The 138,318-nt window shown below is 35.2% G+C and overlaps 3 protein-coding genes across 7 annotated transcripts; 1 reads left to right on the forward strand and 2 right to left on the reverse strand.

Annotated features, from left to right (window-relative positions):
* Positions 1 to 38,641: 38,641 nt before the first annotated feature.
* On the reverse strand, positions 38,642 to 121,587 carry LOC110376725 (potassium voltage-gated channel protein Shaw). Of its 5 annotated transcripts, XR_007511624.2 has the most exons (14): positions 121,340 to 121,587; positions 87,149 to 87,196; positions 75,733 to 75,796; positions 61,896 to 62,046; positions 60,990 to 61,041; positions 60,122 to 60,332; positions 55,149 to 55,266; positions 45,431 to 45,625; positions 41,958 to 42,638; positions 41,684 to 41,819; positions 41,377 to 41,496; positions 40,256 to 40,532; positions 39,963 to 40,045; positions 39,597 to 39,639 (listed from the first exon to the last, which is right to left on the reverse strand). XR_007511624.2 is itself a non-coding variant. In XM_049846149.2 (13 exons), exons 5-13 carry the CDS (start codon positions 61,015 to 61,017, stop codon positions 39,628 to 39,630), a joined length of 1,584 nt encoding a protein of 527 aa, XP_049702106.1. In that variant the 5' UTR covers positions 61,018 to 61,041; positions 61,896 to 62,046; positions 75,733 to 75,796; positions 87,149 to 87,196; positions 121,340 to 121,587; the 3' UTR covers positions 39,494 to 39,627. The 5 variants fall into 5 exon arrangements, 3 of the variants coding, with proteins under 3 accessions (XP_049702088.2, XP_049702103.2, XP_049702106.1); XM_049846149.2 differs by lacking the exon at positions 40,256 to 40,532 and having other exon boundaries at positions 39,494 to 39,639; XR_007511623.2 differs by lacking the exon at positions 39,963 to 40,045 and having other exon boundaries at positions 39,500 to 39,639.
* LOC135118071 (uncharacterized) lies at positions 70,617 to 72,859 on the forward strand. Its single transcript, XM_064039020.1, has 9 exons — positions 70,617 to 71,191; positions 71,308 to 71,512; positions 71,614 to 71,799; positions 71,889 to 71,955; positions 72,034 to 72,069; positions 72,179 to 72,271; positions 72,349 to 72,423; positions 72,516 to 72,607; positions 72,700 to 72,859. Exons 1-9 carry the CDS (start codon positions 71,130 to 71,132, stop codon positions 72,850 to 72,852), a joined length of 969 nt encoding a protein of 322 aa, XP_063895090.1. The 5' UTR covers positions 70,617 to 71,129; the 3' UTR covers positions 72,853 to 72,859.
* Positions 72,850 to 74,623, reverse strand: LOC135118070 (putative nuclease HARBI1). The gene is made up of 5 exons (XM_064039019.1): positions 74,104 to 74,623; positions 73,672 to 74,004; positions 73,450 to 73,594; positions 73,040 to 73,366; positions 72,850 to 72,964 (listed from the first exon to the last, which is right to left on the reverse strand). Exons 1-5 carry the CDS (start codon positions 74,335 to 74,337, stop codon positions 72,903 to 72,905), a joined length of 1,101 nt encoding a protein of 366 aa, XP_063895089.1. The 5' UTR covers positions 74,338 to 74,623; the 3' UTR covers positions 72,850 to 72,902.
* Positions 121,588 to 138,318: the final 16,731 nt, after the last annotated feature.

Genomic DNA, 138,318 nt, shown 5'->3' on the forward strand with positions numbered 1-138,318 from the left:
ATAATAGGAAAATACTGTTATCCCGTGCGAAGCCGGAGCGGGTCGCTAGTTTTTTTATATTTTTCACGATAAAGAGAGGATTTTAAGTCCTTTCTTTTGTTTATTGATATGAAAAAGGGTTGGTTTTGATCTTAAATTATTATTAACGATTGTTTTTATTTTAACGTTTTGATTTCTTTCTATAGGAAAATAACTTTCTTTTCACGTATCTCATCATAAAACTACGTATAATACTACGTATAACATCATAAATCTAACTATTGATAGAATAGTTATTTTAAGCTTTTTTGGTAGCTTTGATAAAAGAGAAAAAACTAAAAGTAATCCCCGATTTAAGAAGTAAAATTGCTGGCGTCTGTTTATTTTAGGTGTATTTTCGTCTACACAAACTTATGTGTTGAATACAAATTTGTTATCCTATACAAATTTTATCGTCCCTTTTTCACCCCTCGGGCATTGAAGGATCTCCAAAACAAACCAGGTTGGCAAGTACACAGACAGTGGGTAGATAGTTAGACCCGATTATATAAAAGCTACGTATGTAATTTTAAAATTATTTTGCCTGCCGCATCTATGTATATGTATTAATTTAACAACGTGTCTAAATAGTTTTTTTTTACAATATCTGAGGCTCTTCTCAATAAGAAGCGCAAGTTTTCTTTCTACAAAATTATTAAAACTTGATATTAATAAGGCAAATAAATTATTCAACAAACGACGAATATATTTTAGAGTAGGTAAGCTTCTAAAATCCTTGAAGTTATTACTTCAGGTGAAAAATTAAGAAACCAGCTGTTAGCAAACACATTTTTCTATCTTATTTAATCTAGCGACTTTCTATTAAACGTAAGGAAAGCTCCATATTTCATACGTTTTTTGAACGTAATTCATATTTCAGCTTTGAAAGCAATCGACTAAACTTAGGTAATATTATAGAGCTGATAGATTTATTTATTTGCAAAGAATGTAGGTAATTACTTAATAATATGTTACAATACTTCTTATTCCACCCGTGTACGTTCTGTCTTACTGGCATGCAAACATTATAACTGATGTTATAAAAAAAAAAATGAATTTAAACAATATTTTAGTGTAAGATGACCGTACCAGGACTCACTGACGGAAACCTTTTCGGTAAGAATCATGAACAGACTATATTAATTTGCTATCCTTACATCAGTCAAAGCAACATTTTTATTCAAATGAATATTCAGAAAATATTGCTGTTCATAGGTTCATGTAATAAGTGAGGTATTATAATTACAAGTAAATTCTGGAATACATTCCTATAACACAGTCATTGTCCATTTTAATAAAATACGCTATCCTATCATGATATAACATCAAAATGTAAACCTATCTCATATTCATTCAAAAATAACTATGTAATATCAAAAATACGTGTCAAAATTTCCATAACAACATATGAAGGGATCTCAAAACCCATTTGTAAGCATCTTACGAGCGGTATAGCACAAAAAAACTTCAAATAAGTCTATAACAATATCATACTTATGTCCTAAAACGACGATTGGTCGTGTTCCACCGGTCATTGTAATCCGTTCCAATACGATTACTTGTCCGTGATCCGATTACCGAACTTACTATCCGGGTAAGATCTCCGGTTTGACGCCCACGCTGACATCAGTTGAATATGACACCCTCTTTTATTTGTTTAGGGTTTTTTTTAACGAGCTTTTACCTCTGATTTCATCCGCGTTCTACGGACTGGGTATTTAAATGCCTTTAGAGTCACACTTGTGTCTAGGTATAGTTTCATCTAAATCAGTTATTATCTGCGCTATTTTGGTGTGAAACTTTCAGCCTTGTGAAATATATCAATTTCTAGCAATCAAACTTTACAGCTTTATAATAACTACAAATAAAAAGATAATTTCATTCTCACAAGCCTCTGCCTTATAATTAAACACATAGGTTATTTAATTCCCACAAACGCACTTTTAAAACCTGGCTAAAGAAATGACGTCTGTACAAAAAAACATACGAAAAACGAGTCGTACAATTTCTCATCATATTTCTACGTCGTTCGTCTCATAACTCAGACGTGTGTGAGTAATCTTGAACTCGCTACGTGTCGCCATAATACGCGCCAAATATATTGTTCTGAAGTTTATATACTTTTTTCTAAATGAATGAACAGTTCAAATGGTTTTCCTTTGGCAGAGATTTTAAAGCTTATAGTAGCCGGAAAGTAATGAAAGGTTATTTGTATTTCTACGATTAATAATGTGTGTGTTTTTATGACTATTACTACTAATGTCTTAATGGCTACAACTCAGCTGTTGAACAAGGCATTTTCATATTCTTATATTTATTTGCATTGTATACTGTTACAATAGATTGTACAATGTTGAAGAGGCTTAAAGCTTAGTACAATTAAGCACTCTGTTAGGGCACAGCAAAAGAAGACAATTTTTCAATCTACTTGAAATTGTAACATCCAAATAATCTTTGTAGTGGCAGAGTTATTTGCCAAGAACTGTTAACTAGCCTACCAAAGGGCCAATTACTTACCAGGAGCACATAGTTTTGGCAGAGACATTAATCCGTTTGTCACGGTCGGGCTGTGACGTAACAGGTGGCTACATCGACTGCCCTGAGAGCTGAAAGGCCTTTGAGAGCTGGTCTCTGATTACTTTGGCTGCTAGTGACGGATTTATGGAGAAGGCTGTGGAATTGGGTAGAAATACTTCGTTTGTTTAGCAGTAAATAGATGAGGAGTGTGCAGTGATCAAAGATATGATAGATGGATTGTGTGATAGATGATATGGCTGCAGAAAGTATAACCTTCTTGTAAGATAAGTGTTTTTTTGGCAATAAACATACACGTACGTATACACAACCAATGCAACATAAGGCGTAAAATAATAATACTTTTATCTACTTAAGCTGATGTAAGGTACGGATGCTACTGCAACCCACCGCTATCCGTAGGCAAAAGCTAGTTTTAAATCCTTCTGGGAAAACTAGAATATAAAAATATCCAAAATATTTTACCATACATTTGTTTTATAACAAGTTTTCCAAAATGCCAGTCTTTATTCGAGGGTCGTTGAAATAGAGCCACTTCGCAGTAACGGTACGAGCGTATGTTTCTAAATTGGAGATTTTTTGGCCAAAGGGTATTTTGTTATTTTCGGGTAAAAATGTTATGTAAAAATATTTTGTATCCGTGTTTCGGCAAGAGTTCCGTGAAAAATATGAAGGTAAATAAAAACAGAGTAACGTAACATCAGGCATGGGTAATCAAAGGTAAATGTAACTATATAAGAGTTATACCTAACTGAAAATCAATTGAAAAAAAAACCGGCCAAGTGCGAGTCGGACTCGTGCACGAAGGGTTCCGTAAATTACAGTTAAATCAACCTATCTCAAAAACTATAAGAGATACTTTGATCAAACCAAAAATCGTTGAAAGAGTTAATTAGCATGCATCACCTCTATTTTTTTTAGAATTTTATACCCCGTAGTTATAAAAATAGAGGGGGGGGGACATACTTTTTACGACTTTGAGAGCTGATATCTCAAAAACCGTTCACTTTAAGAAAAATGTTTTTTACAAAACTTTATATCATTTTAAAAGATCTTTCCATTGATACCCCACACGGGTATGTACATCGAAAAAAAAAAATTCATCCCTCAGTTACATGTATGGGGGGCCCCACCCCCAATTCTTTTTTTTACTATTTAGTGTCATATTTTTGTAGCGGTTCATACAACACATATTCCCATCAAATTTCATCACTGTAGTACTTATAGTTTCCGAGTAAATCGGCTGTGACAGACGGACAGACGGACAGACGGACAGACGGACATGACGAAACTATAAGGGTTCCGTTTTTGCCATTTTGGCTACGGAACCCTAAAAAGGCAATGGAACGAGTCTTTTTGGGGATCGATACATAGCGAAGTTGGGGGCAAAATAAATACATAGGTACTAACTTCTATAGTCATGTTATAAGATTTCCTTTAATGATTTTTGAAGACGGTTTTTGTTCTAGTTTCTATACTTATGAAATGCCTTTTAAAAAACATGAGCATTGGTCGTCCAGGCCACTGCAATCTCTTCCAGACAAGTACTAGATGTATTTCTATTTATCTGTGTGCGGCAAATGCGTTCGATCCTATTTCAAGCTGTCATCACAGATGTGTCACGGTATAGTGGACTGTGTGAACTGTACTGATTTTTGGTCTATTTTTAGGGTTCCGTTCCTCAAAAGGAAAAAACGGAACCCTTATAGGATCACTTTGTTGTCCGTCTGTCTGTCTGTCTGTCTGTCTGTCTGTCAAGACCCTTTATTTATGTTGTTTGTTGCTAAGTATTCGTTAACAACTGAAATAAAAAGTGATATCTTTATTCTCAAATGAAAAAAACTGTTACTGCACATTCAGACAGTACTCTTGTCAGTCCTCATTAAATAATATATATTCTCAAAATCTGAATTCTAATATAAATAGATTATAGAACAATTTTTAACAAATACATAACACATTACATAACCCTTTTCTAACATTTTCTCCCTGCATCTTACTGAATAGATTCTCTAAGCAACGTCTTACAGTTTTCTAGCGCATATTCGCGCGGACGTGTCTGCTTCCGACAGAAGTCGTCCGACACGTGTTGTTGCACGCTGAGGCACTAATCTCATCGGACGTTGTGCGCGACTGTACGTAGGTCATGTTTGTTATAAAGATTGGTCGCTGTGTAAGCGGAAAAGTTTCGATGTTTTTTTCGTATAAGTGTACCTATGAAATGATAAATGACGAATGATGACTAAACATTGACGAATGGCCAACAACAAATGACCTATGACCAAACAAGCAAGGCCAATGACGAATGGCCAATGACAAATGGCCAATGACGAGTAATCAATGACGAGTGACCAATTACCAATGACGAATGGCCAATGAATTCTTTTAATTTTGATTAAGTACTGCTACCCGCTTATATTGTGACCAGTCTCAATCCTTCCGCAGTCTCAGTCCCCTGCCGCGGATATATTCTTTTATGAATATGACGTTGTTCAGCTGAAGTTACTCCTATATACCTACCCACACATATGTGCTAGTTATGTACTACATATCTACGAGAGGTTTTCTTTTATTTCACATTCAGGAAATAGGGATAATGGAATAATGGTAGATTGTACGCGGGATATCCTAGCGTTAGAATTGTTGAGATAAATGTTGGAAATTTTAGATCTGTTTTTGAGATTCAAATTGAGTTTTTGTGTTTCGTGTAGGTGGCGTGGCTGTTGCGTTTTATTTTTACAGTTCGAGGTAAAAGTAGGATATGTATTTTCCTTGTTTGAAATATTGATGCTGTTCCTGTTACCAATTGTTATGACGGTTCGAAGTTTATCCAGAAGAGGTTATTAAAACATGAAAGGCCTCTTAACCAACTGGAAATGCCAATGAGACCTTAGTTCCATCTGACACGGAACCTTCTGCATTCCTGACAACCGTCTGTAAACGTATCTGAATGGAAGCGGAACCGATGGATTCTGTATGCATAATCAAAAAGCTATTTTCGTCTGCCATTGCTCTTTGCCACTGATCCCAAATTATTCTGATGTACAATTGTACGTTATACCTAATCCGCCAGAGCGTTTTCTCTCGCGTTTCTTAGGAACTCGTCTGTGCACCAGGATAATGAGTAATAAAGCTATTTGGAAGCAAACACTGTTTTTCTTCTAAATCGATCCAGTATTTCCCGAGATAAGAGCGTTCGTCCAAAAACTCAGCTTTACAATATCAGTATATAGACGAATTATAAAACTTAGCACATAATATAATGCTACACCATAGTAATACAAAGAAAAACTACCAAAACAGAAACACCACGATGACACCAACTTTTCCGTTAGTTATAAGTTCATTGTGAAAGTTGTTAGTCATCGCGCTCAATCTAAGTTGTGGGTGACAATGTAGTCGCGGGTGACACTGAACTCACCCGGGTGACACAGCCACTTATGTAGATAAACTGACATTTGGAGCAGTTCATTTGTTAGTGATATTGTTTGGAATGTACTTTCTTATTGGTCTAAATGACGGCCATTAATGCTATTAATTGGGCTTCTGGGCAGAGGTAAATAAATGTATTTTTTAGGGGTTCTAATTTTTATGTGACTGAAAGAGTTATCATATGCGTGGTCGTTTTTCAGTCTAACTTGATGAAGCTGAGTACCAGTGTTTCACATGGAGCGACTGCCTATCTCACCTCCACAACCGATAAGAAATGTGTATCTGTGGTGGGCTAACTACTTCATGAAAATAAAATTGCAATATAGCATATATTTAGCCAAACATTTTCCAAACTGCAATCTTCCCCTAAACTAAAATCTAATGAACTGAACCCAATCCCATTGATTGTCCGCATATAGTTATGAAAGTATTCTCCCAGATTCATCCCGGGAGTGAGTCGTGAGGCTGTGGGTTATTTCATTAGCGCTTTATTGGAAATTCCCGCCATTGTGAAAGATTGTCGCTGCGCCATCTTCATTGGACCTCCGTCTTGGATTTAAAATGGCCGACGCGGCGAAGTAGGCTTTTAAACTATGCTTTAAGGCGTTTAATTAAGGATTTTATTACTCGTGTTTGCTGTTTTATTGGTTGTTGTTCTTATTAAGGTTGAAAGGGTTATTTTTAATGAAATCTCTTTATTGTTGTGGTTTTAGAAGTTTGAGTAGCGTTTTAAGGATAGTTTGTTTTTGCAGAGTATAGTGTATAGAATGATGAAGTTTATTTATACCTACATGACAACTTTGCTTGAATTTTTTTGTCTTATAATTTCAAGCAGCTACTTAGAAATGGTAACTATTTATTTACTTTCCAATTTTCCACATTGTAACCAATTTATAATCGTAACACAGCAAGTTATAGTTTCATAAAATAATGTAGTGGATAATACTGGATGCTAACTAGTTTCGCTCCCGCGTCGTTGCTTGCATTTTTTATAAGTTGCCGCAAAGTTGGGGACTTTCAATCAGGTTTTGAACTAGCTTGTGAATATTTAACGAATATATTTACGGACAGACCGACGACCTGACGATGGCAGAATATGAAAGAAGCGAGGAGTAGTATTCTGATGTGCTCATCGATTTCTATGCTAATACCTTCTGCATTTCGATTTGAGTTGGTTTCTTGAATCATAAATCTGAGAATACTGTAAAAAGTAATATTTTCTTGTATTTTCAGATAGTCTACCTACTGTAATACCTGTTTGTTCAATAGTTTTGGAAAGATGTGTACTGACTGCACAATCTTGAATGGAGTCACATTAAACGTATCACAAGTAAGACAAGGTTCTTTGATAACGATTTGAAGGGTTGAATAGAAATAAGAGACCCAGTAATAAACAAAAAATAAATCATTTTCATACCAACAAGTTTAAAAAATTACAATGCTAATTGCTTACCACAACTATATTTTCCAAAAAATAACCTATCGAACGTTTGTTAAATTCGCCATGTTAGGTAAGCTACCCCTGGTACCAAGTTGGTGCGTCACAGTTGCCCGGCGGAGTGTGAATGCTCCTCGTGCCTCACTAGCCGGGGAGACCAACCCTTGCGATTATCTCTCATTCACGCACCCGGTATAGACACGTACATACACAGATAGATACGTAGATAGGGTTGGTCAGGAACTTTGGGTAGTTGGTTCGTTTAGGTTGTTGGTTTAAATAAGGGACGTTTTTAAGAATTGAGGCCTAGACTTTTGGAACGGTATATCAAAAAGATACTGGAAACATTTCGTTTGTGTCAACATTTCATCTCTATGCTGTCAGTTAGGACCACCAGCTACATCAAAAATTGTGGTTGATGTGTTGAAGTGTTGCTTTCGATCAAGTTACAATATAAAAATTTTTATTCATTGATTTTATTTAATAGGAACAAAAACCACAAAGAAATAATACATCATTTAATTTCAAAGCGCAATATATTTAAACATCATTGGTAGCCAAAATCAATTAACAGTAGCTCATCAATTCGCTGACAGAACAGGACTTTTCGCAGCACTCATCCACAGGGCCGCGTTTGCCGCGCACGCCAGCCAGCGCGTGACCACCGTGCTGTGGCAGCCACCAGCCAGCATCTCGCTTGGACTCAGCTCCCCAGCAGACCACAGCCAGAGCCCTGGACAGCTGTCTGCCGCAGTAGAAGTTGGTACTTTCCTGGGCTGCGTAACACGTCACACAGGCCATGATGAGAGCAAAGACGAAGTAGACCTTCATGGTGATTGAAGCAGTTTTGATACTTGTAAGCGATGGAAGTTGAATGTGATGCTTCTGAGTAAACAGGAGCTTTTATACTGGCAAAACTGATTAATATGCAAACAATATTATGGGTTTGTAATCGTGTAGGATGTGGACTAATTACATTATCGCCTGAATTTGGTGCTAAGTTTCCGACTAAGTAACTGTCGCTATGGTCTTTGGATCAAAGTAAAGTTAAGTTTTCGATCATGGGTGACCTATGTTCAAGAAGTTTCTGGTAGGTATAGCTCATCAATCACTGGATTGCGTCTGTCATTTGTAAAAGATCTTTGTCAGTCTTACCATGTTTGAATACTCTTTTAAATAAATTATGATGGACAGATAGGATAGGCACTCTTTATAACTGATGTTGAGCTGTACCCCTGAAAGTTAATGCTAACTATGGGAAATAGCGGAAATTATGCGTTTTCTTTTTTTCTGTAACTCTGCGAAATACAAAGTTATGTGTTGGATTAGGGTGAGCCATGTTGCTTAAAATGTACCAGTCTCGTTATCACCCAAGCGGATACATAAGAAGTATCCTTTTTATGAATTAGACCAAATTACTCATTTTCATAGTTTGAAAAATTCAGTAGTTAGCTGAAACATTTCAAGTGAGTCCATATCCGCCGCGCTGGGCATGCGTGCAAGGGATAGAGTTTAAATAATTTATATTGTTGTAATGGATAGATACCTATATTCTTCTCCAATTCAGTATATCTGCCTACGACATTATTTGAGACTATGGCGACAGTACAAAAATACGTTATCATTTAACCTCATTAGATTCAAGGTAGCATCTAGTCACCCACATCCAACAGGGTGTATTCAGACGTAAAATCAAGACGACACACATGATAAACAATAAACATCCCATAAACACCTCAAAACATGCTCATTAGTCTCTGTATATTGATGAAGGAGAAGTATAAAAGGTGAGGAAACCCAGGGAAGAGCACAGTCTACTTCCAACGCTTCAACCAGTACCTGAAGAGTACCTGATCTTCCTACAGCATCATGAAGTTCTACATGGTCTTGGTTCTCATTGTGGCTGTTATGGCGTGTTGCACCGCTCAGGAAGGAACCAATTTCTACTGTGGGAGACGGTTCTCAAGAGCTGTTGCCATGCTGTGCTGGGGTGCCGAGTCTAAGCGGGATGCTGGCTGGTGGATGCCACAGCTTGGCACGAATTCTCTGACTGGTATGCGTGGCAAGCGTGGGCCTGCTGACGAGTGCTGTGATAAACCATGCTCGGTCGATGAGCTGCTTTCTTACTGCTAGATGACTTGGATCGCTGATGATGTTGATTTTTGTAATTGAGGGAAATGTGTATTTGAATAAATGTGGTTATTTATAGAGCTATTTTTTTTTCTTTAATTTTGATTTACTCTGAAATTATTTTTCATATTTAGACCCACTACTACATAGTGTCATCAAATGAGTACATGAAGTCAGTTATCTACTTAGCCATTTTCTTTTCAACTATGTATGTTAAGACTTTTTAGTTTCTTCTATTTTCCAGGATTCTGCCAGTTATCACAATTTCATTAAACGTTAGTACCCAAGCTCTATAAGATGATATCTTCAGTGCTCACGATATAATTTAAACGTTGTATTTCTTCAGTCAACATAGCAAGAGCTTTCCTAATTAAATATTGTGCTTAATTAATTTCTAGACTGGTACGAAGCTGATTGATTAATATTTGCACTCTCCTTCCCTACTTCCGAGGCTTTATATCGCAATAAAACAAAATGGTCACGAGGAAACTTGTCTTAGAAAAGGTTCCGTATATATATTTTTTTGCAGTGTAAATGTTGGTCAATGCTATTTCGATGCAAGAGATAACTTTAAATAGGTTCATAACTTAAAATTTTATTTTAATATAAAGAAAATTGCACGTTACAAAAAAGTAAAAGTTAAGTAAGTATAAAGTTTGAATAACAGCTTACGATACCACTTTACCAATTTTCCACAAACATTTCAGCAGTTTCACAATACAAGAATGACCAGAAATAGACCTTTAAATTACACAGCCGTAACAAAAACCTCGTCCACAAAAACGCGTCAATTTAAACCGCAACAATTATTCAAGAACCACTTCGAAGGTACCCAAAAGTAGTACACCTACATACACCCGTTCCACCCCCTAGGGAATTACCCCTAAGCATAAGTAGTACCTTACTGACCCACAAAACATCGCCCCTACATAACGGTAGGCGCACATATAGCATTAATTTTATTGCCCTACCGACTGGCTGGAAATCCCTAGTGCGATAAAAACTGCGCATTAATCATTAAGGTAACATAAAATCGAATAGGTTTAGTATCTTCGCTTGAATAAATCAGATTATAAGGAATATTTTATTGGCTAGTTTTGAGGTAAAATCAGGTGGATTGGTCTGTTAAGGCTGGTAGGTGGTTTCAGAAGATTTTTTAGGATAGAACTCGCAATAAATGGATGATGAACGCAATAAAAATCTGGTTATTCCAAATATTTCGGTCGCTAGAACCTATGACGTTTCGAGATTTACCATCATAATTATTTTATTTTAGACCCTAAAATACTAATTGGTTCAGGAAATCATAAATAAGGGATTTTAGTAACATGAAGAAACTGAAATTGTGCCTCTAATATAATTTTACGGTAAAACTCTTGAAACAATCAAATTTTTTTCGTATGACGATATGCCACAGTTTTCAATCACTAATTTATTAATATTGTTACAAACCCATATTTGCTGACCAAAATGCTTGTTTTCCAGTAAAATTAAACAGGAGCAAGTAAATAGGTTAATTACTATAGGTGCGTGCTATTTAATGCCTATCAAACGTATGCATCGCTGGGATTTTAAGCCGAGCGGCGTTGAGGGTTCGATGTGGTTTCAACCAATATTCCACGTTAATTATGACCTCGTTGTAATTATAATATGTAAAAATAATATAAGTAGATATATTTTTTTTTAAAGAGCTTACTGACAAGTGGATTGCAAAAGTATGATTAGATCTGTGTTTTCTTCTAAGTGTTATGAAAGATTTTTTACGTTAATAATCTCCAAGAATATAATATTTTATTTTCTTATCTTTGTGTTAACCTACTTCTATACATACTTAATTTTAATATGCGGAGGGTTTTTAGGGGGTAACTCCTTAAACAATCTTTAACTAAAATAAAGCCACGTTATTTGTTATAGTCCAGGGCCTGTACCGACCTATATATTTTATTTGCGATCGCTATAAAATCTAGTTTAAATAAATTAAGCCACAATTTATCACCTAAGGACCACAAGCCATCTTAGGTACGAATTATACGCTCATATCGAAATTATGTACATCAAGTACACTTAAATTGAAAGCATCTGTTGTAGCTACTTTCCTAAGTAACAAACAATTTTATTTTTCTTCCAATAAAACGAAAAGGATCATAAAAGCTACACAATTCGGTCCAAAGCACCTGCCCCATTAGAATTTGTCACAATCATTATTGTTTGTGAATGTCAACGACCTTTTACAACTGCGAAATACTTTGAGCGTTTTAACAACCAGAACCGACATTAGCACAGAAACTTCAATAAACTAGGCCTTAAATCTTCTCCTAATTATTACAAATATGCTGAAAACCTCATCATAATCCTTTGAGCCAAGTGAGACAACACAAAAATACATACATACAGGTATGAGCTTTTAAACGTGAGATAAATCGCGCACAAAAATACATACGAACATACAGGTAAAATTTTTTGGCAGAGGGGAAGGCACAGCAATGGCGTTATTGGTTGGTTATATGCTCTAAGATGAAATGTAATTGTTTTGACATTAAACCATTCCATTCTCATGTTGTATTCACGTTCTTAGTAAAAACAATAAATGTACAGGCTTTTGGACATTTTATTTACAAAAAAAAAAAAATCCTATGACTGAGGTGACGATGATGATTGATTGTTCAGCGACAATAATGATGGAAATATACATTTATTTAAATATAGTAGGTACCTACCCACATATAGACATCAACTTTACAAAGTTGTTTACATTAATACTAAACTTTTCTTATATTTTTAACTTAAAAAACTAAAAACTCTTGGCACCAGGCAAATTTTCTTACTCCGTATTTTTAATTCTTGCATAATTTCGTTGTATTACAAGGAATTTTTAACTACCATAACAAGAAGTGCAGAACTAATTTAGGAGGGTAGTTGTTAAGAAGTTTTTCCTTCGGCACTTGTAGTCATAATGAGTTGGCAACTCCTGGCGCTAAGCTGCCATGCAAAGTGCAATCACTTGTTCAAGAAAACTTGTTTTTATACATAAGCAAGTTATTTAATCAAATAGTTTTTGACTATTTGAATAAATAACTTATATGAGGAACTTGTGCCTAAGTGAGATCGGACTTAAAGTAAGTCAACGCTTGGCACAGTCGGTCTACGGATGGGTGACCATCTAATTATATGGAGTTCTTCCATTTTTCGGAAGGCCAATTAAATTGTTGTAATTTTAAATACTTTGGCAGTCATTACGGGTATGAACAGAATGTGCCATCCGATTATTTATTGTACAGTTATATCTTCTACTAGCCGTTTTTTGCGTTTTCGGAACTACTGGCCGCACCGGGATTAAATATAACCCTTGTTACTTGAGAAGAGTCTATTAAATCAATAGATTACAGACAAACAAAAAAATATTTCTTATTATTATTTATTATTACATAAGGACAGACTAGTTTCAATTAAAATTTGAATAAAAACACTACTAAGCCTACTTCAGCACCGCTTTTTTTGTCTAGAACTGTAAATATTTATTGACGTACTTACGGACCCCTAAAAAAGATGAGAACATTAATAAAGCCCCAGGACAGCTTCTTTCACTTATAAAGACGAAATCGTCCAAATATAACTTAATAGTGTTTGTCTGTTTGTACATCTCTCTTTATTAGATAGGATGAAGAGATTTTGGGCTCTGTGAAATATTATACCTATGGTACTTTTCTTATGTAATTTTCGTGGGCAGGTTTGCTGGAAAAAACCCAGATAATATAATGACTAGGTCCGCCTTACATTTTTATTAATGTTATGCGACTTATACCTAAATTGTATTCCATCTGTGATTGCTTATGAAATACGTTTTAATTAACTTCCCCGCGGTTTCACCCGCGTCTCGTGGTATCTACTTCATATCCGAATAAGCCCATGCCAACTGAATATAGTGTAGCTTCTAAGCCGTGAAATAATTTTTAAATCTATTCACTAACAGAACAAGTGCACATGTTGAAAAAAAAACTTTATAAATATAATAAGTGTGATTTATATTCGTTCCCTCTCTACTTAAACAGTAACTGGCTGCTTTTGTTTGAAAAGTTGAATAAAAACTCTTAATTAACACGTTACGAAAAGCGGCTTATATCCTCAGCTTTCATTTTATACCCTGGCACATAACAAAAAAAAAACAAGTTTTAAAAAGCATTCTTCGAATTTCGAACTCACACACGTGCGAAGGTTTCATAAATATAATGATGTAAATATAAACAACTATATAAAAAGTAAAAATGGCAGCATTGGATTATTTTTCAAACTGACGAATAATTAGGTCATAATAAAAAGCGACGTGGCCGTTCTTTCATAGGATTCCATTTTAAATTAATTAATTTGTAAGTTATAATTTTATACAAGCATATTGTTTTAGTTTGTATTGTTTTTTTTTTTAATTGAGGTTTGAAAATATTAAATAGCTTTAAAGATATAATTCTATTAAAATTTCACTTTTAATCTATGGAACTGCTTGCCAAACAATACAATTAATAGTCTACCAAGTTGGTACAAGGTAGTACCTTCCAGGTTCTAATTTACAACTACCTAGATCTACAGAGCTAGTGTTTACAAATCTGCATTCTGGCAATCTTCCAGGCTACCACTAAAATTAATTAGTGGATTAATATCACAGTATGTAAAGTGCTAGTCAAACCAAAAAAGGGAAAAAAATAATGTGTTATGCCTAGTCTGATGTGCGTCAAATTAGATTTTGATATAAATTTTTTATTTTTACATAAGTAAATAATATATCCTTTTTGCACACACACAGGTATTCTATATTATCTACATATCCTACCTAATCTGAGTACATAAAAAAAGGAAAAAAAAAACTAGGTAGATAGTGAGATTTTTAGATTCTGTCTAGAAACCACTACTAATGTTTTAAGAAGATGTCAAATTATTTATTACCCAAGTACTGAAAAAGGGGTAGTTCGAAGTTTAATACTCCGTGATATTCAAAATTACAATCAATGCACATCATGCGTTATAGCCTTCTATTATTAATTATAATTTAGAAATAAAGAAAAGAAGCCAAATAGATCTGCTAAAAACAGAAATGCCTATTTTTAGGTAACGTAACTAATCCTCCGGAACTCATTAATCACGGGGATTGTTCAAGAAAGATTGGCAATTTCAGACTTTTTAAGGCTGCTTCAGGGTATTTTTCCAGGCCGAGATTAATTTAAAAGACGAGCATAACAAATGATACTACTTACTGTACAACCCGTGCCGATAAAGAATGGGATTAGAAATCGCGACAGCTGTATTTACCTCTCGCTCATACACTATAGCACATGAGCGAGAGTTGAATACAGCTGTCGCGATTTCTAATCCCATTCTTTATCGGCACGGGTAGTACTTAAGTATCATTTTATATATTGATATTAATACATTCGTAGCACACATAGTATGGTCAAAATATGGACTTTACTACATAGTATAAAACAAATTCCTCCCCGCATCTTTCTGTATATTCACGACTAGCTTTTATCCCGCAGTTTTACCCAAGTCCCGTGGGAAATACTGCCCGTACCGGGATAAAATATAGCCTATGTTAATCGGGAAGAGTGTAACTTCGGTGCAGTAGTTATGGAGCCTTTACGGCATAAACAAACAAACAAAAAAATATTGATTACGTTAGCATAGACTTCATCAGAACATCAACATTTTCACACATCAAAGTACCTAAACCGAAGTACATTTACTCAGCTTCTAAAGCAACGTAGGTGACAAACTGCATCTACACGCAACAAACACGCTTTGTGTCATCAGCGTGATGAGATTCCTGCTAACCTGTATTGTGGCAGGAGCGTGACAAGCGAGGTGAATCGTGCTGCAATCAAGCTTTGTCTTCACTATGTACTGACAAGTGTAGGATGCAGGTCTAATGAGTGCACAGACAGTAGCGTGACGCGTTTGTTAAAGTGTCCTGATTGGAGATAATTAAGCCTTGTTTGAGATTTGTGTCTAATTAGAATTCTAACTTGCCTAGAAATACTCGAACGTTGCGTAACTTCAAGACTTACCTAAGTCTTTTCGTTGTAGTAGTGTGACATTCACCAATAGTCTAAAAGATTTGAACATTGAGGTAGTTATATAATGCACTATAATAAGCCTAAGTCTAAAGTCTAGTTCTTAAAATAAACCTCAACCGTAGGTAGAGTTGCGTAAGGAGTACCTAGAATGTTAAATAAATTAGTGTTGTGCGTACTGTCGATGTTTGCTCAGTCGATACAAATTATCCGAGTTGAGTGCTAACATCTGGGCCCGCGGCGAGTCGTTATCAAAGCAATCGTGAGTTAGGCGCGGGGTGCTGTCGATAACTGAATTAAATTTACTTTGTTTCAATACAATAATTATTATTTAATACCAATGCGCTATCAAAACATCAGAAGCTCGGTAGAGGCGGATAACAGAACTTTTAAAAGCTAAAAGTCTATTTGTTCATACTCATAGCAATTTTTGATTCATCTACGGACCTAAAAAAATTGACAAAAAAGTATACTTAATTCGAGCATACTTTGAACATTAAATGTACAAAGTTACGGAAAAGTGTATGCTGCACTGCACCCCATGCTACGATTGTTAAACATCATGTTCGTTCACGATTGCAGAGTTGCAATAAAAACATCTCTTTGATGTTTGTTCTATTTTCTATTTCTATCCCTACGTTGCTTATCGATAACAATAAAAATAAACAATCCTCGCCCTAGATCGACACGCATCGTTCCACAAACAACTCGACAACGACTCCTTATCGATGTTGATACGATTTATCGAATATCGATAGCGTAATATCGGACCCTCCCTACAACTGATCATTGAATGCCGTCGTATTGTGGAAGCTATATTAAAATAAATAGCTAAAGAAGGTTTAGGCGTTATATTTAGTAAGTATTTGCAAATACTGATAAACGTTATGACGGTAGCTTCCATTTAGGCTAAATAAAAGGGGCTACAATCGAGAACAAAAACAGTTACAGAAAATGTGATGAGCCAATACTTAGTTTTTTTTTTATCTTTTTTTGTTCGTCTATCCTTCGATATTAACATTACTAATTCGAAAGCAATTCGGTCTGACTGTCCGGCCTTCAGGCGAAACTACTGAACCCATGAAATGTTTGTAATATTATTTTTGTTCTTGACAATAATCTAGACCAGAAAGGACTTAGGCTTCTTTTTCACTGATTGCGGAAATTAATTCAGGGACAGCTTGTTCTCATATAAATGAGTTCCATCCAAGCACACTTTCAGAAAATTCCTTCTACATAACAAGGAAGATTGTGGTCATTCAAGCTTCATAAGTTGGAATTTCAATGCGCCATTGTAATATTATCGTTTCAGTATGGAGATATGGGTTGTAGCTATCAGTTTGTAATAGCACTGAAATTTTATGGGAGCCATCTCTTTATATGGGGAGCTTATCATTGGGGTTCCTTACCTTTGAGTGTTATGGGGTTTTGTAACAATTTTTGAATGCAAATTTAAAAATATGATATTTGTTTCATGTTTTGGGTTCCAGATTATTTTGACTGAGTTTTTGTTTAGCTTTTGAAAATACCAACAGACTTTATTGGAACACTTTTGCTAAAGGAGAGGACTAAATCAGAAGCAAAAGTACATTTCACATTTTACATTTCAAGATTCGAACCTCAGCGAGTTCTTTAATCAGGTCAATCTATAAATAAGGAGCCTCCTTGGCTATTATTATTTATTACAATAATACTTATAGTAGGCTCTATCAAACATATCTTCATGATCACCTACAAAGATCTAATACATTTCATCCAGCACCTGCAGAAATAGATCACACTACATCCTACATATTGTTGAGAGTGCAGCAATCCTTTTAGCCGATTGCACATTGTCTTTCGATGCAGTTCCCGCTCGTGTATCACTTGTGTCGTCAAATATATGAAATGTGTTTGTTGTGCGATAATCTTGTATGACAACCTGACTTGTCTGTGTTTTGTGCTGTGCAGAGTAATTTGAATGATTTTGTTTGAAAAGTAATGGTTAAGAATTGGTTTTTAATAATTATTTGAGAAAAGTGATGTTTTGCAGCCAAGTTTGAATAAATGATTTTTGATTTGAGCTCCTGAGATTAGCGCTTGCAAACAAATTCGTTAGCTTTATAATATTGAGAAAGTTCATTTTCTATAATTTACCTTTATAGTTAACTACACCTAATAACACGTCTGCCATTTAGGTACATAACGTGGGTTAATCCAAATGCATAGCTGCATTATAAAAATCCATAGTCCTTTTAATCCTCAAACAACTGTTATAACTCAATCAAAATATAACAGGCGTCAAAATCACGATTGACATAAACTACTTGAACATTAACAAATGCCACAAAAATCCCAATTTACCTCAGCTTAAGGGCAGTCGTAAAAGTTTTAGCACACTGTAAAAATAAACTTATATTCTACCTCATACAGAAGCAATCTGACCGCTGGGACTAAGATATCGAGTGAATTGGAAAGTCTCAGCTTCGAGACTCAAACAGAGTTTTTCTTTTTCTTTGATTCCTTTTGTTTTTGTAACGACTTTCTCACGCGATTGCACTTTGAGACCAAGTTGCAGTTTTTGTTTGTGATTCTTGCTTGTAGTTTTAGTGAAACGTGATGCAATAACTGTGACTATTTTGATGTTTAATCCAAAATGGTTGTAGCTGTTTCAGATGCGTCCTTGAAATGAGGGTTATGACACTCACAAATATTGGCATAATAATTTTCAGTATGGGACTCCACAAAGTCACGAACTATTTACTTTATGATATTGCGATGGATTTACCTGTGCCATGTGCCACTATGTAATGCTTTTTACTTAGTTGAAAACTTAAAGTGGCTAATTAATCTGTAATTACTGTTCTATTTATACCTAACTACACTAGAATGAGAATTACTTATGTTTTTTCTGCTTCATGCTTCGCTTACACAAATCCTTTGCTTGTATGTTTCCTTATTTATCATTGAATATGTGATATCAGCCAGTAATCAAATTTGGTTATAACAAAGGATAATAACTTTATCCGGGTACAAGCAGAATGTAATTATTATCCGCATTTGTGGCAATCCGCGCACTTTTCTATTAGCTACGGGTAAACCACTTACTTTTTCTATTTTCCTCGATAATTATCTCGCACTATGCTGTTTGGTGGGTGGTGTAAGTTATAAGTGGGTTTCTATTAATAACAACATCTCCTATTTTGAATCCCGCTTTCGTCCCATTTTTTGAGGCAAAATAATTCTTGCATAAAACTCTGACTCAAACTGTTTTGACAATATATTTTAATAATAGAAAGAGCCCTGAAGGCCCTGAAGCAAGGTGCAATGTGCAATTTTTTCTCTAAAATTATATATACCGCGTACGAACAGAGTCGGCTAGTCCGGTTTAGATGATAGTTTGGCCAAAATTGATTGTGAAGAAATGCTACTATTTATCCGGGTTTAGAAGTCACTTTATATTTCACAATGTCAAATGGCAAATGACACTCACAAATCTTCCAAATATTAAACGCTTTCACCCCCAACTTGGCCCACCACTTTGCTCAGCTAACTACTACCAATTTCCCGCTAATTCCCCAGTAGAATGGAACAGTGAGCCGCGTCCCTAGACGATGTACGAGACACGAGTTGCCTTTAATTATTACTGTCATGGCTGCCATTCAGTTCACTTGCTCGCCTAGATTACTGAATCAAGCGTTAGATTATTCTGGGATGCTAAGTTTTGGAGTGAGTTTGGATTCTATCAAACTTGTGTTTGGTTGAGAGAAGTATTTTGACTAGTATGTTTTGTCATTAAGTCGCATTATTTTATAGTCTTTTCCTGTGTTGGGCTTGGCTTCCAATCCGACCGAATGCAGCTGTGTACCAGTGTTTTACATGGAACTACTGCCTATCTGACCTCTTCTACCTGAGCAACCAACCCACTATCAGTGTACCAGTTACCAAGGTGGTAACTGGTACACTGATAGTGAAGACCAGTAGAACAGTCTTTAATGGTTTTCTGATTTCTGACTGTCTAAGAAAGGACATAGGGTTAGTACTATTTATCAGGTGCTAGCAGAAGTTTCACCTGCGACAAATACGGCAAGAAGTGTCGCGCAGCCATTGGCTTATTCAGCCACAAAAGAAAGTGCTTGCGGCACGAATAACTGCATAGACAAGCACTGACACAATCACAGAACCAAGATTCTTTGTGGCCAATGATGATGATGATGATGATGAGCAGTAGCTGCCTCGGTACATGTGAAACTCCTAGAACATCTGTAGTACATCCTACTATACAGTGTAATTGTAGTGTAATTATTTACAATCTCACCTTAATCTACGCAACACAAACACCAGTTGCGCGCACGCCGTAACTGATACCAGCAGATGTAAGTGTAAACAGAGTGAGTGATTGCTGGTAGGACTCCGGTTTACATCCCCTCGTTTGCACTGGCTGTTTGTGGGAGACGGGATTAGGTAAGGGATATTGGGATAGGGATGGATAGTACTTGTTGAATGGCTGAGATTTTTCGACAATTCAAGTTGACGTTGATATTTTCTGCTTCAGTGCGTTTTTGAAATGTCTAAAATTATACGTTTTATACATCGCGTTTCATATCGTAAGTATATAATTTACACTTACTGCTTAAATGTGGAAACTAAATAACTTTATCCGCGCACCTGGATAAAGAGTCTCCTATGTCAGACTTAAACTGTATGTATTAGTGGTGTAAATAAATAAATAAAGTATATTGGATTTTATTCAATTTTAACGCTTCTAAAGTAATCTTACACTTTTTTTGTTCAAATTGTTCCAGTAGATCCTGACTCGCGCGTTCCAACAAATATTTTTTTAGTATCAAGTATAGATTTAATAAAACTAAAGTAGGTAATAATGATAAGTACTGCAAACCTCTCCTACCTCTTTATGCTGTGCCCTATCGGGTCCATATTGTTTCCAATATATTGTTCAAACTTTATAAAAATACCACCTGTATTCCACCATATGGAACGCAAATAAAGATTTGATTTGATTTGATTAGATTTGATTAATTTCAGGTTCATCATATTTATGTAGGCTCAGTTTTATATGCTCACACGTTTCAAAATAACCCTACTACTAGTTTTCTGCACAATATCAATAGAATTACTTCCAAACAACTACTGTTAGATCTTGAAACAGAGTTAAGGAGTTCACAAGGATCACTAGAGTTGCTATTTGTACACTTGGTACAACAATGTTGTTCACTTCCAAAGCTACTGGCGATAGATACGATCGCGTTAACGTGCGAACTTGGGTGATATCGGAACTGTTGCGATTCTTGCAGTTTCTAGCAGCTGAGTTAATAGTCGAATCTTTATTGTAAGGGATTTGTGAGCAGGATTTTTGAGACTTGGACAAAATCTTAGGAGTTACAATTAATGGGTCAGTGAACTTGGATGAATTTTATTTTAACTTTTTAACACACTGCACAGTGCACACTGGTTCTGTCCCGAAGGAACTACCTGCAACCGGATAATAAATAGCCGATGGCCTTTCGCAGGCTCTAAAGTATCTGTGACTCTAATTTTATTGAAATAGGATCAGTAGTTCAGGCGTGAATGCGCGACAAATAGAGTTACTGTCTCATTTAAAAATATTAAAACAGAATTTGTGTCAAATAATTCCCAGATTTGGCCAACGGTTGAATACGTATTTAGGTAGCCGTTTATGCCTGGGAACACAATTTACGTACAAATTAGATTACGAAGACGGATGGCGTTGTTATGATAATTTATTAGCGGACCCTGTGTGTGCGCAGTTTCGGCTTATGATTACATTTTCGTGTTAATTGCAGTTTTATGGAGATGCTTGTTTTAGCTGCGTCAGCTATTTTTGCGTTTAGGAAGATGGTAAAAGGAAGGTTTAAAATTGGTTAACATAACTAATTACTGGAGAGAATTCAGGAGCAGGACTGATACGTGCTACCCGAAGTATACTAAGCCACAACCATCCATTTTCAGACCCCAGTACTGTGAAGTTTCTTAAAAAAGTCGGCAAAACGAGGCTCAACTATTAATCATTGTTGTTAAAGGTATGACAAATCTAAATCTTTCTCTTGCACCAAATAATCGTGTCAATTATGTAAAATGCACTTTTGGAAAATTTATTACAGCTAACTACTTAACTGCTCTAAATAAATAGAAGAGTTATTCTGTATTAGACTAATACATACATAGTATTTAGAATTCCTCTAAATGTCGGTCAGTCAGCTGCATTAACAATCGGACATCGTGGTGTGACGCGGTCGCAGATTCACTGACCCGCGCGGTGACGGCGCGATGCATTCATGCTATTGTCAATATTAATTATCATTGTGGATTTATTGCTGTGGAAACTGTGGTTTTGATTAAAAGCTGTTTTGGAAGGATCAAATATGTATATCCACCATGATTATTATCTTGACCTAATGTGTGACCAGTACAGCATGTCTTCTTTCATACTCACCTATCTGACGTCATTTTACAAATGATATTCTTTCCAGCCATATCTTTTTTGAGACAATACATCTTGTTGGCTCTAGGTAATTGGCGGAGGTTTTGTTCATGTTATTTTCGGCAATTGGCTGATGTGATGATGATCTTTTTGCGAAAAGATGTTTCTATAGTACCTTCATTTTACGCATTGCACGTTGTATTCTAAAACCCTCCTTTTATTCTGTTCACATCTAAAAGCTAGTATCTACATTGGATGTCCCTGGAGAGGAAAAAATCAAGGCATTCGAAGCTTTGCGTTTGACAGCTCTAAATATGATTAGCGCGAACAACGATTCCCTTTTACTGAGCTCGTCTTGCGTTCTCTTGGCTAATTCTGTAGTTTTATCTTGCTGTAATCAGTGAATAGGCGCTGTTTCCCTAGATGGAACGGTAAAGAAAAAATAGATAATAGGTATCTTCTATTTTAGAACCGATGAGTATACCACTGCCTAAATGGGGTGTCAGTCACACTCTGAGATCCAAATTATTTTGTTCATAAAAGTTGATGAAAGAAAAAAATACAGGAAAGAGTCACTACCAAAGTAGACATTATAGAGACTTATACACAGATGGAATATGATAAACTCTAAGAATACATTCCCTAAGATCTATTATAAGAACTGCTCATATAATAATCTTATATTCGTCAATGTAAGGATTTTCCCTAAATCACTGAACACTACATGGTCGTGATATTTCAATCAGGCTATATAGCGTAACAGCAAACACTTATATTTGTGTGTTATCGGCGTAGTATCGAGATATCACTATGTGGGCATGTACGAATGAAGGAGTATGGGGGAACGTATGGCGATAATGTTCATGTTAACACTTACATATGCCAGGATAGGGGAGAGTAGGTCGTATGATACACATGTGTATAAGCATTATGTGATTGCTTACTTTCTTTTTCGTACAAAACAGTACAATTTAACACGATGACCACACCTTTGACCACTATTTTATCTGATGGTAAACGCTGAAGATCGATTTCACAATGACATTGTGTCTAGATGGGAATTGATGATGACGATAAAAACATTTCATCAACTTATCTGCAATTGTTAGAGGATTTCAAATGACTACTACAATAATCGTTTGCATTTGATAGAGCAATGAGTGAATACTCATGCCGTTCAAACGCACCGTTGCTAGTTGCAATCTGAAATACAGTCGGTTAACATAAAATTATCCTACGTTTTAATTAAACAAGCTACAAAAAGAAAATAAAGTTAGTAATTGGCAAGGAGACGTTCGTAGATGGTGAGCAACGCGATTAGTTGTGCGACAGACAAGTTCAGCTGCAGGTAAATCCAATTCCCAGTTCATTGCAAAAATGTACCCAGTTCCCAGTTTACTACTCCGCAGAGACTGTTAATGAACTATTTACTTAGTTCTTAATTATTTTAATAAGGTTTTGCTTTATTTGGACTTGTGTAGCTACTTCGTTTGGATGTTATGAAGTTAGTTTGTGTTGGTATAAAGTAAGAAGAATTTTCTTGTAAGTTAGATGGACAAAATTGTAAGTTGTAGTTGAAAAAGTAGTTGGTTACACTATTTAATTTTCACAGCAGAAATACATAGGTCTCTGTAGTTTATCTCCAAAGATAATGCTTTTCGATCTACTGTGATAAATGACTTTTTATCTTTTAAAATCAAGATCCTTAAACTTCGGAGCGCGGAGGTTAAATTTTATTAGCACATACGTACTTCTTAAAAAGCCAAAAAAAATGTTTTCTTTTTCATATTCAATGGTAAGCAACATCTAACAAGTTTATTGGCAGTAACTCCAAAAAACATTCTCAGTCTGACCCGACCGAACAATACATAACAATACCAAAAGCTTTACCATATCGAGAGCCACTCATCAAAAGTTTTAAGCAGGCTGTTTTCACGGACAGCCGCGTCCGGAACTGTCTTCCGGACACAATTTGTCAATGTTCTTTGCCCTTGTCGCTGATAAATGATCACCGATTTTTGGACATATTTTCGTTCAAACGTGATACAGTACGCAATAAGTCTTTGGTCAGCTGTTGGTATGGTTCATGGGCCCTCTTTTTCGAGATTTTTTGGGCGTTATTTTATAATATTTTACTTTTGGTTTCTATGCTGTCCAATTTAAATTAATCCCATTTCCTATCTTCCTTTCATATTATGTTATACCAATAGGAATTTTTTCGGTATTTAATATAGACTGACTGCTTTTGACTTCCTCAATCCAGTTACATTATCATTTCTCATCATATCTCAGATAAAAACTTAATAAATAACAGACCGAAAACAACACACGTGAAAAATATAAATAAAATTATTCTGAACTAAAACCATAAAACATGACAAAGTAGACGTAAAGTCAGACAGGTTTCTAAGGTAAAAGGTAATATTAAGTTATTTTTGAGAACAACACTGAAACCCGAATATTTTTCTTCGGTCCAATGGGAGCGAAGTTATGATTATCTCAAAAGTTTGGTGCCTTTTTAGTATGATACCATTTTTCTTCGGAATAGCGTGAATATTTTTTTGAAAAGATCTGAACTTATATGTTACTTGTCCTGGTTTTTGAACTAAAACATAATTGAAACGTAATATTATCACAATAAACAATAATTAATAAATAAATCCACAAGAAATCTTCGAATACAATTGTTTACTGTTTGCTAGAGCAAGTTGACCAAAAGAAATACACATTTGTGCCAATGTGCGTCACAGTGGCTCACAGTTCCCAAAAATTACCCAGACCTAAGACAAATTAACACGAATTAATGACCTTCTCAAATCAGTTGGTACAGCCCTATTTGTTTAGGACACAACCTCTTTTATTTTTGCGAAAAGAAAAGGTTTCTCTCTTCTTATTAATGCTGTGGGGTATAACAAATGTTTTGGTCCTAGTTTCAGAATCTGTTTTTAGTAATGGTGGAAGTTTCAGAATTTCTTTGTTGTTTATATTGCTGGCAATATTTTGCCTTTGTACTTTTAATTTGAATAGAACGTAACTTTAGTAATTTTGATTACTAGCTGCTCTTTTCAGTTGCACTAGAAGTAACGATAAGTGAGGACTTGTACTTAACTCACTAGGCTAAAATATAGCGTATGTCCTTTTCTAGTCTCGTTATTGAAATACTATTTTGACATTTTCCGATGTTCATTATTCTACCATATATGTACCTATGTCTTATTTACAACTGTGATTGTTAATAAAATTATTAGCATCGGTATTTAGGGAATGCGTATAAGTAGAAGTTTTCAAAGTGAAAAAGATTTATTGTAAATCGTGTGAAGTGAATCTACTTTATCAATTTCTTCCTTACTTACTTCGGTTTAAAGTTTGATCGTTGTACCGTCCCAGTAAGTGCGTCTGGACAATAGCTGGCTCCATTCCAGTTGTTTTCTTGTCAAACTTGTTACACACAGGGTGGGTTTTAATGAATCTGTACAGTCTGTTATGTTGTGGTCGAGTTTGCCAAGATTTATTTGGTTTTGGATATAAATCTTTCTTATATTATTTAGCTCTATGAGTTGGAGAACTAATTTAAGAAAATCGCGTCATTATTGTTTAAAGTCTCTATATCCATGTACACTTTTTTTGTTATTGATCAGTTTTATCTTGCATAACTTGAGATTAAAGTTTATTTTAACCAAAAGCGGTTGACTACAAAACGATGGATATTAACTGTCTTTTATTTTCATGATAAAAGTCCAACAATTTCGCTTAGAAAGCTAAATAGTCTCTTTTTATTAGATTTTAAAATGTCTATCGTTCTTTTTATGTCTTTCTGATTGTTATCTGACCCTAAAAGGTAGATTATGGAGTTGTAATGTTTCTGAAGTGCTAATTCCAGTTTTAGGGATTTTTAGTGTAGAAGAAAGTTTTTGAAATAAGCAATGGAAGAATATTAGTTTGTTTGCTATGCTAGTTGAAACACCCTGTGAAAATACCTAGCTATATTATGACGCTAATGGGAAACTGATAGTATTTGGTTTACATAAGTGTGCAATTTTTAAAAGATAACATTCATTCGCATTGCATTACCTTCCAATGTGCTTTAAAATATCCATTAATATTAAGTATTTATTTTCAAAAGAAAAATATTGTATATCGACAGCAACACATGTCAGATAACGGGAACATTGCCGTCCTCGATCCATACTTCCATGAAAAAGTTGCAAATCCTTCCGCCTGCCAACTCCTACAACATACCATCATCACCAACACACCGACCTTATTCCAATACAATAGAGTCTAAATTCCCTTGGCCGCTCACCTTTACTGATGGAAAGGTTTCACAATGTACAGCGCAAAGAATTTTGAACTTAAAATCGATGGAGTAGAGTTGAAAGTTGCATGTGGTGTGAAGTATATCGTGATCCATTCGAGAGGCTTATCTTTGAACTCTTAACAAAATGGGTGTTCGCTGTGAAGTATGTAGTGGAGCTGAACTATTAAAACGAGTGGTTAAAGGAGAATCCATTGTTATGGTTGTTTGACTACAAATACAATGTAGGATTATTATGGTCGGTGATAAAGAAAAATGCTAACACCTGGCTTTGTGCTCACCCTGCATGAAAGGTCAAAGAATTGGATGCTTTGGGTCAAGTTTTCTTTTTGTATGAATAAAAAATACTGCTCAGACAGATGTCGGTTCTGATTCCAAGTATTTTTGAGCGGTACAAAAGGCGTTGTAAAACAATACCTGAAAAAAAAACAACAGAAATAAAAATATGGAATGTCACGAGTTTTTCGCTGTATCCTGAGTGGATATTATTTACAAACAGATACTCAAGCCCACCATTTTTTTTCATTTAGATGTTCAAATGCTGATACGCGTTGTAATATTACAGTGTCTAGCACATAATTAAGCCATTTCAAGAAGGCTAGACAGATTTTGATTGAGGAAAATAAAGAGATTATAATCTTAGTCTAAATAATATCCAATGAGAATTCATGCGACTAAAATCACCAATTTGTAAAAAGCAATCAAACACTTTAAACTATAAATTAAACGTAATTCTTAAGACTCTCTATCTCCAAAAAGTACGTTACTCGAGAAGACTGATCACCAGCTTAGCGTAACAAATGGCAAAGATCTACAAACGTCAAACGGGACCAATTGCTTAATTTTAAGACTAATCGCTTTCCAATTCACGGTATCTAGGCAAAATTACTTTTTTCAATGGCCCTCAAAAACCTGTGTAGAGAGAGAAATTACCTCTAAAGCACAATTTATTAGCAAAACGCCCTTCACGGCTTTCTCGACAATCAAGACAATAGCCTCTTTATTCGTATCATCAAACAAGAATTAGGCACTTAATCCGCTCAGCGAAGCCATTTTAGAATTAATTAAGGCTATTCAATTTATAGTAAGACATACTTGATGGCTTGTAATTATCGCTTTTGTATCGCAGGTGTATTCTGAGTTACCGCGATCCTGGTACACAAAGGGTTACAGAAGCAACAAAGGTAGAGGAAGTCTGACGCTCTTTTCCGTTACACCTATTATGGATCATCCGATGATTTGCCACCTCGATATAGATCCAGGTATGTAGGGATACAGGACGATATGACTGGAGAGAATGTTATTCATGAGATGATGTTGGACAGAGAAGCATGGAAGCAAAAGACGATCGTGCTGCGCCGACCCCAAATAAAAACATGTGCAGGAAGATATTGCAGAGAAATGGCTAGGCAGATGATAAAGAAGATGGTAATGGTGGTACTATGTAGTTGTGTGTCATATTCATAAGTATTTGCAGTATTTGAAGGACTCTTCACACTACATTAATTATTGTACTCAGCTACAAGTGGAGTGCACTCGACACGAACAAGCTTGTTCCGGCTTCTTGCAATATCAACAATTACACTCTTGTAGATGATAGAAAGATATATTATATGGTACCGTCAGTTGCACAGTTGCTGACTCTTTCTTTGTCAACAAGATAAAAAGTGTCAGCAATAGATTTAATGAAGCTTTAACTACAATGGAGCTTTTCAACTGATGGATAGATGTTACCTACATTTATGTAATAATTTCAAACATACAGTTAATTTATTTTAAAAGTAGATGAGATCTGCATTTTTTAACTAACTGCCTTGAGAAGAAACACTGAAACTAAATATAGTTAAAGTCTCTTTGAAATAATCTTTGGAAGAAAGTGTTGAGGGTTGATTGGACCAGTCGACTTAGGAATTCAACACTGTCCAGCAATTAGCCCATAGAGAGCATAACTCGAGCTCAGAACCGAGGCTTTGCATTCGAATTACTAACTTATACTAGTTTTTATTTAAAACCATCTTTCTTGGGTCTATCATCTTAAATGTGTAAGGTATCTGAATATTGGGCAGCCCTATATATCAAAAGGGTCCCTAGGAATCCTTTTTATAAATATCAAGTTATTTTATCTGCTCCTTTGCAAAAATTGTGGTCCTTTTTCGTAAAAACCTAAAAGTAAGTAGGTAACCGATCTATCATGATATTTATTTCGGCAATGTTGATCTTATAAATTCAGTTTCATGTAAATGAATGATCATCAATCAAAAACCTTTTAATAATGACATGGGTTGATCAATTTCTCTTTTTATTTTTATTTTTCTTATGTCTATTTTTTCAGAAAATTATGATTTTCATGATTGCTATCACATCATATCGTTTGACTAAAATTGTTCATGTAGCCAAATAAGCCGCCATACAGAATTTCTCAATATTGCTATCTACTTAGCTATTTTTAGCGGATCCCCAATAACTATTTCCTGCATTTACAGTATTAAGCTAGGATTTCTTACTAATACTTATTCATTTGCTAACTTTAGGAAGGAATCAAGTCCTACCCAGCCTTATCCCAATCACTCTCGACTATTTCAACAAGATTGGATCTGTCTCAAATATTAATATTAAACATAGGTCAATGACCTCTAGAACCCAAGCACTGATTAACATCGATATCAAAGGGTCGCACCGGTTATTAGAATATAACTGATAGTTATTTTAATGGAAATCAGCTATTTATGGCCATCAGTTACAGATGTCTTTATAAGTAGGTAAAAATCATTGTTTAGTTGGAAAAAGCTAACCAGATGATAAGATGATCATCATACGCCTGTTGTGTTTTACGTACCTTTTAATTTTATTATTAGTTATAGGTTTGTGTTAATATAAATATGTGTACCTATATATTATGATATAAAACTTTCCTCCTTTTAATCGTTCAAGAGAACTCCACCAGTTGTTTCAAATACGTAGCAAAAGCTACAAAGTTATACCCACATTGATTAAAAACTCATTAACTATGTAGCGGGGTAGAAAGTGCCCCAAGAAAGTTGTAGCCAAGTGATTGATGGGTTGGGGTCTCCGCGACCCCGTTGCGGGGTTAAATCTTACGTTTTTATTTACTTAGACAAAGTTATGATGAAATGAGATGAATGAAAATTCTGTCAGTTTTATTTGATTATAAGTTAGTTTGGTAACTTTGATTTTTAGTGCTTTTTCATGTGATATTGAAAGTTAAAGATTTATTCATCTTTATTGTATTTGTTTTAATACATAATGTTTGAATGGCGGATTATATTCGCGACTTTGTCTATGCCGTCACACTTGAAATATTTATTTGCTTGTTAAGGTATTCTAAACATGTCGATAATTAATTTTAAGTACAGCATAACGGCCTTTTTCATGCGGTGCTAATATGTATGTCTTTCCATATATGCAAAATTACTGAATGAAAACTTTTTTCTTTAGGGGTCCAGTCCTTTAGGTGAAAATTTTTAAAACGTAAGTAGCATCATCAGGACCCGCTAGTAAACCTTATGGAAACTACAAATGATAATTAATAGCTGTGTTTGTTTGATAGTCATGACCTGTTTCTCACGGTTTATCGATATCTTGTAAACGTGTAATTTGTTCCACCACTATGTGTTTACGATAGCTTTTATTAAAGAAAAGGGGAAAAAGGAAGAAAAGGTTTTCCGAATAATCGTTAAATTAGTTATTTTAAGGTGTTACAAGTAATGCTAGTATACAAAGAGGTAGTTTATGAGGCTTTGTCGGTAATCTTCGAATAAACTGATCTCGGAAATTGTTTTGGCTCTTAATAAAAACCAAATGTCATTTTATAGGTATGTCATCATCATCTGCCCTTTCCTTTTCCCAACTATGTTGGTTTCGACTTCCAGTCTAGATGTAGTCCGATGCAGCTGAGTACCAGTGTTTTGTATAGTTAAAGACAATTATTTACTCTGGTATATAACGTCCATATTTCACATTTTAAAAACGCCTTTTGCTCAATTATTCTTTTTAACAAATTATTTCATATTACCAATATTTACTCGAATGCCAGCCAATTTACTGAATTGAGAATCAACGTCAAGTAAATACTTAAACATTCTCTTTGTATTCACATTCATATTTCATATCGTATAATATTGTAGGTATTTGTTTTTAATGGCGGTAATAGTCAATGTAAAAGTGGGCTTTTACTTAAATACATCATCTGCCGAGCTTTTTCCCAACTGCATATATTGGGGTCGGCTTCGAATTTAATCTGATGCAGCTGAGTAACAGTGTTTTACAACGAGCGACTGCCTATCTGACCTCCTCAACCAAGTTACCCGGGCAACCCGATGCTCTTAGGTAAGACTGGATGTCAGACTTACCGGCTCTTGCCGACTAACGACTGCCAAAGGTGTTCAAATTACAGAATGACCTACAGTTTATCGAGCTCTCGGAAACAAGGTTTTTTTATTAATCAAACACCAATAACTATTAAAGTATTCAAAGGTACGTTTCAGCAAATATTTTCACTACAACGTTAAAAAAAATTGAATACCAATAGCAAACGCGAAATAAATGTAAACAAGAGCGCATTAATTATTCCATTCCCGTTTTTTCTGCATTCCCGGGATTCTGTATTAAATAACAGCACTATGTTCGATTTATATTGTTTTTTTCTCTTTGATCCCGGGATTTTTAACGAATGCTTTTAGGGACCAGCTGTTTTACAAAATAAATGGTTTACGATATGATTCGTGGTTCCGTAAAAATAGTTATATGATTGGAGATATTATGTATATGCTGTTGAGGAAAAATGCTTTATAATCCTCGTAGGATTTTGAATGCGTGATGTTTTCTATAACATGGGGATTTAGTTTAAAAAACTAGAATCGGAGTGTTAGTAGAGAGTGTTAGTATCCCGCATTACCTTTTATTATAAGGTGTAGGTATCTCATTTTGCAATTAATCTTACTATCGTAATTTTGGTCTGAACTATTTTGTTAAACATATCGCTTTCGAAAAGAAACGACTTCTTTCTTATATTGGCATAGAATAACTTTTATTGGACCAACGTAATAGGTCACAATTTATTTGAGGAAAAAATACGTAAACAAATGCAAGGATTATATAAATACATCCAAAAAGCCCTTGATGCTCACACTTGTTTACGCTTGATCTCTTCATAAAAATAATATTGTTCAACGTTATTATAACACACAACTCGCGGTGAACGGAAGCTTCTGTGTGGTAAGCCTTCGCAGATAATCTTACTGAAGAAGCTGAGGATTTGGAGATAATTCACTTTCATCTTAAACAGATTTCTCAGAGAATTCTACTTTAAATGTTACTGCTGTGTGGGATTTGTTTGGTGATTTTTGACGTGGTGGTTTTGGTAGGCTCTCTCTATTGGATTCACATAGACTACAGAGGGTTTAAACATCATAATTTCCTTATTATTAAGTACAGGTATTGCCCTTGATCTCACTCCGGTCCTGTCGGATTGCCGTCCTAGCGGGCTATGAGTGTGAGTGAAGAGAAGGCCCACTTGTGTCTGCGCAAGCGCCCTTTAAACCATCGAGCTTGAGTATTCATCTGGGATCATTATTATTAATAGAAAATGGACAGACAATTTACCAATAAGTTTATAATAAAGATGATGATGTCCACCTAGACGATGATCGGTTACGGGGCGGCTGTTCTCATGTAAGGAGATTAGCCAACTGTGCAGGACATACATATTATAGTGCATGAGCATTTGCGCAAACACAGGTGCACTCACTATTCCTATATTATAGTAAAAGGCTAGGCAAATGATACACAAACCAGATATACCCTAGATCATATAGCTATAGGTACAGGAAGGTGCATAAAACTGGGCCAGCGTTGTAAAACGATAAAAATGGCTCGCTGTATATCTAATAGAATGATAGTCTTTTAACACCGTTTGCGTTTTATCACCGGTATAAACGTGGCATTAGCCGTTTTCATTCAGTTTATTTTCCATAAACCTAACTACGATTTTTAGACTGTAACTGATAGTAAAATTAATTTTTGAATATCTTTTGTTTTATTTAGGTACCTTTTAATATTCTCAAAGTAGGTATTACCGATTCTATTCTAAATGTGTGGTGTTAAAGGCTTTATACATAGGCACTATATTTTTATTATGGTAAGCTGGTAACGGACTTATATGCTGTAACAGCAAAGCCACTTTGCCTGAAAAAAAAAATCATAAGCTGATCATTTTATTTTATTTCTACTTTTGTTTTTATATCAACTCTTTGTTAATCCTCAATTCTATGTCCTATTATATATACTTACTATCTATTAGCACAAAATTATAAAGACATACCTACAGCCTTAAGTTTTCCCCCCATACCTTACAGTTATTACTATCACAATTACGTCTTAATCCTTCAGCAGCCCATCTTAATAAACTGCAGCTTCCTTAATCCCTTTCAGCAGTTAAACGTCTATTATTTGGTCACTAACCGTTAGTTATGCACAGAATGGTTATATCATTATATTTAACGGTCCGTTATGGTACCGGTTCATTTGAACACTGTTCAGGTTGAGATGGCCGGTAAGGTTCTTATGCAGGGTTGGTCCTTGTTGGGATTTCAATGGGAGATCATGGTTTAGATACATCGAGCATAAGGTCATCTGTTATGACGAGTTCAATAAATACATTTTAATAGAAAGAAAGAAAAAATATGTATTGTCACAATTCATACATACACATAGAAAAAAAAAGTAACAAAAGGTTGCGCCAAATAGGTCCACTTCAGCATTATGCCAGACAGCTAGTGTCTGACGCTGGTTTTCAACTGGACCTATGAGGAGTTGCGGGTCGAAATGATTTATGATAATAAGTATACTATTAGGTAATTGAAGAAGTTAATCTAAAAATCAGGTCCAGTAGTGGCATTTGTTGTTGAATCTTTGTCCAGGTGCAAACTGACTATGTTTGTTTAAAAAAAACTGGTTTTTCATGAAGATAGTTATTATATGTGTAGCTGTGCAAAGAAAACTTCTCTACAAAATTTAACTAACTTGACAACCCTACTTATAGATGTAGCTGGCTCATCTAAGTAAGGTTATAACCGACAGATGGTGCGACCATCTCCCGAGCACGGGTTGATAGCCAACAGTTCATAAGATGCTCTCTTGGTAACTATCTTGGAATCTGAGATTTCTTTGTTATACTCTGTCTTTAAAAAAAATATATACTCGGTTTCTATGATTTAATTTATTTTTTCACTGATTCACTGCCTTATTTTTGCTAACGTAAAAGCCTTCAGAAATAATATGTATATCAGTTAACTCTAAGCCTTACCTTATTTTTGCACTTACCATTTTATTCCGCCAATATCAAGTCTTAATTTCAATGTCGATAAATGATCACTTGGAAAACAATATCTATTAATGCCTTATTCTTAACCAATTTCAAAAACGATCCCTTCCATGACCCCTTATCGAACGTGCATGAAATATTCAAATTGTATCGGCTTGTAACAGTATAAACTATTAGGGTCACTCCTATCTATTCTAATATTCACCTTAATAGTCGCTTTATGGCAGTATTAAATTTGTTTATGGTGACCCCTACCTTCGTAGGTTTACCTGAAGGAAAGAAATTGATAAACCATTTTTGGTTTATTTGGAAAGACTGTCATTTCTGAGATGACGCCGGACAGAGAAGGTGTATAAGAATATATGTTGCGCCGTCCTCAAATGAATAATTTCATCAGTTTATTTTATCAGGTTAAGTCATCAGGAGCTGGCCTAGACTAGGTAACATTATATGCTATTAGAGTTGTTGCTATTAATGATATTGGAAAAGATTTAACAGTGTAAAGTAAATATTAAATAAAACAACAATATAATTTCACATGTTTAATGAACATTTTTTTCAAATAATTTGTTTTCGTATTGTTCAAAATTGTATATGTATATATAGAACGCTATATAATAACATCAAAGCCCTGTTTACTCACTGTGAAAGCCTTACAACTACGTCATTGCTCGTGAGTGTTCCATTTTAGACACAGTGTGTCACCGTGTCGCGAGTTCCTGCAGAATCTTGACACGCAATGACACGGTGGCTAACACTGTGTGTTAATTGGAAAACGTTATTGGTATACCATCAGTATTTTACAAAATGGAAATTATAAAACAGCAGATAATGTAATTTTCGTTTATTGATTTTACAGCTTATTCGAAAAAAATCCTGTGTTCGTGGTATTTTTCAAGTATTTTAAAACCTTTTAAAGGTTTTCAGTATTACGATATTACATAAAGGCGTTGAAATTTTCTAGTGTTTATTTAGTAAAAACAAACATTTGGACTGAATATTTTTTATTCTCTTAAGAGAATTTAAAGAGTTAACAAAAATAACGCTTGTTATGTTTTTACATAATTTTGGATTTATCAAAAACTTTCACAATAAATCAACAATTAAAAAAAAACATTATTTTGGTTATAATCACGACAGTAATAAAACATAATGATACCATTTTCGTCTCACAATTCCACTTAATTTTTAAGTGCAAAACTCAAACTTATTTTAACAAGACCCAAATGAAAGTAAGTACAGCTACTTCGAGTAGGCTTAAAGAATTAAGTACAAAACTTTATGTCCGTGGTCCACAAAATCCGCTTTACGAAATTTATTTACATATATATTTAGCATAAAGTAGAAGGAAATAATAAAGCTATACGCTACGTGCTTAAAACCAACTTAGAGAAAGAATATACAAACACCATGAAATGTTAAATTCGTCATAGTTCCTTAGCGTGAAAGGATGGTAGTACAATTTATCATGTCTCATTTCCACACTGAGCGGTAAGTGAGCACACTACAAACTTTTAGTCGGCCGATAGCTTTTAGGTTCATAAACTAGTATGAGGATTAAAGGTAGTACGCACACTACAAAGATTAGGTATTAGACCGGATGCAAACTTTGATCTGAATCAAGATTTCCTTGAAAAAAATTGCCAAGCATTGGGTCAATTACTATCAGCCGACTGTTTAGTCTGCATTCTGCGGTAATGGCAAAACCACTTCATGGCACGTTCCCCGATTGGACGAGATCGTGAAAGCTCGGGTCCGCAATAAACAATGTGTAATGGCTCATTTTTCTTCTATATGGAGATATTGATCGCGATAGTACGCCTGTAAATACCGTTTGACTTTTAAATAGAGCGGTAAAACAGATGCTTCTTCCATGTTAAGAGGTTATAAAATAGAGTGGTGACAAGGTATTATGGAGAGTACTTGGTGACTTAGACTGATCGAAAGAGTATCACAAAATTGCGATGCTATGACGCTTCCAAGAGATGTACCTAAACACCTCGTGTAAGTTAGGGACAGGTGCGTATCACGTCTTTTAGAAGACATGTCAGTATTTTTATCGAATAACGTAGATATTAATTTGTGAACTAGACAATGCATTGTCAAAGAAAACCGCACAGTAGCAATTCATTTCGCAATTTTCGGAGTTGCGCCATTTTCGGCATGTAATTTCGTTCTTGGACTCTAAGGACTTATTTCGGTATGTTATAGTAAATGGTTGCCTTTACAAACCAATTAACCTATTTTAATTTAAACTTGTAACGCGCCAATCAGTTAGCCAACTTAACAAACTTAATTATATTAGTTTTAATTACAATGCGATGTTAAAACCGCGGGGTTGCCAACACCAGGTATTGTGGTACTATGAGGCCAATTGCAAAACTTATTTGGCTGAAAATCAATTTTTCCAGCAGTTTATTTCAAAAGCAATTTTATGTGAAGCTTGCGTGTGGTACAAATTATAATTTTCAAGATGGCCTCAAAATGGAAACTATTTCTGAAGCGGAAAGACGGTGAAGAAGATTTATGACACTTGAATGTTAAAGAACTGTTTCGTGGCATGCTCCAAATATTATTGTCATTTTACTTTAGTAAGTAAAACTTAAGTAGAGCTAGTAAATGCATCACTGGAAACAACTGTACAAATAAGGACTGTTTAACTTGACACGCATATATTGAAGACATTTATATACGCGAAGGATTCAAAAATAAACCCATAATTTGCTGTAAAGAACCACCATAAGCCAATGGATATTGGATAAGCCTTAAAAATGACCAGTGCTAACAAAATAATCCGAAAACAAGGACAATAATTAACATACTTGTCACACATTAATTTTGGAGCACATGATTTCGCAAACCACGTCACGTCCCGTCAAACCCCAGCTTAGGACCGGCGGGCAATTTATATGAATTTTAACAGCTCTGATGATGAATACCCCCAAACTGTAGCCTTGTTAGGTCAGGGCGAGGTCATAAATTATTTCCAAATAGGGTTGTCGGCTACCAACAGTTACTTTGTACGTGTGTTGTATAAACAGTACTTGGAACCTTCTCACACTATGATAACAACCTCTTTTGTTCTTGTCTATTGTTGGCTACTTTTGTTAAAGTTAAGTTTCTAGGAAAATTAAGTCACTTTGTAATTCTGCGCGAATTCATGTTTTAATTTGAGATTGTAATTTTATTTGTGCTATTATGTTTATTTGCAGATTCTGATGTACTTCTTTCACGATCTCGATCCAGTTGGAATTCAATTGTAATTGGCTTATTTTTAGACAACATGTTATTGTTATTAACGTCAAGCAGATTCTAAATTGATGTTTATTCGAATTTAATATTAAGCTGGTACCTGTAACTTCAGTAACTGTAGATATAATCAAATGATGTCAGAAGTAAGCCAGCTGGTTATTGAACAAAATGAAAATGTTAATAAATTACATAAATTTATAGCCAAACTTTTCGTCTTAAATTACAAAATACATTTTTTTAAACAAAACGTTGTGCTATCTAGGTTACAATAAAATGCATTTGATGCGTTTAATAGATTTTTATGCGTTAAAGTTTGTTAGTACAAGTAAAAAATGAAAATAAAATAATTGATAATTTCGATATGGTACCGATTTTCGTATCAAGATCGCGTTGATGGTTACAAGCAGTTTCTACTGGATCAATGAAATTGTTACTTACAGGTATTTGTTATTTATTAGTTGGAGGTTTGCAAACACCAAACTGATACGAAATCTTTTAAAAATATTTTCACAAATAGTTCCTCTATGAAAGTTGATGTATCGTTAAGTGCAGCAGCAGAGCTGTTTTCTTGTACGTAGATGACCTGTTAGTGTCATACTTCTCCGAGTTCAGTATCACGAGTTCTTCATTAATTAAGTATAAACTGCTTGTACTTTACGAATCTTGACACATGATATATATAAAACCCACACATTATTTTATTTATTTTATAAAACATTAAGGGTCCCCGAATTTAGACATGACTTTCAATTTATTTTAAGGAAAAAATTCTCAATCGTTGCTAAGCAACATATGTATAAACAAAAGAAGCCCACTTTACATTTTCTACGCGTTGTAGCCCTTCATTGCTATTGTATACAGCTCTTTTTTCCCACTAGTCGTGTGAATACGCATATCTTTAGACTCAATAACAAAAAGTGAGAAAGCCTGTATTAGGCCTCGGTGGAATTGCTCCAACCAACGTTTTTTCAGAGCAAGAAACGAGGTCAGATATAATGGCAAGTCTTCATTTTATTTCATTGTGGCTATGATTACACCGTTATTCATCTTTAACAAGTCGCAATGAAAGGGCTAACTTTGTATAAACGCTGTTTTCTATGATAGCACTCTCAAGTTTTCTTGAGCGTCGAGCTTAGTATTCATTTGTATTTTCAAAACGCCAAAGAAATTATCAGCTGAGTTACTGTATTTTTTGTTAAGTTAAATAATTTCTTTAACACTATCTACGCTTATTAATAATTTATGCTATTTATATTTATCTATATACATGTAAAACAGGTATATAACACCAAGAATGAAAGAAAGTGCCAATGATATGTGTTGTCTAGTGATTATTATTAACTGTTAAAGATACAAAATTATTAACGCTACTAGTATTTACAATAAAATTATTGTTAGCTTATTTGGAAGAGGTGAAGCTCGATTCGATTCTGAACTGAATGTAGAATGAAGATTGATTTCTAAAATAGTTTTACTTAATACAGATAGTTAATCACCCGAAATTGGAGTAAACAATATAAGGGATTGTGCTGTAGTTTCATGTTCTTGTTTATATAAAACGGAAACTTTGCTTGTTGAGGAAATCAAGTTTAATATTTGCATTTATTAGACCTAAACAAGCTCCACCTCTCTCACTAATGGACAGTAAACATACTTCACTATGATTACGAATTTTCTGGTCATTAACGATGACTACGCGACCAGTATAACTAGAGGCTCGAGGTCAACACTTTGCTTATGTAGGAGAAAGATAAAATGGGCCTGTCTATACTGGTCGTTGGCTTACAAATTATTTTTTACTAGATTGTGATAGCAGCTATTCTAAATACGTATGTGTTATAAAATGTTAATAAGTGCTGTAAACACTTAGCTATCTTACGTCTATCACGGCCCTGAATGCACTTACGAATAAAAGACTATATCATGATTATTCATATCAATTTTATATAGAATCGTAACTGCTTTCAAAAAAGGCTTTTATGCAACTATTATAAACTGACACCGACTAGTTTGTCTATTTTAATCGTATTTTAAGTCTTCCAATTCGAATACTTTTGTAATATCATTATTCTTTTGGGCTTGCCATTTTCTATCCTTAATTTTTCTGGTTTTTCGCTTCCGGATGATGACACTGACAAATCTTTCCTTCTTGGTTCATTCTCTTATACATTCCTTACTAAAAGAATGAATTTCTTTTATCTTTTATTCTTTATAGCAAGCGACTTTTAAAAACATTCTTAGCACTATTGGTCAATATATATCAATAATGTTATGTCGAAGCAGACGATTTCCTTTTCTCCGTCTTATTGTCCCTTAATTTCGTTTCATCCAATGACTCAATCTTATGATCCCTCAACAGTGGCGTACGAGCATCCGTCCTCTCTTCATTACCTTTGTCTCTGAATATATCATTCTTGAAGTTCATAACTCTGACGGTGTTGTCACTCTCAACAGATTCCTGGCGGCTGCACGATTTACTGTGTTCCTTGTTATTATCATTCTCCTGATCTTCAGATTTTTCGCTATGATAGGCCATATTGTCGAAACATTGTGCGGGTACTATGTTCACGGATTTCATCATTGGTATGGCGATGGCGAGCGCAGGGCTCATCCCTTGGGGGCTGGGTGAGAGGCGAGTCGTGACCGATAGGTCCATTCCCGGCATCAAAGTTGCAACTGTAGGAAATAAAATGATCAATTATTATCATGTCTTTGACGAGTCATACACAAATGGTTAAGAAGGTTAATTTAACAATCATGCAGATGCATGCTCATTTATCCGGGATTGATATTATTGTTTTGGTAAATGAATTAGAATCAATATAAGGAAAACGAGATATAGATTAGAGAAAAGAATATAAGAACGAAATTTTACATTGACAGACTTTCACAAGACAAAACTAGTGCTAGGAAAACACGAACAGTAGTTGTACAATTTAAAAAGCACAAATATGACACTGTGTTAGTGTAGAATATTAGTGTAATCACTAAAAGTGTACCGATGTGACGGGCTGTGAGTTTGGTACTTCGTTTGTTGTTTTGTTTTGACTATTTAATGGTGGTAGAGGTGTGTGGTTGTTGCCTGAAAAAACACTGAAACATCACTATCTAGAACATAAGGGATCAACGATGTTTATTCATAATAATCGATCAAATAAGCATTCACGGATAATGCAAAATGAAATAACCATTAGAAAATTATTTAAAACTCATAATATATCTACGACAACACCAATTTTGGAAGCAAAGCAAGAGTTCGGGGGTACAAACACAGATATACAAATTCCCGAACCTTCATCCCCTCGAAGCAAAGGGACCTAGACGGTGGATCCAGTGCTGCTTGTAGATGCTGCCGTGTGCAAACATGATAATGACAATGGTAATGATTGATTAGTGACTAAAGATATATTAGCATTCCTGTAAGCTAAATCCGAGTGTGCAGGCGATATAGAAAGCCCGTTCGGTTCCAACGGCGTTGTGTGATGCTTTCTAAAGCATGTTTAAATTTTTTCTTTTGCAGTTGTTTGGTGTCGTTTGGATCATAGCCTCTAGCTCGCTACGATCACCATCTGTGGAGGATTACATTGCATAAGCTACTGTTAGTCACGTGACTAGGTTATTAGAATTTATATTACCAAATTCATTATCAATGACTTTGTAACGCAGGGCAACGAACGCTCCTAATTTATTTACAGATTCTGCTTTGTTCAGTAATTTAGGGATTGTGAACTTGTTTAAATTCTTTGAAACTTTCATGTTGATGCAAATGTTTAAGGAAGGTTTTGAGAACATTTCGCGAATGTAAAACTGTTTATTTATAAAGTTTATAAAGTTTAAATTTTTGAGTACTATTCATAGTATCATCAAAGTCATTGATAATGAATTTTAGCCACATCTAAATCAAACGCAGGATTATGCTCAATTAGTTCAGTTAGTTTGTAAGTTACCAATTGTATGGTGTATCTTTCATGTTCAATTTCACCAGTGAATGTGATCTGTCCATCTATTTTAGTGAAAAAACGCCAATTTGTTATCATGTCCATCAAATTCTGGCTCTACATCGTGAATTAAAACATTTATAGTGCTTAAAACTACAAGTGGATTACAAAGGCCTACTGTCATAGTAACATCTGCCTTCTGAGAAAATTTTGAAGAATATTGTACAGTTAGGCTATGGCTGTTTATTCCACAGTTTTAAGTGTTTACAGTGAGATTGTGAAGCTATGAATAAGTTTAGTAGAAATATTTTATTTCTAGTATTAGATTCAGTATTATCAAAGAATTCATTATTTTTATTATCATGCAGATTTGTATTATGATTATCATCATTAGAATTTTACTGTACATTAATGTTACCCACAGCTTCAAAATTTTGTGACATATAGAAATATAGTGGCTTATCATATTACTTACCCATGTTAGGGCCTATCATGTCTTTAGGATGGTTCGTTTTGATGGCATTCATTCTGCGGTTCACTACCTGAGGACCCATGCCTGGTGCTAGGGGGTTAGGAGCACCTGGTACTGGGGCACCTGGATTACCAATTTTCACTTTAACATCATCGAGATGATTTAATGCTACAACTTTATCATATAACTTGTGCATAGTGGCTATGATTTTACCATGATCATGTTTTGGTGCTAATGATCTATCAGAGATTTGACAGGTTTTTTAAGGGTAGGTTTGCTCAACGAATATATGGATTTTTGGAAAACTTACGCATGGGTGGCCTAGTAGGCTCAACGTTGATGACTCTTCGCCTCTTCTTGGGTAGTTTAGCTCTCGCTTGTGTGTGCGAGTAGTACATGGCGAAGTTGGATACTATGACGGGCACCGGAAGAGCTATCGTTAGCACCTGTTACAGAAAGGTTTTACGATAAACTTAAACTTTTGGAAACTTAATATTAATTTTTACACATCTAAAAACATGTTTGTTAATCGTGACGATATAATGCAGTTAAAAAGCGGTTAATTTTTTGTTGCTCATACTTACGCCTGCCAACGCGCAGAGCGCACCGACAAACATGCCAACATAGGTCTTCGGCGCCATATCACCATACCCAACAGTGGTCATCGTGACCAGCGCCCACCACAGCCCCAGAGGTATGCTGTTGAAGTCGTTGTGAGGATTCGTCTGTATCCTCTCCGCGTAGTACACCAGGCTCGCGAATATCACAATACCCAGTACAAGGAAGAACACTAGAAGAGTCAGCTCCTTCGCCGACGCCCTGAAGGTCTGAATCAAAATCTTGAGACCCGAGGAGTGTCTCGTGAGTTTGAACAGCCTCATGATCCTGATGATGGAGAAGAACTCCAAGATGTCCGCGTTCTCGACGTGAGACGCGTACTTCTGCAGGATGAGGTCGATGTAGAAGCTCATTGTGGCGATATAATCGATGATATTGACGGAAGATTTGACGAATTCACACTTGTTGGGTGACGAGATGAAACGAACGAGGATTTCTAATGTAAACCACGCGTTGCACACACATTCTATATAGAAGAAGGCTATATGGGCGTTTGTTTGCACTTTGTCCAACGCCCAGCCTTGCGATTGGTTGGCTGTCGTCACTGTATAGTTTCTAATCACTGGCACTCTCATGTCCGGGTGAGTTTTTAGACAGAACGATATTATTGATACGCATATGAAGAACACTGATATGACGCCGATGATCTGAAATTAAAAATTCTTGTTAGTCTCGTAACCCGCAAGTCTTACAATATTGAAGAGATAGACTAGTTTTTGTCACGCCATTATCTAGTCAATTGAGAGAGATCTATATATAACTATGTCCAAATTAAAACAACAGCAGACTTTTACCCTTCACCGAGACATCTAGACACACGGCAGTGTGTCCGCCAAGTTCGAGCAAAGAAAGCGACACACCGGCCGTGGGTTATATTACACGAACCATTTCGGGCCAAATTCGACCCCCCCCTAACTCAAAATCTATTTCATTTACGCATATCAAATTTCTAGTATCTGTTGAGACCCCCTCACTTATCTAAAATACAAAATTTCATTAATATACCTATTGTAGGTCTTGAGATATTGACGTCAGAAAATCGCTATTTTTACTATACACTCACTGACTGACTGATTCACTGACTCACTCATCAAAAACCTAGACCACTTCCAATGGTCGTATTGGCTTGAAATTTGGCATGGAGGTAGGTCTTTATGTCAAGGTAAAGGGAAAAATCTGAAAATGGCCAAGTGTGAGTCGGTTTCAAAATAATGAAGGTGTTTTATACCCGGTGTAAATTTATACCCCTAAGGAACTAAAACGAACTAAATTTATCTATATTTATATAATATATCTTCGAATGGTACAAAGGTTTGTATTTAGTCAAAGTAAAGTAAAAATCTGAAAACGGCCAAGTGTGAATCACTTTCGAAAATAACGAATGTGTAACTTTGATCCACGAACATAATATATGATAACATGTCATGTCAGACATTTGGTAAATCTAGTCCATTTAGTTAATCTAGTTCATTTCTTTGTAAGAAACATAGTGCATATTAAAAAATCAAAAAGATAGTATCAATGAGACATTTCTTTAACTAACTTCATCATAAGAAAAAAATAAAATAAACAACCTTACAAAAATAAATGAAATCCCACCCAAAACAAAAATGTGAAAGACTGCCAAGTTCGATAATATGGGAACGCTTCGCCTATAAAAGAAGTGAGATCTGAATAAGTACCAAGTTCCATACACATACCTCAGTTAAAAATAGTTACTTTTTAATGATGTTACTTGGCAAGTTTTAATAGAAAATTAAATACTTGATTCATTGCGTTTAGTAGGTTTATAACAAGGTGTATGAAAACTTGCCAAGTAACATCATTAAAAAGTAACTATTTTTAACTGAGGTATGTGTATGGAACTTGGTACTTATTCAGATCTCACTTCTTTTATAGGCGAAGCGTTCCCATATTATCGAACTTGGCAGTCTTTCACATTTTTGTTTTGGGTGGGATAAAAATGACTGCGTTTACATTGTTATGTAAAAAATAATTAAAGTAAATACAGGGCCTTTATTGCAGGAATTAAGGGTGCTTTTATTTACTGAAACACGAACGGTTAACAAGCTAAATGATAGTATTTATACAGAGCGGAGTTTTGCGCAAACGTTAAAAAGGTTGTTTGAGGAAAAAAACAAGTACAGTGGAAAGCTTGTTACTCAGTAATGAGTATGATAATGACAGTATATTTTGGACTTCATGATTGTCTAGAAATAACTGGCTTCGTGCTTTTATTTCCACCGAAATAGTAGACTTTTCGACTTTTGGTATTTCGAACAAAAATATACCTGACAATGTGCTAAGTGCTTTAACTTTTACATTATGTACGTTCATAAAATACTACCATGTTTTCGGAAAATTGGTATCAATTACGATTAATGGTTGTACTTTACTGGATTAACCGAATTTCAGCATAAACTTCGTTGGAACCAAGTTTTAACGTAAGCAATTTGGTTATCGGACTGCAAATTAAGTTTTTTAATGAAGTTTCGGACGCCAACGTTGCTGGCTGCGATGTCCAATATTTAATGAAATATCCAATAATTTGCCGATGAGACCGAGTGTAATCATCATTCATCAGTCTTTTTACTTTTCCAAAGAAGAAAATATTTTTAATCACTATGCTTGCTCAAAGCATATTGGCAATTTCAAACTATCTGTCATAGTTGTCGATAAAAAAATACTTGGTCCTTTTTAATACTATGCATTCTTACTATATGGTCAAAAAAGTTCCGTTTGAAGTATATGTCACCAAAACATGCCATGTTGTTGGAAATTAAAGTAAAAAAAGAAAAGAAAAAACAATGATACATTTTTGCAGTTTCGGTGCTACAACCCTGAAAGGTCTAAATTAGAATATATTAAAGATTAGCATAAATTTGATTTAAAACAGGCCTGTGGAAGGAGCTCGGTGTAATACTGCACAATATTTTACACTTCATAAAGTCAAAAGATTACATTTTGGCCTTTTAAAGTATTTTAAGTAGCACTTTTGTTTCAAACTGTTGGCCAGATGTTTTGAATTTAATTTGAATTTGTTAATATTTAAATTGGTGTTTCTAATAGGATAAGAACAGTAAAATAATAATTATTATTCGATTTTAAATAAGGTCCTTTAATTAGTGATATTTCACTGAAGTAGTGGAATTAGTCAGTCAGTGTTTTTTTTTTAAGTTATTTGTATACCTACACCTAACTTTATAACTTACTGTTACTACAAAAACTACAAAAAAATATATTTTCACTATACCGTAACTATTCTATATAGTTCTTTATTCATGGTAGTAACCAGCTGGCTCTCGCGATTTCATACTTTCCGTACCAGCATAAAATGTGGCCACCCGGAGATAGTTTAGCTTCAGTAGTTTCTAGGCCGTGAGCAAAGAACATAACAAGTCCTCCCTAAAATATTAGAATAGAAAAAATCTTCAGTTACCTTCGCAGCATTGGAACTGTAGGGCTCATCAAAGAGCGACCACATCTGCGGCTTGAGGTGCTGCCACCACGACACCGTGCCCTTCATGTAGTCTTCCTCGAAGCCGAACTTGCGAGCCACCTCCTCATCAGTCGGCTTCTCCGTGTCGAGGTCCAGCCGGTCGAGGACGGCTAGAGTTTCTTGGGTGTCTCGATGCTAGGAGAAAAAATATATATTTAGTTAAAGATCAGGCTAAATTTCAGCCCCGGCGGCTAAAACCCGAAGAAATAGTTCCAATCCAGTTGCGCAGGACAGAATTATAACGCATTTACGCAGAAACAATATGCGCTTTATTCACTAACATTATCCCCTAGGATGGCAATCCGATACAACCGGATTGAGATCAGGACCACTAATTTCTAAACATCGATCGAACTGCTTCGTAAAAGATTCCTGTATTCTATTATTTTTGATTGCATTTAAAGTCTCGAGACAATCAAAAATCGTAATGTACCATTTTTCTCATTAAACTTAAGATCTGGCTTGTGACTGTATTTATTTCTGCTTGAAGATACAAAATAATTGCGCCCAAAAAAAGTAATAGCGTAACAACGACCCATTAATTCATTAAACAGACAAATTGAAGGCTTTCAAGCAGAAATAATAAATTAAAAATAATATCAGAAGCCGCGACCGATCCGATTTTAATTTCGCATTTAAGTTGAAAACAGAATTAATTGGACAAAGGTTTCGATTTCGCGCGATATAAAATATGAGGGTAGGACCGCAAAAATATTTCATATCGGGCCAGTGGTCGAAATAATAGGAAATATCGGACCCACAATCACTGGGCCTGAAACCCATTGCTCTGGGAATGTAATTGGAATATATTATTTTCTGTTTTCGGTTGGTCAGAGAGGCATCAAGAATGTTTTGCATTTTTGATGTTTATAGTTACGGAACATTGGCTAACCCTAGTTAATAATCATTTCGGAGGTATTTCTTGTCATAATTTATATTTACTTTTAAGCCGAGAATAAAATCAAAGACGTTGAAGTTAGAGTGATGCTCTAGACTCAGTCTATATTATATATATGTAGGGAGTGGCCCCACATCAGGAGTTAGGAACTAGGAATGTGTTACAGTTTCGTCCTAGAATCATCATGGTAGGCGTGAGTATGTCGGGCGAGGAGAATAAAATTCACTGTTACAATACAATCAGCGCTTTAATCACACTCCGAAGCTTAACATCCAATAATTCTCAATAATCATGTAAAATAGGAAATACAGAACTCCATCGACACGCCACAGATCACGTGACCGCCATTCGCAAAGCCCGAACCAATCTGACTGACTGACTGTCATTAGAAACAAAAGGAACGGTTGTCATTACTTTTCTAGGCTGCCAGTGCTCAGTGTTGTGTCAAGAGCGAGAGGTACAATGAGCCTACAATAAACCTCCTTGAACGATTCCCATTGCACCTAACACTCTTTGGAGAACCACCACGATTTATCGAAGCGCCGTCACGGCCATACTGACTTTCGCACGTCCTCGTGCGCCTCTGTGACTCCAGCTTCTCTGTCGCTTCAATCTGTAATGAAGAACAGTCTGTACAAACATGTCACACGCTCGTCCATCTCTGACCACTAGTACTTCATTGTCAAGCTCTGACTACTCGTTCCCCAACGTCACTCTCGGACCTCATGTCCTTTGTCGTCACTCCCGGACCTCATGTCCTTTTTCATCACTCTCGGACTACATGTCCTTTGTCATCACACTTGGACCACATGTCCTTTGTCATCATACTCCGGACCACATGTCACCCCATCGTCAAACTCTGTCTCTTGTTCTCAGTCGTCAAACTCTGTCCACGCCGCCACGCGGCCAAGTCACAATGCCAACTCTCATGGCACCACACGCCACCTCGTGGCCAACACACAACGCCAACTCACATGGCTCCACACGCCACCTCGTGGCCAACACACAACGCCAACTCACATGGCTACACACGCCACCTCGTGGCCAACTCACAACGCCAACTCACATGGCAACACACGCCGCCTCGCGGCCAAGTCAAATAGTCAAGTCCCACTGGACTGTGCTAAGCGACATGGTTAGAGTCACCAGAACCTACAGCCAAGATAAGCCAGCTCTTAACATGACCCCCATGCCGTGCTACAGCGTCCCAGCGAGCACACACGAAAATCAGTCACAGTTAACACAGGTCGTGGAACACCGACCCAGAGGGCCAGTTCCTGTTATTCATTCAGTCATTCATCAGTCACACTAGACACGTGTCAACGGCCCTGCGAACTAGTCCCCAAGATCTGTCACATGTCATGGAACATCTGTCCCCACAGTACACATAATCAGTAACGGTTAAGTTAGTCACCAATCATCACTTTCAGAAGCCATCAGTTAGGGATGTCTAAGTACATAAACCACAAAATCAGCATTGTCGACGTAACTGTCATCATCACATGATACTTTCTAAATTACATGGTCGTGAACCGCCGTCTCGGCCTCCTAAGTCCCTTAGTCACATTAAAAGCCACAGTCGTAAAGTAAACCCACATGGCTCACATTTACTCTCCCCCGTCTCCAAACTACATAAATAACAAATCAGACCACCTGATCGTGACAGAGATGAATCTCGTCAACTCGGCCACAAACCCATCAACGGTCCACCATAGCATCGACGCGACCACTGCAGTCTCAAGCGCCGTCTCGGCTTCTAGAAGTGCAGACGAAGCCAGCATACGCAGCATGTGCAGCAACACCTCGCACGGCGCCCTCTTAGTAGACCTCGTTCTGTTCTCCAGACTTGGTTCACCTAAGATGATATCTGTTAAGCCAGAAATAGAAAGTGCTTAGGCAACCGATCAAATATTGACAACATATGGGTCAGCAACAAACCTTCTCGATGGTAAGACCTAAACACATGTTATGGGTTTTAAGAATAGCAATCACCATTTAAATGAAGAAACTATGTAGTTACATTAAATGCAAAGCACGAAATCAAAGAAAGATCGAATTGCTAGTCAGACTCAACTTGTAAATTACTAAATCGTTACAGCTACGGTTGTCATTTACATCAACGCCTTCTACTCGATAGGCTTCACATAACCGTCGTGTCCCTTAGCCGAGCTCACAGCCCATCCTGGCCTCCTAGGGACCACAACCACAACCACAGTGACATGACACCAACTGTACCACAGATGTATACGGGTCTCCTCCTGGTCACCCCGATGCCGTCACACAGGCCAACGGGTCTTTTCCAAGTCACCCCGGTATCCACTCATCATTGGTACAACTTAACGCAACGAAATTACCGAGTAGGTGAACGTAAAACCTTACCAAATCTATAGTCTGATGCACAATTCAATCAAATGACGCAATTGAAATATTCCAATTTGAGGTTTGAATTGATAAACAGAAACCAGGTCATCCCTGTGACCAAACATAAGATACACACTTCAGTCATCCCTGTGACAAGTGTTCAACGGCAGTCATCTCTGTGACTTCCAACTTAACAGTCAATCAACCCTGTGATTGAAGCGCAACACACAAGCATACACAGAGGTCAACCCTGTGAACCTAGCTTTCATCATCTACGATTTCAATAATTAAAAACTACTACCATCATTAATCACACATCAACATCCTAACACATATCGCGATTCTACACAGTGCCTCCATCAAGCAAGCAAATCAACACACATAACGCCTCCATCAAGCGCTATATGATTTGAAAGCAAAAAGAACCAAACGCCTCTCAAGCGTTATGGTTAGAGTTCCTCCGTCAAGCACTAAATCGAACAATACCTCCATCAAGCATTGTACCAGTAAACCAAACAAATGCTACTAAACCGAATCAAACAATGACGCAGAGACTGAACGAGACTGAATTATTCTAACTTTAGGATATTGATGAGATCAGGTAACTAATAATTTTCAACTCTGGGATCAAACCTGGGTTCACGGTTTTTGATTCTGATTATCTACGATTCCACTAATTAATAAGCGCTCCCACTAATCAACGAGACTGAAACTGCCCCTCAAGTTTATAAATGTCGTAAGACAAATAACCTCAACATAAAGCAAAACTGGATCGGTCTCACCGGGTTTCCACTCAACGTGCGTGACGATGCGCACATCGCTATGGCGCGCAGTACAGCAAGGCTTCACGTTCGCAGAAATCACGGAGATGCACGAGCACAAACACCCCGACCTCACGATGACACATTGGGCTCCTGGCAGGCAGCTGGAATGCTCCGCAGTAATTTTGTCGCCATATTATTGCACATTAGTCACCGTCATTGTTGAAACATGAAAGACAAATTCGGTTAATTTTCTAGCATACCTTCAATAACTAGCATGACATGTAACAATGGAAACCGATACCATTACCGTAACCGTGGTTACCATACTTTTACTTTCGTTGAAATACTTGCCAAGGATTAGAGCATTAGTACTAGCCACATTAGAGCCTATCATAACAACGACCCGGGTTAGACATTTAGGAGTCGCCGTCGCCGGATACGGCTTGGACGACACGATGATGATGATTAAACAAGTGCCGTAACTGAATAAGCTGTGTTAAACCAACGTTCTTTTTATACCCTCAACTGTTCCACATACTCTCTCACGCACATACACACACACCCACACAAACACAGATTTCTTTTCGTTCTCTCGGGTGCGATCTCACAAGTATACGCATCTTGTCCAAGTCCCAACAACCATCGTATGTACAACTGAACTCAATAAACTTACTAAACAGGTGAGCAACACCTTTACTGTAGAAACTATTTAGTAATCTGTAACTTTACCAAGAGATCTACAATCTGACGCATGTTTTAAAATCAAATTAGAATGATTGCTTGCACCCTTCCATAAACTTTAGTGCACTCTTAATCTGGAAACTAGCAAAACCACACTTTAATAGCCGCTAAACTGATTTCACATAGGCAGATTACAGAATAAGCAATCACACACAATACTTAGCTCTAGTAGACAGAAAGGCATAGAAGTGCCTGGCGACAGAGCACATCTTCACGGCAGAAGCCATTCTTTCCCCCTGTACAGTTCCTTGACGTCTCTTAACCGATTGGGCACGCAGATTGGTGGACGCGAAGGCAACCATTTCAAGTACTTAGAACTTCACCGATGATGATAGATGAGTGTGCGGCGTCGGACCGCGGACAACACGGCTGTCTAACGTGCTCCAACACCTACAATACAAAATCTATGAGACGCTACTGACTGCGCTGTATGATTGGTAAAATGCTGGGCATACAAAATTAGATTTGTCATTGACTCGTAAAGAAGATAAAGAAGAAGCTCTTGGCTAACTTTATTTAGGCAGTTATCTAACACGACAGCTAAAGAACACGGTAATTTCAAAACGATCATCACTGTGTACTCTCTACTACTAGCCAGAGTAAGATAAGCCATGCAACAATTCCAACTAGGCCTGTCTTGGGAATCGAACCCGACACTCGTTGCACTGCTATAGTTACAAGCGCGATATTTAGACTATGTAGATGTAGATTGCAAATTGTCACAAAAGATTGGATGTGCTACTTTCGTCAAAAGTATAGTAAAAACCATCAAAAGACTGAATTAAAACTGGAATAATCTCACCGGATTTGTAACTCTACGCGCTACATAAAACCTCTGACTTGCTGCGTAGACCAGGCGTCACGAAGCTCGTTCACGCTCATCTAGAGAACAGCAGCTTGAAATAACTTGAGAAGAAATATGACCAGGATATTTTTTCACACGTAGTACAATGGAACATCCGCGGACGGCTGCTATACTTTTTCACTTTAACTCATTCTGGAAGTTAATCTTCATGGTATCGCATATTCCTTGCATCGATCTTTGATATTAGCCACTTTTATAGCTTTCACCGCATCAGCATCAACGCGGATCAGCCGCGTGAAAATCGCGATCGTCTTTTGTGACGTCATCACCGTTCGGCATGGCAACAGCTCCATGATGTAGCAATGCGCGGAGCCGCGGAACAAATGAATCTTATTCCCCTCAGGTTTAAGCCCTGCGTATCCCACTTCTGATGTAGGGAGTGGCCCCACATCAGGAGTTAGGAACTAGGAATGTGTTACAGTTTCGTCCTAGAATCATCATGGTAGGCGTGAGTATGTCGGGCGAGGAGAATAAAATTCACTGTTACAATACAATCAGCGCTTTAATCACACTCCGAAGCTTAACATCCAATAATTCTCAATAATCATGTAAAATAGGAAATACAGAACTCCATCGACACGCCACAGATCACGTGACCGCCATTCGCAAAGCCCGAACCAATCTGACTGACTGACTGTCATTAGAAACAAAAGGAACGGTTGTCATTACTTTTCTAGGCTGCCAGTGCTCAGTGTTGTGTCAAGAGCGAGAGGTACAATGAGCCTACAATAAACCTCCTTGAACGATTCCCATTGCACCTAACACTCTTTGGAGAACCACCACGATTTATCGAAGCGCCGTCATATATGTATATCCATAACCGTCAATATAAACATTTCTAAACTTGCTGTCTCAAAATAAAAATATTTCCATCGAGTTAAACTGGCTGGAAATATTCAAGGATTTCACCAAACACGAAAGGTAAAGCTTACACAAATAAACCTTACACAAACAAGCCAAAAACCAAACAAATCTAGATATATTCATACACGAAGAGAAAACAAGATGCACATTTATTTGCCGAAGCCATTTCACCAGCGCTTCACGTCCGAATGACATGCTAACATATACGTCACGTACACTGCACTGCAGAATAAACTGCACACTCGTAATGCTCCGTGTGTTTGCAATGTGGTGTAAAATTTAGGGGAAAGTGGGAAGTTTTGTTTAGGGGGTTTTAGTGTTATGGGGTCGTTTTATGATGGTTTGGTAAGTGCATCATGTTGGTGGTGACTACGTTTTTTTGACTCTCTTATTTCCGGCGGTTTTAGCTGCACTCTGCTACACTGCTTCCCACACTTGGATTAAAACTAGCCGTTGTATTTTTGCTTTAAACTATCGGGGTGTCATTCTATTTAACCTGGTTCAATAGTTTCGACGTGAGAGCACGATAGATAGTAACTTTTTAGTAATAATATGGTTTTGTTTATCTAAACTTCTTCCCTCTTATTACTTAGTTTGGTATTTTAAGTTTTTGTAAAGTGTATTATAGTTTATTTGAGCTGTAATATTCAGCAAACCTAATTTTATTCACCCCCCATAAACTTATGGCTACCTCCGAGAAGCCTTAATAAAAACCAGGCACCCTTTACAACGTAGCCTTTTTAGGGTTCCGTAGCCAAAATGGCAAAAACGGAACCCTTATAGTTTCGTCATGTCCGTCTGTCCGTCTGTCCGTCTGTCCGTCTGTCACAGCCGATTTACTCGGAAACTATAAGTACTACAGTGATGAAATTTGATGGGAATATGTGTTGTATGAACCGCTACAAAAATATGACACTAAATAGTAAAAAAAAGAATTGGGGGTGGGGCCCCCCATACATGTAACTGAGGGATGAAATTTTTTTTTTCGATGTACATACCCGTGTGGGGTATCAATGGAAAGGTCTTTTAAAATGATATAAAGTTTTCTAAAAAACATTTTTCTTAAAGTGAACGGTTTTTGAGATATCAGCTCTCAAAGTCGTAAAAAGTATGTCCCCCCCCCTCTATTTTTATAACTACGGGGTATAAAATTCTAAAAAAAATAGAGGTGATGCATGCTAATTAACTCTTTCAACGATTTTTGGTTTGATCAAAGTATCTCTTATAGTTTTTGAGATAGGTTGATTTAACTGTAATTTACGGAACCCTTCGTGCACGAGTCCGACTCGCACTTGGCCGGTTTTTTCTAACTCTTATGACAAGCAGACATAAAACTACAAACTTGGCTGGACACGGCATGGCATTAAAGCGCGGACAAGTTCGTAAATCCACGCGAATGAGGAAAAACTTGGTGGTTCAAACGTGACGGATAGTTCAAGTGAGCTGTGTATAGTCTGGTTATTGCATTTTGATACGTAGAGTGAATGGTAATAAGGTTGAGTTTAGAATGTGATGTGTGATCAGCAAGTGTTGGTGCAGACCGGTATTTGTATTTTGACACGAAAGCAAAATCAAGGATTTCAAAATTATTTGAATCTATAAAACAGCGATTTAATTATGTAATATCTCCATCGGTTTGTTTATTTTGGAGATTTCTAGATAAAAGTTTATTTCAAGGACTGGTGCTTTTCCAGTTGTCATTCATTTATCTGTAAATTTTCACCCAGTTTTGTGTAATGCAAATAACCAATCACATAAAGTATAACATTTTAAACTTCATTGGAATTAGAAAATAACACGGCTACAGCCTTCTTAGTAGGATTTGAAAATCATCTTAAATAATCTAGAACCTCCTTTTTTCAACCGGTTAAAAACATTATGACGATAACCTCGACTTCGACGACTCGCTCATGAGCAGAGTATTTAGTTAATACTTTTTGACCATTGTAATGGTACTACTAACCATCTTCGGAGCAGCAAAGCAAGTTGAATATTATCGTAGCGTAGCATAATCATTATTTCAAGATAGGTATTCTTCAAGCATCTCTTACATAGCAAGAAGTATTATACGAAACTTTTCAAGACTTCAACAGCATGTTTTCCTATCCTAGCTCAAACTGTAAGTTATTCGCTCCAGTTTGTATGTACGGACATGTCGCGAAATCTGAGCAAACGAGGAAACTTTCCGTATGTAGTTAATATCAAAACATGTGACGACAAACTATGAGAGAAGTTAAAGAAGATTTGGATGAGAAATTGATCCTTGGTAATATGAAAGGAGATTTAGAAGCCTTTGGAAACAAGGGCCAAAAGAAAGATCGATTTTTTTTGATTGTCGTCCAGGTCGTGTCTTGGTTACTCTTGTTGTTAAAGGTATCAGTCATCTGCGCATTCTTTAGAGTTCTGAAGTTCAGTTTGATAGCCAAAGAAGCGTTAGGTCTCATAACTTCGACATTGTATACCTATTTATTACACGCTTAGGCTAGAATACTAAAGTTTCTAAATGAAATATCAGTGATCATATTAATACTAGTTTATGATTGAATGATCGAACGTTTGGAAGGAGTCCTAAAACGTAATAAAATTCTATAAATCGGTCCAATAGAATTGGATCTAATAAAACCCTTGAAAGCTCGTGATTGTTTCCAAAGTCATCTATAAATGAAGATTAGCCCTCAATTTTACTTGGAATATTAGTTTGAGCTTTTTCTAGGATTTCAATCGAGATCTAGTTAGCATACTCATGAATTAATATTACATTGAATAGGAAGTTTTTTGAAAAGCTATAAGATCTATTTCAAAAGAATTTCTAAAATTAACCTAACGTGTTTCGCTATATTGTTTCTGATGATAGGTTTTCAGGTTATTTCTTTTTACGTTTTGAATATTCCGGGATAAAAACTCTTAGGACCTAAAATGTTAGGAAAGATAGGTATGTAGCGTTAATTCCGACACAACAAATCGAGGGTCGGATGCAGTATGTTCGTACTACTTTCATACATTCTTAGGAACTAGGAGCACCCTTATCACGATCTTCAAAATGTTTATTGATAAAAAAGTAACTTTCAATTGTGGTAGTTGACTACAAACTAAGCCCAGCTTATATCTAGTGGCTCGTTGCTTAACGAAAGGCTCTTGAAACATCTTCAAGAGTATATTCCTTACCTGGGTGTATGTCATCCAGCAGCAGGGTTCCACCTGGTTGGCGTCCAGCCCCCAGAACTCCAGCTCCTCCTCGAAAAGCGGCCCGCACACGTCCGTAGGGTAGTGGAGCTTGCCGGTCCTGCAATGAGGAGATGGTTTGATTGATGGAATTCATGAAGGTAGCCAGACTGCTTAAGAAGAAAAAAAGTTATTGCTATTCTTAGGCCAGAGAATTATAACGCTCTTTATAATGACATAATATTGGTTATGTATTATATTGGGTTCAATTTTTATTATTCCGCACTTACGTCTAACATATAGCCTTCAACAATATATGGTACACTAATAGGTCCTGAAATAAGCATGTTCAGGCAAGCAAACCAACTCTTCAGCCTTATAATATTAGCATAACATATAAAAAGTAGCTAAAGCCACAGGATTTTTCCTCCCAAATATATCTCCAGCCATCCGTTATTTTTACACTCCTAGATCAACAGGCAAATAAATACAAGCGAGGCGGAAAATAACCAGCCATTTGGTTAAAGACGGCAAACATACGGACTGACGGAAAAATGTTATTCCACTAGCACAATTACGAGGGTATCCGATTTCCATACATTTCAATAACAAAAGGATTGTTCGTAAAAGGTTATGTACAGTCAACTTCAGGTCAGTGGTAACAGTTTTATGGGAAAATCGTACTTATTACTATTGAGTTAAGGTGCATGACAGTTACCACTGATGTGCAGTCTACTGTACATATGTTCCTTTTTGGGTGATGGATGAAAATTTTGTACTATTTAATTTGGATGGGATAATCCGATTCGTGGAATGTTGTTTTGTGTAGAGAGGATTATATTTTTATGCGTAGCTGTTATTCGAGATACTGGCTCACTGGTTCCAGTATTCGGATAAGGTTTTTTTGATGCATAAGCTTTATTACTGCGAATTTTGATTAAAATCCTTGTTGTAGTTTTGTGTGAAAGAGTTATAAAAATGCACATATCGAAACCTTAGCATTAATATTTTAGTGTGATGGGCAGGTCTCGTTCACTTTGACTTTAATTTTAATTTTTTGAGCTCAAGCATAAAAAATACATAGCTCAATCATAGTAACACACACTTACACTGGTTTATTGCTGAAATTATATTTACAAGGCAACATAAAAAGGGCAATCTTATGGTAAGTTGGGCAATTTATAAATATACTTACAAAAAAAACATGATTCTGAAAATAGAATTTCAAATATGAACCCATCAAACATTCAATAAAAAAATATACATAAATATGCACATTTACCTTTAAGTATTTACAGCCAATCACGTTAAAGAGACGATAAAATATATGTAAGTACGAAAAGTAATCACAGTTCGATATTTCAATTCTTCCCTTTGATACAAGCTACATGGAAGCTTCGGTTTTATATTTATTCCTTCAGTTACAGTAACGAGTTTCGCCAATAAATTTTCTTATAAAACCACCCTTTTAGGCGATAAAATATTCCTGAAAGTATTCTTATGTAACGTCGAGTATATAATATGTTCTATACATAGTTAGGATTGAACGTTCGAGTTTGGGCGCACCAATTATTTTTACGCTCTTTTCACTTTAGAGATTTGTAAATAGACCAGAGATTTGAATTCGTGTGATTTAAATGTAAATTGAATTTAGAATAATAAAAGAATTCCAATTTCTAATTCTGAAATTCATTTTTAACTCATTTGTTGAAGTATCGCCATTAAATGTAGAATATAAGTTAAAAAAAAGAATTTTCGTTCAGAATAGTGAGCTTTAAAATTGGAACATTGAAATTCAATAACTTCAGAATAATCAATTGTTATTCTGAACTACGAACAAATGTTTCAATAGTCCATTAAAATTGATTGGACTCCCACAAATTGCATTAGAACTAGCAATATTTAAAGCTGAATCAACATAGAAAATTGGATTTAAATTCTAACTTCACGCTTGACTGTTAGTGTTAGTTCAGAACTGTAGTTCTGACATGCTGTCTGTTTGTTCACCGAACGTAGATTCCATTTCCTGCTGTCCAGATGAACTTAAATGATATTTTGCTTCGTGACTCGGCTCATACTTATGTTTTCTAAGAGGGTGCACTTTAGCTTCTTGGTGAAGATGCATTTTTGAGCTTGTACTGAAGGCATCTAAATATATAAAACTCAAAGGTGACTGACTGACTGACTGACATAGTGATCTATCAACGCACAGCTGAAACCACTGGACGGATCGGGCTGAAATTTGGCATGCAGGTAGATGTTATGACGTAGGCATCCGCTAAGAAAGGATTTTGATCAATTCTACCCCCAAGGGGATAAAATAGGGGATGAAAATTTGTATGAAACTTTGTCAATTTTAAACCGATCGGACTGAGTCTTTGCATGCATAAAGCTACTATGGCGTAGGCAACCCTTAGGAAATGATTTTGATAAATTCCATCCCTAAGGGGATAAAATAGGGGATGAAAGTTTGTATACATCTTCTTAGATTTTATGAAGAAGTCCTGATGACGAATCAGAATTTTATGATGACGTTCGCTTAAATACGATTTTGATTAATTCAACCCCCATTCAACCCCCACGGGTGATAAAATAAGGGATGATGAAGGATGTAAAATGTATTAGTTTGAACCTATCAGTACGTAATGGAACGAACAACATAATGTTTACTTCTAAATGTTGAGAAGTTCTGCCTACCGCTATTAGATGGCGCTGTGCATTTTCGTCTCATTTCTGAAGCGCGGTGTTAAGATTCTCCGCCAGTTAATTACCTTCGAACTGAACTGTAGGTAATCTATTTGTTTAGTTGCTGCGGATTGCCAAAAACCATACCTAATTAATAATAATACTTCTTAACGCGAGCGAAGCCGCGGGCAAAAGCTAGTAAAGGAATAAAGTTCAAATCAAATTGTGATTGTGTATTGACAGCAAAAAAAATCTGTCTTCAATTTTTTTTCATGATTATCTCTCCGAGATATAGTAATGATTATTGTGTACCATGCTTCAGTCAATTACGTTGCAGACTAGAGAGAGAAGAGAAGTATTGTGAACAATTCTATAAGCTGTAATATTAGTATGAATTGAATACGCTTGAGAAATACCTACTATTTAGGTATTTTTTCGTTAGTGTGTAAAATCGTCAAGAGCATATTCTAAACAAGATTTCTTTAAGGTTTCCAAATTCCAAAAATAAACAAGGTAAGGGTACTTCAGTATATATTTACAGCTAAAATTAATTTCATTGATAAAGACCAAAGTTTGGGCAACTTTGAGAAATTCTTGATTATTTTGGGGACAAACCCTTTACTAAGGCTTAGATTGATTAATGTAAGTTTATGTTTAGTTCCCATTGATTTATGTCCATGGCGTTATGGTATTTAAGCTTTTTAGGAGGTACTGAATCAGAATCTCGTGCATGAAGATATTTCCTAGATGTTACCATAGTAATATAAAGTCAAAAATCTTTAGTTATTTAGAATTTTTATTTTTTATTTGCCCAATTCTTGACCGATTTCCCAAAAATTAGGACGTTCTAAATTTAGATGCTTGTATTTTTTTTCTTATGCTTGTGGAAATTAACTAACCATTCAAGTTTACTGCTGACATAAATCATCAGTACGTTACAAAACATATTATAATAAAGCCTACTAAAGAACTTCACCAACAAAATGTTGGCCATTTTCTTTTCACTAACATAACCACAACCATCCTTGTAGCCTCTACGAAATGTGTTACGGAAAAATTCATATATCATGCCTTTGGTACCGCTGCGAATGTTCGCTAAACCGCAGGTTTCCCAAAATTCTGTGGTCACTGTCCTCGTCCCCTGTGGCTTTCACGAATATTTTGGACCTTAGACCCAAGGTTAGGCTTACCGCAACCAATGTGTAGTCTCAAAAACTAGTAGAAATAGAGTATAGAAGACTTTTTGGATATGCAGTATACTTTTTGGAGAGTTTAGAATATTGTGGAGAAAAATTATAGAAAAAAATTCTTTTCAACCAGAGAATGTTAATAAAATAAAATATTTCTGCTAGCATAATTCTTAATTAAATATAACGCTTTTATAATAAGGTCATTTATCATCACAATCTTTAGGAAAATCCCTTTGTAAGCTGAAACTCAAGTTTAATCGTTAGTACTTTAGCTTAGCAATTTTAGATTTTCATATTCATTCAAAACCTAAAAACAATGATGCAATCATCCAAAATAGTAGTTAAAACACAATCCTACATTTAACTTTAAATTCAAATGATCTAATTAAATAGCTAATCAATCCGAAGAAATCCACTTATATTTTCTAGTAGATAATACAAACACCTAAAGAGCAATTTGCCAAAACACTGTCGACATCTAAATATAGAGCTGCGAGAATGTCAGACATTTATACAAAACATCTCTTTTGTTCTGAAATGTCAATGCCATGAAACGATTGTATATATCACGCCCAGAAATCTTATTGCCTACCCTCCACCTAAAATAAAATAGGGATAATAAGTATTGTCACAGCTTTTTGGGTCGAAAAAGACGTAATTTTTTTGTTTTCTGTAGAAAATTATAGGTCACGTTTCTTTTTGTGTAATATCTGTATTAGGCTTATTATGCTTGTATTAAAGAAACAGCTTCGTATAATGTTTAAGGCGTATTTTCATAGGAATAAGAACTTTTAGACTTTGTGTTTTTTTAAACGATCGATGTCGATGAACTACTTTGATGTTTTTATCCTGTCTCTATTACGTTCTTAAACACACACATTTAATATCCATACAAGTATTATAAAGCTGAAGACTTTTTTTCATTTGACCGCATGAATATTAGAAACTGCCAGGCTTATTTCAGTTTTAGAAAGCCCATTTATTGAAGAAGGCTACAGGCTACTTTTTATCCAGATGCATGAAGTACTTCTCACACAGGCGGAAGCTAGGAAAACATATACCACGTCTTTATTTTAATTAAATATTCTACAAATCCCTTACCTGTAATAGTTCAGAACCTGCGCGAAGACCCCAGGATGCCTATCGAAGAAGTACTCGTTGAGCACGGGGTCGTAGTTGGCGAGCGCCTCCGTCAGGCGCGACAGCCGCGTCGCCGGAATCTTCTTCAGCGTTGCCTTGTACGTCTCGTGGCGAATCCCTCCCACGTTGAGGACCACGCGGTTCTCCGCGTCCATGTTTAGGAGATTCATTTCTGGTGGAGATTTTAGTGGTTAGTGAGGGTTGTTTAGGTGAACTTGAGGATATCAGTTACTTGGTATGGTAAGTTTAGGGAATTTTTGAGCATGGTGACAAAAGTGGTGTGGCCCAGTTTGGGTTCCAGTTTTGTGAAGGGTCTTGCTTGTTCACAGCATGGATGTTGTGGGAAAGTGGAACACATTTAGATCGTAAGTTAGAGCATAGTTTACATTTTAATTTTTATGCAATCCTATTCAACTCCAAACAGGTGTGAGCTGTGCAATGCCTCGTTTTGCCCCGTTTATAGTTCAAAAAAAGTTTTACAAATATTTCGCTATCATTCCATTAGGTTTTTTTATGTAAGTTCTTCCAATGAGAACAATTTGTTAGAGTATTTAACATAATTTATTAGTAGAAATATATTAGTAAGCATTTATCACTTTTACTGACAACATTGATTGTTACTATGACAACAATTTATCGATTTAGTCAGACATAAATTCATTTGAACAAAGTTGCTGCATATGATGAAGCAAAGCAGCCCAAAAGAACGTAATTCTTTAAGAACTATACCATTACAGGCCAATGAATATTTTCCCAAATATTTAACACAAAATACAACATAGATTGTAGCCATAAAGCAACAATAAATCCACAAAGCGTTCTTCCTTACTATTACTTGGCACCCGATGGATCCACATTGTGGAAACGATATATTTTATCTCCTGAAAATAAATAAATAATAGCTCTAATTGACCAGATAACTGAATAGGAAAATAATATTTTTACTGCCGAAATAATCTGTATCGCCTTTTGGCTTTCGTCCATACTCAATTATGTGGAAAAATCATTCGTCATATTTTCTTTGAGGAAGAAAATCTTCGGAAATCTGTTTATGTGGCTGATGTGCCAATAATAGTTTTGTTAGGAAAAAATATTGCTGGCTAACAATATGTTTTTTCTCTCATTTTCGTTGAGGCTTCGGTTTCGGTTTCATAAAGGACGATTAAAGGTTTTTGTAGGCCAGAACTATGTTTGATAAAAAGGATATTTGCTGCGCTGGAGATTTTTTCTCTCTTCGCGTGGAAAAGCTAGCCTTTATTGATGAAAGTTTTATTTTTTGTACAGGCAACAGTTATTCTCATAGTTCCTTGTAATTTTTCTTCTCACGTTGTTATACTTTTTTTACCCTCTTCCTGTTTTGAGTAATCTACATTCTTCTGAATAATAATGGGCCAACCTATATTTACCAAAAACAACAAAGTTAATGGTATTTCTTGTACAACTTACAACACATCAAACGTCTTCGAACCCTTTTCTGAAAGCAGTGGTTGTATATTTTTACTTTTTATAGTTTTTGCAGATTCCTCAACTTTCTAAGAGCAACTTAGCCTTGCGTTATATAATTTGATATATTATATTATGTGTAGTTACTCTTTAAATATGTATACCGACGATTTAAAGAAAGTGACGGACAGAGGATGGTTGGCTTCCACAGATCAATATGGTTGGTGCTCGCTGGAAGAGGCCCACGTTCCTTAGTGGACTGCAATAGGCTAATATGACGATGTATACTCACTGGCGACAAATCCTCCCCTCTGGTCTCGTGTACAGAACAGTTAGTATGGGCTATGGCGACCGACTCTGTCCTCTCCTCGACATCACCTCTATGTAGTCGTCTTCTAGCTCGCTAAATATCCCCGGCGGCGGCATCTCGCGGTGAGGGAATCCTGGGGAAAAACATATAGTGTTAGTTGTTGAGAAATAACAAGAAGACTTTTTTTCTTGTCCGAATTGATCCACTGCTGGGCAGAAGTCATTTTGTTTCCACACCTTTCAATCTTTCCAGTGTTCTCACCAATCAGAATTACACAGCTTAACTAACCGCATATCTCCTTTATTTAAACTAGCAACATAATATTTCAATCAGAACCCTTCTAAACTATTAGTACAAAATCCAGAATGAAAATGAAGATCATATTCATAACATTATAACAAAAATATTTTTTCATCTTTCGACTGAAAAGGTGTTTTGGCAATTAGGTAAACGCAATACGCAGCCGCAAAATCAAACCTAAAATATATTATCTACCTTCTTTATCTATCCACCAAAAGTTTTCCCACACAATCGCCTAAAAATTACTTAGAAACACAATTGTTTCCATATACCTATGCTACAAAAATTGTGAAATACATTTTTCCGTAACAAAATTGTATTAAGCCTTCCAACTCTGAAAGGCTTATTCCAAAAAAAAGAGACATTTGAAAACACTTGAAATAATTCCATTAGATACCAGCAGACGAGTTGATTACAATTTTACATTAGAGCTGTAACAAAGAGTATCGTATTCGACGAAACTCGACCCTGAAGCGACCCGGTTACACAGGTCGATTTTATTTCAGTGGTATTGATTATACAGTGTGTAGGCTGTGGGCGGCTTGTTCAAGTTTTTCGGCTACTTTTTGAAGGACGGTGGGCTAGGAATTGTTGAATTGAAGAGCACAGAAGTGGAAAATGTTTATTGGAGAAATACGCAAGTTACTAGCATTAGTGAAATATACAGTGCTCCTTACGATGGCATCGATTGTATTAAGACAATATAGAATTTTACAGACAAAGATAATATTACTTAACATGCTTATATGTAAGTGTATAATATCTAAGATATGGAAACTGCCTTTAAAAATCTGATTTTAGTTACATTTTAGACCATACGTTGTATTGTATCATGGACCGGCAGACATACACGTATTGTAAAAAGACCCATACCCTCAAATTAACCAAGCAAAAATTACGAGACCCCTTCAAACTTTTACGAGATCCAAAATAAGGGTACAGATAAATTAGCAGGGCTCTAAAGATCCGAGGTCTATTCACCACCAAAACCCAGATGATTTTTTAACCCCCTCGTGTTTCGCAAAAACACAAAAGGCTGGGGTTTTTTATACCCAAGGACAGTTTGATTAAGTTAGTTTGACAAGTGGGCCGGTCCCAAAGACCCTAAGATTACTCGCTGATAGGGTTAACGTTTTCAATTATAACTTGTTTAATCGTTTTGTTAGAGGAGTTTGATTGTTTTTTTTATTTGGTTTAACCAAAGTCTAGAGAAAATTGGTAGTTATTTGGGGGTGGAATTAGAAAATTTGTGAATTGAGTTGCAATAATTTGTTTGCGTGTCAAGGCTTAATTTTCTTTAAATTAGCTTTTTTAGAAGCCTGTATAGTTTCTGTATTCTCGGTTAGCTGCAGTTATTACCTACTACGATGTTCAAAGTATCCATCAAAGAAGGCCTATTTACCTATTTCAAAAGCAGTTGTAATTTTCTATGATAGTCAAAATTCAATAAGAAAAAAAAAACTATGCCGTAACAGAACCTTACAAAGAAAAAACCTCCTATTTTTCTTCAAAAGCTTTATCTTCATAAATCAGTCAAACTCACTCAATCCCTAATCACTTGGGACCACAAAATCCCTATTAGCACCTTATTAAAATCCTCTGAAATAAGCCATCAGTCCCCTCACTTCAGTGTCAGGGCTCGTCAATAAGGACCCTCGACTGTCGATAAGAGATCGCATAATGAAAAGCTGTTTTTATAAACCCGATGCCTTTGATAACTTGCGTCAGGTAGAAAGAATGAAGGTTAGATGGGAAGTGAGAAAGTTGGTTCCGTATTTTGTATATTGGTAGGAGTTTTTTTATGATTGCATAAATGATAATCAATATTAAAGTGGTAATGAACTTGCAAATAATTTAAAGCAGCTTCGTTGATACTATATCTGGTCATATTTCATTATTTTGGTTTACGTGAGTACTATCTATACTAATAATTTGAATTTATATAAATTGTTTCTTTTGCTTTTAGTAATGAGCTTGGTTTTCTGAAGGACCCTAGATCAAAGTATTTGATCAATAGGCACCTACTTAAAATACCACGAACGTAGTTGAAAAAAAGTTTCAGCAGGCTGACTGATCGACAGCAAAGTGATTGTAAAAAGGGTTCAGTTTTTCCTTTTGAAGTGAGGAACCCAAAAAAAGTAATTTTCTCGGAAGCTTTAGAAAGCAACGAGCCGGCAACAAAGTTGGTTCCACCTGGCTAAATACTGGTCGGATTCCAGGCATATATGTGTATGTATGTATATGTAATGTGTGTGCTCATGTGTATGTGTATATCCTTGTTGAACATATTTAATTTTATTAAGTTTCTAAATCGCGTTTAAAAGGAAAGTTGTGTTAGTGCATTTTAGTTATAAAACAAAAACAAATTAAAAACAAACATAGGATATATAAGTGGTTTTCTCATTAGTTTCAAACTAGGCAGAGCCTGTATCTGGCGAGCTAAGCAAGGGTTTCTTAAAATAACGTAAAGTAGCTGAAAATTATTCATATGTTTATTAACCTTATCTGCCCTCTGGAAATTCAAAATAATATAAAAATATTCAACTGTATTTACAGTCAAACGCTCAAAATATATGTTCTTCTGAATCAGGGAAACAATTTTACTTAAAGCATGCTCGATTAAACATAAATGACGTGTTACCGACGTTAAAAAAGAGAGTGTATCTTTTATTTTTTGTCATTTTTGATGCGTGATGACGTCACGCGGAAATGCCAAGCGTATTCACTCGTTGGAATTTTCAGACGAAGGGTAGAAAGTAATATATTTATTTGTCGAAAATGCGAAACGTTTATTAACCGCCTGATCATAAAAGTGTACGGTTATTTCAAGGGTTGGTTGTTTGATGTACCTACCTAAGGATATCTTATCGTTGCTTAAATAGTTTATTTGAAACATCCACAATAATTTAAACAATACCTACATATTGTTTGGTTTACTACCATTACATAGGTATACGTGTTTTTTTATAAAGTGCAATTCGAAACAAGATAAACTTCGATTGAGATCGAAATACACCTCAAATCCATTACAACCAGTCGAACCAACCCACAAACTTTAACATTAACTAAAACCAGCTATCAAATGTAAATTAGTCAGAAAAAAGGACAGAACATTAGCCATTCTGATTGATAGACAGGCCCCAAGTTTGAGCCAATAAATAATGAATTTAACCATCATTAATCATTCATCTGAAAGCCTTGACAGGAAAAACTGTTTAACGACAGGATCGGGTGTCGATATGGTAATTTCAAGATTTGATTTGTGGTATTAATTTACGAAGCAATCAATTTTTTATTCGATAATTTTGGCCATCCATTTTGTGGTTTATCACGTATTTATAGCGATGTAAAAGCTGTGATGTGGTCGGGTTGTATGACGTCAAAGTGATTCGGATTACAGAGTAAATATGTATGTAATGACTACAGTAAATGATGGTACTTTTTGTTGCGGTCAACCAATGGATGTATGAATAATGGTAGGTATAAAAAGAGGATATTATTTACAACTGAAATACACGAAATTGGAGGTCATACTCAACACAAAATCAAAGTTTTCACAACATATTTTCCAAAGTACTAAATAATAAAAAACAAAGGCTTGCCCCTAATTTAAGGTTCAGTGTACCCACAAGAAGCTTCGTAATACTTTTTCCAGGTCAATGATAATAGACACAAAAATTAAGGTCATAAGTTGGAGGGGCGAAAAAATACTGTTACTTAGCAACGCGGTTTTGTAATGAACATAGGTAGCTATATGTACTATATGTTTCTCGTGGTTTTACCTGTGTTCTCTGGATGTTACTTCCCTACTAACAGGATAAAAGAAGACTGTGATACTATAAAATAACGTAGCTTTAATTTGAAAAAGAATTTTCTAAATCGGTTTAGCAGATCCAAGAAGTGCAGAGAGTTAATATCAGAAACTCATAGACATTACCTCAAGTATGTTGGGATCGGTTTCCAGTCTACCCGTCTACCTATAATGACCTCCACAGCCCAGTTACCTAGGTATTCAGATAACCTTTGGTAAGACTGGTTACTTTCAGGCTTCTGACTAAAGACTTTCAAATGTCAGCCGCGGCCCAGTTACATGCCTTCCTAAACCCGTGCAACTTGTCAAGTCTAAGTGACCTCAGGTGACCCCAGGTGACCCCACTCAATTATGAGAGTCTTACTTAGTTATTTATTTTTCCCAATGTGCGCATAATTTAATGGCACTCAGAGATGAGAGAGTTTCAAAGTGGTACCGCGGCTTGTACTTACAATTTGTTAATATTTTTAAGTATTATTTTCTAGCACATGTTTTTCCCATTTCACTAATTACCTACTAATTTCTAAATGTACTGATTATTAAATGAGCAATATATTTATTTTTTTACCAAGTGAGCTGCAGGCTTATGAGAGGTACAACGACTGCTACTGAGTAGACTTTCCGAGTTTGGCTTTATATGCCTACCACACGGGGGTGTAGGTAACACCGCCAACTTCCAGTCTCTGGGCTGCTTTGTGAGTTTATAAAATCCAAAAAGTAATTTTAACCAACCCAGGAATTAAGCCCAGGATGCATACCACTAGCGCTTGCAAGCACTGCGACAAACGGGGCAGTAAATATGGAATTTCTTAAGGTATTAAACACTCAGTTACAAGCTAAAATTCAGTCTATAACCTAATAATAATTAATACCTATGTTTTTAGTAAACCCTTTATCTCATAGAAAAAAAGATTGGCATAAGCACAGATGGTTTGCGTACAAAAAACATAAAATAAATTCTAGAGCTCCCATGTTTATGATAAGCAAAATAGCAATGTACATTTTTTGGTATTTTGTAGCTCACTAAAGAATGTTTTGTATGAAAAATATCTACGAAAAAGATATTTGTACCAGACCCCAAAGAAATGGAGACTATGAAATATTCATGAGCAAAACCTATTATATTTATTCAATACTGTGGAATCCATTGCAATGAATAATTGTATGAGACATGCGGTATTTTATTCACGTTTTATTTAAATATAAACTAGTTACTGTTTGCGGGTTTGGTCACCTTGAAGCATCTGTAATGTAACTATGTACCTATATCATTAATAGTTTGAACCTGCATTGCAAACAAATAGAAAAAAGGTGGTTATATCTTATCAAAAATATACGATACATAAAATAACATAAAAACGATTGCCAATTACCACGACCAATTTAATTAAAATTTTCCATCCACATTGTACAAGACATCTTCAGGCTTATTAACAAGAGTGAAAAAAACACATTTTCCATTCAAAACCTATTATAATATTTGGTCTTTGTTAAAAAAGTTCATTGTACTCAGCATTACAGAATTTTGCCCTACTTTTCTCCCCTTGAGAAATGTGATGCGCGCCCTTTTTCACAAAATTACCTACTTACTTGTTGGTTGTACGAAATTATTTTATTTAATGATCACTGAAAATGTACAAGAAAATATGTATATTTTTAGCAACTTTACCTCTTGTTTTTCGTATTTGTTTGAAGCAAAGTAATTTTTTTTGCTTGCATTTTCACTTTATAGAATAATTTTTATGGTCATTTTAACCGACATACGAAAATGAAAGAGGTTCTCAATTCGATAGCGTATTAATTAATTTTTTTTGAGATGTTGTGACTTTATACAAATACTCTGTTACACATGTTATCAATAAATGAGCTATGAGCAATATAACTTAAGGTTTTTTTCAAATCATTCAAAAAGCGCGAACATTCGTGCGCCGGACGACAAACATACCGTTTGTTACTCACAGAAACTACAAGTTACATAAAACAAAACACTTCCTAACATAATATAAAAACAATCACAATTTCCTATCGCAAAAGGGGTCGAGTATCACAAATGGCGGCCAGGGGAAATATATTAATATTTTTCTTTTTGCTTACACGACTGTTGCTGACAGGGATGCACCAGGCAGGTGTTTCAAAGGAAAATCAAATAAAACACAAAGTGAAGAATCAGCAGAATATTTCAAAGAACGAAACTGTTTGATATAAGAGTGTTGTGAAATGTTCTTACTTCGGATAATTTAGGATGACCATTTGCAAAACACATGGGTAGGATTTGAGGGACATAGAAGAATTAGGCTTGTCATGTTAATAACCCGGAATATGACAATCATTATTTTGGAATGCTTATTATTCTACGGAGGAAAAATATACCAGCTAATAAAGAAAATCAAGAAGCGAAAAACAGCCTCTAAAAAGGATTAAAGAACGATTCATGGAAAAGCGTCAATTAGGTGGAATTTAAGTAAAATCAACTAACATAATGCTGATAGGTATAATTATAACCAGCCAAACTCTTCACCGCTCCAAATTCGTCACTGTACGTAATCAAAAAATCTAGCAGATGTTCAAAAAAATGTGAAGAATAAAATACATAGCTCTCTAGTGAATCGAGACCGTCATATTTTGTTTCTAGGCTCTCCGTATTTTTAGTCTAGATTTTTTAGCTAAAAATACGCAATGGCGTACCTTTTGTCAGGTTACTACTGCAGTGGCCTTGGTAAACAGGGCATTGGACGCCTCGTACCTATATAGGTAATTGACGTGTTTCATTGACGTTAGGAATCGCATGACGAATAGATATGTAAATAGTGGGTATAATAGGTTTTTATAGTGATAGGTCAATAATGGTTGTTTTTTTTGTGGTGGAGTAATGGTATAAAGGTTGTAATTAGTAGAATAGAGGTCAATAGCCTCTTCAAATGATTTTTTTTTCTTCTTTGTGCTATGTACCTATAACTTGTGTGCTTGCTTATGAACCTTTTATAAAGGTGTTTGAAAACAAGTCATTCAAAAATTTATTTGTAAAGAATTAAAATGTCTGGTTTTTAGAGTAATGTCAATGAACAGCCGGCATTACCTCCAAAGTGCTATTTATTATACCAAACCACTATTATTTAACGGCTTATTATATTCCTGGTGACTAATAACTTAAAAGTCGACAAATGTTGGCATCAAATAAAATAACTTGCCAGCGATTAAATATTTTCGCGACTATTATAATATATAAGGTTCAAAATTAAGGGTGTTATAAAAACTAAAAACTAGCAGCTGCGTTTGGGTTGCAAATAAACTATACTAGTCAATTGTAATATTAGGTGAGGAGCTATTTATAATGACTTGGCGACTAATAATGTTAGTTGGGTGGCAAAGATAATATGTTACCAACTATTTCGTGCCGACTAAAAACCCAGTTTCAGGCTTCGCTTTGTGGATAGCTTTAAATATGAAAAGGAGTACAATAAAAAGGAATAAGAGTTAATTATTAATATTGTGTATCATAATTTCATGAAAACGGCGGAAGGTGCGGTGGTATTATCTCACTTGGCGCACTATGAAGATGGTAGAATTTAATTTGGATTCATTTTATTTAGCATATTGCCATTTATAACCTTCAATTAAAAAAACATTGTATTAAAAATTTAAGTTAGAAAACGAATCGCTGCAAAACCGACTCCACGTAGTCTTATCTGCCCTACCCCTAGAGTGCAATTCAAAACCGCGTAGGCGCGGAGGGGCGAGGCGGCCTGCGAGCTGAGGCGCAGGTAGTTTTAAAGCTCGCCGCCGCGGCTGAGGCTGGCCGGCAGGGCCGGCCGTCCGCCAGAAGTCATGCTTGCTCCATGTTGCATGCTTACTTCCAAGCTATTCACCTATAATTTTGAAAATAACAGCCGCAAAATATTTTTTCTTCATGCCATTTTAGAATTTATTTAAAGCTATTAAAAAGTTGCACAATTTATTTATAATATGAGCTAGTTTATATTTATTCTTCATCCAAACAATTTTAAATAGAACCTGATTTGTATTATTTATGAATGCCCATTTTCTATTTAATTGTCATCGTTAAGTTTTCGCTTAGATATTAATTCAGTTGCCAAAAGAAAAACTTGATGCTAGTTTAAATTAAAACGGACCTCATAACTGATATATTAATATGCTACCTTTGACTTATTATGATACTCCTTTTTAGCTGCCAACCCATTATAAATGGTACCCACTCTATTATTTTTTAAAACCTTTATTCGTTTTACTTAGTCGCCGCGTTAAATACATGCCTTATTTAACCCTTTTATAATTTTACCATAAACTACCTAAAATACTACCAATTAACTATTAGAATACCGGTGCCAGTTACGAAAGCCACTAATTATAGCAGTCGTTAACTGTCCTGTCTATACCGTTGTTTGATCTATACTATACGCTTATCTAGGAACATAATCTTTAGCGATCGCGGCACGCAATTTATAATAGCTTTGCTATTTTGTTTTTGGATTAGTAGGTAATTTACTGTCTTTAAAAGCAAACCTACATTGTTGTGAGAAATAATAGTCTTTTACTGCAGTTCAATATTATAACTGCTTCTGCCTGGGCCTGCAGTCTCGACATAAGATAGCGATTCGATCGCAAACTGACAGTCGCTAAATATTAACGAAAATATTCGCTTGCCATAACGACAGTAACGATAAACGCAAGTCTCGACAGCCGAGATAGCGGGCAACATCGCTAATTATCATGACATATTCGTGTCGGTACGATAGCGAAAACCGTATTCATAGTGCGGTGAATTTGTATTAAAATGTTGCATGTAAAAAAAATCCTTGTATTATAGGGAGAAATGGTAGACAAGATTTGCACAACCAATTTTGTTTCCTTTGACAATTATAAAGAAAATAGATGAACCTTATCATATTAAAACTTTTTGCATCGAACCGTGTAAGTAAAACATACCGTTTTTTAAGAAAACACATATTAAAGATCTTAATAGTTTGCGTACTTGCAATACAGACATAGAACATAAACAAACTGTCAATGTCAAGTTTGTTTGTGCACTTGAACATTGGTTTGATTTATAATAATAATAAAGGAGAACGGTGTATTCATTACTATTCATGGACGGTGAAGTCATTGAAACAGGCGCAGGCCTGCCGGGTGCCAGCAGCTTGAGCGTCAGGTAAGTACATCTACAACGAGAATTTTTTATTCCTATTCTTGGTACTTACTAAATTGAATACTTTGTATACATCCGAAGTATTCTGTGTTTACATAATGACTACTTTAATGTTTCAGGCGTAAGCGTCTGCGTAGCCCTCGTGTTACACCCGCTCAAATTGATGCACTACTATCAATATTAGAAGCGCGTCCATATTTGCACACGCGGAAATTTACCGGCTTGCAGGGCCGGGAAAATTTCGAAACGGGCTGGAGGGAGGTTGCCGAGGAGCTCAATAATCTCCCTAACGGGTCTAGAAAGACACCAGAGCAGTGGATGACGGTAAGTCTTTTTCAAAGATTGAATTGGTTTTAATTATAAGCATGTACATGCCACGTCAGTTTTTTTTTATTATTTACTTGAGTTAATTATTCTAATTGTAGGTTTGGAGAGACTTAAAAAGCCGCGCTTGCAGTAAGGCGGCAAAATTAAAAAAAGAACAAAAACGTACCGGCAACCGAGGCGTCAGCACTGCTCCCCTGACCGAGGCCGAGAGCCGGATAATTTCAATAGTTGGGGCAGATTATTCCTTTGGGACAGACTGCCCGGACGCTATGCCAGAGGAAGATGTAAGTTGTGATTATTGTATTCAATACAATTTAATATTCTCAATCTTTGAATGTTGATAACACTAAAATACTTTTATTGTTATTTACAGTTATTACAACATGAGATGGAGGCTGGGGTGGTAATCTCTGAGGTTCTCACCTTACCTCATTCTCAGGGTAAGTTTTTAAATTAATAGGTACTCAATTCAAAATATAATTATTTTAATTTTAATGTTACTATTTATTTTATTACAGCTAGAGATTTTGTGGAATTGTTACCGACTGAAACAAGTAAGTTGGAGTTTTTAGTAACTAGTTGGTTACTGCTATAATATATTTTATTATGTGTATACATCTGTACACTAATGTTACCAAAATATTAATTAACAAAATATTTTAGCAATCAATGACAGCAGAGCAACGGCTGGTTCTTCACCACCACCCATCCAAGAACAAGTGCAAGATGCCCCTCAGTCGCCAGTACTACAAATGAGTAAGTTGCAGTTATTTTGCTCACCTATGTTTATTTTCATTGATTTTTATTTAATGTGTTATAATTGATAATTCCAGCAGTACGTGGCAGAAGGACAGAAACTGTTGCATCATCAACACCACCACTGCGACAGAGACCCAGAAGAAAGAGGAGTAAGCTTAAATTTTATTTATAATAAAACATTAGTTCTGCAGGTGGGTCAGCCAATAATTCCTACAATACCAATAATTTTGGGTATTTTCAGATCTGAATCCTCGCCAAAGTGTTTCTGAGCAATATAGTGCAGCTCGACGAGAATTTCTAGCAGTTGCAGAAGCAAATGCTGCTACAATGAAGGTGTGTTATAGTGTAAATTTCCTCTTAATTATTATACACACTAGCATGCTAGAGAACATTAAGACACATTCAGTAAATCCAACGTTTTTTAGATGCTGGCAACTGCTGCTCAAGCGCAAGCAGATGCTGCCAAGATGCAGGCTGAGGCAGCCAAGGTACAAGCCGAGGCGACGCTGCAATTGGTAAAAGTCGGAAACAAAATAGCTGACGCAATAAATAATTACATAAATAAAAATAATAAATGATATAAAATGTTTTTATTTGAAACAGTACATAAATGAAAAAAGTATAATAATTATGTGAAACTAGTGTTAATTAGCCTTCTTCTTATGCGCTCTGCAACAGCTCGCCCAGAACCTGCATAACAAAAATAAAATGTATTGGTGTTAGGTATACATACATAGTAAAATAAAAAATCAGTTCATAAGTTACCTGTAACTTCTAACATATCATCATGGAATCTACTATTATCCACCAGCTGCATGGATGTGGTGGACTCTGGTTCCGGTAATTTATATGTTATCCGCATATTGTGGAGCACTGCACATGCGTTAATTATTAGGCCAGCCATATAGGGTTCGTACATTAACTGGCGTTGGTGTGATAGACATCTAAACACAGATTTTAGCACACCGAAGCATCTTTCTATGATGTTCCTAGCTGAGCAGTGTGCTTCGGTATATTTATATTCCGGTGTGCCAGGCTGTTGATGTTTTATGGGAGTCATTAACCACGGTTCCAGAGGATATCCATCATCACCTAAAAGATTAAAAATACAAAGTAATTTCAGAAGTCGAATGGGCAACCTCTTCGAGGCAGATTTATAATGTTCATTTATTTACCAAGCAGCCAAGCACGGCGGTCCCCATTTTCAAAATGTCGCTTCATTGTTGAGCGCACCGGTGAATTTGCCCATATGTGAGCATCATGTCTCGCTCCTGGCCATCGAGCATTAATATTTAAAATAATAAGATCAGGGTCACACACCTGTAATATATTAAATATGTAAGTACATATTTTTCAAACAATATTTTTAGATATTATAGAACTGAAGGTCAACTTACAGCTTGCACATTTAATGAATGGCCCTCATGGTGACCACTCACATAAGACTCCTCATTGGTCTTAGGAGCTAAAATTTTTATATGGGTGCAATCAATGGCTCCAATTACCCCTGGGAATGGCTGTGGGGCATTTCTAAATTTCTGTTTTGCCGCATGGCGTTCTCCTTGAGTCATTGGAAATTTAATATATTTTCTTAAAAGTTTTTCATTTATTGCCGAAGTTACAGCCCGGATGACTCGGCTAACAGATTTTTGGCTCATGCTACAACCCCACTGCAAGCCAACAGGTTGTTGGTAGCACCCACATGCGTAAAATCGGAGTGCCGTCAGTATCTAATAAGAAGAAAATTTAAAAAAAGTTCAACCTTAGTTATAAGAAAAAATATATTATAGAAATATTATTTATGCACGGTAGGTCGCAAAGACACTTACTTGGGACTCCACAGAAAGTCCGTAAGGCCGTCGTCTTTGGAGAGATGGACGCAGTTCACTTAGTAGCCTGTGAAACATTTCCTTTGAAATTCTATACATTTGAAGAAATTGGCCATCCTCCAAATCCAAGGGATTTTCATCGTTTCGCTTGTTTCGTGCTATTTGTCGACCCATAAGCACATCGCGTCTGTGCTCGAGCACAACTAAGTCCCATGCTAAATATTCAGAAGCCATTATTTATTAAATTACTATTTATTTAATATTTTCTGACGTAAAATAAACAAATATAGGAACGATATCGATAGTAGCTATCACTTAGCGGGCTGTCAAAAACTGTCGCAAGGAAATTCTATGACATAACGATAAATCGTTATCTTACCGAAAATATTCGGTAACTTTGCGATGACACTCGATAGTTTTGGCAGTAGAGACTACCAAAAATCGTTACGATCGGATCGTTAGGACTTATCGACCGAATTTTGTCGTTAAGCGATCGCTATCTTTGTCGAGACTGCAGGCCCTGGCCTTTTCGAATTATGTTGGAGTCGGCTTCCAGTCAAACCGAATGCAGCTGAGTACCTACCAGTGTTTTACGCAGAGGGACAGTCTACCTGTCCTCAACCCAATTACCTAGGTAACACGATACCCTTTGGTAAGACGGGTTGGTGCACTGCGTGGACCCACCAATTTATCATGCCTTCTGAAAGGCTGAGAAGCTCGTCATGACAAGATGGTCACGTATTCACGAAGTTAAATTCTATAGATATAATAATTTAATATAACTCTCAATCCAGACTAACAAAACTGGTACAATATTGCTCAATTTTATGCTGAAATAAATGTGAACATAAACTAAAAAACTCATCAGTATTTAGATTAAAATAAATTAATTAACGAAAGCTCAATAAAAACCTTCTTAAAACAATTAACTCGTATTTTACAAAAGCGCCCTAAAAACGTTACAGCGAGATAATTCAAAGAGTTTGCTCAAATATTTTACGAGAAAGTTACGTTTAACTCAAAGTCTAAACTAAATGGATTATAAAAATTACTCCAAGTACCTTTTACAAATCTGTTTACGAGTTTATCTTTGTCTTATTAAAGTACCTTTAAGTTTAAACGAAACTTGGATAATTGCTTTTTGAGATGAAAATATTATGAGGCTTTATTTTATTGTGCTTTTGAGAAATGATTATATGTATTTTAATCTTAAGAAAATAGAAGGCTGGTAGATTTGAATATCCTACTGATCCAAAACGCTATTGCTTTGCTCAATGTACCTCTACATCTTTTTCATTTGTTTTTTTTATATATGACTAGCTTCCGCCTGTGGTTTCACCCGTGAGGCGTGGGAACTAAATTCTATAAATGAATAACTAACTTCCTCGATAAATGTGCTATGTAACACTGAATTGATATTTTTTCAAATCGATCGACTATTTCCTGAGGATTAGCGCGCACAAACTCTTTCTTCAGATTTACTTACTAGAGAAAGGAATGTTGCATTACAGTGTGGAGACGACATCAAAATTCTATCTGCAGTAGACAATACATTATTGAAATCCGCAGTAAGACATTGTTATACAAGACATCTAGGTAAATCCTATACATAGGTACGTATATACTTACGTATCTATCGTGGCGTTGACCGCCGTTTTACTGCCAACCCGCGCCGGGTTGCGGATTACAAAATCTGGAAAGAAAGAAAGAAAGGTCAAGGTCAAGGTCATAGTCGTAAAGTATTTTAGTAACATTGAAGACGTTACATAGTGATACGCGTAGTTGGTGCGTTTTAATGTAGCCCATGACTTTAGTGGTAGGTGCTTTATAAATAGGTTCTTTAAGAAGTGATAGTTAAAATTTATATAAAAAGGCTGTTGATGGAGAACCTCTGTATTCTAATAATCATTAAGCACAAATAAATGTACACGAAAGTTAATCAAAAATATAACTCAAAACATAAAAAATTCCAACTCATTAAACAGCAGCTTGTCAAAAAGATTTGACAGTAAACGTCCGAAAGAGGTCGGAAATAAAGTAGGTAAACAATGAATGACCTTGACCTCACAAATGGCGAGCTGCTAAATATGACGTGGACATATTATACGGAGTGAATGTGAAAAGTGTTTGCATTCGCGAGACGAGTTTTTGGCAAATGCCGAAAGTTATATGGTTTATAACTTTTTAGACGCTTATGTTAAGGATGTAACAACGATTTGAGATAATATTAAAAGTGCTATTTATTGTGACGGAACTTCTGTCACACTTACTGTGACAGAAATAATTTTCAGACGACTGACAAGTTATGTAAAGTTTTAGAATTTTGGGGTTACACACGTATGAAAAATTATACATTTTCGAATGCTTTCCTAATTATCATTATTTTTTTCAGCCGACAGACGACGTTTAAATGACAGCATTCTTTAAAAAAAATTAGGCAATGTCTGTTTTTGTATATCATACTCATTACCATTTTCCCCATATACTTAACTACGTGCTTATTTTCCTCATTCTTGCACCTAAGTATCTCCCACAGCCAGGCAATTAGCTGTAAGACTAAAAATACCGCCCGACCTTGCCTGTCCCGAGTCGATGACACTTCATGTAACAATGTGCTGTATGTGTGGTTTATACTTAGGATGTTTTTTGTATGGGGTTATAATTAGCCTTAATACACTGTTTTTTTGACAACAATATATGTGTATAAATAATTTCCCATCTGTATTTGCCATCTATATTACAATTAATTCAATTATCATTACAGACATATAATTAACCGTTTGTATGTCGCCATTCCACGAAAACACTGAACCAATTACAATTGCAATTACAAAAATTCGATACAAATAGTCTAGTGAAAGGACCTAAACTACTTTATACCTGGTTGCGTCAAACCATTCTCTTGGGACGTGGGTGAAATTGTAAATAATATTATCAAAATTCTTCATAATCAAATTTTGTACCTTTAATATTTTTTATACGCTTTCTTTAAATATAATCGCGGTAATCCGTCCTGAGACGCGAAAAGGGATTTTGTTAGATGACAGTCGCTGAAGGGAAAAAATGGGTTCATAAGAAAGCTTGTTTTTTTAGATTAGACGTGGGATTTAAAAAAATAAGCATCAATTTTGTTAAAATAAGAATGGTAATTAATAATGTTAGGTTTCTGCCTCAAGGAGTGTTATGTATAGAAAAAGATGGGCTAGTCGGTCAGTTAGTTTAGAATAGTTCTTTTTGTGTTTTGTAAAAATACCCATGTTACGTATTAATGGGTAAAAACAGTAACACAAATCACGCCTGTTTTCTCCAAAGCTTGTTCAACATCATAATCAAATCTTGGCTGTAAAACAACACTTTTAGAACGTTAAAAATTTACAAATTCAGCCCTAAAAACGCCAAACCTTCACCACTTCCTATGTGTTTTTGCTGGGAAGAAGAAGTGGTGCAGCAAACTCCCCAGCAACATATGTCATGTCAACATATGTTGGTTAATTTAAGTTCCATTTTATGTCGTAGCTTTTTTACATTTAATGCTTGGATGAATAAATTAATAGAATTAAATCAACATCAATATTATCATCTGCCTAGCCTTTTGCCTATTATGTAGGTATGTATGTTGGTGTGGGGTAACTGGGTTGAGGGGGTCAGATAGGGCAGTCGCTCCTTGTAAAGCACTGGTACTCAGCTATATCCGGTTAGACTGGAAGCCGACCCCAACATACATAGTTTGGGAAAAAGGCTCGGAGGATGATGAATGTTGGGGTGTAGTTTCAGTATAAACCAGATCCAGGTGAGAACCAGTGTTTAGATAGAACGACTGCCTATCTGACCTTCATAAAAAAATAACCCGGGTAACCGTATATCGCTTGGTGGGACCAATATGTAGTAAAAAAGAAAAAAATAAGGATTATTCTTATCAATAATGTAGTTTATAAAACTCTAATACAACAGTATATCGAGCGAAAGTAATTCTCTTCACCTTCACCAGCCGAGTAGGTTTGTTTATAGCCCGTTGCCATGGTAACCGACCACTAGACAGAGTGCGCGACTATGATTTCATTTTGTTTCGTATTTTTAGAGATTCGATTTTTTTTTGTTTACTTTGTTATTTTGTAGTCTTGATGAGGTTGTAGTAGTTACGATAATATATTCGATCGATAATTTTACAGTCTGTCTGACTGTGATCGAAACAGTTTATGAAGCTTAATAATATGTTCCAACAGCAATTCGCTAAGTCGGTATTGTGTAGCTACAGGAATATCTTGATGCCGAAATATGATGTATAAGCACATAAAGTAAATTTCAATCAAAAATCAATCAGTTCATTATTACTTCTAATACACCTATAATTGAAAAGATGCCAGCCCCCATTACATTCTATTAACTTACTTAAATTAAAATTGCAAAACGGTCATCCTATAAATTATAAACCTGATACAATTTAAAGGTAATAAAACATAGTTGATGCGGCTCTAAAGTCCAACAAAATATAATTAAATTATTTTGCAAAGGAATTTCAGCGGTAACCAATATCCTGAAAATTCCAGCAGTTTTGAAATTCTCTTGGAAACTTTAAAGACTAAGCACCTAAGGGTATCTTGGATGCCTGTAAAGGTGACTGAATCTAACCTTGACCTTTTTGAAATCACTTATCAATGCTTCTGTGCTCAAAGAAAATATACAGAAGAGCAGGTTTTGAAGATTTTATGAGGGGCAGTATAATAGTGGTGATTTTATATGGAACAATGAACTTTTGTATAAAATATTACGGGACGTTTTATTTAAAACATTAACATTCTATATGTCTTTAAAATTACTGAAAAGGAATAATGGGATCTCCTTCTTAACGAATGAGCTGCAATTTTTGACCTAACCTGAACCTAACATTCCACAGCATTGGAGTGTGCTCAAATCCACCTGATTTCCTCTGACGTGGAATTGTAACAACGATTGCTACTATGCATTTGGGGAAACCTGCTAATGCCATGGATAATGGGATGTCTACATTTGAAGACAAGTAAATATACAAAACTGAAACAATAGCCGTATCCAAGAACAGTCCAATAACGTTTAAAAACCACTAGTGTAAGAGGAAATTTCGATTGAACATTCCAATGTATATTTGTTTAACAAATTCAATAAATAGTTTGCAATAAAAATATGGCCGCTGTCGGTTTTAATCTTGAATTTGTTTGGATTACCGAAATCATTGTTTATGCTAATAGCGAAATTGCATGTTGCTACTAACTGATACATTCGTGCTTTTCTCACTTAGTTACAAATTGAAATTTAGCAGGAACTGTTTTCAATATACGTAACGAAAAAACGAATTTCATCTGCCAAGCTTTTGCCCAAAACTATGGTTGGGTCCCCTTCAGGGGAATTGGAGATTCAGCTAAGTAACAGTGTTTTACATGAAGCGACTGCAAATCTGAACTAATTGCATCTGAATAAACCAGTTACACGGTCCCTTTGTAATACTGGTTGTCAGATTTTCTAGCTGCTGATTATCCGTAACGACTGCCAAAGATGTTCAAATGACAGCTGAGGTCCACCATTTATTGTCACTTCCGAAACAAGAAGGAATTCTTCATGACACGATGGATCCACGAACCGACTGTGCTCATTCTTGTGGTTGATTGACTCTTGCGTTGACCCTGTCATTTAGCTACAAACTCCTCCTAATCTACAGATTACATGACTATTACTACAACTTACATTTTCAGTGTTTACGAGGCAACTTTATTCACCTTCAAACTATAACATTGCAGTATTCGTAAAAACAGCAAGGTAACCTTACTTTTTAAACTCTGCATTTACCAACTTTTGGCCGCAAACGTGGCATAAAAATTCGTTTGAAAATGAGCCAAATATGCTTTTTTACGAGCAAAAACTGCTAGACTATACGAAAACTAAGCTAACATTTGGTAACGTTATTTAAAAACTAGTCGTTAGTGAAATAACTGTTATTACGTTTATGTTACTTTTGAAAGTCATTTCATAAATGATATGGTTACAAAATGACGCAGTAGATTGTTTTTTTTTTGTGTTGTGTTTTTTTTCTGTTCTGTTCCAAATATGTTTTACTTACTAGCTTTTTATTCAAAAGAGTTATTATGGGTACCTACCCCTTCATAAACATTGCTGGTTTGACACCTTTCAGCCTTTATAAAAAGCAAGCTCCCGAAAGCGGTTTCAACCTCTACTTCTTCCCACACCCGGATAAAAAGTAACCTACAGGTTATTTTGGTACATAAGCTATGTTACTGTCAAGTTCAATCATAATCTATTCACTAGTTTCAGCATAAAAGGCATAATACATCCAATATATACACCCATACTAATATAATACAGCTGATTTTTTTTTTGTTTATTTGTAGAAAGGCTCCGAAACTGCTGAAACGATTTAAAAAAATCTTTCACTATTGGAAAGATACAGTCTTCCCGAGTAACCTAGGCTATATTAATTTTACCCTCGTACGTGCAGTTCCCACAGGATGCGGGTGAAACAGCGGGGAAACGGCTAGTCTACATAAAAGGTAATACTTTCAAGCTCAATAAAGTTTATTACACACGATACATCAACGCCATTTAAATTCCTTTTGACGTAAACACTGCGAAAACTGAGTCGTTAATTTAAATTCAAATAAATGTTGCCACTCTTTCAGCGAACCGCCATTTTAAGTTGTCAAGTTTTTACATTTAACTGTTGTAATAAATATGGGTGAAATATTACGAGAAATGGCATTTATTTATGTGTAATTGAGGCGATGATGACTGTTGAATGGGTGAATATATTGGACATACGACTCGTTGATTTATCATAGAGGAAAATGTTTTACCTACAATGTGTACAAAAAATATGTTGTAGACTGTATTCTCGCAGTAAAAAATCGCGTTTCTAGTGAAGTACTTCTGTGGTCTCATGAAAGTTGAATCATTGTCAAGTTTCATCAAAATTAGACTAGCAGTTTTTGCGTGAAAAAATCACAAATATTGATAAATCTAAACTTACGCGTTTATAACAATAGTTTGATTAGACTCATGACATATAGAAATCACCTATTTCATAATTTATATATTTTATTTCTGAGTATTCTCTAGAAAGTAAATATCTTAAAAAAACTACTCGGTATACTCAAATACGATACAAAAGAGCAAAATTGTCCCGAACGAACTTATGCTACAGTTATTCTATTCTAAACGACACACTCCCCACAACATTATGTAAATATAAATACCATAAGTTTAACATTAGCATAACAAACACCATATGTGTGGATAGTGAACCCCATAACACTTCCGAATGACTTACTTCGTAAGGAGAGATGAGCGGTTTCTTTCCAACTTGGCGAGGAGCCAAGACCCGCCTTTTCCGAGCAATCTTCACTACTTTGTTCTAGTTTTAACATCTAAGAATTCAGGTAAAGGTTTTGTAATGTGTACTTACTGTGTGTCCTTTATTTGAGATGTGATTTAGTTTTAAATCCGCGACGCAGAAAGAGGGGTGTTAGAAGTTTGAACGAATAAATAAATAAAAATGAATAAACGCAAAGTGTGTCTGTAGGTATGTAGCATGGCTCTTAAACGTTTGAAACTATTCCGATAGTGTTTTTTTTTAATTGAAAGCGCTAAATAGCTTCTAGCAGCGGTAGCTAGAAGATTCTGAGCCTGTTTTCTTGCAAGTTGTCAATGAAGATTTTACGTTAAATTACTACTTAATGCACCTTCGGAAAAAACAAGTTTCCTAGGAATATAATCTATTTCGAAACTAAATATGTACTAGTATAATAAAATTGATTGAGACGTTTTACAGTGAAAACGATTTTCTCTGGAAATCAACCTCATTAAAAAAAATAAAAATATGATGAATAGTATTGCGGTAGACAGATTTTAATAAAACATATTACATACTCGTATATTTACATCGTTCACTGAAATGACCAACGCTTCAGGCTGTTTGATTTCGTGTTAATGAAATTTGATGAAATCTAATTAGGATTAACCCTTTGATGGCTAATTTCAATCAGTTCACGGTTCCATGCTTTGGGTTAATTAGCATAATTTACCAAAATACCCCTCAAATAATTAGATGCCTACCTATTGATTTTACCTCTTTTTATAATGCTACATTTTATTCAATGTATATTTATCTAAGTATCTGCCACTAATTTTATGTTAAGAACACGGGCGTTTTTGGTACTTTAAGAGGGGTATATCTCTTAATCCCGACGTGTTAGTGCAACTTTATGTTCTGGACTTCGATTACGTATTAAATATTAGAATGTATATAGTTCACTTTTGCAACAAAAATGCATGATCAGTGAATCAAACCCCATGTTTTGATGAAACATTTTCATAAAACCGGAATCGTGGATTGCTTTTAGCTTAACCTTGACATCCTATAGATTAGTTTGCTCTTAAGCCATCAGCTTTTTTATACATTGCTTATATTATAATGTCTAGCAATTGAAAATTTTCCACTGTTTACAATATAAAGATTGAAAACTTCTCATTGAAGGACGCATGAAATATTCAACGTTCTTTTGTTTATGTTGGATAGTCCGATATGATTTGCATATTTTATTTATGTTATTAAAAGAATTGTGAGGAGAAATTATTAGAAATCTATTTCTAGGTTTTTTGAGTGATTGGTGAAGGATTGTAATGGACGCGTAGGATAGTGTTTCTGAAAGCGAAAATGTATTTTTCTATTGTAATGCATAGCCCACTATCAATAGCCTCAAAGTATCTTGTTTTTCCGTTGCAAACTTCGAAAAAAATTGTTTATTAAAAAAATGATTTAAAAAGCACTTTTCCTTGTCAGCTTTGCAACATGACAGCATCGTCAAAATGCTCTCTACCGCTTCCTAGTAATTTAGCTGGAAAAAATAAGCAGCCTTGATAAACGAAGTTCCTTGCACCACAGCCTTATTATTACTTTTTTGTCATACTTATAAAATAACCATAAAAGGATAACGTAATAATATAGCGTAAAATGTGTTACGTACAAAAGTACACAATATAACTAATGAAGTTAATAGGCCGGCGCTTATCGGCCCGTTAAACACTACATGTCCTGGCAGCCAGCCAGATAGCTAATAAGATACGATCTTAAGTAAATACACATACAAATCAATGTCCATTTGAAACATGAGCACACACTTATTTTTGCAACGATATGATACAGCAAGAACACTATTTAACTAATCTTTTTTAAGGTTGGATATCATCAGATCCTCTCCAACTCGAGCAGATTTTTAATTCTCTAAAGAACCAGATAATTTTATTTGAGGAATTTCGCAGCCACTGCAGTAACTAAGTAAGGACTGTGGGATTGTTTGGGATTACGGGATTGTTGGGGCTGCGGGATTGTTCGAAAGAGTTACCTCGGACCTGGTACGTAAGGGCAGAAGAAGGAACGTGGTGGGTTTTAGTCAGTAAGAGTCTGACACGCCCTCACGCTGCTAAGCCACAGTGGGAGGGGTGATTTGATGATTTAGGGTGCTGTAGGATAGATCAAAAGAGTTATATTTAAACTTGGAAATCGGCTCTTCGTGGTAATCTGAATCACTTAGGTATATAATTCTATTAAATTCCATGAACCATAGGTGAGATAGTCTGAACGTTTACTTCATGGTATAATTTTACGTGTCTAGGAAATGGCGTATAAAATGGTAGGTAACCAAAAATAGACACGATCTTATTACGAAATACTTCTCATTTTTTTATATGTTGCTAATGTAGGATTCGTAGTGAGAACTAGGTATAACGTCCCAGTAAGGGACCTTCTTTGAAATGAAATTTGACCTTCCCAATTTTGGCCTTTGACTGTATATTCATTCTATTTTGACCTTTTGCCGCGATCTGGGGGTGTTCTTACATAATATCTTTATTTTGGGAATATAACATGATTCTTAATGATGTAATAATTCCTAAAATAGTGGGTGTTGACTTTTAGAAGCCATCATTTATACAAAATAATGTATTTCTGGTAATTAAGATTTTACTCGTGGAGCACTCAAAACGTCAGGAGATAAAGTATCTAATGAAAGATACATAAAAATAGGGTAATGTGTGAGCACGTGTGGTTTCAATGCCAAACAATGAACCCAGATTATTTCAGTATCTGGTTAATTCATTGAGAAAATATCCGTTTTATAGTAAGTAGTTCAAGATCGAAAATGGAAGGTGATTGATGGTAGAATTGATGAAAGAAAGATGAGGCTCAGAACTTTAATTTTTTATAAATAATTCTAATTAAGATTTAGTGGCCCGCAATTCCCATGACATTATAATCTCATCTGTTATCGAATACCTATATTTTAACTATGTCTATTATAGTATCTACTTCAGTGGACTTTTAGTCATCAAAACATATCGTTTCGTAATTCTCCTGCAGATACAAAATATGTTGCACCATTTGTTAAATCTGTAATATCCATTAATACTCCAGTTTTATTTTATTCACAAAAACTTTTCCTATACTCTGTCTAGAACATCGATTTATCTCTCAGCAGACTTATACATTTCCATTAAGAAATGTTGAAGAAACAAAGTTCAGTTCTAAAGTAAATATTATGTTGAATTTACACAGCGTAGTAAATTTAGAAAATATTATTGTATTGTGCTGTTGAATTTATGAGCACCACATGATATATTTCTCTTGTAATGGACAGGGAACTAAAAATACGGAAAGATGAGGTAAGATCTCTAGATGTAGGTAGGATTAAAATAGTTCCAGGAACTACGGTTACCATTTTTTCCATTTCTACCTTGACTGCTCTTGATGAAGCTGTAGATGAAGAATAAAGTGAGAAAGATCTTAAGCATGAAGAAGAGAAAGCTCTGAATGAAAGGGAAGCAACTAATGAAACTATAGTTGCATTGCTTGAAAGATGATAGAGCTGGAAAGAATGTAATTTTCGAGATGACTTAGAATAGAAATAAGATAGAATAAGAAATTTTATTTCAAAAAAGTACACGTTCTTTTACCATTAGCCCCAAACTAGGCAGAACCAGAAAACTTCAGATTGAAGTAGAGCATAGTATTGAAAAAGAAGACAAGCTACGTCGACTGTCAATTAAATTGGGATAGAGTACGATTGAAATAAATGATCATGTATCAATAACATACCTATATTCCAAATTGTTGATATAAAAAGGCGGTTCTTATCAAAACACCAATAATAATTCATATTAGGTTACAAACTACATTCTACCAAATGACCAGCAAATATATGATTTATAAACTACTACAACAGACGGCAGTGGCAGATAATGCCATTGGTATAATCACTAAGCTTGATATATTGCGAGACCACAATGATACTATTGATATTCAACCAGAAAATGGAAATCTAGTACCCAAAGATAATACAGATCAAATTTACCAGAGATTTATAGAAGAAATAGATGCTTCTATTAGAAAGCTAGATCTTAGAGATGATCTTAATATGTAAATAGTAATAACAGATATTGGGAATATTATATTTGGGTCAACGATAGACCATTACCCAATTATAATTTCTTTTGGAATCGGGTCTGGCTTTTGATATAATAAGCAAGATCTCTAATTGGTTGGAATTACATTGGTATACTAGCTACATACTTCTTCGATGAATGGGCTAGCAGTGTTTTTTTTTTAAATAAGTCTGGTAATAATTCTTGAGATTACCGAGCTTAAGTCAACAGCTTAATAATATGTATTAGTAAAGATATTGATTGTTAGTGTAAATATAGGAAGATTATATTTAGTTCAGTTATTAGCCATTGAAATGTAAACGAAGTAATTTTGATGTATGTTTGGGCTTGTGGCATATACTAGGAAGTTGGCGGTTTGTTTGTTTTTTCAACGGCTCGGTGTTTGCAGTATATTTTGATGACCTTCGTAGATATTGTGGATTTTAATATTACTGGATGTTGTTTTAATGCCGTATTTTTATCATAGGTTGTTTAGTTTTATAATTGATTGAAAATATACGATAGAAAATAATATCGTATCATATGTTTAGGATTGCACGATAAACTGTAGGTCCCAGCTGTCATTTGAACATCTTTGGCAGTCGTTACGGTTAGTCAGAAGCTAGTTAGTCTGAAAACCAAGGGGTATTAGGTTGCCCATGTAACTGGGTCAAAGAGGTCAGATAGGCAGTCGCTTCTTGCAAAACACTGGTAGATACCGAGAAAAAAAATGAAATTTCCTTGGCAATAAAAATAAAGAGTCCGTAAATGTGAGCTGATTATTATTATACCACAAGTTAAAGCTTTAGGCTTTACCAACAATTATGTGAATCACGTAAAAGATTTATAACGTGATAAATTGTGTCGAGGAAATATTTATAGGATAAAGGAACTATTTGTTGAATGCTGTTATTGAGAAATGGAGTAAATCTATTAGGTATATTCTAGAAAATATGTTTATTTTTGGTTTGTTGAAGATGCGTTCGTTGTTAAACCAGCATTGGACTAGCTAGTTGCTTTTCTGATCAATTTTTACCTCTATAATTTTGTTTTTTTTTTTCTTTCCTAGGCCTTAGTTTTGTATAAAAGCGTACCCGATATGCTTTATCCATATTTTCTATCAGAAGACTGTTTAAAAAAAATACGAAGCCTAAATTGTTAAAAAAGATTTTGTTCAAATTGGTTCGAGCATTGTTGTGTCATGCGAGACTTAGTATTTTCTCACTGCCAGCATTTAGCAGACACCTTTTTAATCTTAGCCAATGACAAGACTTAAAACGTGGTAACTCCTAGCCTTAATATTTGTCTAGAAAAGCGTTTAGCGTAGGAACAAAATAAGCACGTCTATACCGTACTCTAATTGTCAGTTACAAGAAAGGAAATAGGAATATCCCACGAAATTGCTTTCGCTTTGTGGTTACTGTTTCCTGGCACGTTCAGAATACTAAAGAGGTTGTTTGGTATAAAACTACAGATTATAGTACTGGCAGTTTGCTAAAGATTCTTGTACGTTATCTATGACAAACTTTAAGGAATAAATACTAAGAATATTTTCTACGAAAAAAATGGTTGTTCTACTTACTCTAGTATCCAGGACGCAAAAACACGATGATATGTGAAGTATTTTTATCTGTGAACAAAATAAATAATAGAAATTATTTATTTGTAAAATAAAAAAATAATTCTTTTAAAGGTAACACACTGATGAGTTTAGAATTTTAAATAACTTTGCTCAATCAATTTGCTTCTAAAATAAATCGTGTTTGTGAACATTGACGTAGTTTTTTCTTTGGGAAAACATATTTATGTATTTTGTATACTTATTTATAGGGTAAATATGTACTGAAGAAAACAATACAATTTACAAAATACGTTAAGAAATTTTAACCAAAATAATTCAAAGAAAACCGGAAAGCACCACAAACAAAGACACGAACTTCATAATACCGAAATATAATACAGTTAAAAGCATCAACTTTAATATAACTTTAAATTGAAACGTTTTCGGCCATCTTGTGACGTCACAGGCAACAATGCGATCTGTATCGACATGCTATCTCGCTTTCACTTTCGCTGTCAGACAGAGATAGTTGCGATTCCTTTGTTGTACTAACACAATAGGTATTGAAGACATTATTATTGTTTGTAAGTTTGTTTTGTTTTATTTATTTAATGGAATATTGTTTTATATTGTGAGGAATTAAACCTTGATTATTTTGGATCTTTCTCTTTGACACTGTTTCTCAATTTGATTTTTGAAATGAAATCAAATAGGTTTAAGTCTTATAGCTGTTGTATCACCAGTCTTCATCCTCAGGCTCTTATGGGTCAGCGCAGGATATCTTTTTATTCCTAATTTTCTTTCAAGCGTCATCTCACAAGTAATCTTCTTTCCAGTCATGTTTACCGAGTTTTTCGAGAGTTTGTCGAGTTATATATTTACTTAATACTACCTCTCTACCAGTCTCTCCTTATCAGGTTCATCGATTTATTTATTTAAGTTTTAATTTCTCATTGGAATAGAACATAAATAAATAGGCTAAGTTATACTTCACGTCAGAACTCTTCGGAAAGTAGAATCCTTTCCTCATATTTAACGCCTCCTTTAAATACATTTTCTTTCGCCGTATTTCTGCGTATATTAACCTTCCCATGTCAAAGCTATTGTTTGCCTTTCATTTCTTATGGGAATATTAGGATAAGGGTTTCTCCAATACACTTGGAATGTGAAACTTGAACAATAAAATAAATACTTACAATTTGAAATTCTTCTTGTATGATTGTCATTTGGAGATGACTTGAGGTTATAATAAAATACTTTAGCCAGATTACACAATAAAGAAAACTTTTGATTAGATGTAGGTACTGATACTACGAAGAACATAAGTATACCAAAGGTAAAATTAGTATTAACCTACAGTTAAAAATAAATGAAGAAACAGTTGATTCCCGAAAAAAGATTTTCGCGGATTTTTTTTAATAAGTACGCAATTGTATTCAGATATTTAAAAAAAACATATAGATATATCTACGCCCCTTAATCCGTCCTCTGGTTGCCACAAGCCAGTTCACTTACAAAATAGCCAATAAGCTCCACGGAAATCCAAAAATGTAACTGGTAGCGGTAGGTCCATATATTTCCCTACAAACAAAACACAAAAAAAAAGAAACAACACGCTATATTTATCCCCAAAAACCTCTAAATAATTGAGTCTAACGCATTCCCGATACCAATCAGTCGGCTACCTGAACACAACACATTTTTCACCCTGTCTCTCTAAACACAAGGTTGACATTTGATTGATGAGGGTCGGCACATACGACGTGAATGTTGCTCTTTCGCCAATTATTTGCGTTGGCCAGATAAGTACTGTGTTGTGGTTCTAAGTATTATAATTGGGTTTGTAGGATAAAAGCTTTTTGTTATTAGATAAGCGGTACTTGAGGTCTTAATGGGAGTTGTCAATTAAGAAGTAATTATGCATTTTTAGGATGTATCTTCGGAGTTAAGAGCGCTCCTTGAGGGAGACGTGACTTGTAATAAACTTAAAAGTTAAGGATGAGACTTTCAGCTACTTTTCACTGACTTTCCAAAAAGGGGGAAATTCTGAATTTGCATGTTTGTATATCAAATTTTTATGTGCATTCCAAATCACAATCAGCATCATTTGTAGGTTTAATTATTGTCGTCGCAAAAGTCTATGAGTCAAATAAAAAGGCTTAGCAAAGAACCTCTTGATTTGGCGGCCAAGAATCCATACCCATTTATGCCTTACATGCTTCATTTAACATAATTGACGTCTATCTATTCGGTCTTAAATCATTTGAGGGTTCAAATATGACCTGTCAAGAGCAGATTCCAGAGTTACCTTGAATCATCGAGTTATGTATGATCATGGAGAACAAAATGACTACCGGAGGTGTCATAACGGAAAACCTCTTAAGAAAGTAGTGCACCAAAATGTGGGTAAGCGGGGGACAAGGAACGTTACTGTCTTCGGCCTTACACGCCTTCTTTGGATCCCATAATTTTTTGTAATGCCAACAATCTTTGACAGATGTCTCAAAGAACCCGAACGCTTCGTAACTGATCGTTTTGGTCATGTTCACCGTACGAACTTGACCTAGAAGAAAGCGCCTGACCTACCTGCATTATAGCATCTCCGCTCCTCTTTCCTTACTCCATGTGTATGATTGACGTTCGATTAAGTGTCTCTGATTAAGGGCATAAGAGAATATTCCAATAGCTACTTGAGATTCAGATCAGATTCATGATTCTTGGTCTGGGGGTACATAAATTAGGTTTTTATGATGGCAAAAATCTTTTTTTATTTTTCAGCAGGATTGCTATAGAAATGGAATAAATGAGAATGGCTCGACTGGGATTTCAACTCGGGACTTCTTTTTTCAGGAATACACTCTCATGTTATGTTATTAGTAACCAACTACAAAAACTACATAAATAGTTTGTTGTATGTAGGTTGGCATAGGTTGTTGTTGTATTAAGGATTTTTTTATGATAGGTGTATATAAAATTGAACAAAAAAAACATCAAGTCAATCAAATATATATCGTAAGCCGTCCGCCTGTTCCCTGTTTCTTTTTAAGCAAAGATGACGCGAAACTTTAGCGTACAGCCGAGGCTACGAAGGAGTCAAAGAATAAATAACTGTAGAGTTAGGTACGTTGGTACGAAGGTTTGTTTGAACAATCCCACACTTGACCAGAGGGGATTGTGAGGTCTGCTCAAAATGAGCCGTTTTATTTAAAAAGATCAACCCAAAGCTCGGAGCGATCTCCTTTTGTGGGTATTTTCACATTAAAATGTTTGCCATTAGGTGTATTGGCCTTTTGGGATGATACGGATAACGATTTGCCTGTCTTTTTTAGGTGAATATGTTGTCTGATAAAAATATGCGCTTTTTTATATTAAAGCTACCTATTTTGCATTTGAAAAAAATATGTACATGATATAAAATTGTTTTTATGTTATTAAAGCCGTAGTAGAAATTTGTTTAGCACCTCACATTGAATAGCGGACCTCGTGCATATCGTTCGTAAGTATAGTACAGAAAACTAGTTTGCGCGAACTCTGTCAATTTTCGGGGCAAATTTTTTCACCAACCAACATGACAAGGCCCGGCCATACATTCCTGAACTAGTCCACTATGAACGAATCCGATAATAAGCGAAACATAAATTAACACACCCTTTATTGGCTCCCTTTCAGATCGACAGACCAATAATAGTCACTTACACATTCACACTATGACTCAACAAAATACCGTTTGTAATACTATGCAGATGCCCTAATACTTACCACCAGTAATAGAATACGAGGTGTTTATAGAAATCTCTTGATCCTCATTTTGATCTACTAAGTGTTTGTATTGCTCAAAGGTTTCTGAGACTGAAGTGTTGATGTTATTTAGTTTGATTTTGATATGAAGTGGGATTTCTTGGTCTGTCAAATTGAACTGAAAGATGGTGTATGAGGATATACCTTACTAAAGAGAGGTGTACATATTTTAATATAAAACTAAAAACCGTTTGAAAGAGTTACCGCGGCCCTAGTCGTGTTCCGTCGTAGGCCTTTTATACCTAAAAGTTTAAAGTAAAAAAAACGGTTTTTAGTCAGTAAGAGTCTGACACTTCCTCACTGCTGCTAACTCACAGAGGGTCATTTTATGATTTTTGACGTCGTTAAAAAAAGTTTATATTTTAATATGGACTTACAGAGCAACAAGTGATCGTATTTTTTTACAAACGTTTGATTTACGTTCTTTAAAAAGCAATGAGCGGTTTTTTGTCTTGCAAAAAGTGACCCTATGTTATATTTAACGTCGAAATAAAAGGTAAAAGATACTTTGCCAAGTTTTCCGTGCGACAGTTATTTCTTCGATAAAAGTATCGAAAAAGATGCCAAATGTTGCGAAATATAATGTCATATCAAGATACCTATATTGTAGTGATAAAAATTATGATATTTCTTAGTTATGTATTCAGTGTTTAATAACTCTTTAAAGAAGAGTTTCTAGCCTAGCTTTCTGCCAACTGTGCTGGGGTCAGCTTCCAGTCTGAGCCCTGGCTATTTGATCTTGTCACAATTTTTTTACTTCACCTATGTAAGTATTGTAAAAATAAAACTGCGACATAAAAATATCTGAGGTAACACTTTTCCCATCTCCTTCACAATGATTTTCAAAACCTTTTCTTGATGTTTTCTCTTTTTTTTAACTTTACAAAAAAGGTCTCAAGGCTCCAAACCTACGTCCATTTTTTATGCTCCTCAAAAACTTCAGATCTTTGAATATGATATCATTATTTTCTACAAGAAGACTACACTTGAGTTATTTTTCAAGTGTTACTTCAGAAATTCACAGAAAATACCAGTTTTCTATTGTTCGATGAAAAATATAATGCGTGGGTACTTGAAAGGTTTTTGAAAAAAAAATTGAACCAAATGAAGAGCTTTCTGTGGTTTCTTTGTAAAAGCAAAAAGCACCTACGTCATATATGTCTAGAACTAGCCTTCTATGAATTTCTTTTTTTGGTTGAATTGCAAAAATTTTATTAATCGGAATATGAAAAATTATTTCAAAAATAAAAAGTCTGTGACCTTATATGAACGTAAACCTAGACGCATAATCCACGTAGATGAAAGGATGATAATTTCAACATTAACATGGATTAACTGGTTACCTAAAATTATGCCAAATAGCGAATGTAATTTGCAGAGCTTGAAAATCCCACATAATTTTAAATTACTACGTATATGATGACCTAACTAACTAACGCATTATGTCATTTCTTTAACTATCGAACGCTACCTAACAGTGATAATAAGAATGAACAAAAATTTATGTCAACTAAATAATATAACGAACTAAAACAGAGAAGACAAAGTACATAATTGTAATATAATCAAAATCTTGTTTTTCACTTACGTTAATATGTATAACTTTCCCCGCATATTAGAAACAGTTGCCGCGTAAATAATATATATGCCGCGTATTAGAAACCATACTGGTTTGTAATAAAAGCGTATTTTGAATACCCAAATATTATCATGCACCTGATAGTGTAAGATAAACGTATCAAAGCATATAGGTATGCAATCCATAAATCCGTGTAAATATATTGGAATATACTAAAGTTACATACTATGTATAGAGAAAATATAGTACGGTGAGCATCAAAAGTATCTGAACAAATCAAAATTTTCAAAAGTGAATGAAAAGGTAGAGGGTTATGATTTTTTTACAAAGCAAACGCCAACATTCACTTAACATACTAATTTTCAAAAAAAATAAATTATACTCTGGTAAGTTATCGATGATATGTGTTAAGTAATTCTGAACATTTTGATTTATTCGGTCACTTTTGATGCTGACTCTACGTGTCAGTTTTATAGCATTGGCGTAAAACCAGGTAAGTGCTAATAAATATCATGATGATAATAATATTTTACGTCGTATGAAAGCTTTGTTGGAGGTCAATATGGTGTCATGTGCACAGTCATTGATGTAGTGAAAAGAATAACTGATGATGTATGAGTTCGTATTATCAAATACTTCTGTATATTACTGGTATGAGGGTCTAATATGTAAATCATGTGCCTTAGAAAAATCTTGAAATTACATTACTTAAATCAATATAAATAGGCCTATACCTTACTATTAGGTTTACTCTATTCTTGTTCTCATACTATAATGTTCCAGTAATAATAACATACACTCCCGTTAGCAAAAACCCCCACATAACGTTTTTAGATAGATACAAAAAATCCGTATGAATAATCCAGCCGAAGCGAACCCTTTTTCCAAGAATCTAGTTTCGAAGGTAATCTAGGATATTACATTGTGGAAATTTCAATAGTTATTTATGAGATTTACTATAAAAATGTTACCAGTAGACCACATACTATTACGTTTTTCAATGGATGGTATAATATGCAACTGTAGGTGCCGGCTGTCATTTAACATCTTTGCCAGTCGTTACGGGTAGTCAGAAGCCAGTAAGTCTAACCAAGGGGTATTGGGTTGCCCGGGTAACTGGGTTGAGGAGGTCAGATAGGCAGTCGCTCCTTGCAAAACACTGGTACTCAACTGCATCCGGTTAGACTGGAAGCTGACAAAAACATGGTTGGGAAAAGGCTCGAGAGATAATAATTTGCAATGGATGTTGGCTTGTTTCAAACAAAACTAAAAAAAAAAAAAACTGATGAGGACTGGGAGCGTGCCCAAGAGGCTAGAAGTATTACCACGCTGGAAGGCAATTCTTATCCTTTGTCCAAGGAGACAGAAAGGAGACAAGAAAAAAAGTCGTGGTGGCCTAGTGGGCAAAGAACCAACCTCTCGAGTGTGAGGGCGCGGGTTCGATTCCAGGTCAGGCAAGTACCAATGCAACTTTTCTAAGTTTGTATGTACTTTCTAAGTATATCTTAGACACCAATGACTGTGTTTCGGATGGCACGTTAAACTGTAGGTCCCGGCTGTCATTGAACATCCTTGGCAGTCGTTACGGGTAGTCAGAAGCCAGTAAGTCTGACACCAGTCTAACCAGGGGTATCAGGTTGCCCGGGTAACTGGGTTGAGGAGGTCAGATAGGCAGTCGCTTCTTGTAAAGCACTGGTACTCAGCTGAATCCGGTTAGACTGGAAGCCGACCCCAACATAGTTTGGGAAAAAGGCTCGGAGGATGGAGGATGGATGTCCAAGGAGACAGCCAACCTTTTAGTTTACTAGCCAACTCCTAATTTTATAAGACAGTTTTAAAATACCTGCCTATTAAAAAATTTAAACTAAGAAAGTAAATACGAGTAGGTACTTAAATCTCGAGACAAGCTTTTAAAACATATAAATTGTGACAAATATGTTTAATTTGAAATGTCGTTATAAGTTGACAGTAAAGTTATAGTAAAAGCATTTTTTTTTTCTTTTTGGCGCTTGAATGCGCTATTAAAAAGAAAATAAAAGCTTGATTTTTAAGATGTTTTTTCCTTAAGTTTTAGAATAGAAAATAAAACTCATTTCTACTTCTATTACATATGTAAGTCAAACATATTAGTAATAGCTAGCTATAAACGTATTCCGTGACTGCACTCATTACTAACATTTCTAGAAACCACGAAAAGAAGCCATTGTCGAGACTTTGTGTTTACAATTATTTTTTATTAACTCTGATTGCGTTATAAAAGATCCCATTAAGTTCAAGGCTGTGTGGTTGAAATTAGCAATAGCAATCATACAATATTTATTATAAAGTACTGCTTTAGTAGGATAATTTATTTATTTGTTTTAGCCTATATGGAAAAGGCACTGAAAGCCTAATGGACTAACTGAAGATTCAGCAAAAAAATAACATCAAAGGCAGTCGTAATCTACTAAAATGGAAAAGCTCAATTTTCCAATAGGATGACTTTAAAACTATTACATCTATATATATTTATTTAAAGCGAATGTAAGTCTTCTTTGAGTAGGACGCGGGAAACTGACTGGAAAATCGGATTTCGACGATTTTCATCAAACATAATCGGATCAGAAAGCCGTTCGTGGAAAAATGAACTTTAAAATGTAAGTCGTAGGTTTCAATTCTGTTTGTGGGTGTGTCTGTTGGAGATTCGGCTTTGAGATGTGGAAGAGCGGAATGTATCAGGTTCTTTGTTTGTTACGTTTTATTGTGCCGATAATTATTTTCTGTGTTCTGTGGGCACGTTTCACGAGATTTCAATTATTACGTACGGTCCAGAACAATGAGATTTTCAGTAATGAGGACAAGTTCTGTGTAAAACTGTTTAATTACTTTAAGTCAATATGTTGGGGTAAATAACGTTGTGCTTGATGAAGTTTTTTGGGGTTACAAAGCTAAATAAAAAAAAGTCCCTATGTGAAAAAATTTTTTTTAAGTAAATTAACGTATACAAGTACATTTCTACTGCATTGCAGAATGACTTTTGACTTCGAATGTTTGTCAGTATATTGGCGAGTTTTATTACATAACCAGCTTCTACCGGTGTCCAGTTGAAAATAAAAGTAGCCTAAAGCATAACTCAATCAATGGGATCATGCATGAAAAATTTTTTTTCAAATAGAACCAACAATTTCTTAGAAAATCGCGTTCTGGCAAAACAAACAAACTCTTTCGCTCAATAATAGGTACATATTAGTAAATATTGTAGGCACCTACTGGATATCATTCTCAAAAAAAAAATATCAACAAAATAAGCTTAAAATTAAAATTAAAGATTCTATATCAAACTAACAAATTAGACGATAAACATTGTTACCACAATTATGACATACACACATATTTGACTACATGGTTCAATATAAACGATTCCGCTAATCTCTTCAACAAAGTCAATGGGTCTGAGTCACGGAGGACAGAAGACTCTGTCCTCCGTGGTCTGAGTTGACACTCGAATTAAGTTAACAGTTGAACGTGAAATCTATTGTTCTTTACACATGTTCTGCTATTATAATGTGGGAAATTACATCACGAATAATGTGTGTTAGTCAAAGTTATTAGGTATTTGAAGTAGTCCTATTTGTAGGGATAAGGACCAACTGTTAATCCATGTCCTGTGTCTTTTCAAATATAATCATTATTTAAAAAAAAAAAAACAGCCGAATGTGCGGAGTAGGGTGCTAGTCTACAAATAAAATTTTAGTATACACAGTCTTAGGTCAGTTTTTTAACGAGAATTTTAACACAGTGTCATTTTCTGTCGATATACACAAGAATATAACTAGATTTGAAGTATCCTAAGCTACCTTATTTATAATTTACCCTAATAGCATGATTTTCATAAAGCTTTACATTCATGATAATACACACCTTTCTAACAATAGGAAATATGAACAATTGAACTCCAAAGCGAGGCTGTCACCATTTATTGAGACTGTCAATATTAATGAGGCTAACGTCAATAATCACAATAATACAGTTGCCGCTAATGTCCATAGATGGATTAACCCAATTTACGCAGTCAATGCTGTTCAAAAATATGGTTACGGATTCAAACTATTGTTCTTCTATGATCGACGTGGCTAGAAACAATGTTACGTATATGAATTTTTATTAACGATGGCAAAAGTCATCATATGACGCCTCTCACTGTGGGTTAGCAGCGGAGAGGGAGTGTCATACTCTAACTGACAAAAAATCCGTCGTTTTCAGTCGTAGGCCTTGTACGTACCAAAGCCGCGGTAACTCTTTCGAACAATCCTACAGTACCGGCAGGCCTTGGCCCTGCTGAGCCCCGCTAGGGAAAACTATACGACTGGAAAATAATTATGGAAAGAGGAGACATGCAACCACAAAAATTGAATTAGGAAAGGATTAAGACAGCTATCATACACATGAATCAATAACATAACTAATCATCAAATTGCTGTACCAAATGACTGAAGTCATATTGACTTTACATTTATTTTTAACGAACGAATCAAAAACATTTTCATTCCAGTTTTGGTACAATAGATAATTTCAAAGGACATCGCCATCAAAGATTTGAGCTGACAAATGATAAATAATTTTACAACAAAGAGAGTATTTCTGAAGGGTTTTAGGTCAATTGGTTCCGAAACCTTTTGTATTCGCATTATATATTGGAGTTAATTGTAGCGAAGGTATATAGCAATGACACCCTTATTTTCATTCACGAAACTATTGCTGTCATTGAACATCCTTGGCAGTCGTTACGGGTAGTCAGAAGCCAGTAAATCTCACACCAGTCTAACCAAGGGGTATTGGGTTGCCCGGGTAACTGGATTGAGGAGGTCAGATAGGGCAGTCGCTTCTTGTAAAGCACTGGTACTCAGCTGCGTCTGGTTAGCCTGGAAGCCGACCCCAACATAGTTGGGAAAAAGGCTCGGAGGATGATGATGATATTGGTGTCCTAGTGGTCACCAGCATTGCTCTATAACTTTGATTACAAGTCAGGTACCAATAAATGTACATCTTTCATGTGATATATGTATACAGACGCCAGCAGGTCAACCTAACCGACGTTTTCAAATTTTGCCAATCGAACATTAACCTTCAACCATTGTGATAAGGTTGAAAATCTATTAAAGCAATTTAACAGATTGAAGTTGATGGGATATCGTATGTACTTTATAAGTATATGTTGGACACCAATGACGTGAGTAAAAGTGATAGAAAACATCTGAAAGAAACCTGGACTTTAAAGCTAAAATCTAGGTAATCTTTCTTCAACAAGCGTATTGATTTTTTGTGTAAGGCCTATGCCCTTCAAAGGTTCAATAAAAAAGGTTGATAATTAAATAAATAACAGTCCACTTATTTAGTCTTTACCACATAACATTTATCTGAACCCCCATTTGGTTTTTAGTCCAATGTAATACTTACAAATCTAGACAGGTGATGCTCTTGGGAAATTAAACAAATAAATAAAAAGCTGAATCCGACCAGGGACTAAAGTCTCATGTTTGTAAGCATTAGACCAAAAATTTACACTTATGTGTACCAATTAAAATATAATGTTATACCTAAGGACACACTATACTAAGTTAGCTAGTTAAATATGCTCAAAAATATGAATAACAAAGAACCTTTTTCAGATCAAACACTTTCTAGGTACTTAGAAGCTTATTCACAAACATTATTAAAATGAGTGTATTTTTCAAAGTAGGTATTTCTCTAGAGAAAAGAAAAACATTTGACTAACAGGCCTCTATAAAGAAAAGATAGCAGACCTTTTTATAAAGCACTAAAAGATACGATTTTCTAAGGTTCCTTGGAATTTTAAAAGATAATTTAGGACACGCCTCGGAAAATTTATAGAATGGTTCGGCGATGTCTTTTGTAGTCTAGTAGATTTTATGTTTTGGAATAGAATATAACCTAGAAGTAAAACACAACTTTTATTGGGTATGTCTTGACCCTTTTTTAGGCTTACATAAATCTGCAAGCAATCAGTACCTAACAATTTTTGAATGTTCACTTTACGAAAAAGTCTAGTTAGTCTAGTTAATAAGGAATGTTTTCCTACAAATAATTATGATCGCCATACTTTATACGCAGTCCTGTCTTACACGTGCCGTGTTCTACCAATTCTCTCTTAGCCTTTAAATCAAACTTGAAGCGTTCTAGTATGGCTACCAATAAAGGCGAATACAAAGCTAGTTCATTGTCCGTGCGGTTTAATCTATGCACCTAGAGTAGGGTGACAACAGTTCATACTACGAACAACCGTCGGTAGTGTAGCCAAGTATTAAGGGTTTGAGTTTATTCTTCTTTTTTATTGCTGATCTATCGTAGACCTCACGCTTTGTAAACGTTATAAATTAAGCAATCAAAACTGTGTCCATGCTGATAGGATTGAAGAGTCCATGTGGATAAAAACACCACAAATAAAATACTAATAAGTCTTCACGCTGTCCTTATGTGATGCTGCCGAGGCGTAGATATCTACAGTTTTGATAATTGCTACGCAAGATGCAAGCGGCAAGCAATTTGCAATTCGCCTTCGAGTTACAGGCATATTGTCCTAACAAGCTTTAGTGCCCGAATATTCTCAAATCCTTCTAGCTGGCATTGTTGTTAGGTTATAAGCAACTACAAACAAACAAAAAGATGATGGTAACAGTCTGCAGCAGTCTCATTTCAATTTCAACAAGACAGACAGACGAACAGTGCTATATTTCAGCTATAACTACAGCTCGACTATGACAGTGGTGGTCACATGCGGTTTAATTAAGTAAGTGTATTCGGACGCAGTTGATTTGGCTACCTAATTGGTTTTGCATTAGTTTACTCGGACAAACGGAAATTGCTGCTATTTTAGTGTAAAAATTAGCTGGTAATGCGTGTTCGCTGGTTTCGTGTTACTGGCTTTTCAAGTGTACTTTTTGTTCTTTCTGAATCGTTTGTCCATTTAACCGTCGCACAGTGGATCCAAATTGAAAAATAGTGGACATAGGCAACAAAGTTCCAATATCGATTCCATATTTTTTTATGTGATTCTTCATGATATTCCAAACAACTTTTACTCTTGTGAAATGTCTTCTAAAGTTGATCGTTTGTCTGAAAAAAAATAAATTAGATTTTTTTGTATGGAGCGAATCACGTTTATTTTTTTTTCTTCAATTGTACGAATATGTTAGGTCTGTGGCGTGAGTATATGATACCTAGGGTCATTCTCTATCCAAGAAAAAATATATCAGCGGCGGCCATCTGCAGCCGCGCGAGTAATCATTCGGTAAAAAAATAATATTTTCTATGACATTTTTTGCCTTTTAAGATCAATTCAAAGTATATTTTCTGTCTCACTTGGCTGTTTTCACCTTATTTTTGGATAAATATATAGTTTTAATGGCACATAGGTACTCACAACTAGTAATTCTAGCAGAGGTTTTGTTATTATTGCATGTTATCGGTGGCACCTGCATTGTGATTGATGATTCATTTGTTTGTGCGCTCGTCTAAGCGCATAACTAATTCATAGTCATCGAAAAATGCTCGTCTCTGATTGGCTGTAATTTTTTTACTACCTGTTAAATAAATATTATTTGTCAAATATAGGTGAAATAGTTTGATTTTTTATGGACAAGACGTTGATAATCATTATCATATAATAATATTATCACATAATCAAGGGTATGTAAAGTATAGTATAAGTTATCGTACGTATGATCGAAAGAACATTGTGAAATTATTGTAGCCCTGAAAGGGGCTATTTGTCATACCAGCCCTGATGGGCTTTTGTGGGAACAGTCCAGAGCCGGATCACTTTATTTCTTATTCCAGAAGTAGGTCCGGCAAATTTTCGGACTCTGCTATGAGGCATTCTTCTTCCCCCATAATCTTGCTATCACAGGGAGGCTCGGTAGTCTCTAACAACTGAATTGCTTCAGGCAACCACTCAGCATGAACCTGTTTCGTTATTTTAGGCCTTATGTCGGATATGTGGGGATCAGAGCTTATTAGAAGTCCATGGGAGGATGTCTTCGTTTGTTGCTGTTCTGTCCGTTTTCCGAGTTTGTCTCTCTCTGACGTTTCTGAAGTCTTAAGTAAGTACTTCCATCTCGAGAGCGCAAGTGAGGTATAAAGAGCTAAGCACTTATCTTCAGAGACGGTACTTAGGCTCTGCTTTTTGAATAGTCGCTCGTGTACTTGGGATAACGTTTCTGGATTACTGGAAAGGTATTCGACTACTTTTGCCAGATTAGTTTTGCCGTTGTCTTTCAATTTTGTTAAGTACCAGTGCTGCAACTCTTCCTCTGAATTTTCTTCTACTATGGAAGTAGAACGTCTTTTTTTGCTTATTACTTAAGTCTTTGAACGGTTTTCTGTGCTCCTTTTCTGTAGATGTTCCCGCTTCCGTAGTACATACCGCAAGGTTAGGAACATGGGAATTCACATCCACTGGCTCAGATAAGTCTGCGTCCGAAAAGCCCAACTAACTTCTCAGGTCAACACTGTCACAAACAGGCCAGTTGATATTTTTTTCCAACCAATTGCGATTATTTATACGATTCATAAAAGTTTTTTGACTTCTACTTGACTCTATCCACTTTTTATTTAGACTTACACAAAAAAGCCGACAAAACTCCTTGATTAGGTTTTTGTCTTCTTCAGAAACTGTGGTATTCAAAACAGAAATTATACTTTAACTAGCTGGTGCCCGCGACTTCGTCTGCGCAGGTTTAGTATTTCGAACAATATGTTTACAAATTGTAGCCTATGTGTTATTCTGATGTATAAGCTATATTATTGTACAGTTTCATTAAAATCCATTCAATAGTTTTTGCGTGAAAGAGTAACAAACATCCATACATCCATACATACAAACTTTCGCGTTTATAATATTATAGTAGGATATAGAAACATATAATTTTTCAGATCACCACCACTTCTTAATTTCACAAAAAGATCTAGGTTGGTACAAAATCCAGCCATAGTTCTAACGTAAATATTCAAATAAAAGTATTTCACCGTGTTCACAAATAAGCGACAAGAGCGAAACTAGAGGGACATAATAAATGTCTTTGTATTTATAGTCAGTGTTAATTACTCAAGTAGTGAACATATTAACATGACTAGCAGGTAGTAAAAAAAATACAGCCAATCAGAGACGAGCATTTTTCGATGACTAATTAGTTATGCGCTTAGACGAGAGCACAAACAAATGAGTCATCAATCACAATGCAGGTGCCACCGATAACATGCAATAACAACAAAACCTCTGCTAGAATTACTAGTTGTGAGTACCTATGTGCCATTAAAACTATATATTTATCCAAAAATAAGGTGAAAACAGCCAAGTGAGACAGAAAATATACTTTGAATTGATCTTAAAAGGCAAAAAATGTCATAGAAAATATTATTTTTTTACCGAATGATTACTCGCGCGGCTGCAGATGGCCGCCGCTGATATATTTTTTCTTGGATAGAGAATGACCCTAGGTATCATATACTCACGCCACAGACCTAACATATTCGTACAATTGAAGAAAAAAAAATAAACGTGATTCGCTCCATACAAAAAAATCTAATTTATTTTTTTTCAGACAAACGATCAACTTTAGAAGAAATTTTACAAGAGTAAAAGTTGTTTGGAATATCATGAAGAATCACATAAAAAAATATGGAATCGATATTGGAACTTTGTTGCCTATGTCCACTATTTTTCAATTTGGATCCACTGTGCGTCGGCGTCGGGGAAATATTGACGAAAAAAATCTATCCGTGTTTCCATTTTTGAGATCGCACGTCGTAAATGAGGAAGACAGTCCTAAGAATTGGTATAGATCGGTACAAAAAAAATCCTTCACTCACTTTTTGCCTACGTTGCGTACTACTATTCACCTTCATACAGATTTATGAGCCCAAACAGACTATCGGTCGACTAAAAGTTTGTAGAGTGTACTCTCAGACATAATAAATCAGCAGTGCAAGCTCCACACCGCTCTTCTCATGGCCCAACAAACCCATGTCTACAACATGTGGTTTAATTTAGAGCGTTGTTTTAGACGCACTCGCAGTGTGAACCGGCTTAATGTGTACTCCGTCAACACAATCTGCGTCTGACAGTGACAAAGTAACGGCTAATTCATTATAACCTTTTGTTGTTGAATTGTGGGTAACACGTTTATTGGATCTAGGTCGTAAATGTTTTGGCTTAGGTAAAAACAAAGAAAAACAAATATCTAATGCTGAAGTTACAGATATAAAAAACGATGTACAACATGAAGGCTAATAAGGAACCGTTGGAGAGATTAAAAACCAAAGAATCAATCTGTACATAGAGGTAAGTAAGTATGAAATCGAAGACACAAAAAGCATCCCTAAAACATTACAATGACCTTTTCATCACCAATCCTTTTCCTCCCAAAAAACCTTTACCTCTAAGAGAAAACAACAAAATATCACAATTCAAAATCCACATTTTCAACCCGACGCTTTGTCTAAATCCTTAATCCTCCTCAAATGCGGGTAACTCTTGCTCAACATACTTCTCCGTGACAGGTAGCTTACTGTTCCCTTTCAACTTGTAAATATGTTCAACTTATCCTTCAGCTTCCCTTTGATCATGTCCGACTGTCTGTCTGACTGTATTAATGAACTCTACTACATTACCGTCGGTTAAAATTTTAGTTTCTTTATGCGTGACTGCTTTTTGAATTTCAGTTTTGTGAAGGATATTAAATAAGTTTTCAGTGTCTGTTTTTACTTTTGTAACGTTTTAGTATTTTCTGCTTTTGTAGCTTTTGATGTTATGAAAAGTTATAGTTCATATCTGTGTCAAAACCATTTTTTTTTTTTCAAAAAGTTTTACTAAATTCATCGTTGAGGCTGCTAGCTACAAAAGGTGCCAGAAGAAACACGGTGGACTTATTATATTTAAAATGCATACCATCCTTACTGATTTGTCATACAGACAGACAAGATACTATAGCTTGCAAATATGTTGGAAAGACTATTGATAACTCATCATCATCTCCCGAGCCTTTTCCTATCAATAAAATATTGTATTCAATACAAATATTGGTGAATAATCCTAAAACGTTTCCTTCCCAAGAGCCGCAGTAAATCTCATTTTGTTTGCGTAAACCTTCGTAAGATTAATTACACAATATATTGGATATATCTCTCCTGCGGTTTCTAATTACGAGTCGGATCTGCCCAAGTATCCCATGGGAATCATAAGTGGGTTTGGGCGTTTACCAAGGCTTCGACAACTGTTGGCTCAATAGAACATGAATTAACAATGTCTTAGTTAATACTGTCAATTATAAAACTGTCTGGTGTAGACAGGTTATCGAAATCATAAATGTTTCGATCGTCAGTATGTTTCTCATTGTCAATGTTATTAACATTGTTGAATGGTATCATCATAAGCTTTTAAGTGCTTGAGAAATTGTTAGTAGTAGAGCTTAGGTTTGGTACATTTTTTTACGTTGGTTGGTTGAAATAAAGATTTCATTACATTTCATTCAAACAAATACAACATAATATTTCATTATAAATGCACAATTTCTTATAAAAATATATCTAATTATGTCTATGTTCTTTATAATTATAAATAATGCCATCAAAGTTCCGCAAAGTACTCGAGGTTATTTTTATCAGAGCATAAAACACAAGTGCAGAGCTTATGCTCCATTGATATTTATAAAATCAATTAAGGAATGTTGTATAGGTCAAAACACTTACACAGCTATATCTAATCTATCCTTTCATTGTTACGCACTATCTGGGTTAGTGATAACCTAAATGTCATCATAAAAGTAAGAATCGGCTATAAATTTTATTCTCTGTAGGAAAAAATATTCATAGCTGTAAATCATGTGCAGCAATCAATATTGAATAACCAAGAAGTAGAAATTTGTTGTATATCCCTGATGTTTCTCACCCAGTAAAAAAACATTTCCAAAATAAAATTTCTTCCCTGCTTAGCCTTTTCGTAGTTATTATAGCTATTGTTGAGTTAGTAATTCATTAGATCCATTATTTATAAGTTTTTTGATTCCATAATCATATTGTTCTTTCTTATAGCCTCTTACATAACTCGGCTGAGCTAAACATACAGAGCATGAAATTTTTCAAAATCCCGCTTATCTTCTCGTTAATTCCTCTTTTTAAAGCGTTAACAGTGAACCTTTTAATCTAACAGGAAAACCATAAAATACCATCAAAGAGATCCGTAAGTACATTTTAACATCCCTTAATTGATTCTCTTTTAAAATACTCCATTATGTCCTGAAACGGCATCCGATATAAGAATTTCTTTGTTGGCTGTTGTGCGAATCCGTAATTGGAAATTTAATATTCAATTCGCTTATTCCTTGTTATTTTTCGCTGTCGTTTTAATATTTCAGTTTTTACTGCTGCTTGGAAATCATTGTGAAACCATTTGATCGTTAGTCAACAAATCCGATGTATTTTTTGAAAGTTAACTGGAAGAAAATGTTCGAAAATCGATATTGGAAATTTTAGCACTTGGTTCCTTGCTTGAATGCATTATGCATCTCGAAGCGACTGGAAACCAAAACGTAGCTCTACACCATTAGTATTCCAATCTTTACTAGTTCGGTCGTCGGAATTTTAGCTCCAAGAGACGACAAGGTTTCTCGAACATAACCTGAGTTGCTGCTTCAGTAGCAATCGTACTCTTGCAAAGAACCACCGTCTTTATGTAAGCTTATCTTGTATGGTAAAAGAAAATGGAATAGAGCTTTAAATAGGAAAGATATAAATTATGAAGTAAATGATGCTTGGATAATTACTGATAATATTCTTAAACTTTCTACAGAGAAAAAAATATAATAGATAGATTGTAGATCAGTAAAGTTTATAACAAAGGGTATAAGGTTTAAAGTTCCAAATAAATAAGAAAATTCTAAATGGAAAGTGATACAGACTTCGAAACTATCTAGACACACGGCAGTGTGTCCGCCAAGTTCGAGCAAAAAAAGCGACACACCGGCCGTGGGTTATATTACACGAACCATTTCGGGCCAAATTCGACCCCCCTGTAACTCAAAATCTATTTTATTTACGCATATCAAATTTCTAGTATCTGTTGAGACCCCCTCACTTATCTAAAATACAAAATTTCATTAATATACCTATTGTAGGTCTTGAGATATTGACGTCAGAAAATCGCTATTTTTTCTATACACTCACTGACTGACTGATTCACTGACTCACTCATCAAAAACCTAGACCACTTCCAATGGTCGTATTGACTTGAAATTTGGCATGGAGGTAGGTCTTTATGTCAAGGTAAAGGGAAAAATCTGAAAATGGCCAAGTGTGAGTCGGTTTCAAAATTTATACCCGGTGTAAATTTATACCCCTAAGGAACTAAAACGAACTTTTATATATATTTATATAATATATCTTCGAATACTCGTAACGATCTGAAATTCGTTACTAAGGTTTGTATTTAGCCAAAGTAAAGTAAAAATCTGGAAACGGCCACGTGTGAATCACTTTCGAAAATAACGAATGTGTAACTTTGATCCACGAACATAATGTATGATAACATGTCATGTCAGTCAGTTGGTAAATCTAGTCCATTTAGTTAATCTAGTTCATTGCTTTGTAAGAAGCATAGTGCATTTTCAAAAATCTGAAAGATAGTATAAATGAGACATTTCCTTAACTAACTTAATCATAAGTAAAAAATAAAATAAACAACCTTACAAAAATAAATGAAATCCCACCCAAAACAAAAATGTGAAAGATTGCCAAGTTCGATAATATGGGAATGCTTCGCTTATAAAAGAAGTGAGATCTGAATAAGTACCAAGTTCCATAAACATACCCCAGTTAAAAATAGTTACTTTTTAATAATGTTACTTGGCAAGTTTTAATAGAAAATTAAATACTTGATTCATTGCGTTTAGTAGGTTTATAACAAGGTGTGTGAAAACTTGCCAAGTAACATCATTAAAAAGTAACTATTTTTAACTGAGGTATGTTTATGGAACTTGGTACTTATTCAGATCTCACTTCTTTTATAAGCGAAGCATTCCCATATTATCGAACTTGGCAGTCTTTCACATTTTTGTTTTGGGTGGGATTTTGCACATACTGAAACTAACACTACAAAATCAGCATTTTGTTCCCATGAGCTTTAAGAAGAAAATCTTCAACGCCACCCTTCTATTATGTTAACTACAAAATCCTATAAACATGATCTCTATCCTTGAATACTTTCGCAGCAAAGGGGATCATACTATTATCGTCGAATCTATCCAAGTTGCTCTCATCGTCAATAGCATTATAGCCAAAGAGCCAGCGAACGCCAGACCTATGTCATTTTATAAAGACTGAAACTTTGTGTGTTCATCTACCTAAAACTCTATATTAAAGTTTATTCTACATTTAAGATAATAATAATAAGGACCACCACTTTTTATATGGCAGCAATCGTTGATTTCGAACAAGAGAGAGAGATAAGGCATCAAAGTATGTTTACAGGTTAGCTCATATCTTTTCTATGAAATGAATAATCGCTGTCATAGAAAAAGTGGTCTGTATTGATAGAATCTTTAAAATTAGTGTCTAAACACACTATGCCGAACGTACGCGACCGAAGTTCCGCGGCTGATTTTACATTCCAACGTAATTGCCTGATACGACACACCATAAGTGCCGAATTTACGCGGCAGAAGTTCAGTTGCGCAATTTACGCGTGGCGCGGGTGGGGGCATGCCTCCCGCTGCTCGCCGCTCCCGATCTCCGTCGACAGTCGAACCGAACTTCGGTCGCGTATAATGTGTTTTCTACAGAATACGTTGCCGCCGAATTTCCGCTGAACTTACGCCCGACTGAAGTTCGGCTGTACGCTATAACGCAACGTAATTTCGGCATAATGTGTCGCCAGTAATTCAAATAGCATTGCAGGCGTAATCATGCCGAACTTCCGTCGCGTATCCTCGGCATAGTGTGTTTAGACACTAAGAGAGGATACGGTTGTCAAAAAATAATATTGAGTTAAGTAATGTATTTTTTTTTGTCAAACGCCACCGTCAGTCAAACTTCGTAGCAGTCTATCGCTCATGCCCACAGTAAGGTAGATGAATACACACACAAAGTTTCAGCCTTTATAACAGGTTTATAACAGGTAGGTTTGGCGGTCGCTGGCTCTCGACCTATTCGATGTAAGTATCAGACGGTCTGGCGTGAAGCGATAATCTTTTTCGTATTACCCTCAATATGGCCTCATATCGCGTTATTAATGTTTGAACGTTCACCATCAGATAGACTTAAGGAAGGTGATCTATGGCTTTTGTTTTGAGAATATGTGCGTTATCTTTTGTTTTTATATTCATTGCTTTTTATGAGTGCTTGTGTTTTGTTCTGGGGTTAGAATTTGTGTTATTTTTATTGTCTTTTTCTTTGATTATGAGCCCTGATATGATTATACATAACTAGCTGTTGCGCGATACATACTTTCCGCACCCGGCTAAAAAGTACCTTGTCTTTTCTTAGGACCTAGGCTATATTAAAATTTTAGATTCGTTTAAGAGATTCGGCGTCACAACGTGACAAACAGGCATTTACTATTACTTATTTACTTTTGCATTTGTAATTACATTTCGCAAGTCTCGGGTACAGATATTCTAATTTAGATATCAAAATAGCATCACTGCCATCTCAAACTAGCTGCTAATTAGTCCTCCAGAAACCAATAGTCTACTATCCAATTGTTTATTCAGTGTTCTAATTGATTGAGTAATATGTTTACGCTGTCTGATGCATTAGGGCAAATCTGTCACGCGAAGCCGGGGCGAGCTATTGTATGTAAATTACAATAGTGGTTGATAGATGGCTCTTCGGTCAGCAAATTATGCTGAAGTGGTATTCTGGACATCCATTATAAAAGTTTTGGGGTTAATAATGCTGAAAATAGTCTTGGTGGTTTGCTAATTTGTTTTGGTATGGTTGAACTTATTAATAAGCTAAGGAAATAGTTGCAGATTTGTGACGAGTTGCAGGAAGAATCCTTTTCATTTCACGGTTTATATCAAGGTGTCTACACACCAAAGCCGCTGATGCCGGCGGCACAGCCCGGCGGCCCAACCCGCCGGCCGTATTTTGTACAATCATGCCGCCGGCTTTCATAGAGTATTTGACAATAACTAGAACACCACATGCCGCGGCTGTCGTGCCGCCGGGCTGTGCCGCCGGGTCAGCGGCTTTGGTGTGTAGACCCCTTTAAACAGGCTGAATGTATGCATCAGTAGCTCCATTACATACAAGTATAGGTACATAACTGTAAGACTTCATTGAATTCATTTAACGAAAATATCTATCGATGTGAAAAAGTCAAATAGGTATGATGTACGTAAGTAAAACAGCAAACGTTAAAGCTGATTTTTACTTTCGCAGCTCTTTAAGCACCTTCAAGAAAAAAATATGAACAATGTTTCCGAAAATTACATTTCTGAATAAAAGAGTAACACTTTCTCAGAAATCTGGAGAAAATGTAATTTCCAGAAAATACACTCCTTTTCTTCCTGATTTTACTTGAACGTTGAGCACTTTTCTATGAAAACATTTTCTCATTTTCCCAATGAAATTATGATTTTAGTACGATGTGTTGTTCTTGCGAATAAAACTGACTGTAATGGTAGGTAATTCAGTTGAGTTTTCCTTGTTTTTTGTAAGCTTTTAGGCCGCCTGAACATTGTTTAATGTTCAGTTTTTTTTCTGTGATTAACCAAATTAAGGACATTATAATCCACATAATCGTCCAATTCACTGATGCCTTTCGTTAAAAGATTGTTTGATTATTAAAAATAGTAGCCCCATTTTACGCGTTATTGATAAAAAGGCCCATAAAAAGCGTTGAAGATCCCTCCAATTTACGACTTACAATCAACCGTATCCAAATCAAAACAATTTTGCCCATAAAACCCAAAAGCCTAGAAAAGATTTGGAGAAAACTGAAACAAAACAATATCGAATTTCACGTCAAGCCGTAACTTCATAAAACAATATCTAGCCGATATTGTTTGGCGATATTACTCCGAAACTACACTAAACGAGAAAAAAATCTTTTTTGTTAGACCATCCATCTTTCCCAGACAACTCGAGTGATCACTACGAAAATTCAACCCTAAGCTAAGGTTGTAAAGTTCAAAATTGGTTGGAGTGAGTTACCTCTCGTACGATTTATTAGAAAAGGAAACTATTTTGTCTATCTTTAGTTAATTAAAGTTGTTAAATCTTTATTGGACGATTTATTCTAGAAGGTGAGGTAATCTGTTATTATTGTCTTTAGGTACAAAAGTTGAGATGAATCAAGCAATTTATACTTCTTGTAAATGCGGGAACACAACTAATTTTACTTTACTTATAGGTAGATAATAGAAACCTACTTTTGACTTGGGATAATTTATAGTACCTATGCACAAAACTATATTTTATACCACTGAAAATAAAATGGTTCACATAGGTACACATATTTATTTGTAGAATCTGGCATTTAAAACAGTTGCAGTTTTCAAGATAAACCTGTCTCCCACGCCATCATAACATATATGAAACCACAAAAAGAATACAGGAGTCAATAATATGAAAACTGTGTGTAAAATCTATACACGTCGGCGTTCCTCTAATCCCCCTGAGACTCGGGGGATAATGCCTAAGAAGTGTGTATAATTTGAGCGGCGTTTTTCATCCCCAATCCCCCATCCCCCTAAGGATTGGCTGTGTAAATACAGAGTTAAAATTAGGGGATATATAATATAATATTTTAATGCTTCACTGGCGAGGGCTATTAGCTAAGGAAAAGTAAAAAAATGCTTACTTATTATTTTTTCTCTTACCTTTTTTTATTTAGTGATGATGTTACTATTTAAAGTCAAGAAATTGACGCTGGTTCCTTTAAGGAGCCTCATTTTAAAATTAGTTCCCAAAACGGGAACGTGTTTGGCTACTCATTGGGGTCCTACGTTTTGATGATGAATGAAGATTGACTTTAAAAACTTAACGAGGTTGAAGAGACTGAAAAATAATAAAATGAATTTTACCTGTTGGTCCAATTAACAAGGTCAAGAGGACAAACAAGAATACATGAAGTAACTGCCATTAGTATACCAAACCTAGGTGAACATCAAACGCCTAGGTATCTCAAAATATCTTGTGTTCGTAAGCGAATAATGTGGTACTAACGAATATTTAATGGCCCGCACAGACAGTGTCTGTTACCTATCTCTTTAAGGTGATATAGTAGTAAGAAAATAGTTTAGAAGTCAATGAATAAAATACTCAGTATTTGTAGAAAATGTAGGAGAGACTTTCTGGCTTCTGACTACGACTAAAAACCGCATCACTATCCTCCTGCCCTTATCCCATTTTTACATTCGGGGTCGGCGGAGCATGTTTTCTTCTCCCATACTCTTCTGTCTGACGTCATCTCACAAGTAACATTCTTTCTAGCCGTTTCGACGTTCACATAATCCATCCGTCATATATTCATGCTCATCACCTTCCTCAAAACAAATGATAGCTGAGACCAACGAAAAAGTGCGGTCCGAAACATGGAGGAACTCTTTATGACAAGATGGTGACCCATCCACAGATCAACAGTGCCAAACGAGTGATTTTTGACGTAGTTAAAAAAAGGCTGTTACATAGCCACCGGCTAGCAGATAAATAGAGCCAGTATATACATATATGTGTAAAATATTGCAACAGTGCAATATTACAACTACGGTCAGATTAACAGTTAGCGGACGGAGTGCGTTTTAATAAAAGTGCAAGCTGAAATTAATTTAAACCGTACATGGTGGTAACATGAGATGTTTCTCATTAAAACGAGTTCCTATTACTGTGAACTGGTGCTAGAATGGCTGGTTTTTCATTTTCTGGTCATTTTTGTGGTTCAGTAAATTGTCAGAGCATTTTTTTTGCTGGGTGTGTATAACAATCTAAATTAATATAAAGCTGAAGAGATTGTTAGTTTGTGCTTAAACGTGCTAATCGAAAGAATGTGTGATGTTGGATGGCCCACTTTTTGAGAAAGGTTATATAATTTACTTTTTATGCGGAATTCTCAAACCGTTCGCAGAAGTTAATCCAAATGCACCATGGAGTTTTGACTACTATTCGATTAGGATTACTGATTTTTGTTTACCCTAACATAAAATAAATTACACGTGGTTACATATCTAACCAAGGTCATAAAAATCTTAGCTGTAATTTGCGGCTGGCCTACACATGTAATCTTATAATACCGTTACACAAATATTTACCTACTCTGTGTAAACTAACGTGGTTGGTAGGGAAGAGTGTTAGTTTTGTTTTTTTTTGCCGATTTTTTTTATGATACCACGATGTAAGGTTTGGGAATTGCAATTAGTTAGTTATTCTTTTTTCTTAATTTGGATACTAGAGTAATCTAATAGATCTCAACCTTTTGCTCTATGAAATATGGTTCAAAATAACCTGTCACTGGTTGCAATGTCTAATGTACTCTATGACTCTTCAAAATGTGCACCTATTGAAAGACAAGAATCTATGCTTATTTATTATTTTATGGAAATCTAAATCTGAGCTGTTAAGTAATTAGCCAAGAGATCCTTCTTATCGTTAACGCTATATCTATTTTGTATATACCTATGTAGTATGAGAAACTTTCCCGTAGGTACCCAAAATGAGTTTTCAAACTCAGGTAGACAAACAATTTGAGACTAAAACCAGCTCAAAATAAAACACAATCTCCTTTGTCTACTAAAATGTACTGCTAAAAGCTTCCGAATGTCAAAGGTGAATGAAAACTGATGCATGCCTGAAAGAATACGTGGATCAATCTTTTCGGCTTGGGTTTATTAGTTTTTGGACTGAGTGATATGAATTTTGAGCTACTGTGAAATTTTTGCATGGTGATAAGGCTGAAATAGTGTCAATTGATTTTTATTGATTGGTGTATTGTGTTTAAAACTACAAAACTTTCTCGTGTGTATGTTGTATTTTTTTTAAAGTTCATAGGTTAGTTGTTAATTTTTGCTACACTGCTGTTTAACTTATGTAAAAAAATGACATAGTTTTATTACTCTGAAAACATTTTAAAATATGGTGGAATGTTTTACAATATATCATAGTGTAGTCACTTCATTCCTTTAACCATAATCTAATGCCACGCTATTCGCAAATGGCTAGTCTTTATCAGTGAACCCAGCATAAAAATAGTCTTCACCTATGTTGGTATTTTTGAGATTGGCGCTGGTCAATAACCTCGTTGATGACTTGCGTAGTGGGTAGACAATACACTTTGAGCTATATCACTATGTGGAATGAAATATAAGAGTTCAAATAATCTGTCCATCTTCCCTTCCCTTACGATATTTTTCAAAGTACATACCACCATCGTTATGTTATCTGAATAAAAGTTCAGAATGATTTAAGCAAATCGAGTGTCATTCGATTTGCTTAACCACAATGTTCGACAATCTAATAAATTGAACTAAATTATGCCAAAAGCATTCTTTGAAATTGGGGTAGACTTTCAACTTAAACTACAAATGACGTAATATAGTTACGGTTTTCAATAAACTCTTTGATAGTATTTTAACTAACCAAAAAAGAAAGAGGTACAATTCGCATATTTGTATGTTTTTTTTACGTTTGTTCGTGTATATAGTCTTTTTTTAAATTTCCTAAGACTTCTTGGTATTTATTTTTTAATGTAAATAACGTTTGAGTATCAAAGACTTCTCTTAGCATCGATCGTATAACACATCCTATCTCATAACCTCAGATCGCGTTCAAAATCTTCAAGAAACAAAATCTTAAGTAAACATTAATAAAAATACATAAAAGAAACATTATTTCTACTGCAATAACACTATCCAGAAATCTACAATTTTGAAAAGAAAAAACATTTACACTTTATAAAGGTCAAAATACGCTGAAACGAAGCGTTCATCTTTATAGCTGTGAAGTTATACGAGTGACTGACTGATTGACTGACGGACAGACAAGGTACAGTTTTAACAGGTGAGCTTCAGAGATATTTCGCAGGGCCTTTGAATTCAAGTGTAAACAGAATTAGTTGAAATCTAAATCTGTTATGGTAGCAAAATCTATTTTTGCGACTTATATTTGAATTTAGAATTAATATTGTTAAACGTTGTTTAATCTTATTACATGAATTTGATTAAACTACTTCGTTGAACTGCCATAATTTGCTTTGAAAATGTTTAAAAACAATAGCATGCTTTTCACAACCAAATTCTTACACTAAAAAGGTAACAGCCCATTAACAAATTTAAAAAAGAAATATTAAAAAAAAAAAAAACGAAAAGACACGCTTTTTGTCATCAGATCTCAGAGATCAGATCGGAATCGAAGACCGGGAAGTGGGTCAAATATAGATTCCAAGATGTTCTAACATACATAGTTACAAGTGAAGCTAATATGTATAAGCGTGTTAAAAAAGCTAACATCCCATTAACAATTTTTTTTAAAATAGGCACTTAACAAAGTGCAAATGACGTTTAGTAAGCTTTGTACCAAACCCGCCTCGCCGCCAGTGTGCCACCAGCCTTAATCTATTTTTAAAAGCACGGACCGCAAATAACTAATTATTTAGCCGCATACGAACGACCCTGAGCCACAGTTTACTGCTCTATAAAGATATACAAAAATCTCCGCAATTTTCATAAGAAAAATTAGGTAAATTTTTTACTGTTGGGTTTAAGATTTGATGCTGTTTTTTTGGAGTGTAGTGTACAAGAAGATTTTTTGCTAAACGATATTTATTTTTTGCACATATGGATTTAGTGTAGTTTAAAATAATGTACAATTACCGTTACAAAAGAAGTTGAATGATATGATGTTTTGCAAATATAGGTACATATTTTTTTGCAAATTAGTCATTTTTTTATTTGAAATGCAGCATAAAGTCAGTGTATCTTATCTGAAGAAGAAACACCGAAACTATCACAAATGATTCAGTCTCTCTTAAACTCCATACGTAATTATGTAGATGATTAAATAGTGTGTTCCCTATAATGCAAGTCAAATCACGAAAAACAACCAGTCTAAGTTATAATAAAGACTTCTTTCACAACTATAAGTAATACACATTTCTCATGCATTGACTATCTCCTTCAGAAATGTGTGTCGAGTTCAGACTGCGCGCGCAGACGCGTGTCTAAAGAGTTTAGAATTTTTAAGTCGGCTGAAGTATGTCTCCGTCGAATGCCGATTGAATGTCGCATGCTTATCGTTTGTACGCAACCTACATTTGCTTGCGTGAGACCGCTCCGTTTGTACCCGCCCTTTAGATTGAAAACTTATTTCTTTTAATGTTGGCTTTTTCTATTTTAGTAATGGGTTGTACTGTTAACGCTTCAGTGTATTTGTTTTTTGTACTGTACTGTTTTTTGGTTTCTGCTTGTTAGATTCTTTTGACGCATCTATCTAACGTTTTACATGCCGCGTGATTCAGAAATTATTTTCTGATGTCTTCAATATTTAAAAAAAAAAAACAATATGTATTTTTAAATCCGTTCGTAATTACACCTCTTCACAACTGTAATTACAAAAACGATAAAATGCAATAAAAATGTTGAAACTCTACCATGAGCACACTCGATAGCGCATTTAATTAGGGGTAATTATTCCTACTAAATTCCAGTACACAATATATTGTAGGTACTTTAAACCTATTCAGACCCTGATAGGCATCACTAGTTCCACGTAAAATCGTGATAAAAGAAAAACAAAAGCGAATCAATAGGTATATCAGAGGGTCGCGTGACAACGCCATATAACCATATAGAACATAGCGAACACATAGGTTTTATGTGGGACCCAATATGCCGTAATATAAATCTATGGAGATCAGCCTATGTTGGTATTGAACACGATGAGTTTTGTGAATAGATAGGTGTCTGTATGTGTATGTAGAAGCAACTTAGGAGTAACAGTGTTAATAATCTTTAAGAAATTTTGAATGGGACGTTAATTCTTTAACATATTTGATTGAAAATATTACCTTATGTCTGAATGATTGGGAAAATGGCTCACCTTTTACAGGATATTAGTAACATGTCTACATACATACATGTTGAAAAGTAGACTATAAAATTGGGTTCCGAAAAGCAGTTGTTCTAATATAAAAATCATTAGATTGTTGTTTATCATCTGCATATGTATGTTACCTTCTTCTAGCTGTGTAAAGGTCAGTTTTCAGTCTTACTGGATGCAGCTGTACACCAGTGTTTTTTATTAAAGGAGCGACAAGATAAACAGGCATTACGATACATTTTGTAAAGCTGATTGTCAGACGTATGCTAGTCACAAGCTACTCAAATTGTAACGTATGCAGTTCAATAAATCTATTTATAAGTATTGTTCTATTTGTAAAATCCCCTTCAATTCAAAACAAACACTTATAACATTGACTGTACCTCGTTGAGTTAACTGCCAAAATAAACCAATAAATCAAAGTAATCGGTTATAAAATTAGCTTGATGTTTCATATTTAGTAGGAACAGTTTAATTTTAACCATAGCTTTGAATTCCCGCGCGTGGTAAATTGATCGATTTTAAATCGGGTTACGGAAATATAGTAAATGCAGTTTTGAATCGAATCGTTAATGTTTTTATAGCGGCACAGCCAATTAAAATCTTGTTTGTTCTTTGGTACAGTTTAATGGTTGAATTAATTAATTAGTTCGGTAAATGTTGAAGGAAAATCATGTTTTATACTATTTTTTTAATTAGTTTAAAATAAATTGTGAGATTGAAAATTTCTTTATATTTTTAAAAATTCTGCTCTATCAAATGTGAGTTCTAATAAATATGAATGAATAGCAACTAAGAAAAACTGACTTTAAAATGCTTTAAAATATTAAGAGACACAACATATTTGAAATATGTTCACCTCATCCCTTACAACTGATCATACCAAAAACAAAAGACAACACATGAAAACCAGTTCTCAAACTTGGTCCAGCTTTATAAATATACAGGCTAAAATAAGAGTGAAAAGAAAACAAAAACACCGAGTTGGTCATACATTCGTAATAAACTAACATACAGATGAAAACTGCAATTTGTTGCCTACTGCCCGTTAGTTGCATAGTTATTTATTACTTTACAACCAAACTACTGAAGACAAACAGGTATGGATGTTGTGTTTATGTGAAGTTAAAGGATATGTTTGATTTTATAATAAAGTAAAAAAAACATATTTTGGCGACCTGTTTCCGAAATATTAAGCGTCATAAGCTAGACACAAATTATTTACAGACCATTGAGCTTTTCTATTGCTCCTTAAATACCAACTTTCTAACCCATTGACTGATTTTACTTAAATAAAAAAATATTATTTCTCCTTCTTTTCGTTTCTACTTTAATTTCAAAAAAAAAAATTCTGACACAACCTTTCAAGACTCAAAATTTATATAAACCAATCGTTCGATGATGATACACTTTCATCACTTCTTTGCAAGACCATAGAAAAATTGCCAAATTCTTTGACCATCACCCGTATTTTCGTTCGCCACAAACAAAACAAATTTAGCCCACATTAATTTATTCGTTTTGCAAACTTGCCACAATCTAGCTACACTACAGTTTACACAGCCCGGCACGCCCAACAAACAAGAATATAAAAGCTATCACGTTGAATGGAAACCCATTGTGTGCTGTGACGTAGCTAGATATCTGGGATTTAGGTTACCACGTTATGGTTGATGAAATTCTGATTGGCTTGAACACCCCTATTTTTGAATTTTCAATTTTGAGTTGGTGGGAGACCATTACATGCCAAACTCATCTATTCCTTTCTGCCTGTTTCACTATTCCATCAACGGTATGCTTTCCATTTAAAACATTTTAGTAAAAGATCATGTACCCATCTTATCATCTCATCTGCCTAGCCTTTTCCCAACTATGTTGGGGTCGGCTTCCAGTCTAACCGGACGCATCTGAGTACCAGCTTTTTAGATGGAGCGACAGCCTATCTGCATTTACCCAAACAACCCTATTTTTATCAAAATTAGACGAGCTGAGAATACCATCAAAATTATAAATCAGTGCGGTCAAAAAATATAATTTACAAAAGTAAAACCAAATGTTTGTAAAAGATAAAAGAAATAAATAAAGTATCAAAATGATCAGTGGGTGTTTAAAGTCAAATAAAGGTGGTCTATAAACATTTGTGTCAACATCTTCATTCCAAAACTTTTCCTCGCTTATATTATGATTGGCACTAGCCTAAACAGACGCATCTCAAAATATAGCATTTTACACCTTGGCATATATTTTCAGTTATTACTGAGAGCCTAAGTTTAGTCTAGTGTCAGGTCTTCATCTTCTGATGATGTTTTAATTTCTTTTTGATAAACAGAAGTGTGATGAGAATATCCTGGATGGATATATTTATTTTTGAACATTAAAAATTTACGCCTTATGTTTAGGTGTTTAGTTAAAAGATATAAATCAACTTATTTTTGCACGGTATCTATATATGAATGTTCGTTAATTAATTGATAGCTGAAATGCATCATAAATATTAGAAACTTTAATAAAAGTAAATTAAATATAAAATATACTATTAATACAAACAAAGCACAAAATAAATGATTGATGATAGCGAGTGGAACAATCAATATCAAATTGTACCTTATTTTTGACAAAGGAACATACAAAATATTTTCACAGAAGGTAACTTGTTGATTAATGGGCTGTCAGCATCAGAAAGCGGCCGTAAGACCAAATTATTCTATTAATTAAAGCTGTATAAGAATATTTACCGACATTATAGAAGATGAATATAGGACCCAGGTTTATTCCTTGTGGCACGCCATAGAGTGATGAAGTATCAATTTGCAGAATTGTTACATAATTGTATAATTTCCACTTTTTTGTTTATTAAATACTTTTTAAATCCTTGATCCAATTCACTTTTTTATTTTCAACTACCAATATAATTTTGTTAACCAAGGCGTACGTATGGCGTACATGACAAAGCATTTTCCGTAATGTTTGCTGACCAAATCATGTTTTAAGATTAATGGCATATTTATGGCATATGCTTTATCCGCTATTTATATGATATTCTCGTTGTTATTTTTATGTCTTTATGTTTCTTAATTGTTATGTTCGTTACACTCCAATAGAAAGTAAACCACTTTACGCCATCCTTAAATCAATTGACGGTCCAATCGCCACAATTCCATAAATTGATCGTGGAATCTAAAATCAGCATTGATTTATTTTAAAAATAAATCAGAGCCGTTTTAAGATTGCTCATATTTGACTTGGCAACGGAACCTCAGATTTTCCAGTCGATTTAAATCATAAAAATTGTCTTGTCCGAACCAGCTCACGACAACTAAAGTTAAAAATTTGGAACCTGCATTTCGTATTCAGCTTTTGTTGGCTCCGGTAAACTGAAACTTGGCAGCGTTTTTGACATCAATATTTTGACGCCATCGCTTATACTTATGCAGGTTTAACTTTATTCTAATAACTTTGAATTAAAACAGCTACTTTTTAGATTACGTACGATTCCGACTCGCATTTGGCCGGTTTTTTATCTGCATGCTATAGACTTCGGTAATGTAAGTGCTTCTTTTTCCTCTTACGCAAAGTAGGTTTGTTGAATTCTTGCAAAGTATTTCGGCATTTCAAGGAATTGTTTGAAAGTTTTCTGTTTCTGTTTTTATATTTTCTGTTTTTACATTATTAATGTACAAGTAAAATATATATTCATAATTCTCCTATCAATAATGTTATCGGGCTATGCATGAGATGTAGTTGATAACCGTATTATTATGCTGTGGCAAGGAGACTAATGATACAAACTTGATTTTGGAAATATCGTTTCTAGCCTTTTAGCTGTCTTATTTTCTTTTTCTATCTTTTTGATTGTTCTATACCATTATTTAGCAATAACAACCACTAAATTAGCAATCAATACTTCCAAAACCAAAAACAATTACTTCACCAAATCTATCATTCGTACCTTAACAATAGTAATTAAAACTACGAAATTGCTCAGAGATTCATTATCTGCCTTCACAAATGACCATTACAAATGGTTCTGTCTGCTAGTCTCAGAAAGTCCATTTAAGACTAGATCTCTCTGATGACATCATGAAACCAACTGTGAAAGCGGCACAAAGGCTTTCAAACACTACTCTGAAACAGAAAGGGATGGCTGTGAGTGAAATGGTGTTACTATGTTCTTTGGACAGAAATCAGATGTGTCAGCGTGTGTTGTACATTTTATGTAGGGTATTGCAGAGAATCTTAAAGTACGCGAAGAAGGCCTAGTTGTTGAAGTACCATTTAAATGTTGTTGGCTATTTTTGTGGAATCGTACCTATATGTATAGACAAACGTTGATACACCTAAAAGTGCTGGTATTGGTCTTATCGTCATTTTTTCGAATTGAACTCAGTGTGTATATGACTCTTAATATGAATTTTAAAACATAGTTAGACTTAGTTTGACTATTTGCCAGATTTTGCGGCTTCTTAATTTAAAGCTCTACAAAATTTTACACCCCAGATCAACAGTTTCGTCATTGAAAAAGGAATAAGCGAGCATATTGTCCCAAAAGAAAAAATATGCCTATATACCGATCGAATTGAGTACCTACCTATGTCCTTCTTTTTAGAAAGTTGGTTACAGAAGGTGTATCAAGCTGTCATAGATAGTTTGAGACATAATTAGACAAGGCATTATCTCCTTTGAACTTGTCAATCAACTCAGTGAATATTGTAATCTATTTTTGGAATCTAATTCTGACCCAAGCTTTATATAGCATCCCCTTAGATCGATACTATAATATGTATGTATGTGTATAGTGCCACCAATGACTGTGTTTCGGATGGCACGTTAAACTGTAGGTCCCGGCTGTCATTGAACATCCTTGGCAGTCATTACGGGTAGTCAGAAGTCAGTAAGTCTGACACCAAACTAACCAAGGGGTATCGGGTTGCCCGGGTACCTGGGTTGAGGAGGTCAGATAAAGCACTGGTACTCAGCTGAATCCGGTTAGACTGGAAGCCGACCCCAACATAGTTGGGAAAAGGCTCGGAGGATGATGATGTGTATAGTGCTTATTCTACACCGATAGGTACTGTTACAGATGTTGAATTATTGCTTTTTAAATTATTATGTAGTTCTGACACAGGTGCTCAATAAGACTCTTAAAGCTGATAGTCCGTTGATACCTATAAATATATTTGGGTACGAATGTATAACACCTTTTATTGAGCGTAGTTTTTCGGCTTTTACGAGATTTAGTCGATTATGAAATATCGACGAAGATTTTCCTAGTATGGTTTTTATTGATTTTCATAAGTTTTATTTTAACTTGAAGTGAAAAACTCTATGCCAATGCTTTACTGCATGCGTAAGTACAACCAGTTAATAAAAATACTTTCAAAAGTGATGAGAATTATAAATTCTACACATTAAAAAGTCCTTGATAAAACACAAGTCATCATCCGTTTATGAAACTGAAGTCACTTATTCTACAGGTCTAATGCGTTTTCTATAGTAAGTAATAAAAATTATTACAATCATAAAATTTCAATGAACCCAATTATTTTCTTTTAACAATCTACAATGAAAGCGCAATAAAAATAAATTATAGGTACATTTAACTGTATCGTGACAAAAACGCGACAAAATTTTTATTATTAGTAAATATAGTAGCTGAGTGTGACTCCACAGTCAGAACAAAGTATTACTTAAAAATATTACATTACAATTTCTGAGTTTGAACACGCAACAAAGTAATTTAATTTACGAACCTGTGTTTAGGAGGTTCTGTGGGCTCTATGCGGCACTGCCAAACGCACATCAAAAATTCATATATTTTTATACAATAAAAAAAATCACTTAAAAAGAAAAAAATCACACCACACTATCACTAGGCTGTCACAATGTTATGTACACTTTAATTTCGAATTTCATGTTTAGTTTTCTATGCGGCCGACAGGCGGCGCTGGCGTGCGTTTCTCACCGCGGCTGTCTACACACTAACGTCTGACTGCCTGATTCGCGCATGCGTCGTTGTTCCTACACCCGATACCTACATTTCATTTTGTAATGAACTGAACTTTTGTACACAACAGTCGAAAACAGACCCTATTACTTACACCTTAGGGTTCAAATTTAGTTTTGACAAAATTAAAGGGTGCGATCTGACTTCGCACGTCTTCTTTCTCACTTCCACTAACGATGTCCACATGCATTTGAATTTTAATTGAGTATATCTATGTGTTTGTATAGGAAACAGTTTTCAAGTGTTTATGCTAATGGCGAGTGTGAAATTGCTGTGACACACCAGTGATTAGGGACAATAAAGCTTCTGAAAGTTAATAAAATAAAAGTAAGTTTTAAATGATAAAATATTAAAATGAATTTGAAAACTAGTCTTAGTACAAATGTATGGAAATTTACTTAATTTGTGCGCACATCATGTTCTCAGATTTTAACTCTTTTTTGGTAGAGTCATTATTAATATACCCAATTGTCACATCAAACATGAAGTAATCTTAAGGCACGATTTCCTAAATTCCAAACTAATTAACATTTTACCACATTGCCTTTTAAGACAATTTCATAAATTAAGTTCACAATACAAGTAATTTCACCAAAAGCCAAATATAACAAATAGCTATAAGAAAAGAAAAAAAAAACTCTTTTTCTTAAAAACTTTTTCTTTTACCGACCTTTCAGCCGTATTTTAAATAATAGCGTTTTCCTTTTATTTTTGGGGTTGTTATAGGAACCTTAGTATATAAGGGGTGGTTTTCACGTAAGGCAGTGTCGTGTTCAGGGTAATAAGCAAGGCAACCCATTGCCCCAGTTAAAGTTTCCTAAAAGAATGGTAAACGCACGTTCCGACGCAGGTTAGGGTAAAAAACTATTGTGTAATATTTTTGGTTTAAGAAATTACTATAACACCCTTGAATACATCGATTTTTTCATTACAAAGAAAGTTCAATTAAAGGACAATTTTCATACTGTATATCTCACTAATTTTTGGCTAAAATCAGACTTTGTGTGCTGCCTATGATATTGGCGCATCGAGACAAATTATAAGACGTAAGTAAGTATTATTTATCAGTACCGCTCTACATAAGCATTTTGTCTAAATAGTGCCATAATAATAAACCGGCAATTGAAAATAGCAGTGTGTGTGATAAAAATTGTCAGCTACATCCGGTTAGACTGGAAGACGACCCCAACACAGTTGGGAAAGGGCTAGGAAAATTATGATCATGTATCTCCATGTATCATCAATACTTACGTTCCACAGTATTCTTAATTTATCTATGCTTCAGTTAAAATACAAGCCTTCTAGTACAACGTTCGCGAAAAACTAGACACCGACACCTACAATGTCGCATAAACTAACGGTTTCAAGTACCTATATGTGTCTGAGACGAAAATAGCAATGTACATAATAGATGATGCCCGTCAACTTGAAATTGTCTCGGGGTTAAGCCTCCTGTAGTACTAGTTATGCCTAAGGAGTCACTTGTATTTGAATTACTGCAGATTCCTGTTAGGTACTTAGGTATTATAATCGAGGTTTTTGCGATGAAAGATTGTTCGCCATACCTAATTTATAAACTCTTTTGCAAAAAAAGCGGGCACCTATGCGAAATCTTGGTTTTAAGGACTTTATGTGTATTTCAAAGGGTTTTAACGATTGTAGTATGTTTCTAGCATTGAAAGGGTTAGCCAATCATGCGTGAGAGTGTATTCTAAATTTGAATTTTGTATAATTGCTAAGAAATTGGTTAAACCTTGTTTTGGACTAATTGCTGGCAGAATGTTCGTCGGTGTTTTGAAAAGTTTTTGAAGTGATTTTCAGAAAACTGATAATGCAGTCTTAATAAATGATTAATGTACCTTTTTCTTAGATCAAAACATTTTTGAAAAACTATGCGTATTTGATAAAATTTTCACCTGCTCTAAATTGGCTATTCTGATGATTGATGGCAATGTTAAGAGTTTCGGTATTTTAGTGTAAAGCGCTCTTCTGTTTAGATATTACACCCACGTGTTTTAAAATATCGCTTTTTCATAATTAAACACTATTTAGAGGAGTATCAGTACATTGGGCTGCGACAAAACCAATTTAAAGTAAGCAGTGCCGATCACAACTCGTCTCCTTTCGGACTTTAACATTTATAAAAATCTTGAAATTCTATAAAATAACGAAAATAGCGCATAGACTGTGAGCACGAGGTCTTAAGGTCTCGTAATCACTGATTTTCAAGCAACCTCGTCTCTTGGGAAACTCCGTAGACCTCCGAAGATCTATGAGTCTGAGCGTTCAAATAGCGTGTTTTCATCCCACTGACATTTTATTAAATAAACTTGCCTGCACCGAGATTTCCTAGCATCTACAGCACTTTCCTGCTTAAATCATAACAATAATTGGCTATCTGCTCATTTCTTAAGAAACATACGTTTGGCCAATAATTTTGAATTTTTGACTCCCTTTCAGCCAAATCATCATTTAGTAACTCGATACCTATGGAGTTATAGAGAGCTTCAACGCGGCAATAATTAGACTTTTTAGATAGCTTACCTTCCTCATCATTTTTCATGTGGTTAATTTTAACATTTATCACAAAATTTGGTATTTTTTAAATGTCAAAGTCTGATAGGAGACGAGTTGTGATTGGCACTGCTTACTTTAAATTGGTTTTGTCACAGCACAAAGTACTGATACTCCTCTAAATAGTGTTTAATTATGAAAAAGCGATATTTTGAGACACGTGGGTACAATATCTAAACAATAGAACGCTTTTTACGAAAATACCGAAACTCTTAACATTGCCATCAATCATCAGTATAGCCCCTTGAGAGCAGGTGAAAATTTTATCATATACGCATAGTTTTTCAAAAATGTTTTTATCTAACAAAAAGGTACATTAGTCATTAATTAAAACTGCATTATCATTTTTTTGAAAATCACTTCAAAAACTTTTCAAAACACCGACGAACATTCTGCCAGCAATTAGTCCAAAACAAGGTTTAACCAATTTCTTAGCAATTCTACAAAATTCAAATTTAGAATACACTATCACGCATGCTTGGCTAACCCTTTCGATGCAAGAAACATACTACAATCGTCAAAACCCTTTGAAATACACATAAAGTCCTTAAAACCAAGATTTCGCATAGGTGCCCGCTTTTTTTGCAAAAGAGTGTATTATGGAGCTAATGTCAAAATTCTATTTTCAATCGCAAATTAAGTGATTGATAGGGAAGGTATAGAAATCAAAAATGAAGAAATAATGGCTAGATATTTTTACTTGACATTTAAAAGTGCTAAAAATAATAGACTTTCAGAAGTTCAAAAAAGTTCTAGTCTACCAGAGTCGGTCTTGAGATTATTTTGACACCGATTTATATTTTTACTACAATATAATATTACACATTAAAGTTTAAAAACCTCGTTATAAAATAGAGCTTTCTATTCCTTTTCATGCATGATAATTTTACAAATACCTACTGCAACGTATAAAATGATAATGAAAATACAATGAACAATTCCATACTTACTTAAATAAATAAAAATAAAATGTAATTCATATTAACCTCTTTAAATGCAAGGCTATAAAATATAAACAGAAATATACCGGGAAAACGTAACTGCAGTACTGGGTACAGACAGTTTTTCATGAATATGCAACAGTAAAAAATTCCAGAAGCACATCAAAAGTATTAATGAAAGCCGTTTTCTTTAATTAAAAATACTTAATAGGCTTTTGAAATATGATTTAAAAACGAATTATCATTTATGTCCTTTTATTACCAACGTGATGTTGGTATATGCTTCTATCACTTTATCGGACAAAATGCTGAAAGAAATTGAAATGAAATCAGTTTCTTTACAGAACTGAATATACTTAGCTTTCAAAGAGTTAAGAAGTCGCATATGCGTTGCCACTCTAAACAACTAAAGCTCCATATAAATTGTCTCAAATTTTAACCCCTTATCGTAAAAAAGTGTGTAGATTGGTTATAGAAATCGCAGTAAGAGTATTTTCACATAGCAAAATACCCGTCGCGTGGTTCTAACTGTCATTGTTTCTACCTATAGTTGTCAATTATTTGTGAAAATCATCATTCTTTTCAAGGAAAAATTAAGCTGAATCATTCGACGGCATAATAACTGATATTTACTCAAAGATATTATTAAAGTTTGAAAAGTAACTGTAAGTAATTTTACTTTATAATAGCAAAATTAATTTCACTTTATTAGATTTATACTTTGAAGGATTACTTATAAATGAGTTAAATTATAAAGTTATTTGTTTTCCAGGCTTTCTTTGACCCTTTTAATTGAGAGCGATCCTCAATTGATAAATTAATTATCTAATAAGTTACGAGTTTTTGATGAAAATAAAGCTAACGCTATTTTATTTTACATATTTTCTTGTAAGAGTTAATTTTAACGATAAATACACCTCTATTAATAGGATAAGATTATTACCGAATTCTGAAAAAAGTTAACTTAAGTTTGTATATATTATGTGAGAGAAGAAAAATCTCTTTAATTTTATGTCTTTTGTTTAGATATGTTTAGAAGGACGATCATGTCACATGACCAGAGAGAAATCAGGCATAGGGCCGACATTCACATGCTCTCCAAAGCAAGAGTACACCAACCACCAACAACCACCAACTTCTAGACTCCGGGATGATTTGTAAAAGTTTTTTAAAACCCACAAAGCGATTTTCAACCGAACCCAAGACTCCATGCACAGCAGTCGCGCTTTGCTCATACTATACCAATAGAGCATTCATGAGACATCATACTATTTAACTACTATGATATAGAATCACGAACAGCCGTTACCAACACTTGCCAATTAATAATTAAAACTTCGCACATCAATAACATCTTACATACAAATTAGGGTTGCCAGATTACCTTAATAACTAATGTAGGATATTAAGAGAATGTCCTCACTTGATTTAGGTACTTTATGGCTTATATTGTCATATGAAAACAGTAACAGTTTTCGCCAAATAATGATGCGCGATTGTGTGTCGATATTTGTCACTTTTTCATACCAAAATGATGAATCTTTTCAGTAATCTAGTTTACGCATTGAAGCAATAAAAGGCTTTTTTATTCATAAGCAAGAAATAGTTTTCTGTACTATTATATTTCAGAATTATAATTCAGATTTTTCTTTCAATTTCACTTTCAGCCACCTTGGAGAAAACTTTAATATTTCAGTGAAGTCTTTATCATTTTTTTTTATGACATATACATCCATATATGTAAGTATTTAATAAAGCAGTGAAAGTCTAGTAGAAAAATACTTTATTTCTATACACATTCGTATAAGTACCAACCTAAGCAGTGATTACAACGTTTTCATTGAGAAACGAACCCAATAGCAACACGTCACGATAACTTTCCCTTACAAATCGATATCGATCGACTAACGATACAGTTTGGTAGTAATTACTGACGTATGACGTCATCATTCACGTCCTTTAGATTTTCTTCTACGTATCAAGAAGTTAATCGTAGTGTGACCTTCGATTTTTTATTTACAAATAGCTTTTGTCGATACTAAGCGTTATAAAGTGCCTTTAGCTTTCTTGGATGAATGATATAACTGAAAGATTGTATTAAGTTGTTGCTTTTTCTTTTACGACGTCAAAAATCATCAAATGACCCTTCCCGCTCTGGGTTAGCAGCGGTGAGGGAGTGTCAGACTCTTACTGACTAAAAACCGTCGTGTTCCGTCGTAGGCCTTTTATGTACCAGGGCCGCGGTAACTCTTTCGAACAACCCCGCAGCCATCAAGTTGTAGTGTCTGACATTAAAGCATGCACGCAAACAAGCAAACAAACAATATCTAGATAATATTAGTTTATATTAATCTGCCACTGTTTCATAGTTACTAAACTTTGTTTTCCATCTAAGTGTGAAAAATGTTTCAGTACGTAAAGGTTGGTTTGGGAATTTTTAGTAAGATTTATTGTCTCACTTTTGAGTTAGACAAGGTAAACTGAGTAAGACAAGATATAAATTTTTCTACAATGGTTGCTAAAGAGCTACACCACTACTTTCTGAGACATGGACGTATATTGAACATGAACACATCCATAAGCCAACCGTAGCAAGCACAAAATCACCCTCGGGATCAGCTTACACTTAGTTACTAAACCGCAAACTCATCCTAAAATTAGGTCCAAAATTACGAACTATATTACTAAAACCGCCTACCGAAAATTTCAATTCAACTAATATATAAGCCAAAGTGAGGCATTGTTAATGATTGTTGCCAAGTGTAATTTCCCGAGGGAAGCCGGGAGTAAACGTACTCGCAGACTACCAACTTTTAGTCGGCCGATAGTTTGCTTGGGCTTATAAGTCAGTATGAAGATGACTAGTAGTGCGCACATTAAGCCGGTACGTATCAGACCCACTCAAAACTTTGACTGTTATCAAGATTTTTTGAAATAAAAATATTGCCAACTAAGAAATAGTGGCGTCCAAGGTCGATTTAGACCACGCTGGTAGTTCTCGTAACGAGATCAGCCAGCAGCGCAGGACATAAATTATAGTGCAAGAGCATTTGCGCAGACACAGGTGCACTCACTATTCCTTCACTCTCATAGCCCGATGGGACGGAAAATCTGACCCGACCGAAGAGAGATCAGATCAGGATTGTCAACTATCGCCGACTGTAACTGTTGGCCGATTGTTTAGTCTGCGGTGTGTGGCTACTCTAATTGTATAAGTTTTAAATAATTAGCCACTATCCAACATGGCGGGTGTACACGATGCAATTAGTGAATAATGGCGTAATGTTTTAACTTGTATTTTGGGTTCTAGGATTAAGGTAATATTTTTAAGCGTCCATTTGGAAATGTATGGTTAGTGATTTTGTTTGTAAATAAAAGTGTAATACAAAATTAGTTGTTTATTAACGTTTCGCCCACGTGTAGAGGGAGAGTGTTTGTGTACCAGAGTAGTGTCAGCGTAAAAGCACGACAGGACAGACACAGATACCTACAGTTACTTTGCATTTATAATTATTAAGGTTATTGAAAGCCAGTTGCGCATCCCACGATCTATTTTTTTATTTGGCATTTTCATTATTGTGATATTAAAATCAAAGCTGACCAAGGCTATGCTTGCGTTTAATACATACAAAATGAAGATTAAGTAATGATTATGCTCACATATAATTTTACACTGAACCGTTGCGTCTGGAATTATAATTATTGTGACTAAACAAAACATTATCCAACTATTCAATTTCTAACACAACTCTCTTACACGTAACGACAAGCTGTATCGAAATATCATTTGTTAGTCCCATCCTATGCGACATCATGTTTTATTCATACTGAACACGCTACGGGAAGGGAAGGGGAGGGGAGGGGTAGGAAATGACGTCAAATGAGGGACCCAAGTAGGTGAGCTAGATTGCCAAGGCATTATATGAAAGAAGGTTGTCTTTGTCTATGGGTTGTCTATGGGTAGAAGCGTGGTAGGTAAAGAATGTATTGGGTTGACTGATAATGAGTTTGGTAACTGTATTACGGTAATTGAGTAAAATATTTGAAATGCTCTTTCTGAGGATCACCGTTATGGAGTTGTAGACTCTCTACATAGTGGTCAACTGTGTAAGTAATCAGTCTTTTTTATCGGTCACTATGCACTGGGCCCTTTTTGATTTTAGGTGTAGGTATAGTTGCATATTTGTTCCTAAATATTTTTAACCCCCGACGCAAAAACGACGGGGTGTTATAAGTTTGACGTGTCTCTGTGTGTGTGTGTGTGTGTGTGTGTGTGTGTGTGTGTGTGTGTATGTGGCATCGTAGCTCCCAAACGGATGATCCGATTGTAATGCGGTTTTTTTTGTTTAAAAGGTATGTCAGTCGGGAGTGTTCTTAGCTATGTTTGGTGGAAATCGGTTCAGGTCTTCAAGGTCATCAGCTCGTTTGCTAGATGTGATAGGAATGTTACACGCTCAGTTTACTTGCAAGTATATGTGGGATCTGAAATTTGAAACACTAATGTCTTTTGGAACCACTGAGCTGGTCTGCTGTTAGGGCACGAAGGTAGGAGACGTAACCCTGAACTGCCTTTTAGTAAACCCATCGAGTTTGGGCTCGTTGAATTTGTCTTGACGAGTTCTCTTCATGTTTCTGATTGACGAGAACCTGATGCTGGAAATGGGATGTGGCGGATGAAACCCTGGAATGCCGGAATGAAACGGATAAACCGATTTATATTTTTGCTTAAAATCTAGAATGTCCAAAGGTTAATCTTTATAGTTTCTCAATCTGTGCAATTCTCCAAGAGCCAGTTTGTCATGAGGATTGTTAAACAGCTTCCTTTGGCCGAGATCGCATATAGCGACCCCATCTTAAGATAAAATAAATTAAATGAAAGAAGGAAAAATTAAGGAGCTCCTTTAAAAAGCATGAAATAAAATAAAATTATAAATTTTAAAAAACCCCCGACCCAAAAAAAGTACGCAATAATTATGACAAAAGGTTAAAAACGCTAAACGCTATAAAAAGCAAAAAATAACTTTTAACACTACGTAAACTAAATTTTGACGTGTCGGGGGACCGCTTTTTACCTTCATAAATACTTACATAAATCAAATGATACCTACCTAATTACAACATTCGTTTACCCGTATCTAAAGTAATGAATTAGAGCGGTCCCCCGACACGACAAAATTTAGTTTACGTAGTGTTAAAAGTTATTTTTTGCTTTTTATAGCGTTTAGCGTTTTTAACCTTTTGTCATAATTATTGCGTACTTTTTTTGGGTCGGGGGTTTTTTATCATTTAGTTTTTCTAATAGGTAGGTAAAACTTTAAGGTGTTTACTTCAAGCACCAGCGAAAGCACCGTAGCGTTAAAAATTGCATGTTTTCAGGCGGAAAAATCTGTAGTAGTACAAACCTAGCAACATAACTTCCAGTCAATAATATCTACTTAGGTATCAATCTCAACAACTCACCGAGATACACTACAAACAATTGTTCAAAAACAAAAGCCGGGTAATTAACTGGCGTTTCTTTTGTTACGACTTAAAGAAAATATTCCTTCTTCTACACTAACAAGTGGCTTCATTTTTTCATTGCCTTTTGTCTTTATTTTTAATTCATCTGCTCAATGGTTCGCCTTCGAGATAAATAGGCAACTTTAAATACAAAGAAATGAACTTTGTCGATTATTTTTACTGGAAGAAATTGTAGCTTTTTATAGGCGAGTTTACTGTGAATAAACTTGTGAGTGTAAGCTTTAAAATAAAATAGGTCAGAACGAAAAAGATCTGTAGTCCAAATATGTATGATTTGATTATCATTTTTCAGTGTGTCAATCAAACACCAGGTCTATTTGAACTACTCGAAAATTATGTTCTGAGTATGGGTTCCACATTCAAACACATGTGTGCACTACCTTATTTTGTTAATGGGTTTTCATTTTCCAAAGTTACCAAAATGATGAAAAATACTTCTAACAATATAACCTAATTTTTCTTCAGCCTACTATCACTATGATAAAACAAGCTACATAAAGTTAATCTAGAGCACAGAGCATACCAAAAATCCACGCCCAACTTAACCAATAAATATTTTTTCAAAATAAAAACAACCTGGTCAAGTTAACTACTACCTTAACTGTTAGTTGTTTAACTTACAGAATGGTTTTAATATATTCTGGTATAAACGCTGCAACGCTTAGTTAGGCGATGCAAAGCAATGCATATTAAACGCATCTGGTTAAGGGCGTAGATACAATATTTTTTCACCTACATTTAAAGGTTTGATCTGTTGGTATAGTTTTAAGTATAACAGAGATTGAACAGAAGACTTTTGTGATTTCTCCTTTTTTTAAGAGTTTTAAGAGTAAAGCATAATGTTAGTCTAATTTTTTTCAACAATAAAATCCTCAATAAATATATATATATAGCTGTGTAGCTATCCACAAAATATTTATTATTATATCTCTTCTTCACCTGTTCATACATTGTAACCTCACCCTTACACGGGTCTGAAACGAAGAACAAATGAATCTACTAATGAGAACCGCAAGGGGGCCAATTATACAGCTTACCCCCTTGCCGGAGCTAGATAACGTTTTTATATTTAAATACCTAGGCTTCGGGGCTTTCTGCTTTTTAATAAACATTGGTTTTTATGCAAAAGTATTGAATTAAAAAGGTTGGTGCCAGTGGAACAGTGATACTGTAATTCCTATTTTTTGAATAGATATACCCTGTTGTTTGTTGGCATTTTATTTCAAACGTATGTATTTTTTTTCAGAGCTAAAATAAACGTAAGGTCTGCTGAAAAAACCTTTGTGTTCTGAATAAGTTGTCTAATTATTTTTCTAGTACTCTTCTATAAGTAGTATGTTACATGAGAAAGTGACTTTACTTCTTTTGGGCCCATAAAACTATAAACTTAACTACTAAAATCTACATACACATTAAAACGAAAATGTTTCATAAACAATCTTCTATATTTACGTACCTATTTTCATAGATAAGAACTATAGTCTGGTTACAGCTTAGCCGGACCTCTATTCATAGCCTAGACTAATCACTTAAAGCCCTTGGGAATTAAATTAAGACCCTCTGAATTCTCATCAGGTTTCTTGTTTGTCCTGTAACTTGGCTTTGAAAACGTGGCACCCATGTTGATGAGCTAGTTTCAATTTTGAGTTTAAGTTTTCACATATTTTAGGTCCAAGGTTTATCATTGCGTAAAAGTACTGTAGTCGGTATCTTTTATTGAAAAGGTTTAAATAGGCCATACTGCCATAGGCCCCAAATGGGATTTTTTTTTCATAATTTAGCTTGTTGTATTTTAATAGTATAATTTCAGTTTTTAAATGGAAATAACTTTTCGTAGTGTAGGTACTTGATTGTTCTATTTTTCTTGTCTCATAAACTGTGAACACAGACTGTTAAATAAATAAAATAATAAATTGACCTACTAAGCTTTTATTAATATTTATTCTGGACAAACATTACATGATAAATAAACCTGACTTAATAAATATTTTCATACTTTCTACTCAGCAGTTTTTTTCACACCGTAAATGAAAAAGTTATACCTATGTACCAACTAAAACAAGTAAAGTATTACCAGCTTATCCAATTCCATAGCTTCCTACCTTATATTATAAGCTACAATCTCAGCATCCAATCTTCAGAGCATAGCCTGAGAATTAAATTAAAGCTGCCTCATCGGAAGTTTCATTGACACACGGTAACGTAGTTAGCAACTCAGTTAGCAGGACTATCCGAGCCTGTGTCAATAATGGATCAGTGTTCGAGAGCATTCTCTTGGTGGCACGCATTTATTAACTGTGTATTTTGGAGGATTTTGAAGTGACGGGAATTAGTAATAATAGAGTGACGGTGAAGGTAGCACTTGTTCATGCCCCAAAAAAGTTGCTAAAAAATGAGACAACCATGACCTTTAAGGACTAAAACGTTTTTAATTAACATTCTCTCTTCATCATAATGATCATGATATCTGTTATTTGACACACGGTAACGTAGTTAGCAACTCAGTTAGCAGGACTATCCGAGGCTGTGTCAATAATGGATCAGTGTTCGAGAGCATTCTCTTGGTGATGCGGATTTATTTATTGCGTATTTTGGAGGATTTTGAAGTGTCGGGAATTTGGTGAAGGTAGCACTTGCTCATGCACCAAAAAAGTTGCTAAAAAATGGGACAACCATGACCTTTAACGACTAAAACGTTTTTAATAAACATTCCCTCTTCATCATTATGATCATGATGTCTGTTATTTGACACACTTTAACGTAGTTAGCAACTCAGTTAGTAGGACTATCCAACGCTGTGTCAATAATGGATCGGTGTTCGAGAGCATTCTCTTGGTGAGACGGATCTATTTATTTTGCTGCATTTGTCACGTTTAGCGTGTGGAAGGTTCAGATTTTAAATTAAACCCCACATTGTGAACATAAAAATTTATTTCCAAGGTCGCGATTCGAATGCCCGTCAGCAAAATTAATTTTGTTATATGGAGGTAAAGCGCGCTAGCACTGCCCTGGCTTCACGTGGAGAGAACTCCGTTGATGACGCTCAGCCGAGGAGGCGCTTCAGGGTGGACGACCCGCAGATGGTGATGCAGTATGGTAGAGGGTAATCGGTGCACGGTGCCTCTCGGTGCCTGTCGACGTTCGGCCAACGGATCAGCCGTGGCCCGGAGTTTAAGCCGAACTTTGAACCCGAACTTTGGACCCTGGAATTCACGTCCATTCAAATAAATGTCCATTTCTGATTGTCCTCCTCTGACTGTGTTTGCCGCGGAAGCAGGAAGTAGAAGCTCAGTGCGCTTAAGGCGAATGTGTGCAAATTCACAGTCAGAATCGGAGTTTACAGAGAACAGCTGAAATGTAATTTTATATAAAATGTATAAAACATATAAAAAAATAAGATGCAGGGATAAGCAAATGAAAAGAATAATCCTGACTGCTTATGATGATGAAAAAGGGCTACGAATGATGCTACAATGTGCAAAGCAAGAAAAGATGAAATCTGCAAGTCATTTGCCAACGGTCACCCAATAGGTGGGTGGTAGCAATTACACGAATTGTTCAACACTTACCCAATACGGGGAGATGCACTGATTCTACAATATAGAGAATAAGTTAAACGAAATTTGAAAAATATGTTTTCAAAATTATAAAATAAAACCGTTAAGACCACGATTAACGTCACGCACTAAGGACTGGCAAAAGTGACTACTTGTAAGGAGCGCGTGAACGTGTGTCTTCCGTGATGATATTTTAAAAATGGTCGGTTCGCTAAAGCAGCTAACCAAACTCACGGAACACGCCCGTGAATGAGTGGCGAACGAATCCGATTTGCATTGGTACAGCAGTCCAGGTAAAAGAATCGAAACCATATCACAATGACGTGAAGTCCAATTTGGCTCAACTTGCCGTTGCACCGATACAGATAATGACTACGTACTGTTTGTTTTTAAGTTTTGACTAAGTTACAATTTTTTATTTCTAGACCCAAGTTGTTATAATAAATATGAATTTAAAAATACGTTAATCAGTTTAGTAAAAGAAATAAATAATACTTAATTAACGAAACAAATAATTATACGCGTTTCTAAACGCAACCGTAGGTAGACATTACATTTATTTATTTATTTTTCTACCCACCTTGTATTAATATTTTGATTAAAAACAAAAGGCAAGTATTTTAAAACGTTGACATTAACGTACAACGTTACACATTTTGGCGGGGATTCGGTGTTACGTTTGCTTGTGTCGTCATGATTGACAACTTTCTATAATACCCCAAATTGTCCCATCATGATCATTAGGTTTAGTATTATCAAAAGAGTTATGCAAACCACGTCTTTTAAACGGACCGCAAACGCATGTTCGTCGCGATAGAAACAGGATAAAAGTGTGCAAAGACGCGTTGTGCATATTATAGGCTCTTTATCAGTTAGCAATAAGTACAAAATAAGATCATGTCTCAGTATCAGTCACGCTGTTTCCAATAAAATATTTTTGATACTTTGGTGTTAATTCTCTCGGACCCCTTTAACAAAACTATTATATCAACACACTAAAGCCGGACTTAATCGTAAACACTCATTTGATGAGGGCTTTAAAAATACAGGTTACGACCAAAAGCTTCGGTTATCGGTAACACAAGGTATCGACGCGTGCTACAAGCCTTTGACGCTTGGCACAGTGTTGTAATGAAACTGTCCTGCTTTAGGGCGAACACAAACGAGGATAGCGGTCTGTGCTAGTGGTTTGGGTTTGTGAGAGTGAAGTTTGTAGTGTGACGAAGATACTGAACTTTCTACATCCTACGATGCTACGTTTCTTTGGCAACTGTTATTACTGATTATTTAGTTAAAGGATAGTTCGTATCGGCAGTAGTCAATTGTTTGTTTCACCACCCACACAAACCAGGCGATGTCTCTCGGTTTTTCCGCTCAAGAAGTAGACCAGTGAGAAAACCCAGTAAGAGAATAAATAAATAATCTCTACTTAATCATATAAATTAATAGATTACAGGTATCGTTGCATGCTCAATGCCTGTGACACTTGTGACCACACGGAGCTGTAATGAAACCTCGCCAACAGTACTGCTTTGTCGCACCAAGCGTTAAGGCGTAAACAGACGATGATAGTGCTTTGTGCTAGGGTAGTGGTTTTAGTCAAGTGTTAGGTAGCGTAGTTTCGGTTTCCATGCAAAGCAGAATGTTGAGACCTGTCCCTGGAGTAAAGTAGAAAATGGTTAAGTTACTACAAGCTGTATTTTAGCTCTTGGAACTTTCAACCCACATTAGCTATTTTTCCCGTAAAGGAAACAATATAAAATTACCTTATAGTATTACTTCATAAAAATCAATAGTACATACTTAATACGATTTCAATTGCAACAATTAAAGTGGAAATAATATTATGCAAAATCATTAGAGACTTTACCCACTCGACTAGAATGAAAAAGATACTAGCACTGTGTGAACAAGGCTTTATTTACAGGGTTGTCAAACGCATTCCGCACTCAAAGTTTTTTAGTTCGTTGCTTTGAGAATTGCGATTTTAATTAACTGCTATTGTTTTAAAAGAGTTCAATATTATTTTTACGCAATCACTGCAATACAGTGACAATATTGCAATCGGAGTTTTCTGTTTTGTTTTTACCGTGTTTGCAGTACAAATTACATTTTTATTTATGTTTTTTGTCCTATCCGATGCAAGTATTGAATATCAAAGGATCTGACAACATTTACAGATACTGATGAGAGGTAAATACCCTTCAATAAACCCTTCTGAAAAATATTAGTTAATCTTCTATAGCTCAGGAAGAAGTTATTCTATAAAGAGCTAGGTTTACTAACCCATAAAAAAGTTATTTCTTTACATTTTCATTGAAACAAATTGCTCATTCAAAATCTAACGACTGCCACAAAATGTAATGTACACATAATTTTATTTTTAAAGCGTCATTATTCCGCAGGATGAGTGCCTATCTAGCAGCTAAGATAAACGACTCGTAACTAAGAGTCCCATAAAGTAGCACAATATAGTTTCTTTGTTGCATTAAAGGTGCACTTCGGATGCAGGCAACTGTCGCAAGCCGCGCGCAGCCAGCAGCTCGCGAGAACCTAATATGACTTAATAAAGTTTTATTTAATAATAATAGTCTAATATTACTTAATAATAAATAAAACTATCTCTCTCATCATTCCCTTTCATCCTCCCCAATATCTTGCTGTGCCCGACAGGGTCCATAATTGTTTCCATTTATTTTTCTCACCAACTTCGTACATATTATGGAATGCAATAAAGTATTGAGTATTAAACCACCTTATATGACAGAAGTTGACGGGTGAGAATTTATGGGATCATTTCCGAGACATGCAACAGCCGCTTGCATCTCGCGATGATAGATGTTGTTAATCCAGATATATAATTCATCATTCACAATCATTTGCCTGTTGTCATCCTTATTATTTGAAGTTAGTTTTTATTACTTTTCTATCTGATGTCATCTCCTAGTATCTTTATCTGTGGTCATATCGTCGTCATCAATTTAAGGTATTGTTTGCTATAACCCATACATCTTCATCAGTATGATCGTTCACGCCATCACGTTCTAAATATTGTTTTAGCTACTGAGCGACACGACAGTTGCCAATATCTGAAGCGTACCTTTACGGTTCCACTCTTCGTATCAGTGTCTTAAGGGACCTATGTCGGTGATGCTGCAACGAGAAGTGCAGTTGCAAACAAGATTTCAACAGTTCGCAGTTAAACTTATGTGGGATCATTTGTAGAATTGCAGTTGGTTTTGGAAAATGCAACTGTGTATTTGTTGGTTTAGTTTTTAACTTTGTTGTGTAGATTTATGAAGATAATCTTGCTTTTATTTTATGAATCAATATTGTTGCTTTCTGATGTAAATTATTCTAACCCAAAAATACTGGATTGCCTTCCTTTACACACAACTGGTTCTCTATTTTTGAATAATTACTGAAATAAAAATTAGTACAAAGTTCCATTGTTTGCAAAACACTATTGAGGTCATTCATAATCAATTTCAAAGATAAACCTTAAGCCATAACCCTGTCTGTATACCTGTCAATATTTAGAGCAGATCCCATTGATTAGAGGGGTGCAACGTGGGTCAGATATTTAATTATGTAACGCTTTGAGCCTTAGACTATTAAACCAAATGGATTCACCATAAGTATAAGGCTGATTTTACAGTCATGCTGACCATCGGCTACGCGCATATCTTGTCTGAACATCGTCTGGGCTGATAGCTACACATCATTCAAAAACACTTCATAGATTTTTACATATTTTTGGCCGTCGGCACTGATAGTCAGCGCGCGGTCATCTGTCAGCCCGACGACTGTAAAATCTGCTTAATATATAGCCCATAGGCTGGTATACGAAAAAACCGCCAATTTACTTGAGGGGGCGCGGCTATGCAACAAATAGTGGTAGTTTACTTATTATACTTTTATATAACTCGATTTGGAGATGCACGCACAAGACAATATTTTCAAACATAATCATATACTTGACACACACATTATTTAAATGAGTATAAGCTGAAGTCTCATATCTTTTTCCGTGTGGAAGGCTCGGTATTTGGCGAGTCCAGTTAGTTAAATGCTCTGAGCTAAGCTAGAAGGATTTAATATGCGGGTTCTGCGCAACTTTGAGCGATTAC

Source organism: Helicoverpa armigera, chromosome 18, assembly GCF_030705265.1.
Source record: "Helicoverpa armigera isolate CAAS_96S chromosome 18, ASM3070526v1, whole genome shotgun sequence".
Taxonomy (NCBI): domain Eukaryota; kingdom Metazoa; phylum Arthropoda; class Insecta; order Lepidoptera; family Noctuidae; genus Helicoverpa; species Helicoverpa armigera.

What these genes read in the sequence shown, in the direction of transcription:
- LOC135118071 (XM_064039020.1), top strand. Translation starts at nt 71,130, where the DNA reads ATGGACGGTGAAGTCATTGAAACAGGCGCAGGCCTGCCGGGTGCCAGC. An exon ending in GCCAGCAGCTTGAGCGTCAG is followed by an intron (nt 71,192 to 71,307) that starts GTAAGTACATCT and finishes TTAATGTTTCAG; the next exon opens with GCGTAAGCGTCTGCGTAGCC. An exon ending in GTCGCCAGTACTACAAATGA is followed by an intron (nt 72,272 to 72,348) that starts GTAAGTTGCAGT and finishes TGATAATTCCAG; the next exon opens with CAGTACGTGGCAGAAGGACA.
- LOC110376725 (XM_049846131.2), bottom strand. Translation starts at nt 61,017, where the DNA reads ATGTGGATCCATCGGGTGCCAAGTAATA. An exon ending in CAGGTTCTGAACTATTACAG is followed by an intron (nt 55,267 to 60,121) that starts GTAAGGGATTTG and finishes TCCTCATTGCAG; the next exon opens with GACCGGCAAGCTCCACTACC. An exon ending in CGCTCTGCGCGTTGGCAGGC is followed by an intron (nt 41,820 to 41,957) that starts GTAAGTATGAGC and finishes TTTCTGTAACAG; the next exon opens with GTGCTAACGATAGCTCTTCC.
- LOC135118070 (XM_064039019.1), bottom strand. Translation starts at nt 74,337, where the DNA reads ATGGCTTCTGAATATTTAGCATGGGACTTAGTTGTGCTCGAGCACAGA. An exon ending in GACTTTCTGTGGAGTCCCAA is followed by an intron (nt 74,005 to 74,103) that starts GTAAGTGTCTTT and finishes TCTTCTTATTAG; the next exon opens with ATACTGACGGCACTCCGATT. An exon ending in ATTCATTAAATGTGCAAGCT is followed by an intron (nt 73,595 to 73,671) that starts GTAAGTTGACCT and finishes AATATATTACAG; the next exon opens with GTGTGTGACCCTGATCTTAT.